The 144,179-nt window shown below is 39.1% G+C and overlaps 1 protein-coding gene across 2 annotated transcripts; it reads left to right on the top strand.

Annotated features, from left to right (window-relative positions):
* Positions 1-65,835: 65,835 nt before the first annotated feature.
* Kcnj16 (potassium inwardly rectifying channel subfamily J member 16) lies at positions 65,836-123,177 on the top strand. Of its 2 annotated transcripts, none has more exons than XM_037200680.1 (2): positions 65,836-65,887; positions 119,768-123,177. In XM_037200680.1, exon 2 carries the CDS (start codon positions 119,893-119,895, stop codon positions 121,150-121,152), a length of 1,260 nt encoding a protein of 419 aa, XP_037056575.1. In that variant the 5' UTR covers positions 65,836-65,887; positions 119,768-119,892; the 3' UTR covers positions 121,153-123,177. The 2 variants fall into 2 exon arrangements, with proteins under 2 accessions (XP_037056575.1, XP_028721113.1); XM_028865280.2 differs by lacking the exon at positions 65,836-65,887 and adding an exon at positions 94,348-94,662.
* The last annotated feature ends 21,002 nt before the right edge of the window (positions 123,178-144,179 follow it).

Raw genomic sequence — 144,179 nt, 5'->3', positions numbered from 1 at the left:
AAGTACACAATTCACTTGAAATAAGTTGAAAATGGAATCTGGTTTTCAAATACAAACCTTAGAACTTACGTTTAAGGCCTATCATATTGCATTATAAGAAACACAGTAATAGGATAGAGCCAGTGAGGTGAACTTGCTGATACAGTAGATTTCTCCCAAGCAGGATGACCTGAGTTCAGTCCTTGGAACCACATAGTATAAGGCAAGAACTGGCTACATGAAGTTGTCCTCTCTCCTCTGACATGTGTCATGGCATATACATCCCCTACACAAAATCCCCTACAAAATAAATAGTAAAATTAAGAAGATGAATATAATAAATCCGCTATTTAGTATTTTCTCTGTGCTACTCTGTTGCCCAACAGTTTCTCATAGGTCTAAAAATGTTATTAGCTGCTTACTATTATCCCATTTAGAATGACAGTAAGCTGTAAATTTCATATTTATGGCATTTTTCTATTTAATTGTTTGAAAAGGGGCCTTATGTAGCTCAGGTTGACCTAAACTTTTCAACTTCCTGTCTCCATTTGCTAAGTGCTAGGCTAAAGGTCTGCATGACCATACCCAGTTGAGGTGGTGCAGGGGACTAAGCTCTGGATTTCACATGCACTAGACATCCACTATATCAACTAACTAAACACCCTGCTCTTCCATTTAATATTTTTGAACAGTGATTGACCAGACTACTTGAAACTGTAGGAAATGAAACTTCAGATGGTGGTGGGATGCTACTTTATATATATTGATATTTCAAAATATTACCTAACGTCAGCACTATTGGAATGTTCAGAAAACTTTCAGTTAAAATTACTCTGTTAATGTAACCATGAAGGTAGACAAGAGTATGTCACCTCAGAGTCATTCCTCCGGTTATGTCTGTTAATATATAGTTCCCATATAAAAGCAAATTAAGTATCATATGAAAACATCTAGAGAGCAAAACACGTACCTCTCAAAATAGTTTGATGCCTTTAGTATCGGCCAGGGCACACTTGGCTGAAGAACTTCTTGTGACATTCTTACTGGTGGTTCTCAGCTTTTTTCCAATCAAGTTCTGACTCAGGGCATTGAGACCTACTACAAAAAATTTCAAAGTAAAGTCTCATCTTCAGGAGGAAAAAGGAGCCTCTTCAAAAACATCTTGTCACGACAAACCTTTTTAAAATGTGTTTTCAAATCCAAATAGACCTAGTTAGGTCCAGACAATATAATCACAGAACGTGAATGAAACTGGTAGGTACATCAGGATGTCTATGCCCAGATGGCTCTGGGTTCTAGTAAGAATTCAGGGACTTTTGTTGTTGTTGTTGTTGTTGTTGTTAGAAGCAGTTTCCTTTCACTGACTATGCCTCTGGGCATCCATGAGTATCCTTCCATGCAATGGCGACTAGGCTTAATTGTGCACAAGGGTAAGGCAGCCTTTGATAAATATAAAACCCTGTCATTATCTCATTTTGGTATATTCTGAGATTTTCCTAAACAGATGTCATGGAAAATTCATTGAGAAAGAACATAACTTATTATAAAAGTAACCCACAGACTTTATCTTTCTTTCTTTGCCTAAAAAGTTCAAAGCTGGGGGAAAACAGCTTAATTGAGATAAGCCTTATAAGAAAAAGAACTGAAGGGTAATTTATGTGGTAGTGACTGGGTAGCATCAAGTGAATTGTGTTGGATAGGATTGAAATGCCCTCTGTGCTCTGTGCTCATATTTGGTATTTCAAAATTTCCCCTTCTATGAAATCTTAACATTCCCGTTTTGAATGCCGCTTCTCTTCATATATCAAGAAGTATCCCTGATGATTAGAAAGGAAACATTTGAGTTTAATTTTTCCAAATAACGGATTGAATTTTCTCATGAACCACTGACAGACAGCTGCCCCAGATACCCAAAAGGAACTGAGTTTAGAGCTTTGCCAAAGAGTAAGGAGAGGGTGCTGTAACACTGAGGAAGGAGATTCTTGACTCTGGTCTCCAGTTAAGGGCTATTTGAACTTGCCACTTAAATTTTTAAAAGTGCTTTCAATGGTCCACATCAGAGAAAACAGTTAAGGGCAAGGCTATAACCATTATTATAAAGCAGAACCTAGTTATTGGAGTCTTGTTTATGAAATGGGATTTCTCTTGGAATCTGAGGCTTGGGTGACCCTACAAGGCAATTGAGATAATTTATTTGGACAGTTCCTAAAAAAAAAACCACCATAAGCAACTTATTAGAACAAATGATGCAAAAGAGATGATAAACTCCAATAATACTAGTAGGTGGTGAGGAAAGCATGACATAGAATTATCAGATAATGCTCATAAACTGGGAAGGCAGTCATTTTGGGAAATAAACTTTGGTATTTTTTTAGCCCGGGCCACCATACATTTGCTGTATGAACCAATAGTTTTACTCACTGGGCTTCGCTCAAGGTTGTGTGTCACACACACACACACACACACACACACACACACACACACACACACACACCGAGGCTACAAATATATACCCATAAAAATTAAAATAAATCTTAGGAAACAATGTTGGAGATAAATTATTTAACATAGTGCCTTCTATATAGAAAGTTAAAGAAAGGTAGGTTCACATTAAAAACCTATACATGATTGCTTCTACCTACTTTGTTCACATTTGACCAAATCTGAGACTTGAGTGTAGGGTTTTTCTTTTTTTCCTTTTTTTTTTTTTTTTGGTTTTTCGAGACAGGGTTTCTCTGTGTAGCTTTGCGCCTTTCCTGGGACTCACTTGGTAGTCCAGGCTGGCCTCGAACTCACAGAGATCCACCTGGCTCTGCCTCCCAAGTGCTGGGATTAAAGGCGTGTGCCACCACCGCCCGGCCGGGTTTTTCTTATAGAGGTGTTAGTTGGTCATGTGTACCCCACAGTCAGTTGTTCTACATAGGTTGACCAGTTGTGGATTTCTGTGACGCTCTCTGTCTTCTAAAAGAAGAGGCTTTTTTGGTGAGGGGTGAGAGCTACATTTGCTGTGGGCACAAGGATAAGCATTTAGACAGCAGTTCGGAAGTACACTGGTTTAGAAACAAGGTAGTAGTAGGTTCTTGTCTAGGGTACATGCCCCCACTAACCACAGGTAGTTGGCTAGGATCACAGTAGCAGGCATGAGTTATCCTCCATTGGTGGACCTCAAATCCAATTATGTAGCTGTTGGTTAATGCTGACATTTAAGTACCACCATTGCACCTCTGGGGATTTCTTGCTGTACAGGTCATTGTTGTGGTTTCCAGGCCTTAGAGCTGTGTAGGGTTTTTAATTTCTTTTCTCCCTTGGCAGCTTGCATGGCAACTTTGGATGCTATGGAAGCTTATCCTGAGGGAAAAGGCTTCCAGTTCATTTATAGCTTAATTTTCCCAAGTCCTCTGTCTAAAATGTGTGACTTTTTTTTTCAATGGGGTCTTACCTTCAAATCTGGGTAGGCAACCAAGGACCATGGCAATGACCTATACCATTCTGTAAGTCTCTTGGTCTCCCCTACCTAAGAACCCCAAAGGATATTTCCCATGCTTAGAATTCAGATTTTTGTTAGATTGTCTATGGCTTTTGGGGAGAGCATCATCACCCCAGGTGGTATAACTGTAACTTCAATTAAATCACACACACACACACACACACACACACACACACACACACACACACACTATTGCCACTTCCTAGAAGAGATGATTTGGCAGAGATGTGCATTCTCATTGAAATATTCACAGGCTATGCAATGGGGTTATCCAGCCCACATTTTGGTCAAAGCTAAGCATAAACCATTCCAATAGATAGGTATTACTTTTAACATTCTGTTGCTGGCTCTTTCTGAGCTCTCCTGTCCTTGTCTATGAATTAAGACTGCAGCTTCTAGTGGTCATGAAGTCTACAATATTCATTTCAAAGCTAGTCTTTTGGGCTTGAGATTCACTTTCATGGGTGCCCTGTCATATACAGAAGACATTATCTAGCAGCAGACATCTTGGAGTTCTGGCTCTTACAATTTTTCCATAATGTTATTCAGAAGGGAGAATGAGGAAGAAGGAAATGTGTGAAATATTGTGGTTGCTATTTGCCTAACACAATGCAGATGAATGAATGGGTCCTGTTTGACCATCCTTCTTTCTTGCTCTGTTCTTTTTTTTATTTTACAATACTATTCAGTTCTACATAATAGCCCCAGATTCCCTTGTTCTCTCCCTTCCTGCCCCCTCCCGTTCCCCCCAGTCTTGCTCTGTTCTTAAAGTAACTGTCTAGTAGTGTAATTGTAACTATTTGGCTACAAGGCAGATCCAGAAGAAATTGGAAAGGATTGCTCACTGGCCTTGGACAAACATTATAGTCAATGTTACTATTTTTATTATTATTTAAAATGTAAAAATGGGTGTGTTAAGATGGCTCATTGGTTAAAGTATTTGCTGCTCAAGGAGGAAGACCAGAGTTTGGACCACCAGAACCCAAGTAAATACTGAATGGTTCTGGCAGTCTGCTTTAATTCCAACTTCAGAAGGCTGATTCAAGGGATTCCCAGAGGAAGCTGACTGCCTAGACTAGCCTGTCAGTGAGCTCTGAGTTTGACTGAGAGATCTTGTCTCAAAGGATAAAGTGGAAGAGTGATAGGGGAAAATTCCCAACATCAATCTTGGTCAACCACATGCATGAGCATACACATTGACATACACGTGCTTGTGAATATGAACACATCAATACACATGAAAAGAAGAAAAAGGAAAATACATAAAAATGTAAAATTCTATTTAACAATTTCTCTATTATATTCTACATTCCATTAATCTTTTATTAAACAAGTACTTGCTGATCACTAGATATTGGGAAGGCAATTAGGAGCAGGAAAATGGGATCTTTGTTTCCAGTGAACATAGAGTATGACACAGACACTCAATGAGTAAGAAAACAATTTATGCAAGATCTGTGAATGAAATAATGAAAATAGAGTGCTAGCTCCTATTGGTAGACTTGTTCCAGACAGAGTAGCCATCCCTAGAAGATAATACATAGAAGTATTTGAAGGGCAAAGGAGAGACTTTGTTGAAGACTGAGAAGCAGCATTAATAAGTCTTATTTGTAAGTACATAATATAAGATTCTCTCCTAATGTGTCTGAGTTCCAGGATCACAGTACCGTAACAACCCCCATGTAGATACTTACAAGTTATAAATCAAGCCAACATAGAGTTACTACAGTAGTTTCTAGCCATCCACCTCAACAAATAAACCGTTATAGCAGCCTGGAAGGCTTATCTTGAATTTGGAATTCATAGAATTCTTAAAATTGTTTGTGACACAAAGAGGCATGGGGAGACACATGGTCTGGTCCCACTGCACTTGTCTTCCCATTCCTGCATCCATCCATCCTGCAGTGTGGCTAGTCCCTAGAGCTCATGCTTGTGTGGACCCCAACCCATGGTTCTTTTGCTCAATTATAGACATGATGGAAAGACAAGAAATTCTAAGTAAGGCTTTACTGGGGGGTGATGTTTGAGCATAGGGCAGATTGCCCACCGGAAAGTGCTCTCAGACTAGATCTGAGGAAGTGGTGGGCACAATCTTTGAAGTCTTCCTGCTATTCCTGCACCAGCGTTTTGATATGCACACACCAGACTTTCTGCACACATCGAATCAGTTTTCTACTCCTTGACCCAAAGTCTACTGTTTGCATTTGGCGTTCAAAAGATGGTGGAAGTACCGACTAGCACTCCAGGAAGGTTGCATAGGAGTCACATCCAGTCATTCTGGTGGGAAGCTCCCTGGCAAATGTTTGCAAAGGTCAGAAGCTCCTGTGTGGTCACCCATAGAAAGATCTTTGGAAAGCAGTTTGTGCCATAGAATTTGGGTGGCAAACAAAGAGAGCTTCCGGTTCTATCTCAAGTCCATGCATCTAAGCACTGTCCACATCCAACTCTGAGGCACACTCTGGCCACCTGTTGGAGCTAGAGACGCATCGCTAATGGTACACACTCTCATCAGACGAAGAATAGAATTGAAGAAGAGGCCTGTACAGACTGAAACTGAAGGAATGGCAGAGAGGCTTTCTACAAAGCTATGGGTGGGGATGAGTTCCTGTTCCCTAGAACTAAGGTAATAATAAGGCAGGCTAATGAGTCTCTTAGGGGATGGAGGTGGGGAATAAGTGTTGTGTCTAACTTGTCTGGGCATGATCACATGAAAGGAGTATCAGATCAAACGCCATGTCATTATTTCCAAGCAGTGTAATCTTCTTGCATGCTGTCTTCTCTCTTCCTTTTAAGGGAATCACACAGCATCTCAGAACATAAAGTTATTGTAATTGAGGTTGAAATAGTTAAGATAATATTCCCTAAGGCAGTCCACCTGAATGGAGTGGAGGAGGACAATACTGGTTGGAGAAAGGATTGAGTGAGGAACAGAGACAGAAACACATAGGGACTTTACATCTTTGGGGGTGTTAAGTTTTCCAACATTAATAGAAGCTGCTGTTTTGAGCACCATCTTCTATCCTGTATATATGTGTTATAGTGGCAGTTTCAGGTGTGAAAAATAACATTTAATGGTTCAAGTCTGGCTTGTGAATTCTAAATGATAGTTCCAAGTGAAGGGTTTGATGTTCATTCTCTGCTCTATATATTCCATTAAAGAAATACTACTAGGCTGGGGAGATGGTTAAGTGGTTAAGAGCACACTTGCTGTTCTTGCAAAGGATCCATAACATTGAGTGGCTTACATGTGCCTGTAACTGCAGCTCCAAGGGATCTGACACACTCTTTTAGCCTCTGTGTCACCAGCACCCACATATTAAGCATATGGGCAAGTAAGTATATAAATGTAAACATAAATTTAAAAAATAATTAAAAGAAATACTCCTGTGATCTCCTCTTTGAGAGAACATTTGCCTTAGTCAGTGTTCTATTGCTGTGAAGTGTAGCATGAATCTTAAAATGTCTTATTAATAAAAACAAACCCAGGCCAGATATTGGGGTGAATGCTGGAAGATCAGAGAAGCAGAACAAGCTACAGCTTCCTCACCTTGCCAGTTCCTCAGCTGATCCTGTTTCCTCAGACTGGAAGCCTCTCAGTTTTCACCCAGAATGAATCTCAGCTGAACTATGCTGCTCAAAAGCCTAAAAACTTAACCGGCCAAATGCTTTTAGGTTTGGTCTTCACGCCTTATATATCTTTTTGCTTTCTGTCATCACTTCCTGGGATTAAAGGCTCACTTCTTGGGATTAAAAGCATGTGTCACCATGCCTGACTGTTTCCAATGTGGCCTTGAACTCACAGAGATCCAGAGGGATTTCTGCCTCTAGAATGCTAGGATTAAAGGTGTGAGTGCCACCATTTTCTAGCCTCTGTATCTAGCGTCTGTTCCGTTCTTTGACCCCAGAGGAGTTTATTAGGGTGCACAGTATTTTGGGGAACACAATACCACTACAGTGAAGAGACACTTTGACCATAGCAACAAAGCATTTAATTGGGCTTGCTTACAGTTTCAGAGGTTTAGTCCATTATTATCATGGCAGGGAGCATGGTAGCATGCAGGTAGACATGATCACTGGCTCTTCTCTATCGAGATCTGAAGGCAGCTGGAAAAGAGAGACATTGGGCCTAACTTGAGCTTTTGAAGCCCACCTCCAGTGACAAATTTCCTCCAATAATGCCACACCTACTCTAACAAGGCCATACCTTCTAATTCCTCTCAAGTAGTACCACTCCCTATTGACCAGTCATTCAGATATATGATCCTATGGGGGCCATTCCTATTCAAAACAGCCATAGCATTTATTATTATTATTATTATTATCATTATTATCATTATCATTTATTAGGAGTATGTAAATTGGAGTGTGGGGTACAGAGAGCCTGGTCTGGATATAGAATGCAAAGAGTTGGGGCAGTGGAGACTTCTGATATGGGTCCTCTGTATCCTCCATGTTGACCAAGCCACTATGGATACATCAACATTTCTACTCTTAGTTAACAATTCATCAGGTAAATGGTAGAGTAGTAGTGTTGCCTATATAGGGGTGCTGAGGCATGCTAAGTGAGTTAATGCATAGTGCATTAGAGAGATTGATTGGCACATACTACTAGGTCAATGGACACCTGAATTTTTACTAGTATCTCTACTAATGCTGCTATGAATTTCACAGGGTATGCTTCATTAAGCAGTAGAGAAACTTAGACTTTCACTTTCCGATTCATAAGCTGGTGCTCTGGCCGCCCAAGCCAGCCCTGTGATTATGTGAAAACAAACGAAAACAAAAATCAAACAGCACCGTTAATTATATGCCACTATATCATATGAAAGGAGGCAATGCCATGGCTGTAACATCTCATGGTGTTTTTCAAAGAAGCATTTGAGTGTCCACACAAACAAAGAGTAAGAATTCCGAAAATATAGAGCAATAAGCTAACATGTCATTAAAATTTAGGATTTAGCTTTGTGGGTGTACACAGTTTTCTCTTAGATCCACTTTCATGCCCCATATAATTACAGACAATCCACTTGTGATTAATAGTTTTATGTGGGTTCTTGGGGTTGAATTTTAAGCAGCCTTAAGACTTAGCTAAAGATGCATCTTCTACAGCTGTTTTTTTTCTAACATAGGTTAATAAGAACAAACAATGAGTGGACATTATTTAATAAGACTGAAGGCAATAAAAATTACTCATAATTACAAGATCGTTGGTTTCTCTTAGAACGTGGAAGCACACATCATTTACCCCCTTGTCTACAAATGATGTTCAGCTTAGACAGGCTATTGTTTGATCCAGGATGGACTCTTCATCTGGATTGTGAGTTGATGTGTCCATCTCAGAATGGTGAATACAGTGTCTATCTGTTCTCTATTAGATGCCAGAAACAATTTTTCATTTCTTCTTACTACCTAAATTGTGACAAGCAAAAAACATCTCCAGGCATTGCAAACACCCCCAGGGTATGAACAATTAATTGCCCCAACTTAAGAAGCATGATTTAATAATGTTGCCCCTCAACTCTCAGCTACTGACCTAAGCTGTTACAATGACCCCATGGACATAAGTAGCTCCTGTGTGCTATCTCCCTCCTAGGCACCTGCATTAACCAACATCAATTTCTATAGCTCTGTTTAGTAGAAGAGCTATTAAAAGCAACTTGAGAGGGCCAATGCAACTGGTGGTAATTAAGAGTAGTTAAAAAAAAGAGAGAATCTGCTGAATAAAACTATAAAGACAGTGCTCAAAGAGTTGTCTACAGTGAGGTATGCTTAAAAATATTTTATGCCCCTTTTGGAATACACACAGAGCAGGAGTGGTGAGAGGGGTAGCTTTATGGGGAGGTGGGGGGGAGAATGGGAGGAGAGGAAGGAGGGGAAACTGTGGTCAGTATTAAAATAAATGAAAAAAGTTTATTTAAATAAAATAAAATTTTAAAAATAGTTTATGTGTTTTTCTTCATATTAAAACACCCCTTCTTTAAAATGGAACTGTTTAAAGAATATGCCAGGATATTTCCTTTACTAAGTATATATAGCAGGCCAGCAAATTAACAAAAGTAATTTTTTTCCGTTTCATATGTTGTATCTTTAAATACCTAGAATGTATTAATTGAGAATAGTTCCAGATTTACAGGAGGATTGTAGTTTAGAGTTTCAATATACCTTGAATTCAGTCATCTTATTCTTAACATCTTTTATTAATATGTTACATTATCTATAATGAATGATCCAGTTTAGATGGTTTATATTAATGTCTGTATTTTGCTCAGGTGTCCTTGGTTTCACCCCTATGCCCTCCTTTTCTGTCAGGAGTCCACATTACATTAAGTTGCCATGTTTACTGAAAGTAATTCTTTTTTAAGATGTTTTTATTTTTGTGGATGTGTGAGTACCTACATATATGTATGTATACAACATGCATGCCTGGTACCCACAGAGTCCAGAAGAGTGTGTCACATTTCTTGGAGGTGGAGTTACAAGGAGCTGTAAGCTACCCTATATAGGCTTTTTGGAACTGAACCTGCTCTTCCTGTAAGAACAGTAAATGCTCCTAACTACATTGTTATCTCTTTAGGCATTTTTGGCTGATTTTAGCATCTCTTTTGTCTTTTGCAGTACTGGAGCACAGACTTGGTCTTCCCACAGTCCAGGAAAGCACTCTATCATTGATCTACATCCCTAGCCTTGTATCATCCTTTATGATGCTGGCATCATAACTCAGTGAGCATTGGGTAAAAACCCTAAGATGTCTCAGATTAGAGCCCTAATGGATATAGATGAGAAAGAAAGGGTCAAGTTGTCACTATCTTAGTTTATATGATGGGGGTGTTACATAATTGACATGTGACTAGATATCTCTAATGTTAAAACAATTATATATATATATATAATTATATATATACACACATACATATACATACACACACATATACACACATACATATACATACATATACATACACACATGCATATACATATATATGTATATCAGTTTTGAAGACTGAACCCAGAGCTTTCATGCATTCAGGAAAGCACTCTATCACAAATCTACACGTGGGAGGATCTTACATATACAAAACACTCTACAGTTGTAGATTCTAGCTCAGCCTTTCTTTTCAGCTCCATTACTTTCTGTTCTTCTTTTCATGTCTAGAGACCCAGAAATCCTGACTAGTCTTGACTCAGTGCTGGATGTGTGATGCTGATTCTGTTCTGGATATCTTCCTTATCTCTACTGATGCCTTAGGCATCTTTCAAGGTCACCTCCTCTTCCTAACCCTCCCCCATGGTCTCTGAACTCCCAGAAGGACTCTGTTCTATAATCTCAGCCCGTTGATTTTGTATTCTAAATTGATGCAAATAATTCTCATAACCATCATTCACTGCATGTTTATCAGGTGCTTGCACAAATATTCTTCATTTAACATTCAGGTTCATCCTACTGAGTAGGTGCTGTTCAGCCCACATTATAGAAGACAGCTGACTTTGAAGCATGGCACATTTAAGTATGCTATCTGTCAGATTCTTTACAAGGTCTCATGACCCTGCTTTCTCTTTCTGGCTTCCCACGTGCCTTTTGGTGTCTTTTGTATCTTGATACCCATCAGGCTTTGTGCTACACTAGCCTGCAAGGTACTTAGAGATTCCATTTTATCCATACCTATCTCCTCAAAGCACAGAAAGGAATGCTGTATGCATCAAAGGCATTCTCTAAAGGATTATCAAAATGACTTTCTTAAGATATAACAAAGTACTCAAAAGTTATTCTGGCCTTAAGCTTGAGCCTGGCAGTGCTGAGAGTAAGCTGAAAGAATGTTCATGGGGCAAGAAGAGCTAAAAATACCTTCTCATTAAAGTAATAGTCAGAAATGCCAGTGAACTTTGGGAAGCAAAATTCTTCAGGTTCTCCAGCTCCATAGGGCTCCAGGGCTGAGAGGTAATTGTAGGAAACAGAGTTCTGTCCAGGGCACTCCCCTTGCCCACATCGGAAAATGACAAGGTGTGTTGGAATGTACTCTGCTTTGGGTTCAGTGATTGGGCTTTTGGCTTGCCAGGCACTCTAACTCCATGACCCCAGGAGCCTTCCTTGCTCTAGGGAGCCTGCAGCCACCTCACCTGTGAAATTCTGGTGAAGGCTCTGTGACAGGCTAGAGATTCCTTCTACTCTACCACTCTATGATTTTTTAAATGCAATTATGATTCCTGGAAGCAATGCTGTTCCACTCAGCCTTTGTGAAAAGGAAAAAAAGGGGAAAGGAAAAGAAAAACACTTCCATAAAAGTATTTATAGTACAGCCAGGGACTATGAATCACAGCATAATTAATTCTCTTTTATAAAGCTGCCTGGTCCCTTACTTGATGCAGTAGTAACTTCCTAGCCAGGCCCGGCAGTGGCTCCATTGACAGATGGGACCTTTTCCTTGCCTCTGAATACTGAATGAGTTCTGAACATTTTGCCTAATCTCTGAGTCTCTACCAGCTCTAAATTCTGGATCCATGTGATTCTAATCCCCTGTGACTGACTGACAGACATGGTTGCCGAGGGACATAAGATGTGCATGATCCATCTCGACTGTAGCCACGTTTTGGATTACTTTCCCCTCATCAATTTTACCCATCAAGTTTTAAAATTAAATGCTTAACAATTTAATTATGATTTGAGTAGAAAGTATTGCCTTGGGCTGATTGAAATCACTGCGTGCTGACCCTGCAGTTATGGAAGATAGCAGTCATCCCCCTTTGAACATGAATTTGAATCTCCATTACTGAAATTTGATGATTCCTAGCTCAGCTTTTTGAAAACTTGTCATCCTAAAAACAAATCCCAGAAGAATAATTTTCTATAAAATACTTTTCTCTCATCTCAGATTCTTTCTGGGACTCTTCAAAGAGCATTTAAATGTCCTCACTACTGCGAAGATTCATGATGAGCTCTTATTTTGTACCCTTTGTTCTAATTACTTCATAACTGCTTCCAAAGCTGAGTCAAGCAACTTTGTGCTTGAGGGGTCTTCTGCATGCTGAAGGCAAGTGAGGAAATAAGTGGGAAGCTCATAGCAGTTGATTTTATTCTGGGAATGTGAACAGAACAACCAGCGTGAGGAAAGGGGCATGTCTGTGCAACCTCAGTTTGTGACTTTCCGGGTTGTTCCTGTCTCACACCACACTTGAATCTTGATAGGAGCTATGGAGGTGAATGTAATGTGATAGCAGTCTGAACTGGCTTTTTTATTTTGGTCCAAGTGGTTGAGTCACCTCACATTAGGAAAGGACTCATGCTCAGATGGACTGAAGAAAAGTTTGTGGGATGAGCAAAGAATGAGAAAGGAATATTCAATATTCAAACAACTCCACTGTTTTCTGCGTCTGTACAAGCTTCCAGTATGCTCTGTAGTGCTGGGTGAAGGCATGGGCCTTGCCGTGCTCAGCATGATCCAAGCTGCTGTATTTTCTGAAATAAGTGTCTGTGTTTTCCCAGACTGCTGACTATCAGTGTACAGCAAGCCATTTCTCCAAATGCAATTTGCCTCTTAAAGTTCTGTTAGCCTAGTTAGATAGGAGCTCTCTCAGGATGGAGTTACATGTTAAACATAGCAGCATTTGATTTAGATTCACTTCAAAAAAATGAGCCCCAAATAGAACTTGTTTCACAGTAAGACAAGCATCCACTTCAAGTTGGGTCTGACTGGTGTGTTGATGGATTGCGTTTTTTTTTTCATCTTGCATTGTTCTCTGTAGCATCCACAGAAGATGCAAACATCTTTTATCTACGGCATGGTATTGATTTCAATTGTCTTTTCTATAATATATTATTTGTTTGCTGTAGCTGGAAAGAATAATAAGGGGATGGAGAGGATAAATCAAGTTATATTTCTTATGTCAGAGCAAAACAAAACAATAAAACAAAACCTCTACTACTCAGAATTAAACAAACCATCCAAAACAAACTTTCACTTTCAGGTAGACAAGCATAAAGGGAAGGAGAATGGGAATTGTTCTCATTGTGGGTTGCTACTCTTTCTGCCCCCAAAATCGTTTGCTTCATTTATACCCTGCCATTCTTAGACATAATTTTTTTTCAACACAGTTTCTCTGTGTAGCCCTGGCTGTCCTGGAACTATCTCTGTAGACCAGGCTGGCCTCGAACTCACAGAGATTCAACTACCTCTGCCTCCAGAGTGCTAGTATTAAAGGTATGTGCCCCCACCACCTGGTCTTAAAGAAATCTGTAACTAGTTGTGATCAATCAGTTGTAAACACCACCACTCTTGGGCCATCCAGAAGTAAAAGTTTTATATCCATAGGTCTGTTGGCCTTTCATAGTCAGTAATCCTCTTCATTTGAATAATAAATACCTGGTAGAAAGGGAATGACCAAGTTTATTTGATCTAGCTTCTCATTGTGAGGGATATACATACATAAGTATTTGAACTCTCCTAAATACATCAAGACCTTCCATGTTTGAAATATTCTAATGAATGAGAACATGGTGACCTGTTTTCTTGAGTCTAAAAAGTGTAGTCTTTGATTATTAGTATGCTTATTAGAATTCTACCTTTGCCACCTGTAGGTGATATACTCAGGATATTAGATGTCTTTTTAAGAAGCTAATGTAGCTGTCTTGCTGATCCCATCCAAAACTTCTCCCAAATAGTGATAATTACAATATTTTCTGTAGTGAATCTGTGTGAATATGGCTGCATGTTTTGGGTGCACAGCTGAATTTCCAAACTTGTTCTCCAGCTTTGTGTCTAGTACTGAGGTTGTTTGTTTGTTTGTTTCCATTCATATTCCTACCATGATGTCATCCATCATTAAGCCTCACAAGAGGCCAAACAGATGTTGGACTTTTGCCTCCTAAAACTGTGAGCCCACTAAGTCTCTTTTCTTGATAAAATAAGCTTGCCTCAGAAGTTGTGTTGCAATCACACAAAACAGACAAATAAAATGTTTTATATTATCCGATGAGGTTGTATGTATACTATCTGAGTAGTTATACAACTTCTTAAAGTGAGTAGTTTATGCACTTATTGCCGTTCTATCAGGCATTCTATAAACATAAGTATGAGATGCTATGTTATGTCTTGAGTGTATACTAGTGAGAAAGTCCTATTGTCTGCCTTTGGGGAAATGATAGGCCTATGGGGGATAAATATCAGCAAACTGAGAAACTGCATTTTAGGAAAATACCTGATCCAGCCGGGTTTCAGAGCAATGTATATGAAAGAGGACTAGTCATATTATGGAGTTCTAGTGTTAGTGCATCATGGCCTGCCATCCAGCTGCTGTCATACACATCTCCTTACCTGATGGGGATTTTATTTCCCTGGTCACTCAGGCTCTTCATCTCTCAAGCAATGAGAGACACTGTGCACACCCTAACCCAGCTTCATGACCAAACAGATAACACAGGCTGCTTATTCTTCATACCATCTCTACCTTCCCAGCCTAATAAACCTGTAGCTATCCTGTTGCAATGGTCATTATAACACTATCCTACTTCTTTTTTCCCTTCTCACTTTGGTTTTTCTTGTGGTTCCTGGTATTACATTCCAGCTAAACTACTTTTAATCACATTGTTTCTACGTCAGTGGCTAGAGAAACCCACATGTGACAGAATTACTGAAAATGAATCTTTAACGATAAAGAAAGGCATATATGCCATACAATAGAAGTTTCACATATGCACCTTGCTTCAGTCCTTGTTCCATCCGAGGGAACAAGTTGGAGTGCCCTCTGTAATCCAGTTGGACATTAATGAGTCTGGGATGAGAATTCTTATTCCTGGAGGTCATAGCCAGTGGCCATAGACAAAGACAATAATCGTATGTGAATCATTTGCTATTTACATAAGAACACACAAGGGAGCAGGCCATCAGGATTCACACTGAAACAAAAGAACTTCACTTCACCAACGTGAATGCTGAGGATAAGAAGAAACAGCAGACTTCACAGGTTTCTATTTTAGTCTCTAGTCCTCTACCCACTGTGCCATATGCCCTGTTTTTATGGTTATTGTTGATGGGTTTTGTGCGTATATGTTTAAGGGTCTCACTCCATAGCCAGGTTGACCTAGAACTTATTGTATATCCTAGGTTTGTCTTGACTTCATAATGATCCTCCTGCCTCAGCCGCCCAAGAGCTTAGAAGCTAGACAGCAGGCATCATTCTTAGACACCACAATAGCCTCTGACTCATTGGAAAGATTGAAAACAGGTCAAGATACTTAAATTTCTTCACTACTAACCATGTTCCGGAAGTGTATATTGTGAGGTAGTGATTATCAAGTTCTCATTTCAAATAGAGTTTAATTTAACTAGGCTTAACATCTGGGAGGGAATCATTCTTTCTACCTCTTAACCCACTCTCATGGGCTAGTCACTTTTAACATCAGTCTCTTAAAAGAAAATGCCTATTTATGTAACTTCAACAGATTGGGAAGGAACAAGTGGTACCAAACGGTCATCACATCCTACTTTCCCACCCTTAGTGCCAAGGCAACATTGTCTTATAGTTCAGCCCCACCCTGTCCCCCTAAACGCTGGACATGATACATAATGGAAAGAATTCCAGTCACTAACCTTGGATCATGGGTTGGCAGCTGCTGCATCCCTCATCCTTAGCAGGCAGTCAGAGGCTGAGCTGAATCTCAAGTTGTTATTTGAATAAGCAGGATGTATCTTAAATTGGTTCAAGGCCAAGTATGGAGCTCTGTAACATTCTTGCTTTTCACTTAAAAATAAAAGGAGACTGAGTGTAAGGTGATGGTTGTTAAAAATATTTGTCTTATAAGCTTGAGAATCTTACTTCATACCTGGAATCCATGTTCTTATCTGGGCCTAAGGACTTTGTTGGTAATGACAGTACCATCGAGGCAGAGACAGGCAGATCCATGGGCCTGGCTGGTTAGTCAGTACTCTATCTGTGAACTCCAGGCCAGTGAAAGACTGTGGCTCAAAAGAAAAATAAAGGTGGATAATGCCTGAGGAATGACACCTGAGATTGTCTTCTGGCTGCAACACTCATGTGCATACACTTGAACTCTCTCCCCCCCCCCCTCTCTCTCTCTCTCACACACACACACACACACTTTGTTTGAATCTATGATGGTCTTTTAATAAAAAACCCAGAGCCAGATGCCAGATGTTGGAGTGAAAGCTGAAAGATCAAAGAGGCAGAGCAAGCCACAGCCAGTCTCACCTCTCCAACTCCTCAGTTGATCCTGTTTCCTCAGACTGAAAGCCTCATCCAAAAGGATGTCAGCTGAACTGCTTTAGTTTCTGTTTCCTCACACCTTATATATCTTTCTCTGCCCAGCCATGTCACTTCCTGGGATTAAAGGCACGAGTGCTTCCCAGTAGTGTGATTAAAGTTGTGTGCTACCACTGCCTGACTCTGTTTCCAGTGTGTCCTTGAACTTACAGAGATCCAGGTGGACTTCTGCCTCCCAAGTGATAGGCCTAAGGGTGTGTGCCACAGCTGTCTGGCCTCTATGTCTAATCTAGTGTCTGGCTCTGTTCTCTGGTCCCCAGGCAAATTTATTAGGGTATACAATATGTTACTACACACATGTACACAAAAAAAGTAAAAAGCAACATATATTGTTTCCTCATGTCTTTTGCTGGTCGTTACCAATAATTAGTTGTCTCTTAAACAAGATTTATAGATGTAAGTTCTAATTCTTATTAGTGCAACTGAGCTATTATGGCAATTGACTTATGTTAGAAGACTGTATCTCTTGCTTTGTGGTTATAACACCTGCATTCCATCGTTAGGGGCCATGTGCTTTCCTCTCACACTCTCCTAAATTAGAAAAGTTTAATGAGTGCTTTGTACAACTTCATCTAACAAATATTTACCATGCTTGGCTTTCTAGCATCCTTTACATTTCTCTCCTTCTCTAAGGCCTAAAGCAATTAGGAAATCCATTAACTGTAATTACAAAGCTCCACCGCAAGTTAATATATGCAGCAATTAATATTCACCATCTGCAACCTTCCAAATGAATATTTGTTTATTTCAATACTTCAGCTGCTACATCTAAATAATTTGACAAGAGTTTCAAAAGCAATGAATATTTTTCTCTCAAGTGAGCAGTGTGTGAATTCTCAAAATATCTGAGTCTCTTTATAGAATGCATATGAATGCTTTTATTGGTGTGTGTGTGTGTGTGTGTGTGAGAGAGAGAGAGAGAGAGAGAGAGAGAGAGAGAGAGAGAGAGAGAGAGAGAGAGAGAGGTTGGAAAAAGAATTAGCATTATTAAATTAAATAAAATCCTGTCTACTTTTAGAAAAGTCATGACATCATTTTTACAATAATGCTTTTACTTCATCAGTGAAATCCCAGTTGGTAAGAAGGGCATTTAAGCTGAAATGATTAAGAAAAAGTCATTGTCCCCATCATTAATTAAGGAATTTAACATTGAACTTAGTTCTGGTTAGTAGCTTGTAGCCAAAGCTACTAGCAAACTGACTGAAGTAAAGTGTGAGTTTGGAAGTCTATACTGGCTCTCAGCTCTAAACTGGAGAACAAGCTAATGGTGTAAGAAAAGACAGAGCTGTTGTGTCTCTCATGTACTTGAGGTTATAAATGTTCACAAGTAGATCTTTATGACTGCTAGCTTTAGTGTCTTCCTCCCCGCATAGTAGCTGCTTTCTGACAGGTTCAACAGTCTCTGAACATTTCCTGTTATGGCACCAGAATCCCCATATTACAGTGAGAAATTGCTGACTCCGTATCTATGCTTCATTCTTTTTCCCCCTCATGGTTAAACTTGGACATCTGATTAAAAGAGCCAGGTAATATGTCTGGAGTCTAGCTTCTAAAGGGGATAGGCAGGACACAGCTGAAATTTCCTTTAGCTCTCTAGGAGAAAGTAGTGTTGCACCTCTACCCATCATGTTCCCGAGTAAGCCCTGGTTTGCTAGCATAGCCAGGCCTTAACACTGATGCTCATATGTATTAACTGACAGTACTCCCATTGTTCTACAGTCTATTGAGGCTTGAGTAAGAAGTGACGTCTACCCTGAATCTTATAGGATTTTTTCCTCTCACTTGAAGGACATTTGATGATAGGAAATAACATTTTATATTCTTGGTCTCTTATTAATATACAAAGTACATTCTCTACCATTTTCCTACAAAATAAGGGTAGAAACATGCTTTTGTAATGACTATCTCTTGAAGTTACTTTGAACTTTATCCATTTGAGCCAAGCAAAGGTCACTGTTAATAAGCCCAAAGATCAACTCCCTTCACAGACCAGTGAAGTATCCCATTTACAGACACTTTATTGATGGGCCACAAAGGATGAAAACAACTAAATCCTCCCATACCAAACCTTATAAAATAAATGCACTACACATGTGTCTACTGTTAATTAGCACCATTCATATGCCCAAAGCAACATGTACTAAAATCAAGATACTCTGTAGAGAGTAGCTAGAGGGGTCTGTGGCTTATGCCACTGTGATATTAGGGGTCAAAGGGTCAAAGGAACTTTTCCCCTCCACCCACAGTTGAGATAGTGACTGAGATAAGTTAGCCACAGAAGCCTCTTCTCCCTACTTTTGCACTCCATGCTGTCCAGGTCACTCACTGAATTTTAACCTCCACCATATTTATCCTTTCTCTCTATCTAAATTATATACTTTCATGACCTCAACTTATTGTGTTGGGTCCCCTTTGAAGTAGAAAACTCTGACAGTCCAGTCAGACCTGAAAGAGTGATTTGTGTCCACAGGTTCTCAAAAACGCATGACATTGTGATTAAAGTTTAAGAGCACACAAAGCCATACACAGAACAAAAACCCAAACTACATTGGATGATGACTGGGAAAAAATCTGTATACAAAGAGACATTTTAACCTTACATAAATGCATGATAATACTGGAAATAGATTACTCAGATTACTATAATTTCACAAAGAAATAGAGTAAGTTCCTCAGGAGTTCTATTTATGTGGTCTGCTCTCAATAACACACAATGAACAGTGGATACAGAAGGGTCTTCACAAAGGAACTTAATGGACCCTGGAGGTTGCTGCTCAGCGTTTGTTTTAATGGCATTGTACCTTATGCATCCTGATTGGTGAGGACAGAAGCGGGTGGTTGTGACTACTTAGGGTATTTTAGTTCCATGACTTTGTTCCTCATCACAAAGAAGTAACAAACTACAAATAGATGCCTCGAGATCATAATGGGTGACACATCGAAAGGGGAAGCTGGTTTTGCTTGGAGAAATGTTCTCACCATTTTACTTTAAAAAAGATTATTTCACACCTTATTTCAGAGAGGGAAGGAGACTTGTTCTTTAATTACTGTAATCAAGTGTGCAGCCCATAGGAAGTGACTCAAAGGAAAAAGGTGTCGACTTCTATGATCTGATAACATAGAAGGCAGTGACCACACAGGAAAGCCTTCAACACAGAGACACAATGTTAGTTTTATGCCAGGGCTCTAAGGCCAATGCTAAATTATCACACTCCCTTCTATTTACCTACCTGCAAGAAACTGCTTTCAAGGAAGGCTTGCACCGCACATTGCATGTATGGGATGGATTTATGTTCTTTAGAGCATGTGGCTTAATGATATTGAGATGAACACAATTTTTTAACTTTGAGCCTGAAATAATTTGATGGGTAATTATTCATTCACTTAACAACTTTTTACACTGTCTACTATGTGGAAGGCCTTGATCTACAGGAAAAGATATGAACATATAATGTTTTTTTTTTATGCTGTGGGCTATTAAGGGGATGAATATGGATAACTATAAGCAAATCAAAAAGTAAGCATCTAAATAACACAAATATGTAAATCAGATTATTATAAATCAATTAGAAAACATTAATCAAGAGGCACAAGGGACTGACAATGATGGTGAGAACTTTTATTTTATTTTGCTTAATTTTTTATTATTCTATTATTTTGTGTGTTTAGGTGTTTTGTCTTCATGGATGTCTATGTGCCATATGCGTGCACTGTCTGTGGAGACCAGAAGAAGGCATCAGATCACCTGGAGCTGGAGTTACAGACAGTTGTGAGCTGCCATGTGGGTTCTGGGTATCAAACCCAAGTTCTCTGCCAGAGCAGGCAGTGCTCCTAACCACTGAGCCATTGCTCCAGTGTAGCTGGAGGGCTTCTCTCCAGGTTCCCCAAGCCCCGAAGTCCCACAATCCATGTATAAAATAATCACTTAGACGCTTATATCACTTATAAACTGTATGGCCGTGGCAGGCTTCTTGCTAACTGTTTTTATATCTTAAATTAACCCATTTTTATAAATCTATACCTTGCCACGTGGCTGGTGGCTTACCAGAGTCTTTACATGCTGCTTGTCCTGGCGGTGGCTGCAGTGTCTCCCTCCTCAGCCTTCTGCTTCCCAGAATTCTCCTCTCTCCTTGTCCCACCTACTTCCTGCCTGGCAACCTACTTTCTGCCTGGTCACTGGCCATCAGTGTTTTATTTATATAGAGCAATATCCACAGCACTCCAGCCCTTGATCTTTAATATATTTTCTTTTTCAGTCCAATCTCAGTAGGTAATAAGGGTCAGCTGCCATAACCTCTTGAACACTGGGATTACAGTCATGAGTCATCACTTAGGAATTCTCTCTCTCTCTCTCTCTCTCTCTCTCTCTCTCTCTCTCTCTCTCTCTCTCTGTGTGTGTGTGTGTGATGTGATGCATGTGACATGCATGTGAAATGTGAAATCCAGAGGGCAGCCTCAAGTATTGCTCCTCAGAAGCCACAGACCTTGATTTTTTTTTTTTTTTTTTAGATTAGGACTCTGACTGACCTGGACCTTGACAAGTAGTCTAGGTTGGACAGCCTCAGGGATCCTCCTGTCTATGCCTCCTTAGTACTAAAATTACAAGTACCTGCCACCACACCCAACTTTTTTTTATATATATAGAAGTCCTGGAAACTGAAATCAGGTCCTCATGCTTATGTGGCAAGCACTTTCTCAACAACTACTTCCCAGACTGCAATTTTATTTTAAATTAATATTCAGAGACATTGTTCTAAGGATGAGTAAATAAGAGTCAACTTTTCTAGATAGAGGCTTCCATCCTAACAATATCTTCTTTCTGGCTGGAGACATTACTCACAAGTTGAAAGCATATACTGCTCTTGAAGAGGAGACTAGAGTTTGGTTCTCAACCAAAAAAAAAAAAAGAGTTTAGTTCTCAGCACCCATTCTGAGTGTTCAAAACTGCCTGTAAACTCCTGCTCCAGGAGATCCAACATCTTCCTCTGTTCTCTAATGGGATCTTCCTTAATGTGCACATGCTACAGACATACAGAATAAAAAAAAATGAAAAGCAAACATCCCACACTTTTAAAGCAGATCATCTTTCAATGGAAGGCCAGTTGTTCAGATGCAGAGAGGGAATGGTAGATGAAGGAAAGACACCATGAGAGACCAGGTCATGTGTTTTAGCTGACCTTGATGAGACTTCTGTATTTCATTCCAAAGGTTTATAGTCAGTGTCATGTGCGTGTCTTAACTACAAGATGTGCTGCTTCTTCTTCTCCTTTGCCACATTGCCATTTGTATGGCCCAAGGTTCAGATGGAGTGTCCACTTCATCATTGTACCTGGAAATTGGGTAGGAAGACTTTTTCTTATATCCGAAGCTACAGGCTGGGTTCAGTCTCTTGTTATATACTAGTCTGACCAAGTTCAAGTTGTTTCCAGCCTTTGTTGTGGGATTCTTGCTTTCTTTGTTGACAGCAGCAGAACAATACCTTAAGTAATTAGAACAAGTCCTGAAATATAGAAAGACAACATCTGTTCAAGAAATCCAACTCATTCTGAGTTTCTTGATTCATGTGGTCCAAACTCAGGGGTGAAAGTGGTATAGTCAAGGGTAGAACTGAGGAGTCTTTCACCCATAGAAGTAAGGCCAACTGGGACTCCAAGGTCTTTGATTCCATATCTGAAGGTGCACCTAGTCATGCTGGTTTTCTGAGTACTTGCTTGTCAATTTTTGTTAATGTATTTCTGGAGGGAAATACTATTCTGATATAAATAGGGAAACTAGAGAAAGGCATGTTGGCCTTAGGACACAGCAATATCAAGTCTCACTCTCTGTTTTTAAATCTAATTTTTATTTATTCTTTTCTCTTACATTTCTGCTGCAGTTTCCCCACTACCTCTCTTCTCCCCCAGATCCACTCCTCCTCTGTTTCCCTTAAAAAAGATCAGGCTTCCCAGGGTTATCAGCCAAGCATGGCATAACAAATTACCATAGAGTAGGCACAAACCCTCATATCAAGGCTGGATAAAAGAACCCAGTAGGAGGAAAGAGTCACTCTTTTTTAGATCTATAGTTTCACATTTTTCCTGTTAAGAATGAGGGGAATTATAATGAAGGCGCCATAAGACCCATTTCCCCATTTTTATTCCTTGAGAGTAGTATTATTTTTGTAAACACAAGTTGTATAATGGGTAGTTAATGATTATTTTGTTTGTTTGTTAAGACAAGGTCTCTCTACATTGCCCTCCATCTCACAATTTAGTCCTGTCTGTCCCCATATTTGCAATGTTCTTTCTGCCCAAGGTTTCTGAGTGCCAGGATTACAGCTGTGCACCCCCACACCAGGCTTTATAATGATTGATTAATTCTAGAGACATTTAGCAGTTCTGGTGAATGAAAACTAAAAGATACATCTCAAAAGTATCTAGCATTTAGAATCTGATCAAAGTTTAAATCTCAGCTTTCCACATGTGATTCTTCAACTAATTAAGTTCAGCGAGTCTCAATTTTCTAATCTGTAAATGGGTATAATAACTTCCACCATTATATTGAAAGGTATATATTATTATGTCAAGTAACGTTCTTAGAGTATTATACATAGGAAAGACTGCAGAAGTATAACCATTATGGTGATATTTTATTTGTGCTGAAATGTGATTTTATTTGTATGTTAATAAATAAAGTTGCCTGGGGGGGTCAGAGCTAATAGCAAGCCATTTAGCAGAAGTCTGGCAGTGGTAGCACATGCCCTTAATCCCGATTACATGACAGGCAGAATCTCTGTGTATTCAAGGACACAGCAAGCATGGAGACACACACCTTTAATCTTAATGCCAACCATAGAGACTTGGAGGTCTGTATAGACAGGAAGTGATGAGAAAGTCATGTGGTTGGGTTTAGAACCAATGAGAAGGCAGAACAGAAAGTCAATAAAAAATACAGACACACAGGAAGTAGGTCTCTTTTCTCAGGGGAAGGATGGCAGCAGCTGGTAAGCTAAGGACTATTCGCTAGTGCTCTGACCTCTTGGGCTTTTAACTCTTCATTTGGCCCTGTGTTACTTATTTAATAAGACCATTCAGAATTACATCTACAAACCATCATATATGCCATTGACACATGTCGTGTATGTATAGTGACTCCTTGCAGTCTGTCATTGTCCAAGTTGGTAATTAAAAAAACAAGAAAGTTTTGATCAGTCTATCATATTTTTTTCTCTTTTTCTTTCTGACATCAATTATGGACTCCTTAACATTAGCCTAATTATATAATTAGAAATCAATTCCAGGCTTAAAAGAAGATATTGAATTAAATTAAATACCAAATTAACCTTAAAATGTATTTGCTTTAAGAGTTAGTCACCACGTCTTCTACAGTCAATGTAACTAAATTCTGAATTATATAAATGGATATTAGATTAATATTAATGACTGGTTCAATAATTTGAGCTTCTAGAAATTAAGTTCAATAGAGTTCTGAGAAATAATTGTGTATGTGTGTGTGTGTGTATCTGCATATTTGAAAGAGAAGCATATGTCAATAATTACTAACTACCATTTGACAATGAAAAGAATAATCTATACATTTTTTACAACTATCTATTAATATATATAGTGATAAGTGATACAGGCAGGGGTAGATATGTGGAGACAGGGTATGGTTCTTGGAACACACAGCCAAAATGCAAACTGTTGCTTGCTGTTTTGTTCCAAGTATGTGATGTACAGCAAGTGACATGAATCACTGCTGCTTTCCACTGGGTAAAAATGAGGTTGAGGACAGGAAAAAGAGAGGTAAAGATTTCTGTCTAATGAGGAATTGTCCCATAATGTGGAGGACCTTGAATGACATCAGGAAAGGACTCAATTTAGTAGATTTTCTGTGAAATACACTGGTTTTCTTTCTGTAATTCTTCCTATTGGTTTATTTTTGAAGATATTGGTATACTGGGAAAACATACAATTTTTTAAAAATTTCCAAACTAACTTATTTTTATTGAACAAACAAAATTTCTATAGCTTAGTCAACAAATATGCTCACCTGAGTACAGCTGAGAGATGGGTTGGCTATTAGAGTGATAATCATACACAAACTTAACATCTGTGGGTTCCTCTTTCCTTTTTAAGTTGTAATAACTGAAAGTAATTAAGGACATTAAAGTTAACTTAAAATTAATTGTGTGTAGTCACTTTGAGATTCTACACAAACCAAAAATTTTAGATTATTATTTTTTATTTTTAGAGATGGCTCAGAGGTTAAGAGCACTGGCTATTCTTCTCTCATAAAATACATCTTAACCACAGCTTCCCCTCCCTCCACTCCTTCCAGTCCCTCCTCCGCTACTACCCCTCTCCTCAGATCTACTGCTCCTCCATTTCCCTTAGGAAAGAGCAGGCCTCCCAAGGATATCAATAGAATATAAATAACATAAAGATGCTGTAAGACTAGGCACAAACCCTCCTATCAAGGCTGGACAAGGCAACCCAGTGGGAGGAAAAGGGTCCCAAGAGCAGGCAAGAGATTCAGAGATACCCCCCACTCTCACTGTTAGGAGCTTTTTTTTTTTTTTTTAAATGATTCATTTCTTCTAGCAGAAAGAACTGATGGTTCACCCACTAGTCAAGGAAGAAGAATTAAGTTGAGTCAGTTCTACATATTTATTTAAAAAACAGAGTTAAGTTAGAAAATCTAGTAAGAAATTCAAACAACATCCACATTAATAATAACAGTAAAATGAAATGGGGAATTTTCTGCATGATTCATAGAAATAATTTATGTTGTAGATAATGTGATTATCCATGCAGACTCTTCTTATAAATAAAGGGAACAGAGAAGGAATAGAAGGCTTCCTCTTAATGGTGACTATACACAAAAATAGAGACAGAGAGAATAATTACCTCCTTGTTTACTGATGAAAATGGTTATTTTTAATAATTGTTAAGAGAAAACAACACAGGAAGCATCCCTTTATAAAATCCCCGATTGTTAATAAATTAACTGTATAATCATATGTACTCTGTTACTAGTTGTGAATGTTATGCTTTTTACCCTCAGGAATTTGGTATGGTTGTATTACCAAAGTAAATAAAAACAAGGTTGGCTTACATGCTCATTTTGTTAGCCATGCTCTAATGAAGTACCCCCACCCCGAAAAAAACCAAGAGTATCTGTCACACTTTCTATTTTTAATTTGTACCTAGTACTTCATCTCACTCATCACCATTCATGACAGCCCTGTTTACTCATCTTACCTCAGACAAGTCTGTTTGCTTTTCTCATTTGTGGAAACCTTTCCCACCTGTTCTCAACACTATAATAGCCTTCCATGGTGTTCAGAAGTACTAGGGTAGGGTAAGTGTGGGGATGATGGCTTAGCAAAAACTTTAAAAAATGACAAAGTTAACTATGCAAATTGAAATTCAAGTTAATTAAGGGAAAATCTTCATGTTAGTAAAAGCATTTATACATACTCTATAAAATGCAACATAAATTACCTAAAATTTATTTGCTGTTATACTCACAATGGACATATTAAGTCCCTTTCTATTTGTAGAGTTGATTTGTAACTTTTCAATTGGCTGTCTAATGTACAAATGAGATCAGTTTGGAGAAAGAACCACTATGATCATTTTACATAAAAAAGAAGCAAACTAAATTGAAACATCTCATCAAAGAGGTTCTATAAGTAGCCATCAAAGACCAGGGGTATCATTACTCATTAGGGAATGGAAGTTTAAGCTATCTCACCAGGAAAGTGACAAAGCCAAAGCAGAATATCATGGCAGAGGGTAGAGAAATGAGAGCTCCATTACTTTGCTGGTGAGAATGTCACATGGTAAAGCCATGGTAGGAAATGATTGGTAGGTAAAGGTGGGTGTAGCATAGGACTTAGAATTCTCAATTATAGTCTTTCATCCAAGATAAATAAAACAGGTGCCTGCACAAAAGCTTTAATAAGTGTGTTCATAGCTGCATCTCTTATAAAAGCCAAAGAGTGAAAAACCTCATCAAGTAAATAATAAACAAAGCATTATGCTTCCATGAAATCTAGTTAAACAGTAATAACATAAAACACTATGCAGTTAGTTGCATCCATTGTAACTTAAATGCTCTGCTATATTAATAAGCCACTTGCCAAAGATTGTGTATAGCATGATCTGGTTTCTGTGTAATACCCCAAACATGCAAAACTCTGGAGAGAGAAAACAGCCAAAGACTGTGAGAGGTCTTATTACCATTATCAAAATTCTATAGCTGTGTAATTATGGCAGACATACAGATGTACATTAAAAAGTCACTGAATTACATACAAAGTTCATTTGAATACTGCAGAGGGTACTGCATGCAGATTCTCTGGTAGGGTTTCATCATGGAACTCCTTTGTCTAGGAAAGACCCTTGGAAAGTGCTCATTGGTTCTGGGTCTATTTGGATGCCAGCTGCTCTCACTATGAAAGATTAATTACCAATAAAGCCAGGAAATATGCTGTTCCTGAAGTGTGGGTTTTGTTTTCTTTTCTTTCCCAAAGGACAACAAAAAATTCATGTTAACCTTGTGTTTTACACATATCAGGTGTTCAAAACAGGGTGCAGAATGATGAAGGGAACTTGAAAAGATTTGACTTCAGATTTCTGTAATCAGGTGTGGGCAGAGGGAAACAGGACCCCAGGGAATAAACAATACCAAGGCCAGATGAGCAAAGCTGCCCTGTGTAGTGGGGTGCATTTTTAATTCCAGCACTAGGGAGACAGAGATAAGAACTGGTCTCTAGAACTCACTGGGGAGTCAGTCTAGTCACTCAATGAGCTCAAGGCCAGTGAGAAATCCTGTCTCCCAAAATAAGCTGGATAATAATAATAATAATAATAATAATAATAATAATAATAAAGATCCCTGATATGCTTTGAACCCCACATTCCCCCCTCACCTACACACACACACACACACACACACACACACACACGCAAGCACACATAAAAATGTACATACAACACTCACACAGACACATATACACACAGACACACACATATATACATGTATACACACACACACACACACACACACACACACACACACATATATATATATATATGGAGAGAGAGAGCACATGATATCAGACAGTAGAATGGTTATTTCATAAATGTATATAGATATATAGAGTTATTGTGGTGGACCAGTTATATCAAAATTGTTCCTAAAAATAAATGACAATACAGCTTCCCAATTGAACTACTCCAGTTCTGCTTAGTGCAATGCTGGACTTTGTTAGAAGCTTAGGACCACCTGATCTATTCCAGATAATCTGAAGCAGAATCTGAATATTTAGTATTTTTTTCTGTGTAACTCAAATGCACATCAAAGTTGAGTCTCTGTAGAATTGGATGCCTCAGGTGGGATGTTCTACAGAGATACATTTTTCCTTAGTGGGTTGGTTAATAGCTCTTGGCATTTTGTTTCTTTTTTTTTTACTCATTTATTTTAACTGACAGATAAAATTTCATATACTTATTGTGTATGTTATTTTGAAAATGCAAAATTGAGCTTATTAACGTATGTATGACCTGGTATTGGAGAGTTGTCTCTTTGTGGTTCAGAGCAATGGCTGCTATTGCAGAGGATCCAAATTTGATTCCCAATACCCACATCCCTCTGTTACTCTAGTTCCAAGGCATCTAAGACATTTCTTCTTCTTTTTTGTTTTTAGAAAGTATATATAATTTTATTTTTTATTAAGATTTTTTTGGTTCATTTTACATACTAACCACAGACTCCCCTCTCATCCCTTCTTCCAGCCTCCCCCCCCACCATCCCCTCCTCCGAAAAGGTAAGGCCTCCCATGGGGAGTCAGCAAAGCCCGGTACAGGTACATTCAGTTGAGGCAGGTCCAAGCCTCTCCCCCTGTTCAAGGTGTCCCATTATAAGACATTCTTCTTAACTTTGCTAATACCAGAGACATATATGGGACCATCAGCCAAAATAAAACACCCAGATACACAAAATTTAAAAATTAAGAAAAAATGTTTTCATGATCTCATATACTTGTCATTTTAGAGGGTAAGAACATTTAATGTCCTCTTTTAACAGTATTGAAGAAAGTAGTGTCTTAACTATAGTTACTGAGAAATTTTGTGTCCTTGCGAAAGGTCCTCTCAATTTCTGTTTCCCCAGACTCTTTTCAACAGGGTATAGTTTCAACAGAGCTCTAGAGAATTCTGAGATCAAACTGTTCATAGAAAGGACTTGTGAGATGGCTCAGTATCTAAAGCACTTGCCACACAAGCATGAGGACCAGAGTTCAGACCCTCAGAACCCACATGAACTCTGGGGGTTCAAGGTGCCGTCTCTATAATACAAGCATCTACAGGCAGAGACTGGAGCATACTGGATAGTGAGTAGCACCACATCAGCAAGCTCTGGGTTTGATTGGGAAACCCTGCCTCAAAGAATAAGGCAGAAGAGCTATCACACATGATTCTTGATGTCTAATTCAGGCCTCTACATAGATGCAAACATGCATATACATGCATTCACGTACATGTCACACACAAAAGTAAATGGAAAAAATAAAGAAAAGAATTGTCTAGAGAAAGCAGTGATCATAGGAAACAGGCAAGCAGTGGGCTTGTGTTGGGACTGAAGAGTAGATGGAGGAAAGTTGCTCAGAGAAGCCCTGTATAAGCAAACACTCACAGGTGCTGCATTCTCTGCCATTTATGAGGAGCAACAAATGCAGCTGATCCTCCGGCACTCAGGGCTTGCCAGACAGCAGCAGTGTTTATACAGACTGGACACATCCTCTGTGATAGAATTGTCATATATCTTTGTGCAGATCATGGAGTTTGATTGACAGTGCTTTCCAATAGAAAAGTCATTGACTGCAAGAAGAACAGTCCATGTCATGAGTGATATAAAATGCCATAGACTGTTTCAGAAGCAGTGTCTCAAAGGGCCTGGAATGGGTAAGACAAAGTAAAGGCAATTGCCTGTGAATCTGAGTCTGCCTCATCCACTTCCATCTATAAAGCCTTCTGTGTCAAGACCTCAATACACGTTGAAGGCACTATGCCATCTGCCTGCCACTGCTTTTCCCTAGTAATGATGCAAGATGTTGGATGTAAATATTCCTCTTGACAAGAACTGTTTTTCAAATGGACCCAAGATTTAAGATAAGAGAAGTGGAAAAAATAAAGAATTAGGCAGCTCCTAGATTTCATTGTGCTATCTACAAAGAATTAAGTGGAATCCCCATCAGAAAAGCAGGATCTCTGGGGGATAATGATGGGGTACAGGTTATAACAACAGGCTACAGGAAGGCATGGGGGAAGCCTCCAGAGCATCCCCTGCAGAGGAAGGCATTGCTCATTGTGATTAGGAAGGTCAGACCCAGACTTGAAGGATTTCCTCTGCTGCTGAGGAAAAGAATACTGTGAACAATGGGAAGCCGAAGCACTGTAATAATGATTTTATAGACCCCTCCAAGGTCTGAAATTCCTAGAAAGGATGGCTGTTTTCTTTGAATAGCATATGTTGTCCAGAGAAAATCGTGTACAAGAAGGGCCTAGTTATTTATGGGTCACTTTGGTGAGTCTAGAGAGAGGTGACCTCAGTGATTGAAAAGTGAGCCACAAATGCTTTTCATTTCTTGTGTCTCCTGGCACTTCTCAATACGCTATTTAGCAGTTAAGCAAGTCAATAAGGTACGGCGGTAAATGCAATGCTTTTGTTCTCATCTTATTTATTTATTTATTATTTATTTATTTATTTATTCATTCATTCATTTATTTATGTATCTATCTATTTATTTATGTGTGTATGTATGTATGTATGTATTACCTATTTGGACCCTGAAAATTTGCAGTTTGAATTTGTCTCTGCCCTTCTTCCCAGATTGCTGTGCACAGCCAAAGAAGACTGCCTTGGGAAGGCACGCTGCCCACCACAGTGCTATAGCAGCACTTCTGCTGTTTCCTGTAGCATCTCTAATGTTGCAGCAGCTACGGTGGTCCCTCTGTCTCAAGTCATCTGCAGAGACTAGTCTCTGTATCCAGGAGGATGCATGTTCACATAGCTTTCCCATCCTTTTCAAGGCTTTGTTTCAACTCTTCTGTAAATACTTGCACCTCCCATACATCTTTCTCCCCAAAGAAAGATGTGTCTTTTGAAGACCATGACAATATTGTTTCTAGATCTTACCTCTTAAAGACCTTGCCTAACCTTTGCCTCCTTCTTACCATGACTTCAGGCACTCATTCTTTACCAGTTCTGTCCTTTTCCTTATGAATGTGAAGGCATTTCTATCATTACAAACTAATCCTTCTATCTCCTTGAGCCTCCTAAATATGGACTATTACATTCCAACTCTCCATAGCCATGAAAAGTACCAAGGGTATTCTTATCAAAAATGATACATATTCTCGTTGTATATGAAAAATAAACACAGAGTAGTCATGGAAGAGAGATGAAGGTATATAGTATGGGAAAGAAAAGGAAGAATCATGAATTCAACAACTGGAGTTAACCACTGTTAATAAATTTTGTATGGTTATAGCATATAGACATATACTTTAGAAGTATGAGAACCAATTTCTGTTCATGTTATTGTACATTGTGTACTTCATGCTTTCAATATCATAGGTCTTAAAGAGTATTCAATTTCACTGAATTTAAATTACAATGCCATCTTTGGTGCTTGCTCTATAGATGGATAATTCACTGTGCTGTTAAATAGTGTGTTTTTCCTCTGCACACTCATCTTGATGCTATCTGATACCCTTGTAGTTGCATTCATAGCCTTCTTCTCTCTTCCGGAAGGATTCTATCGATCCCAAGCTTAGTATTCTTAACATAGATTTCTTGCCATGGAAGTGAGGACACTTCCGAACCCAAGAAATCGGCACTGGAGAGTACAGGAGGGAACTTCTGAGTTCATGACTTTCAAAGATCTGCATTTGAATGTTTTATGCCATGACTGTAGGCATGTCAATGACCACTGTATCTAGGATTCCTATGGACCCAAGGAATGAAAGTTGAAAACGATCAAGCTTGTTGTGTTTTGAAGTAAACTTAGGAATTGAAGAGTTAGAAAACCCCTAAATGAGTTGCCATGAGAACAGCAAGAAACTGGCTTCTGCACCCACTTAATTCCCACTGCTAGTATGATCAGTAAGAAGTCAATGAAAACAAAAGTGAACCAGGAGTGTGGTGTGTCCAGACAAACCTCCCATGGTCCCACTGGCCTATGGGAAGGATTGACCTTAGCTGTGCCCTTATAAATGGTGTGGGTTCTGAAAGTGCAAGCAAGTGTTGGCTAAATTGAATGGAACTTGAGCCAAGAGAATGCTACTTGAGGATTCTCCATAAGGCACTCTAGCCAGGACAAGATAGGTATGTAGGAACTTCAATAGATACCGGATAAAGGGGCAGACATCAGAGAGTAAGGCCAGATAATGTGTAGGTTACAGTATCCACATGACTTAGCTCCTGGAAGTTACCCTACATGTTTGCTACAATGATGGGAAGATGACAAACACACCTCTCATGTATTTGATTTTTTTTTCTCTATTTCTCTCTGACTACCTAGCCTGAGACTCCTCTGAATTATCATTCATATTAATTTTCTTTTCTTCTGAGTATCCTGTTTTCTACATGTGTTCTCAATCAGTATCACATCTTTATCACCATGGTTATACTTAAACTTTTATTTCCTGTCTAAATTTTTTATTTAATTGTTTCATTATGCATTGCTACAAGTATCCATCCATCCATCTACTTATCTACTTACCCATCCACACATCTACCTATTCATGTACCCTGTCACCCATCTATCCATTCACTTACCCACCCATCTATCTACACATTCCTCCACTTACTGATCTAACCATCTATCTATTCATCCATCCATCTATCCATCTGCTTATCTCCCTATGCATTCATAAATCATCCACCCACACACCCATATACCCACCTACTCATCCATCCATCTAATCACTTATTCATTTAGCGTTTTTGAGTATGCTCCATACATGTTAGCTATTGCTCTTTTATTACTTATCCAAATGACTTCTGTGTTTTGCACTTCTATTTTATAAGTCTTCACACTGGAAGACATTAATATATATGATAGTTGAGCACTAAAAATATGGCTAGTCAAAATGCAGATGTGTGGGAATTTTAATAAACACAGGCTTATCAAAAATATAGCAATTCTAATCATCTTTAATCAATTTCATATTGAAATATTTTTATATATTAGGCTAAACAAATTTTACTTTTAAAGTAAAATTTACATGTTTCATGTTACTTTTGAAGGCTAACAGCTAGGGGACTCAGAATTACCTATGTGAATCTGATTATAGTTCCTTTTTAAAACATTTTTTTTCCCCTGGGGATGATCATGGAAAGCAGGGCAATATGTGTGCCATGCAAACACTCTACCCCTGAGCTGTATATCCAGCCTGAGTTTGATCATTAATTTTATTGGATAGTGATTCTAAACATGCCTCTTATTTCTTTTATGCTCAAATATTGCCATTTCTCTTTTTCTGTTGTTGCCATGGTATCCTATTGACCTCTGTCCTTCATTCCCCTCTGAAGTTTCAATCTCCTCTTGCCTGGTCACTTCTAAAATTTTAGGGAAAGCTTTTAATTAGCTCTCTACTACCCTCAGGATAAATCCTGTCTCCTCTCTGCACTTAGAGCTCTTTGCGATCAGAAGTTCATGGGGCTCAAAGCTATCTTTGTACTTTCTGTTTCATCCCTAATAGGGTTTGGCTGCTCAAAGCCACTTTACGCTTCTAAGCTCCAGGGCATGGATTTCCTCTACCTAAACTGACCTCTTATCCTGTCTATCCCAAGCATTCCTCTTTTATTCCCAACATCCTCTTTAGGTTGCCTGATCTCATTGTGCCTCCCTATCACTTGTATTTTCTCTCTCTGAGCTTTGGATTTTTCAGAAATTGGGATCATCATTTGTTACTGTCTATATTCATCATATGTATTCACAACATATTTGTGGCACATTAAAAGTGTCATTTAAAGGAGGGTTAGATTGTAATTTTTTAAACACATACAAGTGAAACAAACACACAATGTAAAGTAAATATTTATTTTGCCTGCATTGTCTTTTAAAAAACATACTGAGACACACTAATCACCTAAACAAATATATGTACTATGTTTCCAAATATGATCACTTCATACTATATAAGAAATAGAATTTGAATTTCTACTGAATTTTGAAATTTATGTTTTTAAGTCAATTAATAGAACCAGCTGTAAATTATATAAACACTTTTTTTATATTGGCTTATTTATTTTTTCAGATGGAATTTCCCTATGTAGCCCAGCTGGTCTCAAACTCATGATCCCCCTATCTCAGCTTCTCTAGTGTAGAAATGAAAGTAGGTACCCCCTTTCCTCTATTGTTACCATATAACAATAAAGGTCTGCTTATAAGTGCTTGTTAAAGCTGATGTTTGCTTGATGAGAACTGTCGAATTTAAATCATCAAATTATTTTAAAGAAGTATTCATTTGGAAAAGTCTGTTTCTTATAATTTCCATGACGAAGTCTATATTGGCAATTCTATGTCTTAAGGCTCTGGGCTACTCTCTGATACTTTGCAAGCCTCTGAGGTTCAGTCAAGCATGATTGTTCCCCTATCTCACTGAAACCTGGCTTGGGAACTACCCTTCCCATTGGGTGAGCATTGAAATCACTATCAGGTGTTAATGATTTCTGAAGCAGCAAAACAACAGAGAGAAGACAGTATGGGGGTTCAGGGTTTGGGGCTATCAGCTCCTTCCTGGTGGATTGGGAGAAGCTGCTTGTTTTCAAAGCTGGCAGGACTGGAGTGATCTCTACCCATCTCTGTGATTTCTTCAAACCCCAAACACAGACATAGTAGTACAGTGACCTAATTTTCCAGGCACCAGTTACCCAATAGGTCAGACAGCCAATTTCAGACCGTGATACACTGTGAAAAGTATGGCCATTGGCTCAGAAAGTCAGCAAGGGAGGGGGTGGAAGTGCCCTTTAAGGTTAAGATGGATGACATCATCACTCACAGTGGCCTCTGGGATGTTTGGAGACTCTTGCTTCACAAATTATCACAGATGAATGTTTGTGCAGAACTGTTTGTATAAAGGCAAAAAGATATGATGCACATTGCAGGAATTACTAGTGCTAGGAAAGAATTTAGTAGAAAAAAAAGATAGTTTGTTTTAAATGAGTACAAAATAATAATGTAGAATCACTCCATTTTTAAACTTAATTATTATGAAATAATGTCACCATTTTTTTTCAGTATTGTTATTGTAAGTACCATTATTAGTAAGTAAATGTTCCAGTAGACTAGATCTGAGTAAGTATCTACTCTTCCTTCATTTAAGACTCCAAATTTCACACTAACCTTGCTATTCAGCATTCATTATGAAGACATTTTGATTGACAGGTGGCAGTAGGACCCAACAAACTTTGCCTATACTGTGTCAATTAATAAATACTTGAGATTTTAGTTCACACAATGCCTGCAACAGCTCCTTTGCTTTGCCTTTGCATCGTGAAAATCACCAGGAATATGTGTAAATAAGAGAACAGAGCTGAATTCTGTAAGCCTCTATTCACTGAGGGCAGAAAAATTAAAAGCATGTAGAATGTTGATCTTTTGTCTACAATCCAGTGTACAGACCTGGGGGCTACAGCACCATGTGAATTTCCTTAACTAATCCCTTTTCTTATTGATGGGCTATCCAATCACTCAAGTAATTTTTCTATTCTAATGCGACATTATAAAAAATACTTATCTGATTGAGATTTTACACTTCCAAGTTGCCCTTGTTCCTAGAAACAGAATTTCTTAGTCAAAAAGCTATAAATATTTTAAAGGACTCTTTGACACAAGAGTAAAGGTAAACTGTATTATTCTAGAAAGCAGTTTGATCATATATATAAGATCATTTTTCAAGATCTAACTGGTTCCAAATTTGGTCATTTAGAAAGGAAAAAAAAACTAAACAGACAAACAATATGTGTTAAAGTATCCCAAAGCATGCGTATGTATAGTGTGTGTATGTGTGTGTGTGTGTGTACATGTGCACTTGTCCATCATCTATTTTCAAACTTTTGATTTTATCTTTGCCCATTTGTCATTTTTTAACCCTTTTTCTTTCCTTTCTCCAATTGTATTTAAATACACATTTAATAAAGCATGCAATGTTAAACTGTAAAAGTTGAAGAGCACAGGTTTTTAGCGACAGACTGGCTAGGTTCATATTCTGATAAGATTCATAGCACTCCTGGTTTTGTGATCTTTGGCAAGCTACTGAAACTACTGAACTAGTCCTTCTCTGTTACTATGATAACGTAACTGAAACACACTACACTTCAAAGAAAGGAGGCTCATTTTTGTGTTCAGACTTTTGGAGACGAGAGAGTTTAAATAGCATAGTGCAGGTTTTGGCAAGCATTCACTGCATCCCTTTCAGTATGGTTGCTCTGTCATGGTGGGCCAGTCATAACTGGAAGACCCCAATAACTTAATGCAATATATCTAATCTATGAATTGAGAATGTCTTAGGGTTGTATTGCTGTGAAGAGACACCATGACTGCAGCAACTCTTATAAAGAAAAACATTTAACTGGGGTGGCTGACAGTTCAGAGGTTCAGTCCATTATCATCAGAGTAGGACATGGTGGCATGCAGGCAGACACGGTGCTAGAGAAGTAGGTGAGAGTCCCACATCTTGCAGGCAACAAGTAGTCTGCAACACTGGGTGTTATCTTGAACAATATAAAATACCTCAAAGTCCACTTCCACAGTGAAATATTTCCTCCAACAAGACCACACCCAATCCAACAAGGTCACACCTCCTAATAGTGCCACTCCCTTTGGGGGTCATTTGTAAGATGAATTACTAAAAAGTCTTATTACTATATCACCAGGGTCATTTTCTTTCAAACCATCACAAAGGCCTTGCATCTAAATACCATAGTAGCATGAATTAGCTACTTTCTCATTGCCACTACCAGAGATTTTGTGTTAAACTTTCCAAACACAAGTTTATGGGAGACAATTCATAACAACTCTGTTTTACTTTTATTTCTGTTGTTGTGATAAAACAGCTTTGCACAAACAACTTTCTGAAGAAAGAGTTTATGTGACTTAAAGTCTACATTATAGTCCGTAACTGTGGGGAGGTCAAGGCAGCAGGAAGGTGAAGCAGCTAGTTATGTCACACCATAGTCAAGAGCACAGGGCATTGAAGGCGTTCCTGCTCATTTGTCTTCAGCACCTTCTCTACACTTACACAGTCTAGGAACCTCTGCCACAGAAATAATGCTGCCCAGACTGAGCAGTTCTTTCTGTATCAATTAGTGTAATGAAGACAGTCTCCTACTGATATGCCTACAGGTTACCCCTGCGTAGACCATCATTTATTGGAACTCTTCCCAGGTGACTTGAGGTTGCAGCAAACTGACAATTAAAGCTAACCACCACTGGGTAGCTCTGCATGCTACAAATTATTCATTTGCAAAAGGGGATCAGTAAAACTCTCCATGTCTTATTTGTGCTTCCAAAGTGGAAGGCAGGTTAAGTATTCTACACACAAATTCCTAGTTCAATAAGTACTACCCATGAGAATGCTGGTGAAAAGAGTCATTGCTTAAATAGCTGTTGTCTTTCTTGTGATCAAATGTGTTTTTTTCTGTTTATTTTTAACTTTATTGGAATTTAATTAAAAAAACATCTCTGGGTATTATTTTTGGTATGTGGCATGATGATGTCTCTAAATTGAGTTATTTTCTGAGCAAACTAGGTGAATAGTGCATATTCATGGTTCAGTCTTATCAACTAATTTACTTCTTTGCTTATTAAGATGTGTGTGTGTTGGAACCCTGGGGTCTTAAATGTACCTGTTGCTGAATTCCGGCTTTTTCATTATTGGCTGAATTATTTTGACTTTGTGATATGTTAATAACAATATTGCTCACCTGCATTGCTCTAATTTATGTGAGATTGCTCCCTGTCTAGGTTTTCTATCACTGTGATATGTCACGATGCCCCAAAGCAACTTAGGAAAGAAAGTGTTTATTTTATCTTTTATCTTGTAAACCACCATCCAGGGATGTCAGGGTAGGGACTCATGATGGAACCTGGAAGCAGGAACTGATATAGAGGCTATGCAGGAATGAAGCTTTCTGGTTGGCTCTCATGGCTTGCTCAGCTTAACTTCTTACAGCACTCAGGACCACCAGTTGAGGAGTAGCACCACCACATGACCAGGAATGACCTGGGCATTCCCTTGCCAATCATTTATCAAGAAAATGCACCACAGGCTTGCCCCTCACAGGCCGATCTGGTGGGGCATTTTCTCAGTTGAGAGTCTTTCTTCTGAGGTGAGTCTGGGTGTGTCAAGATGACATAAACCAGGCAGTACACTGTCGATGACATATGGGCCAGAGAAGTGGTCCTTGACACTGGCTTCATTGCTTCTGCTGTCTCATTTATCTTGTTTTTTTTCTGTTAGTGCTCACAACTGTTAGATCTCCAGAGCCTTCCTTCCCCTCCAAACTGGCCAATTCCTTCCTGCTTCTTTTTCTTTTATCACTTTCCACTTCACTCTATTTTTCTTATTATGCTTATTTCTATCCAAAAAGGACACTATAACTGCTAAAAAACAAGTCATGCTGTCTACTTTTGCATGTCTTTGAGGTCTATAAAGCTGTAAGACATGTAGCAAATGCTTCAGAGATGTGTTGACTGGTTAGCTGAGAGTGAAGGACAAATGATCTCTAAAGACTTTGGACCTCTTCTAATCAACACTTAGATGTGTTCAATAATTCCAAGTGCAGCAGCTCGTGTCTATATTCTCAGCACCAAGCAGGCTGAGGCAGGAGGATCACTCCATGTTCAAGTACAACTTTCTGTCATAGTGAGTTCCAGGTTATCCACTGATCCTGAGAGAGACCCTGTTTCTAAACACACACACACACACACACACACACACACACACACACACACACACACACACACACACACTGCTTAATCTGGACCACCTATGTGCTAACAACTTATTTAGGTTCTCTAAGGGATGTAGAGAAAGGCTAATACATGGGCCTTATCATAGACTTTCTTCTGGTCTATAGGAGAGCCAAACCTTGAAAATTGAGTAATTACATTACAGTATATCAGATCTTAAATACAAGTACCAGTGGTTTGCATATTATTGGCAGGTATGATATCATGCTAAACCTTCCAAAAGAGGCTCATACAAAGATGAATAAGAGTTTTCTAGGACTATGAAATGATATAAATATTACAAGAAGTGAGGTACGAAAAGTAAAGTCTATGAACTGAACACCAGGAAGTTCACATGTGTCGACTTCTAAGCCAGTGGATGGCTCATAGTGAGGTGGTCATTAGTGACTTGGAGGCTCTTTACACATTTCTCAAGTGTCCATAGGCTGTGCTATCCAGGTAGGTATTATTTTCTAGGTTAAGCCACCAAGAAAGACCCAGGATTCACTAAGCTTTTCTTTAAATGCTTCTATCTTACATAATTTTTCTTCACAACTCTCTGGTGACCACATGGTTTGATAAGAGGAAAAGGCATGTCTTGAAAAGTGTGTCATTATCATATTGATTTCTGAGATTGACAGCATCCTAACAGTCCCCATAAGTGGAACATCAGGCTGACATTCTGATCAAAGGAGATAAAGAAGATAATCCAGGGTAAGAACAATTTGATCAACCTCATGACAAGGAAATGCAGGAGAGGAGTTCAAGTAAGAAGATGCAAACTTGTCAATAAGTGAAAACTCTAGAAACAAGTTGTGGTCAAATTAAAGGAGACTTCTTTCTGTAGCCATTGTATTAAATTAGTGGTATATGTAACTGGTCTTTCTTTGCATCACCAGCTCCTGAAAAATGACACAGAGCCTTTTTCTTAGTTATTAAAGGTTGGCCTTAGCTTAGGCTTGTTCCCAACTAGCTCTTAAAACTCAAATTGACCCATTTATACTCATATACATTCTTTCATGTGACTCATTACCTCATCTCATACTGTATGTCCTACTTCCTCCTTATCTCACTGATGAATCTCCTGCCTCTCAGTTCCTCTCTCCCCCCAGAAACCCCACCTAGCTATTGGCCATTTAGCTCTTTATTAAACCAATCAGAAGGTGCCTTAGGCAGATGAGATAAAACAGAGACACATCTTCATAGTGTACAAAAACATTATCCCCGCAAAGGCATAAACTTTAATCTAGCAATTCCTGTTGGAATTATACTATCTGTAATAGTATCTTTTTTTTTTTTTTTTTTTGGTTTTTTTTTTTTTTTTTGAGACAGTGTTTCTCTGTGTAGTTTTTGGTGCCTGTCTTGGATCTCGCTCTGTACACTAGGCTGGTCTCAAACTCACGGAGATCTGCCTGACTCTGCCTCCTGAGTGCTGGGATTAAAGGTGTGCACCACCACTGCCCAGCTAATAGTATCTTAAATGACTATAAATTAGGATTGTTTCTGGTCATTAGATTTATATAATAACTTATTTAAAGCTGAGGCAGATGTTTCTAAAGAGGATTTGGGATCTTAGTTCTTCTGTACATGAGCACATGGAGAATTGGAACAGTGAATGATTTGTTTGAGTAGCACAAAGAATTTTGAGTGGTTTGAGATGAATATAAACCACAGTTCAATGCCTCTCTTCACTCATTCCTTTGAACACCTTTGAATTGGGAATGAGGTTCAAAGTTTAATTTTTTTCCCAGGGAAAATAATATGCTCTGTCTCTGTCTCTGTGTCTCTGTCTCTTTCTCTCTCTCTCACTCTCCCTCCCTTCATGAATATTTTTGTGCCTATGTGTGTGCATGTAGAGTCCAGAGCAGGATGCTGGGCATCACCCTGTATCCCACACCACTTTATTGCTTTGAGACAGTCTCTCACTGAACCTGAAGCTCCCATTTCAACTAGGTTAGCTGGCCAACTAACCCCTGGGATCTGTCTCTGTACCCCCACCATGAATGCTGCTGTTATAGGCATGCGAAGACAGCTTGGCTTTTGACATGGGTGCTAAGGATTCGAGCTCAGGTTCTTATGCTTGTGGAGTAAGCACTGCTACTCCCTGAGGTATCTCTCTTGCCTGGAATATTGGTTTTCACATTCAATACATAGAAGTTGGTGAGGTGAGGTTAGCTGTGGCCTGTTCTGTCTCTTTGATCTTTCAGAGTTCCCCACAATACCTGGCTCTAGGTTTGTTTTTATTAATAAGACCTTTGAAGATCTGTGCTACAACACATGGAGTCTTCTTTTAAGATGACCACATCTGTGAATTAGTGGCTGGTGTTAATTTGTGGAGAATTCTGTCTTCATTGTTTCAAATGTTTTCTGTGCTCATTTCTTTTTACACCCCCTACCTCCTATTCCCATCTAGCATATGTTATAATTTTTGTAGTTGTTATATGGTGTTTGGCTGCCCCCCCCACCCCACATTTCTATTTTTATTTTCAGTTTTGGAATTTCTAGTGATATATCACCAACTTCAGAGATTATTCCCTCGGCCATGTTGAATTCACCAGTTAGTCTATCAAAGGCGTTCTTTATCTCCATTAAACTGGCTTTGATCTGCAGAATGTATTTTTAGTCCTTTCCTAGAATTTCCATCTCTGAACAAATTGCAATCTGTTCTTACATGCTGTTCATTTTATCCTTTGGAGCCTATACCATATGAAACGTGGCTGTTTTAAATTTGAGATCTGATAATCTCCAACCTCCCTGCAACATGGAAGCATTGAAGTCAGGTTCTGATGCCTGCTTTTTTTTTCCTTCAATGTGTTTGAATTTACATGTATTCTGTAGCCTTGGCTTGCTATCTGGGAATCATAAAGGGAATGTTTCAAATTAGTCTTTAGAAATATGATAGTCAGGTGCTGGGGTAACTGAAGCATTCTGTAATGGTAAGATTTCAATATTTCAGTATACTTTTGCTTTCGGCCTATAATTCACATGCTCTCCCCAGTCTCTCCTTCCCTTAGGTGTAACAGGATGGCTAGTGGGGGCTGGAATCTAGTGTTGCCCATTCTCCATGTTTGTTAGGCTATGATGAAAGTGTGGCAGGGTAGGGTGGACGGCTTAAGTGCACTAAATGCACTTTTAACTTAATGACATTGTCAACTTAGAATGGGTTGGCCAGGATGTTACCCTCTATCATTTCTAGTTTCCCCACAAGGCAAACACAGTTAAGAAAAGAGTTCTCTATTTTACATTAGTTTTCAATTTATATTGGAGCTATACACTTACAAACACATCAGAAGTTGAAATTTTCATTGAAGTAAAGTGCATGGAATGCACCTAAGCCTTCTATCTTAGATATGATCAGAACCTGTATGTTATTAGCTTATCACTGGGAAAATGATTTAGCATAAAGACTGTTTTTGATAATTAATGGTTATCTCGTATAGTTTATGGACTAATATATGTAAATAAAAGGCAGAATAAATAGAAATGTATGTATTTGAATCATCATGATGTTGGAAATTTGAAGTAGAGTCATCATAAGTCAGTGCTCAAGTAACTCTCCCCAGAAACATCATTTTTGTTTGTTTGTTTTGTTTTTTTCATTAGTCACAATGGAGCCAGGAGCATCCTAGAGACCAAGCTCACCCCATGCCCTACCTACCACATGGATTTACTTGAAAGTTTTCACATTCAGTCTCCATCAAGTCATTAGCCATAGTTCATATTTTCCTCCTTAGAGCTGCATCCTTCTAAGATTCCTGCCCTAGTGGACTTTGGTTCTCTGTCTTTACCAGTAGGTCTTTCCAAGTGTTGGTAGGGGACAGTGGTTTCTCCCTGACCTTACTTCTCTGACGGACTGAAGTGTCCCTAATTTCTTTTTCTCTTTGCTCATCTTTGGTCATGACTTCTTACATGCTCAAACTAACCTGAGCTTTCTATAGTAAGTTTTTCTTTGTCTTCTAAAATCAGAAAGATAAAATCATATCTTTCTAGAATTATCAGGTTATTATTTATATGTCAGATTATTCTAACATCCCTAGACTTTGGATCTTAGTCCTTGATTCTAAAATTTTTAAGTACTGTTCAATACATAAGTTAATACTGTTTTACAAGGGATCCAAGTCTCTTTACACAGCTATGAAAAACAGATCATTTAAAATTCCTAAAGGGACAATGAAAGTCATCAGAGTTTAAAAGAAAAAGGAAATAGTCAAGCATCCTTCCATGGGGGGGGGGGAGGCGGTTCACTTGTCTTTACTTATATGCCCTCCTCCCTTTTGTACTGGTATTTTGTCTGGCTTGAGGTTGAACAACTGTTGTGCATGCTTTCTCACAACTTTTCTGAGTTCATTTGTGCGATAATGTTGCATCTAGAATATATTGGGTTTTTTTGTTGTTGATGCTGTTGTTGTTTTTAAATCATCCAGTACCTCTGGCTCTTAGACTCTTTCTGACCTTCATCTACAATGATTCCTGGACCTTGGGATCAGGGAGTGTACTCTACATTCCCCATCTAGGCCCATGTTGTCTCTTCAGTCTCTTATTCCCTGCACCTTGATCAATTGTGGGTCTCTATGTAAATCTTAATCTACTGTGAAAAGACAAGATATTTCTCTGGTGAAGTTTGAAGATGTACCGGTCTTTGGGTAAAATAAGAAGCCACTAGGGGCTGGTTTAATACCGTAACCCTTTAGCTGTCAGGAGAGGGTGAGTTAGCTTTTCTTTAAGAGTATGACCCCTGGCACTCATGTAAAAATGAAGGAGAGAATAGACTCCCACAAGTTGTCTTCTGATCTCCAAATGGTATGGCACCTGAGTGAATACACATACAAGTTATAATAAAAATAAAGGGAATTAAATTTATAAATCAGAGCAGAATTGTTTAAAATCACTAAAAGCTTTCTATACTTTAAAAAAGGATTTTGGAGTTTTAAGTATTAAGATACATGATTCATTGTTTCTTTGTGTCTACCGGCCTTGTATGTGTGTGAATCTTTTTTTTTATTATTTTTATTTTTTAACTAAGTACATCATTAGGTAGCTCCCATACTAGCTGGTTGCCTGCACTCTGGCAGAGATTTCTTCCATTATTAGGATACGTACTGATGTGCGCCACATTTTCAGTCTGTGGCTTTGTGGTGATGTGCAAAGGCTGAACTCCTTTTTTATTTTATTTTTTTTGGTTTTTCGAGACAGGGTTTCTCTGTGTAGCTTTGTGCCTTTCCTGGGACTCACTTGGTAGCCCAGACTGGCCTCGAACTCACAGAGATCTGCCTGCCTCTGCCTCCCGAGTGCTGAGATTAAAGGCGTGCGCCACCACCACCCGGCTGGCTGAACTCCTTTTATACAACCTCCATAGCCTTTTGGCAGGACTGTAGCTCTTACTTAAAATCCATGCATTATTTTTTTCTGTTGCAATCTTAAAACATTAAAAATTCAGCTTCACAGTGTCCCTCCATCTACTGTTGTTAAAGACACTTGAAAAGGCCCAGTTATTACTTCCACCTAAGCAATATAAAGATCAATTTCCTTCTGAACTCATTTTCGTTTTCAACTGACTCTCATCTCAGGAAGTCAGCTCCTTCCCCAGGAGCAGGTCTTTTGTCCATGGGAATTGCATTTATGGACTTACCAGAAGGCCTCTCAACTCTGCAGTACCTTTTTACACTCCAACAAAAGCAGGACAGAGGGTTTGGGAATTCAGACTATGTAATTTAATTTTGAAAATCCTCATACAAATTATAGCTGCTGGGGGGGGGATCCACTTGAATTGTACCTGCCTGGATTCTAAAGAAAATTTAGTTTTAGGTGATGACGATAATAAAAGAAAGAATATAGTTACCAAATAAATATTGTTCTACATTCCATTCTGCTGTCTCCTGGGTCTCAGGACATGGCTTCAGAACATACTGACTGATTCTGGATAGGACCAAGTTGCACCAACAATGAAAGTCATCATAATTTAAAAGAAAAACAAAACAGTCAAGCATCTTTTCATATAGGAAAAAAAAGGTTCATTTGTTTTTACTTATTGTATTGTGCTTATTAACTTTGCAGTGTTAGGGATCAAATACATGCCTGTAGATGTCCTATCACTGAGCTATTCCTGAGAAGGTCACCTATAACAAATGAAAAAAATGAGATTGCTTATTTAAGTGTAAACAGGACAAAGTATACAAGGAATGTTCAAACAAGGTCATTGAGGAAGGAAGAGCAGGCTCCAAAATGTAGTTAAAGGCAAACATGTTTTCCTTTAGCAAATGGGAGGCCTGCAGCTTTGTTTCACAGTCGTGGATAATTATTCTCTGATGAAGGACAGCTATAAAATAATAAGTACCATGTCTCTTGTTATGACATGACATTAAATCCTATGAAGGGTGACTAAGAGTCATATATTAATTCTCTTTCATTTTATTTTAAGAATCCTTAGTGAATGTCTCCCTCATTTCTGTTTCCTTATGAAGAGAGAAGTGCGGTGAGAAGGTAGAAGAGACCAAGGGGATGGATTGGAGAGAGACTTGAGAAATTCACCCTACTATGGAGTAAGCAAAACATACATATGAGTACTCAGGTTTTGTAATTATAAATGACTTAAGAGGGCCTTGAAATACTTTTTATTGAAATCATTAGTTGGCCTAGAATGAGGATCTTACTGAAGCTGTATGGGCTTCTAGTGAGTTACCTGGGGTGGGTTTCTAGTGAGTTACCTGAAATATCTAGTTGTTGTAGGCTTTATAGTCTCATAGTAAGTCAATACTGATGAGTCCACATGTAAGAGCCATATAATAACCTCGTTTTATGTGAATATTTTCATAGCACAAATATGTTTTACCTTCTACCTCTTTATGAGTGATGTTTTAATATAGTTAGGAGCAACCAAACCTCGGCAATGCCAAACCACATAAGAGGAGGAGAAGCTCAACACCCTTTGACATTCAGCAGCCTCATTAAGTTCTGCACTCTGGCAGTATAGATCCATACGGTGCTGTAGGGCTGCAACAGAAAGGCCCCATTTCCTCTGGAAATGACTCAAATCACAGTTTTTCAGAGGAACTGTCCTTTGCAGTTCTAAGTTCCTATAGCTGCATTTGTTCCTGTGAGGCTGGAGCTGTGGGCATTTCCACCTCACTGGTCCCCTCAGGATCTTTCTTCCCCTTGAGATTTTTTTTTTTTTTTTTTTTTTTTTTTTTTTTTTTTTTTTTTTTTTTTTTTTTTTTGCTTCTAAGGTTGTGTGGAAACCATCTTCCCGGGGACATCATTTGCCAAAGTCCTACAAGGAAGTAGAGGAGAAAATTGAAAAGCATTTGGTGTGAAACCAGATTACACCTACTTAATAGTAGCTAGGACAAATTCTACTCTGGCTTCTTGACCTTCCATGCTGATAATACTGAGCGATAGATTACAGAGGCAGAATTCATAAGCAGTTTAAAACTTGCTTTTATATGTGTTAAGGGACTGACATTTCGTGAGAATCATCTGTAGTTTTAAAACAAACTTGAGATATGGATTTCAAAATCCTGTAATAATGATGATTAAAATAATATCACATTTTAGTAAAATCAGTTAATTACTTTGGCTTGTACTGCAATTGCAATTGTGAAATGTAAAGTGTACCTTACATTTAATGTGACGCTGTTTGTTCCTGCTTGTCTGTCCCCTTCTCTCCTCTTCCTCCCCTCATTTCTCATACCTTCTCCCACCCTTCTTCCCGTCCTTCCTTCCTTTCTGTTAGAATGTAGAAGTTTCACAGACTTTAAGGTTTATCAGAAAAGAGTGCTATTTTTATTCCATACTTAGAAAAGTCTCCCCATGACTATGAATTCCTATGGTACCTTGGCTACATGCCCTCACACATTTTTTAGTAATGTCAATTCATTAAAAGAATAATTAAATTTAGTTTACTTGTACGTAGTCACATAAATCTGAAAATTCATATATATATACGTATATATATATCCTAATCCAATCACACAAAATGTCTTACCCATTAACATAGTAGCATAAAGTAGCATGTCTTAGAACCTTACACACTAAGCATTCCGATGATTTCTAGCATCCACAGTAGCTATGGTCTGAATGAAAGCAAAACTTTGGAGGAGTCACTCTGAAGGGATGCTAAACATTACACTGTAGCTAAGAGGCTGGAGCATCTGCTGGACGGGTTTGGACTGAGGGCGGTCGTCCTCTCCCTAGCCTTGGAATTCTTCCTCTTTCCTGAGATCTTCTTGGATTTCCATTTGATCATTAGACTGCCAACAAAAATCCTATTAGGATAATCCAGTAGAACCACTTGGTAACTTTCACTTTCCACAATTGGACTGTGGTTGGGCTTTTAGAGCATCCAGGAACTTGCAGATGAATATCTGTTTGGAGTGCTCAGTGCAACTTCAGGAAATGTATGTAGTGCCCTCCAGACTTCCAGTCAGCCTGTCTGGCCCGAAAAGCTTGGCATTTTCTCAAATGACTTTGCAAATAACTTGCACAGCAGCCCCAGCCATATTTCAACACCTAGGTGGAAGGAAAAGTTCTTGACTGAACGTAAGAACTCAAGGAAGAAAGTGACTGATTGGGACATAGGTTGGTTCACCTTTAGGGAAGAGGACACCTAAGAGGAAACATAAAGCATGCTGGTTCTCATTTGCTTTCAAGGTAATTGTAGTATTTGAGATGATACCATTTACTCAATAGAGGGACTCAAATGCAGTTTTCTCTTCCATAGAACTGAAGAATTATCAATTTAAATTCAGGAAGAAATTTCTCCTCAGATAATTCAGTCCCAAGCATGTAGTAATATTTTTAATGTGCTGAAATGTGATTTTATTTGTATGTTAATAAATAAAGCTTGCCTGGAGATCAGAGGTCACATAGCGAGGTCACATAGTCATAAGGAGAAGTCCGGCGGTGGTAGCACACACTCTTAATCCGATCACATGGCAGACAGAGTTTCTGTGTGGTCAAGGACACAGCCAAGTGTGGTGACATGAGCCTTTAATCACAGTACTAACCATAGAGACATGGAGGTCTGTATAGACAGGCAGTAATGAGGAAGTAGCATGGGTGGGCTTAGAGCTAATGAGAGAGCAGAACAGAAAGGCACCAGAAACACAGGTTACACAGGAAGAAGCTCTCTCTGGGGAAGCAATGGCGGTGAGGTGGTAAGATAAGGTAGTCATGGCTCTTCACTAGTTGTCTGATCTCTTTGGCTATTACCTCTGTATTTGGCTCTATGTTTTTTATTTAATAAGACTGTTTAGAAATTCAACTACACAAGCATCATATGCAGAAGACGGTGGGTAATTGGGAGGGAAGCCAGTGATGGAGAGACCATGGACTCCTACTCGCTCCACAACCTTTAGGTCAACCCCAGTCTCCTGTTTTTATTTGTAATATGGGAGTGATAACTTTGTGTTGACTCATTAGGTATAAGGATTAAATATGGTAAGACATTGAAAGCACATAGCATTCTGCCCAGCCCTTAGCAAATGCTACCTAGAATATAGCAGGAATTAATACTTCGAGATGGTTATTTCCTTGTGGGGTTTCTTCCTAACCTGGTTTTCTTTTACCTTAATGGTTGTAATATTTTATGTCTATTAGGAAAAAATGAAGAACACAGAGTGTAAACCTAGTTTTTATTCTCATCATGAAATAAATTTGTCATTAAAAAATTCTCATGACAAAGAAAATGTAAATTCATCATAGGAAGGTTTATTATGAATGGTCATCTAAAGATAAAGACCAAAGGATCCATAATAAGATATGTTACTGTCTTCCATGATTTAGTAGGTTGAATGCAGGAATACTCGCTCTTAGAGGCAGCATAATTATTATGATCATCACTATAGAATATTCTGTTCCCTAAAGGGTAGTAGCAACCAGGACATATAGCTCTACAGTTTATAGCTGTATCTTATTTAGGTTGAGACCCATGTATTAGTTTCATTTCTTGTTGCTGTGTTAAGAAACTTAAGGGAGGAAGCACTTACTCTGGCCTACAGTTCCAGAGGGCATGCAGCCCATAATTGCTGGGAAGGCATAGCAACAGAAGCACTAGACAGGCTGTCGTATTTCATGGGCATTCTGAGTACAGAGGGAATGAACAGGAAGTGATGCCAGGCTTAAATACTCCAAAGCCCTCCCTCCCCGCAGTGACCTACTTCCTCCAGCCAGGCTCCATCTCCTAAAGGTTCCACAATCTTCCTAAAGGGCACTACCAGATGAGAACCAAGTGTCTGAACACATAAGCCTATAGGGGGCATTCTTCACTTAAACTGCACACCCCCACCTCCCTGCGCCTTACTTCAGGGATGCACATCACCTACCAACCTCAGAATGAGAAGATGGGAGTAGTGTCAACTAATTGCACCGTTCCCTGCTCGTCTCCAGTTTCTGATATCTGAGCCGAGTCAAGCCAGCACATTACAGACCGACTGTACTGCCAAATGAAATATACCCCTGCATCAAAGTCCTTGCCTCTGGAATCCCAATGGCATTTTTATCTGTAGCTCTTCTTTTAACATATTCTTACCTTAGAAAGTATCATGGGCTACCCATTGTGCCATACAAAATAACTTGGTTATTTTGTGGATTAGAGTCCAAGTGGGGGGGGGGAGGGAATCTTTCAAATAGCATTTGATTACAATGACATAATAAGATCAGGGCATTGGTAATTTGAGTTCACACTGTAAAAAATATGTTGTATTTTAAAAAAAGCTTATTTTCTTTCTCTTCTTAAGACATCAGAAGGGAGAATTTGTTGTTGATGATGCTGTTCTTTTGTTTCTGGAGTTAGGATAGTTATATAAAAATTAAGCTTTAAGCTTTGATGATCTCTGGTTTCCAAGAAACACAAATTGAGACTAATGATTCCTTGTAATTTTTGGGTTAGAAAGCTGTAACATGTTATCACAAGAAACCCAAATACAAATGATCTCTGACAAGTCTTAATTTGACTTATGCTATTTGACTTTAAAATAATATAGATTCAATAGAAAACATAATTTCAGCTTTGGGGACATATTGCCCCATGATACTGGTTAAGTGGCAGCAACTTGTGGTCATACAGGCAATCATAAAATCAAAGGATGCTCAGATGCTCGGGGTACCCTGTTCAATAAACCATATGAGCTACTTAACACTACTTTACAAAATGATCTTTGTGTTAGGTAGCAATGAGCATCTGTAAGCTAGTGAAGGTTCCAAACACACCTTAGGAAGGCCAGTCTATACTATGAGGTTTTATAGTTTAGGTGTATTTATGTTATATGACTAGTTTAGGAATTCTTGCTTATGTTATTTTCAACTTATGACAGATTGGTCAAGATATAACTACTTCCAAAGTTGAGGAGTGTCTGCACATTATTTTTTAAAGGAATGGAAATGTGCCATTAGTAAAGTTTAGAAAATAGAGCTTAACACCTTCAAGAAAATCATGCCTCTGTGTATGAAACATATACCATTTCTTCTTCCTTCCTTCCTTCCTTCCTTCCTTCCTTCCTTCCTTCCTTCCTTCCTTCCTTCCTTCCTTCCTTTTTCCCTCCTTCCCTCCCTCCCTCTCTCTCTCCCTGTCTTTCTCTTTCTCTCTCCCTTCCTTCCTTCTTTCTTTCTTTCCTTTTTAAAGATTTTGTTTATTTTTTATTTTATGTGTATTTTTATTTATGTTTTGCTTGCATAAATATCTGTACACTGAGTGCACGCCCGATGTCTGCAGAGGCCAGATGAGGGCGTCAGAAACCCTGCAAATGGAGTTACAGACAGGTTTAAGCCACTGTATAGATGCTGGGTATTGAACCCAGGTCCACTGAGTCATCTTTCCATCTCCTGCATATGTAGCTTTTTGTTTTTGTTCCTTTTTATGGTATTATTTTACTTTAAATTTAATTTTTGTTCTTTACACACATGGCATCCTGACCACAGTTTACTCTACCTCCTCTTTTCTCATCCCCCCTGCCACATCTCTCCTCTTCCCTAGATCCACTCCTCCTCCATTTTGTTTAAAAAAATAGCAGGCCTCCAAGGGATATTAAATGAACATGGCATCACAAATTACAATAAGACTAGGCACAAACCCTCATACAAGGCTGGATGAAGCAACCCGTTAGGAGGAAAGAGGTCCCAAGCATAAGCAAAGGATTCAGAAGTACTGCCCACTCCCACTGTTAACAGTCCCACAAGAACATCAAGCTCAATCATAAGGTATACGCAGAGGCTCTAGCTCAGGCCCATACTGGCTCTGTAATTGTTGCTCCAGTCTCTGTGAGCCCCTGTGAGTCCTGCTTGGTTGATTGTGTGGGCTGTGTTCTCATGGTGTCCTCAACCCCTCTGGCTCCTACAATCCTTCCTTCCTCTCTCCTGTGGGGTTCTCATGATTTCATCTAGTGTTTGGCTGTATGTCTCTGCATCTGTTCCTATCACCTGCTGTTTTGGTCGATGCCTTCCTGATGACAATTGGGTGAGGAGCCAATGTATGAGTATAATAGAGTATCATTAGGAGGCATTCCATTGGCTTTTTTCCTCAGTCATATTTGGTTCTATCCTGGGTGTCTGGGCTGACCAGCCTCTAACTGGATGTCAGAATGTAGAAGAATGTAAATAGATTCATATCTATCACCCTACACAAAATTCAAGTCCAAGTGAATAAAAGGCCTCAACATAAAACCTGATACCCTGAACCCAGCAGAAGAGAAAGTGAAGAGAACACATTGGCACAGGAGATGACTTCGTAAACAGAACACCTATAGTGCAGGCACTAAGAACAATGATCAATAAATGGGATCTCATGAAACTGAAAAGCTTCTATAAGGCAAAGGACAGCATCATTTTAATTCTAGAACATTAACCTTATTCTTATCCTGAATCCCCATGTGTTGGTACAAAGTTCTTCATCAAGCATCTAAACTTGAGCCAGGCGGTGGTGGCGCATGCCTTTAATCCCAGCACTCGGGAGGCAGAGGCAGGCGGATCTCTGTGAGTTCGAGGCCAGCCTGGGCTACCAAGTGAGTCCCAGGAAAGGTGCAAAGCTACACAGAGAAACCCTGTCTCAAAAAATTAAAAAAAAAAAAGAAAAAGAAAGAATCTAAACTTGGTTGATTGGTAGTTACTTACCTGTATCTAAAAAAAATAAGCAAACATATTTTCTTAAATTATGTAAGAAGTTTATAAAAAATCTTTAAATTTTTATACTATTTTTCATGGTAAATCAATACTGTTTGGTAAGTTTATGAACATTGAACACCTCTGTCCTTTGATTTTTTTAATTTAGTTTAATTTAATTTATTGTTGCCCTGGCTACTTCTCTTGTTCCTCATCTATCATCTTGTCTGGATCAATCCATAGCCTCTGTTGTGGGTGCAACAGCTTCCTGGTGCTTTATGCTCGCAGGCTTTGGGACAGAATATAATATCAAGGCATTGAGCCTTTTCATACAAACTTCACTTTCTCTTACTTCATTTGATTCTATAAAAATGGTGGGATCAACCCTTTTGTTTCAACTTAGTTCTGTTTCTAATTTGACATGAAAGATTTCTTAAGTAGCTATACAACCAAGGCATATTATCAACACAAAACCTCTTTAGGGGCACAGGAAGTTTTGAAAATGACCTTTGGTCCTGGTTGCCACCGCCAATTCTTCAGGAATCAATTTAATCTCAGAAGGGATGTTTACAAGATGTTCTGCAGTGTCCATGGCTGTGTGCATGCCATGTAGGTTGTTTTTCTGGGTTATAGCTGAAAGATAGGTCAAGCATGGTGTGGGTGTTCCTGTTGTTTTTCATGTACTCTGGATCCTTGCACAATCTTTTCCAAAGGATCAGCAAGATTCCTAGACGGAGAAGATTCTGAGTCTGTATGTTTTTTTTTTTTTTTAAATGAGAATATTGAAATATTTTACTTGAAGAATTTTGTATGCATGATCTAAATCAAGCCCCAAATAGCAGCCTACTACAACTTTAATTGAAGAAGGAGAGACATTTCAAGGGTAGAGAGTTGCTTGGGTAAATTATAATCTGATATGCTATAGAATATTGTAATTGATATCTGAAGCAAATAGGATAATTAAAATCCTGTGTAGACAACGTTGATGAATTGGGAAGATCACAGAGTCAATAAAGCACTCCATCAGATGAGAAGAAATGTTGTTCTTAGGCAACTTTGACTAACGAATATACAGTTCTGTGCTCAGAGGAGATGTATTATTGAGGATGGGTGAAAAATATCACAATAAAATTACTTAGGTTAGCCGGGTGGTGGTGGCGCACGCCTTTAATCCCAGCACTCGGGAGGCAGAGCCAGGCGGATCTCTGTGAGTTCGAGGCCAGCCTGGGCTACCAAGTGAGTTCCAGGAAAGGTGCAAAGCTACGCAGAGAAACCCTGTCTCGAAAAACCAAAAAAAAAAAAAAATTACTTAGGTCCACACAGCAACTGAAGAACTATCTGAAACCTTCTATCAAACTTGGAGAAAACTTTGATTTTCCAATATTAAGGTCATCTGGTACATGCAGCTGTTGCTAGAGTTTTCCGCCTTGCCCACAGTCAGGACAAATCTTTGTCACCCGCCAGTCCCACAGCCGCTCAGACCCAACCAAGTAAACACAGAGACTTATATTGCTTACAAACTGTATGGCCGTGGCAGGCTTCTTGCTAACTGTGCTTATAGCTTAAATTAGTCCATTTCCATAAATCTATACCTTGCCACGTGGCTGGTGGCTTACCGGCATCTTCACATGCTGCTGGTCATGGCGGCGGCTGCAGTGTCTCTTGCCTTCCTGTTCTTTTATATCTCCTCTCTGTTAGTCCCGCCTATACATCCTGCCTAGCCACGACCAATCAGGTTTTATTTATTGACCAATCAGAGCAACTTGACATACAGACCATCCCCCAGCACAGCCAAGTGCAGACCATGTCAGACACCTGCACTCAGGCCCATGGTCCTAATCATCCTCTATGCGGACCTGCTGGGTAACGCCACAAAGAACCCAAGAAGGGCTCGTACAGGACATACAGAACATCCCACAGCACTTCCCCTTTTCTTTTTTAAAAAGGAAGGTTTTAACTTTTACACATCTTTAAAGCCAGCTTGGTATATTTGGGAATTTGGGCGTAGCTTCTCTTACTACTTCCTGCTGAGGGGGGCACAGTATCTTATAGGGACACAAAGAAAATTTTAGGTTCATGGAGTAGTCCGTGAGACTGTATCGTCTGAGCCAGTTGCCTTGAAATGATTCTGGATGTTGGATCATCTGGGCCATGGTGTCATCGGAGACCTTTCAGGGGGTCTTGGCTGGTCAAACCTGATGTATCTTAATCTGGAACAAATCCATAGCCTCTGGCTTTCTGTAGAGACAAAAACAGAGCCTCTTTTCCAAAGCAACATATCCTTACATCTAAATTTTGAAGTCAAGGTACCTTTAAAATATACATTTTGGCATAACTCAACAGCTTTTGCAATCAAATGTTTTTCTTCAGCTACAAATATCAAAGAGAACATAATCCAGATTCTCTGTGTGATAGCCATCTTTATGTGGCTTATTTTTTTATATTACTTTTACTTTCTCTTTAAAGACTTTATTTTTTTTAAACTTTCTATTTCTTTATATAACTGTCTATCAAGCGGTTTTTAATGGATTCTTGTCACGTTGGGCGCCAGATATTGATGTATCCAACTCTTATTAAATAAGAAACACAGAAACAATGCAAAAGAGAAAGCTGAGAGGTCAGAGCTCAGAGCCAAAATCTCACCCTTCCGCCTGCGGTGTCCCAGCCTCTCAAATCAGAGCCCTATTTCCTGTCTGTTCGTCTATTTAAAGAGACAGAACAAGCCACAGCTATCTCACCTCACCAGTTCCTCAGCTGGTCCTGTTTCCTCAGACTGGAAGCTTCTGTGTCCTCATCCCAATAGCTCTCAGCTGAACTGTGTTGCTCCAAAGCCTGAAAGCTTAACCAGCCAAATGCTTCTAGTTTCTGGTCCTCACGCCTTATATATCTTTTTGCTTTCTATCACCACTCCCTGGGATTAAAGGCTGGTTTTCTGGGATTAAAGGAGTGTGTCACCACCATGCTTGGCTATTTCCAATGTGGCCTTGAACTCACAGAGATCCAGGGGGATTTCTATCTCTGGAATGCTAGGATTAAAGGCGTGTGCCACCACCGCCACACTCTTGCTAAGGCTCTAATAGCTCTGACCCCCGGGCAACTTTATTTATTAACATACAATCAAAATCACATTTCAGTATAATTAGATTACCACCACATGCAGCCATTTATTTCATAGCACACATTTAACACTGGAAATCACTTCCAGTGCATGGAAAATACATGTGAGCATCACTTATACCTACATGAACTTGCAAAGGAGTTTGAGTAAATTGGTAGATGCTTTGTGCAATTCTATATGTTAGAAACACCGGGAAAATGAAAAAAGGCACCAATGAGCCGTATGTTTATACAGAAAACACACGTGGGGAGACATTAACTGTCTACATGTATCCTACTTCATTATGTGTGCCAAGAACTTTCCCACACCTGCTGTAGCAATGCTTAATTGGATTGCAAGTGCTCTTCCTTCTACTGGTTCCAATCATTTACAAGCTGCAAAGGTTTCTTCCAGTGCCCATTTCTGCTAGTTGTCCCCAGTTCACCTTGTATTTATTCACTCATTAACACTGGACGTGTGTAAAAATGTTGCCCTTTCTGTTTGGTGCCATTTTTAATGTCATTAATATTGATAATGAATACTGATGATACTTTTCAGTGCTCTGATCTTAGCTGTGTATTTTTAATCTCTCTGTCTCTCTGTCTCTGTCTCTGTGGTGTGTGTGTGTGTGTGTGTGTGCGCGTGCGCACATATGTGTGTCTAAGTGAGTGCATCCGTATGTGTTCATGGACACTGGAAAGCCCACCCAGTGCCCACCTTTATTGCTTTCTGCCTTAGTTCCATTACTCGGATTCTCTCACTTGAACCTAGTGTTTGCCTTTTGGCTAACGAGCTTGCCAGCCAGGGCCAGGACCTGCCTGTCTCTGCCCTTTCAGTAGTGGGATTACAACTGTGGTTTTGCCTACTCGGGTCCTGGGGGTTCTGGGGATTCAAACTTGTGTCTTCATGTCAGCTCAGCAAGCACTCTCATCCCCTGAGACATCTTTCCAATCTCTGGACTTTTTGTTGTGAACCATGAGTAATCTGGTGACTACTTCATTCTAAGAGCACAAATGACATGTTTACAGCAGAGCTAGTGGGGGGCATTCACTGTGCCCCGAGTACTGAGTGCTCATGTCTATTGTGTATGCATGGCACTAAATTTTAACCTGCAAAGGCGCTGAGCCCTGGAGATGCTGTCTCCAGTATACTAGGATGTCTTTATTACCTCCACTTGGTAACAAGAGAATCTACTTGTGTTACCTTGTCTCCTTTCATGAATTGTCCTCTGATTGCTTCCTTCCTAATCCCCATAGCTTCTTTTACCTAGTATGAACTTAACTAGTTGGCAGTGTCTCATACTCTGTGATGGGTTTTCCAAAGACCAAAATGTACCATTTTTTTTTCTTGCCTTTTCAAAGAGAGCCACACAGGAAGGAAAACAAGAAATTCAACTTTTAAGCTCGGCTATTCATGGCCTTTGCTAAGTTCTGGCAGAATTTCACGGTTTTTCATTACGATTCATCTCACTGATTTCCTGACGGAATGAACTGGCCTTTTCAATGAGGCCATAGGGAAGTGAAGTTGGGTCACTTGAGTCATTGAGTTTTGCTATCTGATGAGTGAAAAATGGAGTACCTTTCAGTATGTGTTTGGGAACCCCTGTGTACTCTTTCATTAAATTCCATTTTGTGAAATTTGAATCAAGGGGAAAAAGAAGGTTGTTAGAACAATGTATGTCTTTTTGTTCTGGTGCCTGAAAAGAAAAATGGATTGCCTCAAGAATTAGAATTGCAGGGCTTACGGCTCTATTTTTCACTTCCCACAAGACCCAGTCTCTTCACCTGCTCAAGCAATGCTGCACTTAGCTTTGCAGTTAGAGTGCATACATGCTCGAATTCACTAACAAACACACTTTCCCAACCCCCACTCCATGGAGAGGACAATTTAAATAAAAGAAGCATGAAGTTGTTTAAATCTATTCCAAAATTATCTGCTACAGTGAAATTATGTCCATATCTGACTCCTAAAATTACTTGATGGATAAACAATATAATTACCCCTTTGTTTATAATTTATTTTAAATTTACTGTTAAAAGAATCTGTGTTCTATAGTTATTAAAAATCTGTAATTTTTTTGTTTAGAATTAAGCCAAACAATCTTTGAAGATAATAATTAAAATCTATACCATAGATTGAACTTTTGGAATGTCTTATTTTTTTTTTAATTTTAAAGAAAAAGAAAAAATGATAGTGGGTTGGAACTGGTATGGAGTAACACATAGCACATTTGACATGATGCCCAAACTTTGTTAACAGAAATAAATAACCCATAAATTTGGCATTTTGTTTAGAATCCCACATATTTGGATATTGGCGTACATGTATATGATACAAAATAATGAAATGAACTTGTTACGTGGTGTCTTAGCACTTTGAGAATACAATTTTTGCACACATTTCAATATTTTAATGTGCCTTAAAACTATATACATCATATCTCATTGTTTCATCATACTACAATTTGTGCAATGCAAATACTCTTGTGTATATGTTTGTGAAAGAGATGGAGGGAGGGAAGGAAGGAGGGAGGGAGAGAGAATGAGAGAGAGAGGAGAGAGAGAGAGAGAGAGAGAGAGAGAGAGAGAGAGAGAACATGAAAATGTATTACCTTTAGAAATGCTTATTTCCCGATTTAGCAATCTGGTTTTGAAACACACACCTAGAGTCCTGGAAATCATGAATACAAAATAAACTTCTAGAATGGTTGTGTGCAATACTTTAAATTTTGGCTCATTGCTTTGTGCTTTGTGTAAATCAAAGCACACGACTCAAGTCCACAGTACGTTGCTTCCTAAACTTGACGGTTATATAAGAGAGTGAAACAACTGGCCATTATAAATAGAGAAAAAAAAATGCATCAGTTTGTTGGGGGCAATATAAGGAGGAAATAAGGAGACTATCTTAAAATTGCTCTAAGCAAATCTACAAACATATGTAATAATTTTGAGTTTGTGAAATTTCAGAGGAAATCCCTTAACTTGAGCCTGGCTGGAGATATATGGTTTTTATGGTGAGATGTTGATGACCTACAGAGGTGGAAATGAGAAAACAGACATCTGACACTATATATATATATATATATATATATATATATATATATATATATATATATGTGTGTGTGTGTGTGTGTGTGTGTGTGTATTGTATATATATGGATGTATCCATTCTGAAGACAGAACATCTGATAACATTCATATGTGAACAATTGCAAATGCCTTTTAAGATTTCAGGTCTCTGGCTGAGGTGGTGGCTCTGTTGGTAAAGTATTCACTGTGCAAACATGAAGACCTGAGTGTGGTTCTCCTGCATTTGTATGAAACATCCTAGCATGGTCATATACAATTGTGACTCTAACACTGTTTTTTTGTTGTTGTTGTTGTTGTTGTTGCAGGCATGGGGGGCGGGCAAAGACATGGTAATCCCTGGTGTTTCCTGGATCCAAAAAGGTAAGCTCTAGGTTCAGTGGGACCCTTGTCTTAAAAAAATAAGATGGAGAATGATTGAAAAAGACACACAGAGTCAATCTTTGGCTTCCACATGTATATGGCCCCTGCATATACATAAGCATGGAACACCCCCCCCCCCACACACACACAGAGCTGTACACACATACACACAAACACTTCACATGCACATCAAAATATAGTTCACACATGCACCAAATATATTATAGGACTGCATTGGTGAGTCTACAAAAAAACTGGTGTTATATTGTCTATAATAATCAAGCCCGGGCGGTGGTGGCGAACGCCTTTAATCCCAGCACTCGTGAGGCAGAGGCAGGCAGATCTCTGTGAGTTCGAGGCCAGCCTAGTCTCCAAAGCAAGTTCCAGGAAAGGCGCAAAGCTACACAGAGAAACCCTGTCTCGAAAAAACCAAAAAAAAAAAAAAAAAAAAAATCAAGCCCTGTGACCTACACTAAGTATTATACTGAAGGGTCTAAGTTTACTCAGAATTCTTAGTTCCTTTACAATCTATCTATCTATCTGTCTGTCTATCTATCTATCTATCTATCTGTCTGTCTGTCTGTCTGTCTGTCTGTCTATCTATCTACCTACCTACCTATTGATCTCTAGCTCTCTCTCTCTCTCTCTCTCTCTCTCTCTCTCTCTCTCTCTCCATCTCTATATATCTCTATATCTACTTCTGTAGTAACTTGCATCTCATGAACATACATTTACTGAGCATTCCAACTTAGGTACTATCCTAACTGTTGTGTGTGGGAGGGCACAATTCTTCTTCTAATCCATGTAGCTCTATTTCCTTATAATGTGCACAAAGGAAATAATAAATTATTTATAATGATCATTGAGATTGTCCAAGTCTTATACTTTATGTTTTGGAAAATTCAAATCTACAGACAGAAAATGTCTTGCCAGGGACCACCCCTCTACTTACTCATCTGCCCTGAAGTCAACTCTACTTTCTAATGCTTTCTCTGACTATGCTGTCCCTAGATTTGATTGTTTCTACTGAGTGGAATACTTTTATTGAGGTATTTCATTTCTTCAGGAAGAAATGAAAGATCTTTAGAAAAATTCTTCACACATGTTCAGATAATAAAAACCCATAATTATTTTTAACTCCTTATTCCTTTCCTATAGCTTGGTTTTATCAGCTGCTAAATAACATATGAAATTTTTATTTTATTTGCTTCTGCTTACTTCTCTTTTTTTTAACCATCTAACTTGAGCACTCCCACTAATTTGTTCCTTCTAACTCCCTGTCAACTTAATCTGATTCCCATTTCAGAAAAAGTTTACTTTGGTTTTAGAGTGATGCTACATCCCTTCGTCCCCTGTGTAGAATACAACATGCTGCCGGAAAACTCATCTTCGATAAATCACTATGCTCAAAATGATATCTTTTTTTATGAAACCTTTCATTCACAAAGGTACAAAACATCATCTCAATAAGAACAGTAATTGCATGATTTTACAAATAGTATTTGTTGAAATATTTTACCTTGTCTTGCAAAAGCCAATAGGACTAATCCTTGAACCAGCAGGTTTAAGTTGATTCTTTTTTTTTGTTTGTTTGTTTGGTTTTGTTTTTGTTTTTGTTTTTTGAGACAAGGTTTCTCTGTGTAGTTTTGTGCCTTTCCTGGAACTCACTTTGTAGACCAGACTGGCCTCGAACTCACAGAGATTCGCCTGCCTCTGTCTCCCGAGTGCTGGGATTAAAGGCGTATGCCACCACCGCCCAGCCCAGTTGATTCTTTTCCTTTTCCTTCTGCATCTTATCATTAGAGTCTTGGAGGGCCAGACACAAAGTGAAGTACCCAGAGCTGTTTGGTAATGAAATGCAAAAGTAAGGATGGAATAAAGAAAGGGTGGGGGAAGGGCTGAAGGGAAACAGAGTAAGGCAGTCAAGCCGGGGAAAGTGATGCCTGAGCAGTGACTTGTAGGAGTCAGGTTGTGGTTCTTGTTACCATTGGGGACATTTTGATCTGTGATCCGATGGACTAGCTGTGTGAACTTTGTCTTTACAAGGAAAAAAACAATCCATTTGCATAAGCCCAGGCATCTCTTTGCAGCTGCACTCCCCTTGGAGATTCAGAAGTTCTCATGTTCTCCCTCCTCCAAAGGCAAACAGAGGCTCAGTCAGGTTCTCATCAGTGCAGGAGAAGTTAAAGGACACGTGACTCTGCTAGACAAAACAAGAAGACTTACAGACTCACTGGAAACGTCTAGGTTTTGAAAAGTACCTGATGTGGAAAAAAATTGAAAGAGACAGGAATGGAAAATTCCTTTGCTGGCTTCCTGCTCTCCTTCCTGCTAAAGCAGGATTAGTTACCAGCTGTCAAAAGAAATATCATTTTTGATTCTTATTTTGGGGAAAGGAAAGCATTAGAAAAAAATTTCTTGGAAGGGAGCAAGGCAACAAGGTCTTGCCTTTTTACAGTTCATTCCCAAAGTTTGAAACAGCAGCAGAAGGTTCTAAATTGGGAAGCAAAGCATTGTACCTCTGTATGAAAAAGGGAGAGAAATAGAGGAAGTGATGCAGGTAATTTTCTTTCCATCAAAGGTTACCTAATGAAAAGAGCAATGTGGCAATGGAGTCAGGGACCCATGACTTGAAATACTGAAGTAGTGATCTGAAGTCATCTCTCACAGAGATGAAGACAGGGCAAACACACACTAAACAGTCCTTAAAATAAGGCATGTATCAAGAATGAGACCACTGAATGCTCAGGCCTAAATAAGGCATCTACATCACTCCTTTCATGGCCCAGCAAATATTGCAGAAGAGGACTCAGAAATATTAAAAGAGACAGAGATGGAAAGGGACAGAGGAATGCTGGGAAACTTTCTTCTGGATGTGGCATGGCTGCTGCAGTCACAAACAGCAGACGTAGCTACCTGCAAAAGATACGCACTCACACACATGTGAAGAATGGAGTGAACAGAATTGGGAGAGGGATAAAAAGAGTGATGTGGGTGACTATGATCATACTACATTATATACATAAAAATCAAAAATAAAAATTTGAGAGCAGTAGTGTTGCAGAAATGGCTTCATGATTAAAAGTGAGTACTGATGATGTAGAGGACCTGGAGCTTGCTTCCCATTATCCAAGTCAGATAGCTCATAAGCATCTCTAAATACAGCTCCAGCAATCTGATATCCTCTTCTGGCCCCCACTGGAAGGAAGATGCACTTCCTCATCTGTATATATCCCCACACAGATATAGACATAATTAAAAATTGTAAAAGTAAACTCTTAGAAACCTGAGGTTATCTTAGTCATATTATTCATAATAAATACATGAAATTTAAACATTCAGGAGAGATTTTTCAATGCTATTATTTTCATTTTGACCCCCCCAAAAAGGTAACATTGTGTTAATTATGGTTTAGGTGTAAGATGCTCCCAAAATCTTGAGTATTTGATCTCTCTCTGATGGTACTTTCTGGAGGAGGCTGTGGAACCTTGAAGAGTTAGGACCTCTTTGAAGGAAATAGGCCACAGGTGAGGGGATTGGAGGATCACAGCTCAGCACTGATTCCTGTCTTGTCTTTGTGATGTCAGTATCTTCATAGTTTAGGAGCTGTGAAGAGGAATACAGCATAATGGGGAGTCTGGGTGGAGCAAAGCTGCTCACCTTCTGATGGTCAAGAAGCAAAAAGAAAGGGAGATGCCAGTGTCCCAGCATTTGCTTCATGGGCATGATCCCAGTGACCTAACCCAACTTGCTTCCAAAGAAGCCCTGTATTCCACTATGGCTAACACCACAGTGGGAACATGTGACCTTTGACAGACATTTAAAATCTCACCCATAACCGTAGGACCTTGTGATATAGAAATGCAATGCCTGTGCATTCAATCACACGAGGAGATTAACTTATCAGAGAAGTGTAGCTTTGCCTTTAGTGACCAGTGAATCAAGTGGTGTAGCTACAATGAAATTTGGTAAACATTTTCTTTTGTAAAGGATAAATGTTAAGTATTTTAGGCTTTGAAATCCATAGTCTCTATGAATCCTTGCAAGTCCCCGAGTCTTGCCACTATAGTATAAGCATTATTGATCCAGTGAAATTGAATGAGCCTGGTTGTCTGGTTGTGTTCCAATAAGCTTTATTTATGGACACTGAGATTGGATTTTGTTTTTGTTTTTGTTTTTTTTTTTTTTTTTGTTTTTCGAGACAGGGTTTCTCTGTGTAGCTTTGCGCCTTTCCTGGAACTCACTCGGTAGCTCAGGCTGGCCTCGAACTCACAGAGATTCGCCTGGCTCTGCCTCCCGAGTGCTGGGATTAAAGGCATGTGCCACTACCGCCCATCTCAAGATTGGAATTTTATATCATTTCCACACACCACACAATGTTAAACTTTCTTTTATCTTTATGGCCATTTAAAAATGTAAGAACTGTTCTGAGCTCACAGTTACTAGCAACATTGGTGCAGGTCATTGCTACAAACATTAGGGCTGGAGGAAAAATACTAGAGTTCTATAGTGGAAGAAGTCTCTCTGTCTCTGTCTCTCTGTCTCTGTCTCTCTGTCTCTGTCTCTCTCTCTGTCTCTCTCTCTGTGTGTGTGTGTGTGTGTGTGTGTGTGTGTGTTTATATGGGTGTACACATGAGTGTGGAAGCCAGAGCCCAACATTGATGTCTTCTTAGATTTCTATTATTTTGAGCTAGGATCTCTTTCTGAACCTGGCGCTCATCAGTTAGGCTAGGCTACTTGGCCAATGAACTCCACAATCTGCCTGTCCCCATTCCTACACCTGGAGTTACAGAGGATCACCCCCATGTCTGGCTTTTACCTGAGTGCTGGAGATCTGAATTCAGGTCCCCATACCTGCCTGGCAAGCGTTTTACTCACTGAGCTATCCCCATAGCCTGTAAATTCCCTTTGAAGGGCTCAACCTCTCCTATGATACCATGAAAGCTCCACCAGGAGTTTTATTCAGCTATGAAGAAGAATGAAATTGTATTTTTCCTGGAAATTATTTCAACTTGAGTTCATTGTGTGAAACAAAATAAAGGAATCCTAGAAAGAAAAAAAAAAAAAAAGCTCCGCAAAGAAGAGATGACTAAAAAAGAAAATTATTCTCAATGACAGTATGTACATTAAAGTGGCAAGTATTTTTATCACCCTGTAATATAACAAATCTTAAAGAAAACCTGTTGCTATCATTAACCTGTTTCTCTTTCTGCTTCTGGGAGAATTGTAGATTACAGAGCTGAAATTCAGTTAAACTCATGTTCAGTGCCTGTGGATGGAAGGGGCAGAGTACAGTAACAACACAAAAACCATTTAAATACCATTTGGCTTTATAATATGCTTTTCTACTTCCTGGTCAGCCTGGGCATGTCTGGTGTTCCCAGAACCTACTTCAAATGAAGCAATGAAGTTACACGCCCCTGGTTTGACTCCTGGAGTCAAGAAGCTATCTGATTTCATCTTATCTTCTGTCCTGCTTTTCTCTATGCTGTGACACCATATCCTTCATCCTCGTGGTCCAATCTGAGCACTCACATGAAGTCTCCTTCCCTGAAATTATCAACCCAGAACCAAATGAGTCACTGTATCTTTATACTCACATAAAAGTCCTCTGAGGGTTGCAGGGATGATGCAGTCACCATAGAAGCATGAGGACCTGAGCTTGAATTCCTGGACCCTCTGAGAAGCAAAAACAACAAAGTGGTGTGATAATTCCATCACTATAGAGGTGGGGAGAGGTGGCTTGCCGGAGGTGAGTTCTAGGTCAGTGAGGGAAACTTGCTCCAAGTTGAAAATAAGATAAAAGGTGCACTCTATTCGGGGAGGAGCATCCAAGGCTGCTCTCTGACATTCACATGCATGTGCACACACATGAGTTTATGCCACAAGAACATGCATATATGCAGGTGTACATATGCACACAAACTCAAAGTCTGAGGCAGACCATAAAGGAAAGTCAGCTTTTAGCCACTGTAAATGACAATGCACACTAGACACTGAAGCCAGACTGATTTCATCCACCTCACAGTGAAAGTTGTTGCATCAGTTATTACAGAAATGAAGGTACACGGGCACTTAATCTAGCTTTGAAATTTCTTCACAGAGAAGGTAAGCTTTGGGCCCACTGTTTGCCTGACATTGATGGGTGACTGAGAAGTTAGGCCTCCCAGAAGATTCAGATTTTTCTGCAGGTATTGTATTACAGTTTGCCAAGCACGTGTTTACATTAGAATGTCAAGATCTCAAGTCTGCTAGCAGTCTGGCACAATGTTTGTCTACCAGAGGGAGGTGTTGCTGCAGCTCTTGCTCATGGCCACCATCTCTCCCCTTTTACAAATGAGGAAACGGAGATACAAAAAGAAGTGAAGCACCAGAAATCTCTCACAACTGCTGACAACAGCCACATTCAAGCACAATCTTATTTCTCCAAGCTTTGAACCCTTTGAAAATAGAATTCAAAACCAAACAGGCTGCAAACAGTAACCAGAACCTAGAAAAAGCCTCTCAAATTTGGAGTGTGAACCAAGCTATAGGGGTCTTTTTCTCCCTCTGCCTCTTCTTGCTCTTTGGAGTAAAATAAAACAAATTTCTAGTTAGAAAAATACCCCATTGAGTTTTCCTGAAAACAGCTCTCCTGGGGGTGGAGAGAGCGTCAAGAACTTGAGAGTGATTTCTTTAGTTCCTCATGGCTGCCTTTAACATTCCTCTAGCATTTTAACTCAGCTGTTCCCTTTTCAGGCTGTGTTCTGTCTTTGGGGAGCCACACTGACTACATGAGGACTTGAACATTTTACTTACCCTCTAGGATAACGGACTATCAGGACCTGGACTATAACCTGAGCTTTATTTATTTACCTCACTGTTAAGGCATGACTCCTGGGCTTGTGCGAAAAAGTAGTTTCCAGACCCATCTTCCACCTTATCAGGGCTAATATAGTGTGCTGCCCACAATGAATTATCTTTAATTGCATTTTGCGTAGAGGAATGAATGCTTGGGTATCTCCAGTTGTCTTTCCTTACTGCTCGTTGGAGTGAAGTCCCAGCCTTCACTTGCTAGGATAGAGACAGACAGTTCTGCTGAAAAGAGTTTCATTGCAAGGCACTGTTCAAAGTCTTAGACAGACAGGAGCAGTCCTGTTGGTAAACATCAGAGTCATTTACTGCCATAATTGAGTTTTTTCTGGTGTGGGAGCTCTTCTTCCTTCTCTGTATCCCCGTCTAAAGGAAAACCTGTCAGGGTATACTTGAGTGACCTTCAGAGGAACAGGACCAGTGAAGTCATTGCTGTCTCAGCTGACCGGTTATCGCCTGCTTTATTAAGATGCCAGGGGCTGCTGATGTAGATTCCAGGGTGGAACCAGAGGAGCAAACTAGTGTCAATGGTTAACCTGGGTTCTTGATATCCGAGGTTTTTCTTTCCTTTATTATTAACTAAAGAACATTCTTAACCATTGCAAGCTGAAAGCAACCAGCTCATACCTCTCTATGGAAGTGTGTGAATGAAGGTAAGCATTACTTCATACTTTGTTATTACATACTCTTTTGCTATGCTGAAAGTTTATACTTGCTGGTCCTTTTGTGTGGAGATTGTCAAGGTTCCATGGCCATCATTGCAAATGTCCGTGTTGAATGAAATGCAATTAAAATGATTTAGTAATAGTGTGTCATATTCCTGAATTTCTTTTGAGGTTTTGGGTAAAAGCAGGCTCACATAGGTGTTTGTAGAGTCTGTGAAACAGATGTCATCTATCATTATACAGGTTAGATATCTTAAAGTCAGTATATCACATTCATCCCATCTGGTGAATTCTCAGATTTCTTTCAAATATCAGATTATTGGAACCCAGATGTATATATGAGGATTTATCAGCATGTATGCATAAAAACTGTGTATTTTATATCCCCTCAAAGCTTCAAGAAACTTACTTTTTCTTTTAAGTATATATAAAGATACAAGAGGAAATAAAACATCAATTTCTCTAGACTTGTTTTAACATGAATTCGATACCAGGAACTTTCTTCTTTATTCCGCTAAAGCAGCAGTTCTCAACCTGTGGGTCGTGATCTCTTTGGGGTCAGATATCCTGCATATCAGATATTTATATTACTTCTCATAACAGTAGCAAAATTATAGTTATGAAGTAGCAATGAAATAATTTTATGATTGGGGTCAACACAACATGAGGAACTGTATTAAAGGGTTGCAGCTTTAGGAAGTTTGAGAACCATTACTTAAAGCTTTTTTTTTTTTTTAAACCTAGTCAGACTTTTATTTTTAGAGATAAGAAGCCAAAGGTTTCTGCTCTTCAGTATTTCCAGTAGCAGTGCACACCATACCACACCCTAGTCTAAAAGGAAAAAGCAAAACAAAACAAAAACAAAAACTCATTTTCGGATCATGCAAAGCTCTTGGGCCAAATGTGTAAAAGCCTTGTGGGATGGGGCCAGTAGGAGACAGTGCTGATCTGTAAGGTCTGTGTTCAGAGAAGTGCCTGTTTCAGGACACTGAAATCAAGGAAGACCAGACACACTGGCATCCGTGGCTCCCTCACGCCTGTACAAAGTAAACAGACTAAACCATTATCATAAACTAAACAAACCAAGGCCAAAACAAGGAATTATTCCTGGGGCCAATTTTTTGTCTATGAAAATCTTAAAAAAAATTTGTTTTTCAAAATTTATTCAGAAAATTGTGGACTTAATATCTATTCTCTGGCTTCTAGGAGTTCAGACTTATAAAACTGAATTGCTGTTGGCAGGCTTATGTGGTCATCAAAAACTTTTCTCTAAAGTAGATGACATTTGTTGATGGATTCTATCCCTGTGGAGTTGAATGTCTAGGAGAGTGGGTTTAGAAGAGAGGGCTGTAGTATGACTTTTTAATATTACCCTTCACCACTCAGTGAAAGCCAGGGCCTTAAAAATAAAAGAATAAATCTATGTGCTCTTACTGGCTACTATGGGAAATGTAAACCAAGCACTCTCTGTGTATAGTTTTAACCAGAAATAAATAAATAAATAAATAAATAAATAAATAAATAAATAAGAAAAATATAGCTTGAGGTATTCGAATCACAGCTGATTTTAGAACACATGTAATGATGTTCTGAAATTAAGCCAAAAATGAAGGCTAAAAATTAACAAAGCTTAATGTTCAATTCAAATTCGGAGAGAATAGTTGGGGAGTTGGGAGGCTAGAGAGAATCTGGAGAAAGAAAGAGAAGAGGAGAGGGAGAGAGGGAATGAAGGAGGGAGGAAGGGAGGGAAAGACAGGGAGAAAGAGAGAGAGAAAGACAGACAGACAGACAGACACACACACACACACACACACACAGAGAGAGAGAGAGAGAGAGAGAGAGAGAGAGAGAGAGAGAGAGAGAGAGAGAGACTTGAGAAGGTTCTGATGGATATCACCTTACATAAATTTAATTTTAGAACAGGGGAATTGTTATAAATCCCAAACTCCCGTCTCATACAAAATGCTGGGGGTGGTGTGCAAGCCTTAATCTCAACAGTCAGAGCTCTGTGAGTTCAAAGCCAGCCTGGTCTATAAACCCAGTTTCAGGCAAACCAGGACTATATAGAGAAACCCTGTTTCAAAAAGCAAGCAAATAAACAAGCAAACAAAAACAAACCAGAACAAAATTTGACGTTTGAAACCATAAAATCAGAATGAAAGGAACACTCAATGTGCTATTTGATGCATTATTTTTAATTAATTAATTTTATTTTATAAGTATGGGTGCTTTGCTTCAATTAAAATACATAAATATTTAAAATAAATAAATAAAATATATATCTCTGCATACTTGATGAGTTCAGAAGATGTTAGATCCCTGGCATTGAAGATAATGGTATTTGCTAGCCACCTTTGCTATGAAATAATCCTTTTGCCTGCGAAGATTTGTCACTTGTATTGGTTTAATAAAGGACTAAATGTCCAATAACTAGGCAGGTGGAAGTTAGGCGGGACTTGTGGACAAAGAGAGAGCACAGGGAAGGAGAGCAGAGTTGCCAGGGAGATGCAGAGGAAGCAGGAGATGAACATGCCATGCTGAAAAAAGGTACTGGCACACAGCAGAGCATAAATAAGAAAAATGGGTTAATCAAGTTGTAAAAGCTAGTTAGTAACACACCTAACCTATCAGCCAAGCATTTATAATTAATAATAAGTCCCTGTGTGGTTATTTTGGGAGTGGGCTGACAGTACAGAAACCCCACCCACACACCTTGAGGGTGCTAGGAACCAAACCTGGTCCTCTTCAAGAGCAACAAATACTCTTCATTGATGAGCTGCCTCTCTAGCACCATGGATGTAGTCTTTTAGTTAGTACATTGACTCAGGAGAGTTTTCAAGGACACTGAGACAAAATGTTTCTTGCAAATATGTATATGTGTTAATGGTGAGGACTTCAATATAAATTAAGATAAAATTAGGAATTGGCAAAATGTTAGCTTCGGAATAAGTGATAGGTGCATAAAGGTCATCTAAAGTAAATATTTGATAGTCAAATAATCTGTTTAATTTCTTGATTCAGTTTGTAAAACTTGCCACTTAAACATTGTTGATATTTTCTCAAACATGAAGTTTACATTTGAGTATCCCATATTGATTCCTAGTGTTAGGAAAGGTGGCCACAAACCTAATTTTAAAAATTTGGTGGACCGTTTGGTTATTTCATGCACCATATGGATCATAAATATGTCCAGGGAAAGGTGAGGAAGCTCTTGGGATGATTACTGTGTTCTGGATGTTGAAGGCCTCTATTCATAGACTTCTTGGAAAGGACTTGCTCTGTTATAATTGTCCTATGCATGAAGCTTGCGTTTTTTACACTCAGGATGTATAGTCTTGGAAGAGTTGCACAGCCTGTCTGGGTCTAAGACGCAAACTCAGTCTTGACTGAATTTTAATGTGCATGTGCTCCCTGACCCCTTCCAATACCTCCCTTTTCTGATTCACTCGCCCCAAGAGGAACTGTGTTCACTAAAGAGAACAAGGAAGGTTTCTACCAAGATCTCTGACATTGGTTTCTGTATTCTCTAATGCGGCTGGGAATTCAAGTGGACTGCCAATATCACATCTTTCTCCTTTTCTCTGAACTTATCAGTGACTTTCCTTCCATGGGTATGTGATTCAACCAATTGATCAAGTGTCTACCATTTAATAAGCTTTATCAATGCACATGCCTAAGGCCTTAGCTTTCAAGACTTCTCCCTAATTCTTTCATTATGTTGTTATCACACATTCATTTTTAACTCCTAAATTGATTCTCTAATAATAAAACATTATATATTTCCTCACTAGTATTATGTTGTAAGTGAAAAAGGGGATTATTTTTACTTATTCTTTGAGAATTTCATACATAGATGGGATATAATTTGAGCTTATCTGATCCTGCTACCCCATCCTATAAGGAAAGTAATATCTACATTATGCTTGTGAAGAAAGAAACTGTCAAATTCTAGGATTTTTCAAAATCTACCATACTCTCAAGTTCTTGTCCCATATCAACTTTAAAATTGACACAATGGGTTAAATATGTAATCATTTCCCTGATTTGGTTGGTACAGTACTTAACAGTACATTTTTTTCCATCAATTAATTTGCATGTTGATCTTCTGAGCAGACTCAACAGTCTCAAAATCTGAGTATTGAGTAGGACACTGTCTAATAAAATGAAGCCATTGGCTTAAGAAATGTAAAGGATAAGTATGTGTGATATAATAATAATTCCATATATTCAACAAATATTTGTTATGTACCTACTCTGTGATAGATGTTGACCAAATATAACAATATATTAGCAAATAGAGACAGAAGATCCTCAACTTGCTGAATCTCAGATTTTAGTATAACTTGTGAGAGTCTATCTGTGAGTAAAATATGTAGGTTAAATCAATAGCACATTGAATGGTGATAAGTAGTATGAAAGAAAATAGAATATGAGATGGGATCATATGGAAAGGACAGAGAAGTGAGGATAATATATTCATCCTCTACTGATATATAACAGATGATTTTGAAACTTCGTGGTTAAGAGGAGCAAACATTTTCCATCTCACACTATTTGTGAGTCAGGAGATTAGCTTCTGCAGATCTTCTGGGTTGTGCTTAATGTCTCTTACATATTGTAGTCAGTTGTTTACAGGAGCATTATTTATTTCTATTCTCACTAGAGATGATCTTTCTTTCAAGATTAATAATCATCTGGAATTTAACAGGCTTCTTCATGGGCAAGTGGATGGGTAGACTACCTCTGTTATCTTTTTGGCTAGAGCATCCCTTCAGTTTCTGACAAAATGGGCTTCCCTGCAAGGTGGCTCACAATACAGCAATGGGTTTCAATTTTGACAAGCAAGCAAAAAGTTACAATAGGAACTGGAGTTCCTTTTCCATGTCATCATGAAAGTGACAACCCCTAATTTTGACCATGTTCTATAAATTAAAATGAGTCATAGGGGACTCAAGAGATGTATCAATAGTTAATTGCATTTATTGCTTGAGCAGAAGACCTGGGTGCAATTCTCAGCACCCATATGGTTGCTCACAACCATTTGTAACTGTACTAGGGTGGATCTGTCATTCTCTTCTGATCTGTGAATAGGAACCAGGCATATACATGTGGTATGCATACAAATATGCTGGTGAACATTCAGACTCATAAAATAAATAAATAGAAAACATTAACATAAATCACTTAATCCAGGTCACACTGAAGGGCAAGTTATTAAATAGGAGCTTGAATGTTAGGAAGTAGGACCCATCTTTAAAGCTTCATACTTCAGGTTGGAATTTGTATATAGGCTTGCCAAGAAAGGCCTCAGTGAAAGGTGATATCTGAGAGAAGACCTGGAGGTGGCAAGAAGTCATCAATATCAGTTCTGGTTCATGGAAAATCCCTGAGACAAAGGATCAATATCATGCTCAAGAAACAGGAAGGAGGTGGACAGAGCAAAAGCAAAGTTGGAGAAGTGCAAATGTAGTGTGTAGATTCTGTAAGCCAGATGTGTCAGAGCAAGCTTTTGAGATGGTAGGGAAAAAATAACAAAGTGTCTTTAAGTAGGTAAAAGGATAATGAGAGGCTCATGGATGATAGGCAAATAATGTGGATGAGCAAAATGCAAAAACAAGAACAGGCAGAATTAGTATAATCATTACAAGAGCTGAAGACATAACTCTTCTAGCTTGCCCAGTGCAATAAGCCAATGGCATCATAGCACCAAGACTGAAGTTAAGGGTGCAGTTACCACAAAGACACAAGAACAAAAACACATCTAATCAGCACAGAAGCCATGCTTTCTCTGGATAGTCTCAGATGTTGGTAACACAAGATACTGCCAAGTGAGCATAGGTTTAAGGGCCACTAGGCAGAATTAGAAGATATTCTTCCATTACCCTCCTGCTGGAGACATGTCGTGTTCTCATGGGGGTGATTCAAGACCAGTCAGCACATCTGTTAGCTTCAGTACCTCCAAATTGTCTCTGTTGGAAACCATGATAATGATTTTTTTAAAGAAGTCCTTTTGGGATTTCTATCAAAGTTAAAATAAACTGGTAGGTGGTTTGGACTAAAGTTCTTAAAACCAACAGTCCAGCTTTGTGGGAAAGATGGTTTTACTCTTTGAAATGCATTTCATGGAATCTCCCCCATCAAGGAGAGTCCCATCTTGCCTTCAGAGCTGGCCATTCTCTGCAGATTCCTTTTATCATCACCCTTCAGATCCATTTAACAACACCCAACAAATGGGAAGATGGCAGCATTCCATGCAACTGCTTTCAAGTGAAAGGAAAAGGTGAAATCAATTTTTCCTCTACTTGTTCCAGGGTTTCACTATTCCAAAATCAAGGATCTATACAAAATATACATAACACTCAGTAGAAGTATTCATTAGTAAATACAACTTCTCCAAGTACCTTTGTTCCATATAAGGTGTCCTAACAATAAACCTGAAACTGTCTGTAGGTACAGAGGGATAGTGGGGAAGAAACAATATCTATGAAATACCCTCAAATTAGATTTCCCAGAAGTCCTCACCAAGATAACTTTAACTTTAACATGTTGCAGAAATATGATCTTAATTCCAAATTTTAAACTCTCCTTAAGTCCCATTTCAAATTAGAACCATGTTCCCATGACATCAATTCTCAATGAGTCCCATTTTTCTAATATATGATACTAAGAATAATTAAGATCTAGTTTCTGCCCTGAACGGAGCAGGGGAAGGTTAATTTTTCAGTAGTTAAGGGGAAGACAATGTTCAAGCACTGTGGTGATATATCAACCTACTACACTTTCTACAGGAAAGAAGGGTGAGCATCTCAGTTTGTGTCTTGCTGTGCTGTCCGCAGTGTGTTCTTGGAACTCTAAACACTTTGAAATACCAACAGGTTCTTCTCTGAACTCCAAGATTCTCCACCATCAGGAGATCACTCTGATAATTCCTTTACCATTACTGCCCCTCTCCTCTCAGTCATAGCTTACTGAATGGGGTTCCCTAGCAAACGAAAGCAATAGGGGTATAGAAAGATGATAAGCAGGAGGAGGAGAATGAGAGGAAAAAGAAGAAGAGGGGGAAGGAGAAGAGAAAGAAGAGTAGGAGAGTGGTAGTGGAGGTAAGATTTTAAGGAATTAGTTCACAGACTTACAGGGAATGGCAATCCTGAAATCTGCTGAGCAGACTGGGAGTTCTAATAAGTGTTGATTAATATAATCAGACAGGAAACTTATAAAGTTTCCTCAGGCAGGCTGTCTCCCCCATTCTTGGAGTCTTCAAGTAATCTGATGATCTCATATTTTGGAGGGTAGTATGATCACTCAAAGTCCACTAATTAGAAATATTCAAAACACAATTTAACTTACAGCTTCATAGTAATATCTAGATTGTTCTTTAATCAAATTGGGCACCATTGCCTGGATGAGTTGACACATGGATTAGCCATGATGGTAACTTGGGCATTTTCTTCTTAAGACATTTTGCAATCTGGTTAGGAAATATAATGCATTTTTAAGCTTCAGATTCTGTTAAGGAAATTGAAATCCATAGTCTATTAACTGCATACATTTGAAATTGCATGCCATGAATGTGCCTGTAAATAATATTAGCATGTAGACTTGTTCATAACTCATTTAAAACACCATTTCCGGTACTATAGCTTTTAATGATGTAACTTAATCATGAGAAAGTGGTTTCTCTTCCATGAGATGAAGGACAAGTTAATGTAAAAGGCACTCATGGTCCTGCCCTAACTGCAGTTACTCTTTTTCTGCACCTTCATGTAGTGTATTATTCATGCATGAGTTCTGACTCTGAATAGTTGCCCTCACAATGGTAGGAGACTATAAAGGGCTATGAGCATCGTAGGGTACAGACGATATGCTGTTCATTTATTACAACATTTGGATTTGAAGTAAGGAAAATAGCTAAGGTAAGTGATAATCCATTGAAACAATTAGTTTGGAGAAACATATATATATATATATATATATATATATATATAATTTCAACACTGTCATGCACTGAAAAAATTCTAAGACTGGAATATTTTGAGTCTTCCATGTTATATTCTGATAATCTCTAGAATTTGGAGTTTAATAAGACTAATTTATTCAGTTTGCTTCCTCCATATGAAGTCATGTTTCTTTAATGGAAAAGTTTGAGAAGCATCGATAGAAAGTATAGTGTATGTGTGTGTGTGTGTGTGTGTGTGTGTGTGTGTGTGTGTGTGTGTATGTGTGTGTGTTGTTTGTGTGAGGAGGATATTGGATGTCTTGCATTATCAACTCCTTATCTTATTCCCTTGAGACAGTGTCTCACTGAATCTGGATATAAGCTGGCAGCCAGCAAGCCTCAGGGATCCTCCTGTTTCTGCCCCTACCCCTCAGTGCTAGGATTTAAGACCTTTGAGCAGTCATGCTAAGCTTTTCAAATGGCTACTATTAGTCCAAACTCAGGTCCTTGTGTTATGTACCCATCTTTCAAATGTAGGATGGATTTTATGGGGGCAATGTTCTTAAGCTCTATTAGTAATTAACTAACCGGCTCCGCCCATGAAAAATATCCATTCATCCGAGAGTTTGGCCAGTCTTTTTACAAGTGTATTTGATCTCATCTATAATGAGACTGGCCCAAGAAATGAGCACTTTAGGATATTTTGTCTCTACTTTGGGAAAATAATCCAAAATAACTTTATAAAATAAGGTCTGTGATTCAGGGCTCCTATCAATGGGGACGGGACAGTGAGTTTGCTGTAGAAGAACATAGTAGTTCTCGCTGACCAACACTGAAAAGACACAGTCAGCCATTTCTGGGAAGCTAATTAGGTAGGGAGTTTAACTTTCACCTCTCTTGCATTGTACTTTGAATTATGTTTACAGGTGACCCCCTGAAATCATTCCTGAATTTGTAACTGGAATTTGAGAAAGTGCCAGAAAATTACAGGTTATTCATGATGTACCAGGATTATCTCATCAGAAGATCTACTTTGAATGTTTAGCCCAACATTTGTTTGGTTCAGAATTGAGTCAACTTGTGGGTGGGTGCAAGGAGAAAATGGTGGCTAATTGGCACAAATGATCTAAGATTTATAAGTTACTCATTTTCAAATTTAGGCTTTCTGGAAATAGAAGATTGTTTCATTTCCTCATGACTGAAATTTTATTAATAATGATATTGAGATGGAGATAAGATTGCATAGTTTGTACTAAGGTTTTACCCGATAAAGAAGTAATCAGAGCAACAAATGAGAATGTAGGAAATGTGGACAGGACACACAGACCCAACAAAAACCAGACAGAATCAAAATGCAGTGTGCCTTACACTTATGAACAGCGCTGGGCCTTGGGACACTGTTTCTATATTTTGAGTTGCTGTAGCAGAGTGTGTTTAAAGCTTCTCCTGTACAGATGTGTCAACTCATGCTTGTTCTTTGCAAATGTAAATAGTGGGTACTGCTTCTTGAATTGTGCATAGAATTTGGCTGTCATCCACTGGGTCAGCTTGGAAAACAGAAACAGGAACACAGAATGAACAGAGCTAGAAGGCTAGGAGTAACATAACATTGTGTCCCAGGGATAGTGTTGTTCAATTGCAAGGCCTTGAATGTGTGAGTCTATATAAAATAATGTCTATTTAATGTATGAAGTACTGCCATGATAATTTCTATATAGTGAGTGCAATTTTGTGGACTTGGCTGTTTATACATCAAAATAACTGTTCAGTAAGTATTTTGCTTCTCCATAGGCAAAATGCTATCTTTTGCATGTTGTTTTCCTCAGTTGAACAAATATCACTTTCTTTCCTTCTAAGCGGGTGTACAATGACTCATGCTGTTGGATACTGGAGGGATAAAGATTATACTTTCAGTTCCTAGCCTTTGGTAAAGCCAAAAATTGGTAAATGAAGACACTTTCAGAAATAATAACACAGTGCCTGGGAAGTTAGGATTCCTTGTAGGTGTAAATTTTGTGTTACAACTTGGGAAAAGGGTTATCTGGCTGATTTTGAAGAGCCTATCATGTTTGGGAAATGTGAGGCATTCAGCATGGTTGAGTGTTGGTGCTTTGTGTGAGGTCAGAAGCAGGGTTTGTGATATACACATAGTTATGCAATTATGTTGGCTTTTAAATGTGGACACACAGCCTAGGTGAAGCTGTTGCTTCTCTCTTGACACTAAAACCTGATGCTATAGGGTAAGCAGTTGGAAGGACCAGTGGATTTAAGGGGAAGAAGGCAGTGGATAAAGGTCAATGATGGCTGCTGATGTCATTGAGGCATCATTAAGTCTACATTGTTCTCTCATGGCGTTGAAGACTCCAACTTGATGAAGACGTTCATCAGGAGGAGCTGGAGTCACAGCGGTTGGGGGCAAATCGCAGGATATATTGACAGCCAGCCAGAGTATACTTCAGTAAAGCAGTTATAACCTGCATAACTGTCACAGTATCATATCCTATGGTGACCTTTGGATGCCAGAAGAATGCAGCTATTGGTTCTCTTCTACATTACATATGAGATGTGGTATATTTCCTATAGCCTGAGCTAACTGGGAACCTAACTGTGACGTGTGCAGGAAAAAGGAATTCTAAACTTCTAGCACCAAACTTTGCACATACCCAAATTCAGAACAAAAAATCAAATGCACCAAATAGTTGACTGAATGGTAGCAGTGTCACCCTGCTTTTGACTACAAGCGAGATTAATGCAAACTAACAAGATTTGAAGCTATTGCATTTCTAATGAGTTTTCAGAGAGGCATCTTGGCTGTCTGCTTTTGAATTATTTCCACTTTAAAAGATGAAATACCAGGGAATGGCTCTATCCTAGATAATTTAATGAGCTTGGGTTCTGTAAGATTGCCTCATCTCTTGTCAAGTCAGTTGGTGGAGTCATGGTACTGAATGGATAACAACTGAGCAGCTCCATTGACCACAACACTTTGCTTTATGCAAGTATGCCCACTTTTTAAAGCCACCATATACTTTGCCACCATGTTTATAAACTTTATATTTATTCTAAGCAATGAAAGCAACAAAGAATGCTGAAAACATTATCAGAAATCCTTAACCATTAATAATTGAAACAAAAAGACAGGGGATAGGAAATGCGTTCTCAAAATATGATGTCAAATCCACATAATGCAAAAGAGTTGCTAGTATGCCATCTACAGATTGTCTTTCCTATTTCTGTCTCATTTTATTCACTTGAGTCTGGTTAACCTTTTTATTTAACCTTTATCCCAATTTCTTTCATGCCAGTGCTATCTAGTTGGGAAGATTTTGTGTATTTCAAGATTTCATATTTCCTGAATTTATAAAGATAGTGTCCAACTAAATGAAGTAATTTACTTGAGTATTTTATTTCTGTATCCCAAGTGTTCTGTTGCTTACTCATGAAAAGGCTATATTTCTGAAGCTTGCATTAACAATAATAGACTTTGTGGAGATGGTATGAAACCATCACCTACAAACAACCAAGGAACACCTATCAATTCACAACAGAAGTTATATCTTGAAATTAGTATTTATTATATTATTAAATTCACAAATTCTGTGAGCTCTTATAAGTGCTTTGAAGTATTAATTCTTTAATCATAAAGACAGAGTTTATTATATATGAGGAATGGGATCGGGAGGACAGGGAGTAGTCTGAATATCACACATGTATTACACTAAATGATATAGCTGAGTGTGAACTAGACGCTATTTCTCCAGAGTGTGCATTTTAGTCACTAAGCTATATGCTCCCCAGAAACTCAGTGTCCATGAATTGATATCTGTGTAATTTGTTGGGGATGTTAAAAGTATTTGTGTTTAACTTTGAAGTTCTATCTTGAGAGATACTTGGGCACTGGGTTGATGAAAGAGAGTGAGGTTCTCTACTTCATTCTTGCCCTAGTCATTCAAGTATTCATTGTATTGAATTGCTCTGTTTTTCACCCACCTTACTTTGCTGACCCTGTGACAGAATTCATTCCAGAACAACAACAGCAACAAAAAGAAATTTTTAGTTTGACCCGTGATTTCAGAGAGTGCCAATAAAATCACGGGAGAGCAGTTTATCTTGTGGCAGTAGGATCATGGCATGAAGGCTATTCCCATCATAGTGACAGAAACTGGAACCAGACCAGGCTATATCATCTTCAAAGACCCACACCTACTGACCTACTTCTACCAGCAGGGGCTCATCTAGGTTTCACAACCTCCCAAAATAGTTCCTCCAGCTGGGAAACAATTGGTCAAAAAGTTAACAGGTAAAGGATGTTTCATTTTCAAACCATAGCTCACACCAAACACTAAACAGCTCATACACTTCCAAGGCATTAGAACAAACAAACAAACACAACAACAGCAACAAAACCCCAAGCAGATTGAAAATAGAGCAGGCTAAATCTGTCTTTTGTTGAACAGGTACAATCTCTGATGCAGGGCTTGTCATTTACATCAAAAGTTAATAACCTCAAATAAAACTTCAATAACACAAATCGATGAGAATTTTGACTCACTGAGCAAATACAATATCAATTCAAAAGGAAGCAATATTTCATTGATGTGGAAAGATCCACTTGTCTCTTGTGTTCTTACTGATGTTTGTATTCAATCTAATGGACTGAATTTCAAATATTGTACTGTGACACCATTTGGGGATGAAGAAATGAGCACAAAAGTAAAATACAGAAGTGTTTGGTAGGTTGCTTAGTTTAGGATGAAAAGTTTCTTCCTAGTCCAATACAACATTAATAGCATATGAATATTACTTTAAAGTTGCTGCTTCTGGGTCTTCGCCATATGATATTCATGAGAAAGTAAAGGCAAACATTACTTTTTATCTTGACATGATGATTAGTTAATGAAGAATAATAATGGTATGCAGTCACTTGCTAAAATTTTGTATGCAGTGGAGTGCATGATTTTTTTTTGTCCCAAAGCATAGTCATATTATAAATGAATTTACTTATGTCCCATAATATATTATCCTTGAAGTCATATTAATATTTTCTCAACAGACTTCAGACAAAAGCCAACAGCCTGCAAAAAACACAGCTTTAGCAGTGAAATATTGTCAGACTGGCAGAAAACTATAGCACCCAAGAGAGCAAGTGGTACAAAATCATGACCATTGCTAAAGCAGTTACACTTGCATGATCACATCAGGGGGAGAACAAGGATGTTTATATTTTTAACTGGATACAAGTATTACTGGAAGAGGGCACTATGTTGTCCTGCCCTGCAAACCATTAGTTCAGTCATTTTAAAGATGACACAACCTCTTAGGTTCTAATAAACTCCTTTGTGATTTCCTTTTACGTCATCTCAGCTTTTAAACTAAATATCAGTTCCTTTACTGGCATAGTTTCTATTCTTTTTTGTTCCATCTTCAGTCCTTGGTTGTTTTGATTTCTACTGAAAATAACAGACAGCATTTGCGGTGGCATGTTGGAGCTTAGAAAATTCTTTTACACTGGTTGGCATCTTTGGGGGACTTTTAAAAGTAGCCCAATGACATTTTCATGCATGTATATAATTTATCTTTATCATAGTCACTCCCTTTAGCTCTCTCCTGTCCCCTCTCACTCCTTCTGAGCCTCTACTAGTCCCCTTCCTAGTTTCATGTCTCTTCGTGTGTATAATCCAATTAAGTGAATTAATTTAATTAGGGCTGCATACAGGAATATGGCTGAGGGGTTGTTTATAGGAGCAAACAACTTCACAGTAGCTACACTACTGAAGAAAATGTCTCTCGTGTCCCAAAACCATTATCTGTCTCTAGATCCTTAGGGAAGGTTGTGGTCTAGTAAGCTCTGTCTCCACTAGCAACTTGACATATGACATAATCAAAACCATTCTTAGTGTTAGAATTCTTACTGTAGTGGTGGAAACACTAATAGGTTAATTAAGTGATGTGATAATGTGTCACAGACTCAGGAGCCTGAATTGCAGTATCCACTACCTTCTTTTACCATATTAATGCAACAGTACATTCCCCCCCCCCACGACCTGTTAACTTCTTCACTGAAGAACTCTTACAGGCAAACAAGTGCCTTCTTAGTATAGTCTCAGGGTGCTTGCTGTTTAGAACCAGACTGGAGTTTAATGTATACTCCTTGCTTATGAGCTACATGATCTAGTTTAGCAGTCCTCAGTGTGAAGCAGTATCAGCCTCCTTTGGGAACTTGTAAGAAATGCACATTCCTAGACTCTGACCTGGTCATCTACAACTCTGGGGACAGAGGTCAGCCCATCTGTGTAACAAACCCCAATAAGACTGTGGCACACACCGAAGTTTGGAAATCAGGTGTAGGACAAAGTACTTCTACAGAGCCTGTGCTGTTTTTGGAAATTGGGTCCCTGACAACCATGCCTCGGCGCTCGCAGGATGGGGATGTGGTTAGAAAGAGAAATACAGCCAGCATGTTAGAAATGAAAACATCCCCAGGGCATTCAAGTTCATTGCAAGGATTAATTCTAAATAATTCTTTAAAATTGATTCATTGTGGGGGAGAAAAGCTACTGTATCCTTTTTTGGATACAGTAGTATTTCTTAACTTGGAACTGATTGTTAATTCTAACATATATCTGGGTTAGCTACGGGCACACTGGCTGTATTCAAAGTGGTTAGTGTTTGCCGTTGAAAAGGAGTCAAATGAAGTTTGTGCCTGGACTTTTGCCTTCGTGCTTTTCTTTTTCCACATGGGCACTTTGGGTAGGTGGATGGGGAAGCATGAGCAAGGTGTGACCCCTCCCTTTATCACCTTTAGCTCATGTGCTGTCCATATGACTCTAGATTTTGTATTCTAATACTTTTGTCCCATAGGCTGATTTTAGTCCCATGGTTTGAATTACCTGCAATTTATCAACCAAAACATGACTTCATAAGTCAAAAGCCCCAATTCTATAAAAAACAAAACAAAACAAAAAACTACAAATTTAATTCAAAACCTCTTGTCAAAGAAGGTGTTTAGCTTTGTTTTATCTTCTTGCATTCTACAAAGAGCTACTTCACTTATCTACAACTTTCCCAAGCCAAGTAGCAGTAGTATTCATTTTATTGGCAATTTTAGGGGGTATAATACAACAATTCAGTAAAATCAGTAATGTTGCTAGATGGAATCCAGAAGCAGAGAGAGAGAGAGAGAGAGAGAGAGAGAGAGAGAGAGAGAGAGAAGAAGAAGAAGAAGGAGGAGGAGGAGGAGGAGGAGGAGGAGGGAGAGAGAGAGAGAGAGAGAGAGAGAGAGAGAGAGAGAGAGAGAGAGAGAGCCAATTCATACTTCTAATTCTTGTCTTTTTCTTTTGACACATCTTTCTGGATCTACAAAGGCACATAGCAGTTGTTAAATGCCCACCAAGCATCAGGTTTTGTGCTGTTGATATAGGACCATGCTGTGTCATTTCTGTGCCCCTTTCAGTGGGAAGTATTCTATAATGTGATCTGGGGGTAGTAAGCTGTATCAGCTGGCTGCCTACGTCTTGTTTTGGAATTGAGTTGTGTATAATTTAGGTAGTAGTTTCTGATGACTGGAAATAAGAGCAGCTGTTTTTATGTTCTGGCTCCTCATGTTGTCCCTCCTGCCACAACATTTTGTTATTTGTTTCAGTAGTACTCCAGAGTGATATTTTTGACTTGGGGAAGACAGTGTCCAAATTGCTGAAGCATAAAACTACAGGGTGTTCATGACTTTGGTAGCTTACAACCTGAGGGCATACTATTAAATAAGTTTAACTTGTTTTGAATGAGGGAAAATATTTAGCTATAAACTAGACTCTAACTGCATGTAACAACTCTTTTAAATCTCTGTTTATCAAATCAATGTGTAGATAAAGAGAGGAAAGTTATTACTCCAATATTTATATAGAACACACAGCTCTGGATGTTTTGAAATCTCCACTTACTTATACTCAAGACAAAGGCAGAATATGATCCACCGACATGTTAACCCTAGAAATACCTGTTCCTCTCTCTCTTGGTCTGGCATTAAATTCTGCCAGTCAATGTGCTTTAATGGAAGAGACTTTGAAAGGGAAACTGGCAGAATCCACTTCTGCCTGGCCTCGTCTGGCTGGTTCACTGCACCGAAGGAATGCTGTGCTATCCTTTGGAGCCTTTAGTCTTTAGACTCCACTCAGGACTTAATCATTTACTTATCTTTCTGTCAAAGTATCTGTGTTGCTGGAACCGGGCAGGCAATCTGGGAAGAACCTGTTTTGGTTTTTTTTTTTTTTTTTTTTTTGGCTGCTTCCGTCCAAAGGGTACTTGGAGAAAGGCTGATGGTAGTGATTTCATGACTGAATGGGGAAATTGTTCTGAGTTTTTGTTTTTCCCTTTAAAGCGACTTCTACAGGCCTGAGAGCTCTAAGATAAGGAGAAAGTCCACCGTTTTTTAATTCTCTCAAAGGCCTTCAGTAACTAGGAAAATAGATCGTCCTTATTTGGCTGATAATATCGTACACAAATACTTGAGAAATTGAGGTCACTGAAGTGAATAGACTTTGTTTTCCCAGGTACTTCTTTTTGCTTGCCTGAGTTCTGCCTTGTAGCCCAATGCACCAACCATACAGGGGACTTGGTAAGTTCAGCTAACAACTTTTTTAAATCATTTGTCCTTATTCTTGAGATTTCATACAGACGTGCAAAGAGATCTTATAGAAACCCTTATTTTGCCCCTCTTCAGCTTCCCTCCTAAGTCTTTTTTGTTTTAGACAGGGCCTCACTACATAGCTCCAGCTGGTCTGGAATATGCTTTGGTTACCATGCTAACCTAACAGAGATTCACATGCCTCTGCCTACTAGTACTGGGATTAAAAGCTTGCCCCACCCCTGGGCTCACATTTTTTTTTTTTTTTTTTTTTTTTTTATAATCCACCAAGTCCAATTATTTCTACCCAGTGTGTGTGGATGTGGAATAACGTACTGGAGCATGTGGCACTGTAAACCAAATAAAGCCTTCCTTCCCTGTGTTTGATGTTCAGCCAAGGGATTTTATGATAGCAACAGTTCTGAAACTAGAACAGGCCTCTATCCCTGAATCAATGAGAAGATGACTACCTTCTTGTCATAGTGGACTAAATCCCAGCCTTAACCCGAGACCCAAGAACATGTTCAGACTCTCCTGCTAGATGAGATCATATTGAGTTCAGGTAAGAGCACTTGCAACTCTCCCAAAGGGCCCAGGCTCAGCTCCCAGCACCCACATCTTGATTTATAACAGTCTGTAACTCCAGTTCCTGCGGCTCCTACCACTTCTTTTAGCCTCCGAACACACTGCATGAATGTGGTGCAAATATATACATGTGGGCAAAACTCCCACAAGGACAAAGTAAAAGAAGGACAACAAATCACAAATAAACTCATAATCACAGAAGTAAGGCCTATTGTGTGGAGGGTAATGAGGTGAAAGCACTGCACTTCTCTTCCTACCTCTGGCTTGATTTGTTCTTTTAATTTTAGAAGAATGGTAGTTATTTAGTAGTTCTTATAACTACCTGAATCTGATTTGCTGTCAATAAGCTGTCTTCATCATGGTGATAAACAAAATGGAAGGACATGTTCCACAGAGGAAAAGGCCAATAAAAATAGAAAAAAAAAAACAAAACAAAACAATTGACCATGCATATGGGGGACATGGAGCTTTCTCGTAAATAGTTATCCTATTAACAGGGAGAAAATTGTGATTTGGGTGTTGATGCAAGAACCTGTAACTCAGATTTTCTTCCATAACTTTCCATGGGCCCACACAACCAGCATTATGAAGCTTTTCCAATATTTTCCATCTGTAGCTTAAAGAGAAAGCTTCCAGGAGTACTGCATGGGATAACTGACTCAAGCAAGTCTTCTGGACAAGGCTGAATTTCACAGGAGCAAAAGTAGATGATAAGGGAGCTAGCAGAGATGAGGATATCAAAAGTACTTCTGTGAGAGATAACATTCACACAAATTTAGTCTGTAAATCAGAAGAAATGACAGAAGCTGAGAGAACTTCAACTTACACCCAGTAGAAGTATTGATGGTTTATGGTGAAACCACTTCGATGGGAAAAAAAAAAATGCACTGCAAAGGATCAAAACAATCACTTCCATCCATTGTACAGATTTAGTTGAGAAAAAGATGAGCTGGACCAACAGCCATCACAAAGTCGTAAGTGGTAAAATAGATTTTCCTGACTTTAGTTGTTAAAATTCTTCAGCTGATAGATTTGGTGAGGCCCAAGTTTGTTGTGACACAATCATCCGCAGGTTTAAACAATTGGGGGCTGTTATAGAGCATTACCCTTGAAAGGAACTGAAAACTAGGCAAATTCTGTTTCCAGTAACATGGCATGTTGACATAGGAGAGTTTTAGAGTCCTGAAAAATGGCAGGAGTTACTACTTTTCAAAGTTAGCGTGGAGGAGCTACAGAATTTGTTCTCAGAATACCAGAGCCATTGAGCATTATTATAATATAATATTAAAAGATTCCTTAAGATCAGAAAATTGGACTGGAAAGGTAGTTCAGAGAATAATGTGCTTGCTGTGCAAGAACCGAGACCCTCAGGTGTCAGATCCCTAGCGCCCATGTAAAAAACCGAGTCTGTCAGCATGTATCTGTAACCCCTGAACTGAATGGGCATGGATAGGTGTACAGCAGAGGGAGTTCCTCACTAGGCATTCTATCCAAAAGGCAATCTCAGGGTTCGGTGAGAGACCCTCACTCAAGGAAAAAACTGGAAAACAATAGAGAAAAACATATTTGATAACCTAACCTCTGACATACCACACCCACACCCATTGCTCTCCCCCCACAGTGCGGTGAGGGGATCCAAAAGATGTAATTACAATTAAATCCATCAAGCTTTAGTATGTTGGCTAATAGATAATTATATTTCTAAGGAAAAGTTACCTTGAAAACAAACGAGGGGCTAAATGTATTTTTTACTCTATTTATATGGAAGTTTCTGAATAATTATTTCTCTGGTGTTACTTGAGTAATATGTAAGTGCTGGTATGGAGAGCACCATTTTGATGAGAGTATTTTTACATAATTAGCGCCCCATTCATTTCATACTGTATTGTGCCGTTACCTTGAAAGGCTGAGTGTAAAAATGAATAATGGCCAGGCCATGCGTGGCAATGCAGCTCTGACCCACCCATAACAACCTGAGAAGTCCAGTGCAGCCTTTGTAGCAACTATCTCCAAATGGTGAGAAGTAGAAAAAAGACTCTGAGATTCCCGGATGCTTTCCCCACGTTCTTCACCCAGAACACACCAAAGACAGGGATGATGATGGTCCTAAAGCAAGATCATAGCTGTCTCCTCTGCTTCTGCTTAGCCCAGATCCAACTTCCACGGTCAACAACCATTGCTCAGAGCATACCTGAAGAATTTTCTTTCCCCCTACTATAAAGCTTCCCCACAGCTCTGTATGCCTTTGCATCTTTGCCAAATAAAGGTGATACTTGATTCAGGTCAGCAAGCTGTGAACAAATAATTCTTGCTTGTGATTTGCATGATCTTTGTCTATTTTCACAGTCTATCATGGTTCCTGCACAGAAATATCTAAATGGAAGATTAACTCTGGCTAATTAAGAAAATCATTTAGGGTCAATTGAACATCAAATGTGGCATCAATAATTTTGAAAGGCAGATACATGATTGGAGCTGGTTGACCTTTGGAACAAGAGTCAATTGAACTGAGCTGAGATCTGTGATTATTTTGGTCTTTATGGACTCAGTTGATTTACTAGATATCTCAGCAAAAACTACACTTGAGTTCCTGCATATAACATTCTTTGAGAGGCTATTCATTTGTGGAACTACTTAGAAATAATATAGTCACCTGCAAATAATGTAACCTGGCTCTATTTTTATTTTTAATAATATTATATTTCTACTCTTTGAGAACTTCATACAATCTATCTTGACCATATTTACCCTCTACTACTACCTCCATCTCCTCTCAGCTCCACCCTTTCCTTCCTAATGCCCACCCTCTGCTTCATGTCTTTTACTTTTGTCTTTAAATAGAAGACTGTCTTGAAGCAGATGCCCTGGTACTCTGGCTCTTGCAATCATTGGGCCTTCTATCTTCCATGTTCCTCAAGTTTTTGGTATAGGGTTTGTGTTGTAAATGTATTGATAAAGGGACAGCACCTTATTGTCAGTTCATCTCTGCGTTTTGTGGTTTTCTGTAATGATCTGTATCTTCTGAAAGAGAAGCTCATCTGGTGGGGGGCCAAGTGAGGGCTACGGATCTGTGGACACAGGAATAAATAGTTAGCAAGCAATTAAAGATTGTACTGGTTTGGGAACATGGCAGTATTATCTAGGTTTCATGGCCTTCATGAAGTTTACAGTGCCAGGCATGAGTCCAATTAGATGGCATTTGGTTTCCTCCAGGATATAAGTGCCAGTGTCGCACTTTTTAGAATCTTACTGTGTTGGTCATTGTTGTGGATCATAAGTGGTACATTTAGGTAGTACTATTGATTTATTTTTCTCCCTTGACACTTTGCATATAACTCCTTGCAACACTGTGAACTCTAGATCTCAGGGAAAAAGAGACCTCAGATCTAGAACAGTCCCTCTAAGTCCTGTGTTAGAAGCGCATAGTCTCTTTAGCAGTAGGGCTTGGCTTCTTTTACTGGAAGATACAAGGGCAACACCAATGGTCTATATGGCTTTGGGGTTCTCTTCAGTACCCCTTACCAAAACCCTAAGGGAGATCAGTTCTATTTCCTTAAGAAGGTCTGTTTTTTTCTTTATTAACTGATAATTGTGTGTGTGGCATCTATTGGATGATTTCAATTCAGTTTCAATCAAGAATTTCTGTTCATTTTGTGGCATTAAAATGTGTATTAACAGCCGGGTGGTGGTGGCACACGCCTTTAATCCCAGCACTCCGGGGAGGCAGAGGCAGGCGGATCTCTGTGAGTTCGAGGCCAGCCTGGGCTACCAAGTGAGTTCCAGGAAAGGCGCAAAGCTACACAGAGAAATCCTGTCTCGAAAAACCAAAAAAAAAAAAAAATGTGTATTAACACATTGAAGCAGCATGTTGTTAATGTAAAAATTGCTATAGTGACCTTGGGACTTAGGGTATGAGGTTTATTAAGATTTAAAAATATATTTTCTGTAAATTGGTGACCAAACTTCTAGTATGCAGCACTTACTCAAATAAATAATAGCTGTTCCTATTCCTATTATTGTCATTACTTCAGAATCCATGCTTGCATTTCCAAATGACATCTTTTTGAAGTGACTCATTCAGTATTCTGTGGTAAGTCTTGCTAAGACCTGAAAATTTCCATCAACTGGATAATGTGTCAGATTTTATAAGGTAACAGACAAGTGCTGGTACAAGAAACTCTAAGTATTAAATGATATGTAGAATAAATATGCTGTGCTCACAATTCAGGCAAGGGAGACCCTCAACTACACTGTGCATAAAGTGTTGGAACCAGCACGGTCTAATATTATGCAATTGGGGGTTTGTTTGATTTGTACGTTCTCTGTGGCTTCTATTGTTTGAGCAGATTACAAGTAATATCTTGGTCAAGATATTTAGATATTAGCTTTACTTTTTGGAATGGAGGCAAACCTGGTTTTGAAATACACTGTTTCAGAAGAATAGACAAACACAGTGAACCAGAATCAAGCATGACCTGATGTACAAAAGTGTTACCTATTATCTTTTGAACCTTATGGTAATTTAATACATCATTATAACACCATGAAATACCCATTTTAGAGACATGATGCTTGCACATTTAAATTGTGAGTCAAACAAAGGAAGCATTTCTGAGCATTTTATGTGCATTTTCTGCAACTGTGATCCCAGATATAATTAGCTATTCAATCTCAAAAGAGACATGACTTCACCTGGGTGGAGTTGGGGGAAGGTTGCTGTTGTTTTACTCAATTACATTTTCCCCACAAAGAACAGCATCGGTCACAGTGCCTTTGAGCTCACACCTCTTCCCTGGTAAAAGAGGCTTGTGTCTAGGGGTCTCTAGCAAACATTTTTGGAACAGATACTTTGTGGTAACTTCATTGTTCTTGTCACAAAGGCTATTTTGTGGTCAAGTTGGGAACTGAAAATGGAGTGAGTGACTTATTAAAATTCTCAAATCTAAAATTGTTTATTTAGTCAGGTGGGTTTCCGTAGAAGTGGAAGGAGCAATGATGATGGAGAAGGGAGCACCTGGAATAGTTTTCCCAGACTCTTGTATTCTCCCAGATTCTAAGAAATCTGACTAAATACAGACCACCAAAGGAGAATCATGGAACAAACTTACAACTTTACAACCTTGTCTTCTTCAAATACTTTGCATTCTCTTTAAACCTATTCTCTTCTAGCTTCTACTCAACACCCTTCCTACAAGAAAATAATATCATGTATGTACGTCATGCCACTCAGCCTGTGGCATTCTCTTCCTTTTGGACCACAGACAAAACTACATTTGAAATACGATATTTCAGAAGTACAGCCAAATGAAGACACAGCAAGTCCTGATTTATTAAATGTTTTCTTTTCCCTTTTGAACCTCACTGCATCTCAAGACACTGACTAATGCCTTGAAACACTGCTGTTGTAGATGTGACACTTGCATGATTAAGAGGTTGTAGATGTGACACATGCATCAACCAAGGTCGTTGGAATCATCTGGATTCTCATCACACTCTCTACTGTCTCTGCTTTTCCACTGCCTTTCCCTTCTGCCTCCTTTCCCTGTGGATTTCTTATTGCTGTGGATTCCATCGCTGACTCCTAAGCACCCCTGGAATTCATCCCCATTTCTTCGTTCTCTGGCATTATGTAGTATTCTCTTTACTCATGTCTCCATCTCTTGTGTAATCAGCTTGATCACACCCCTAGGTCCACAGTCTTCAATGTAACTTCAATACTTTACTTTTGGGGCTGGAGACATGGCAAACCAATAAGTTGCCTGGTGTGAAAGCATGAAGACCTGAATAGGGATCCCTAGCATAAAAGGCTAAGCGATGGGGTCTGTAAAATACTAAATGAGGGAAATGGAGGTGAATCCCTGAAGCTCATTGGACAACCAGTGAGGCTGACTGTTTCAGAAAAGAAGGTAGAAAGCAGTTGAAGAAGACACTTGATGTTGACCTCTGACCTCCATATACAAGTGCACACAACCACATGAATGTGTACATACATCATACACACCACACCCTAACCCCCCAGCACATGTGTATGTGTTCGTGCATGCATATAAACGTTCATGCACACACACACACACACACACACACACACACACACACACACACACACATTTTGCTAATGTGCTCCTCACACTGTCCTAGTCTTCTGATTAAAGCCTTTTCGTTCTCTGTGAGAGCAATCCCAGAGGTTTAGGATGATTTACCAGTGTCTACTCACCACCTCAGCTCTCTATAATATTTCTCCCATTTACTGATCTAGAGATGAAAACAAATCAGCATGTTTTTTCCTTCTGGTTCCTATTTAGGGCTCACACCGTTTGTCTCCATCAGTCTCATTCAGTATGAATAGAGGAAGGGTGTGAATTGCACCCTTGGGAAAGTGTGACTCAACAAGTAGCTACTGGAGAGTAGATACACTCGAAACCAAAAACAAACATATCCACAGCTTTTCATAACAGGAGCCTATTCCAGAGTGGAAAAGACGGGACATAAAAATAAGCTTAGTCATAAGGACACATTTAAGTTCAATGTATTTGGATTTTCCTTAACTCATGATAAGGGCTTGAGCACTAACTGAATTTCATGGAAACATTTTAAGATGTGACAATCAATCATGAATATTTTTTGGTGTGGTATCACTTTTTACAAGTCAAGCTTCTTGTAAGTACATCCAGTTCTTGTTAAATGTCATTTTTTCTTTTCCCTTAAAACAATAACAACAACAACAACAACAACAAACAAACAAACAAATCTTTAGTTACAGCTTAGTGCCACATGGCATTCTGTAGCCCTGTAACTGGTCTTGGTACATATCCCTCTTATATGTGCCTTAGCTGGGATAGCTTACATCACACTTTAAGAGGCACCCTCAAGAACCCATCATGACAAACTCATGGTAAACACTCAGCTCACAAAACCCAATTTTTCAGATCTCTTACCAGCTCTTGCCCTGAGATCTTACATTTTCCTTGAAATCAGCCATGATTGAAATAATATACAACACAGAAATTAAAAAATGATATGTGACTAACCAGGCATGGAATACTTACACCTCAGGAACAGGAAACCTTACAAATCAATCCTTTTTGTTTTCCGTAAGAGAGTCTGTTGTTAAAATAAACCAGAACAAGGCTGGAGTTGTAGCTCAGTGGTAGAACTTGTTTGGCATGACCAAGATCTTGAGCTCTATTGTTGGTACTACATGGTCCCAACCACATCTTGTGAATGAATTGACCATGTGACCAGCAGTTCTGGTTGGTATATATTTCTTCAGTGACTTGGAACTATAACACTTACCCCATAGAATCAAATAACAAGTTAAATGATGACTATGGATACTGGAAAGAATGAAAGACTTGGGGATTTTCTTTTCCCCTGGAAGAATTGAAGTCTGTGTTAGAAGATAAGATGTGACTACAAGATTCTCATCTTTATTCAGATGAAGAACTGAGAATTAGAAGTACTGCAAGGCTTGTTTTGCAGAAGTTTGGGGACAGTGTGGATGCAGGAAAGTTTTTGATGGCTACAAGAAGGCACATTTTTATCTGAGTCTGAGGAAGGACTTCCTCTTTAATTGTGTTGAGTCACTGTAAAGCAAGAATAGAACACGTGGGCACTACTGCAGTCCTAAGATCAATGTGTTTCATTTGCATAACGTTAATTATACCTGATGCTTGTCTGTCCATTCCTTCTGCTGTGTAAGTTTTTTAGTCCTGCCCCTCCCCCTCCATTTTCTGTCAATCCTTACACTACAGAAAATCAGACACTGAAAGCTGTTTGGGAGGGACATTATAGAGGGGGCTCAGATGATTCACTCTTGTACTAATATTCCCATGATCCATATGAATATGTTGAATAATCTCAGGTCATCCCCTGATCAATCATTTTGTCAGTTCTCAGAAGGTCTTTGCCTGATACTGTGTGCATTTGGCAGTGAGGAGTACTAACCAACGGTTTAAAAAAATTATGCAAATTCTTAAATAAAAACTCCAACCAGAAATGCATGGGGCACTTCAGTGTTCCTTTCTAAAATTAAACGTTGTCACTCATCTGAGAGGAAGTAAACATTTCACCGGTGTCTTATGCATGATTTCTGAGGCTAAAATCTATCAGGATAACGTACTTCACTTCAGCATTGCCTGGCCAACGGAAGTGAAGTGTATCAGGAAAAGCACAACAGGCTTGAGGATCCTAAGTAGTGGGAAAGACATTCAGGAGGGACACCCTGTTTACTGATGAGAACTTGAAATACTTCCTCCACATCCTAGCATAGCCCTTCAGATAGAATAACAGGAAGTTCTCAGGCCAGCAAAACATGGCACAATTTGTTTCAGTCAGAAGGGGCTGTTTCAGCAGAGGCTGAGACTGATACAATAACTTCAGCATTTTCACTGAGTATTGAAAATCAGGCTAAAGTTAACATTTTTGTCCATTATTCATATGTACATGGTGCTGGGTAAAAGTAAACAGGGTTTTTTTTTTTTTTTTTTTTTTTTTTTTTTTTTTTTTTTTTTGTCTTACGTTAAATTACCAGAACAGAGGGCTGGGGGGTATAGGTCAATTGGTAGAATTCATGCTGACTTGCTGCGAAGGAAGCCCTGTGTTCCGTCTTCAGGACTGCATAAATTCACAGTGGTGATGGTGGTGGTGCCATGCTCCTGCCATCCCTGCACTAGGAAGGTGGAGGCAGCAGGATCAGAAGTTCAAGGTCGTCTAAGGCACCATAGCAAGTTTGAGCCCAGGCTACTATTCATGAGACTCTATCTCAAAGGAAACAAACATTTCTCTAAAAATAGAATTACTATGTACAAATTATGTAGTTGTCATAGCCTTTCCAGAGTATAATTGGCATTTTTTCCTAAGATCAATGTGTTTCATTTGCATAACGTTAATTATACCTGATGCTTGTCTGTCCATTCCTTCTGCTGTGTAAGTTTTTTAGCCCTGCCCCTCCCCCACCATTTTCTGTCAATCCTTACACTACAGAAAACAGTTTATTCTTAACCACTTACCCACACTCTTGTAGGTATTCTTCTCCCTAGTCCTCCAATTAGAATAATTTCACAATGATTCTGACAACATTTACTTTGTCTGCTACTGTCTTAACTATTTTGAAAATATTAATTTATTTACTTCTACTAAGAGCTATATGAAATAGGTGTATACATACAGAGACTGCAAATGTGTGCATCTCCCTATCTCTCTCTCTCTCCATATATATATAGGTTTAACATGGTAAACAAAATAAATGTGTGTATTTTAAGCTCTTTTAATTTTTTTCAATTACAAAGTGACTAGACCAATTTCACAGTAAACAATTGAAATTGTAGCTCTTTTTAATGCTTTATTTATTTGTATAGTTATTCTGACCTTTGAGAAATAGGCATTAAGCACTGACTCTATGCTAATCGATGTTTTAAACGAGCATATGGTTTTATGAAAGGTAATGATTAATTTGTACACCAATAACATAATTATCTTAATGATTATGACAAATTATGAGATTTATATTTTATGGTTTATATTATTTTTACATGTATAAAAATAATCATTACTTAAGAAATAAAAATAGTATTTTCTATGAGATAGAACATTAAGATAAAATAATAGAGGGGATTATTTGCTTATTGCACAATCATTTAAACAAGTAACATCAGATTTATGAGGAGAATCCAGTGGTGGTTCTAATATTAGCATTGCCCTCACTCCCTATGATTTTGAAAATAATGACACCTTCTTTGTATTTTCCAAAAGAACTTGGTTTTAAAACAAATGATACACAAGAGTCAGGACATCAACTTAATTAGGAAAATTAATCAATTGAAAACACTTTCAGTGACAAATTAGCACCTCTGTATAGCCTGAGAAGTCCACCCATCCCTAAGCAGCCATTGGCAGCACGTGTCTAACTGGAACAAGGAGGCGTTACCACTTGCTGCTTACCCACACCGTGTTCATGCCAACAGTCCCAAATCAAACTCAGTGGGTCACAAAAAACCAAACAAATATGAAAGAAGGAGGGGAAATGTTGGGAGAAGAAGGGGTTTAACAAGTGTGAGAGTGTAATAGAGATGTATATGTTCAAACAAACTGATAGACATGCATGACATTACCAAAGGATTTATGAAAGGCAAACCAACAGACAAACAAGGCCCTGTTCTTTCCCATGTGGCTTTCCATCCACCCCAGTGTTTACTCCACTCGTGCACAGAGCCCTATGAAAGCTTGGTGCCCCCTCTCTCTAAGACCTCCCATACTACATGCTTGTCATCTAATCAGGACTCTGTCTCCAAAATTGTTATGTTTTTTTCACCAGGTCACCAGTGGCATCTCACTGTCAAATGCCAGTGCTCCATACCAAGGTGTTATCTTTAAATACCTTTCATACCAAACAGGGATGGCATTCCCTAGCCCTGCCAAACTTTCATGGTGTACTATAGCTTACATTTTTGTTCTACGTAAAGCAATTCTCTCAGTCTCCTTTTGTGGATCCTCTTCAAATTGGTTTTCACCTCAAGCCTTAGTCATGGAATCCTTCTTTCTTCTAACTAGTCTGAATTCTTGTGTGGTCTCTTCCATTTCCTGTGACTGCAATTGCCAAATATATAGCAATAACTTCTGGTTTTAAGTTCTAGTCTGAACTTCTGTACTATTATCTCCTGGCATATCTATTTGATTAAAGAGTGTATTCAATTTACCCCAGCCAAAAATCCACTACTAAATCAAGCCTCTCATATCAAAATTCCTCTTCTCAGTTCTCAGTAAACTCACTAGCAGTCACTTGTTTCTTTGAAAAATGAACATATTCGTGACTAATTATTCAAAATGATAAGCCTTCATAATGAATGAAAGCTGGACAATGAGTAAGTGACTCATTTTTTCTCTTATCCCCAAAGTAAAGAAAACAACTACCAATGAAAGCAGCTTCTCAAAGAACATGTAATGTCCTTGAAATTAATACCAAGGTTGGTGATAATTTTTCTAGGGTCACCTACTACCTTGGAGCCCATTTGAAATGATGTTGGGCAAGAGACTGTTTGCCTTTGGTATAGGGTTACATTGTCAGACAGGGTGTGGGTTTTCCCAGAAAACTCTACTGTGACAGTAATAGAGAGCTCACACATAAGATCAGACTTGGATGAAGTTGTACCAGCCCTGGGATGTCAGCATGAGAGGATTCAGCCTTCTTGGTCAATGTGATGTTTAGGGGGCAGCATGTGGCCACTTGGTAATTTGAGAGATTCTTGTGATTTAACAGGCTCCTAGAGCTGCAATCAAAAGACTGAGTTGTAAATGAGTATAGAGAAAGGATATTTCTCCTGGCTTCTTGTTTTCTGTCAGCCCCCTTTGGCAAGCATCTCTACCATGAGTAGGCATGGGAACCAGTTAAAGAAAGTGTCGATTCACTCGAGTAAATGCTGAGAACTCTGGCTTTTGTCTGTGCTGAATGCGTCCGGAAAGGCAAAAAAGAGCGAGATTCTGCTGTGGGGTTTCTCATCTCCATGGTGGTAGGTGCTGACAGCCTCAGAGAGTGAACTAGAAGGGCACAGAGAAAAGAGAATGAGATGTGTTCGCTACGGTCCTATTGAAGATAAAAAGGTCACAGGGTTTGGATCTATAACTGAGGTAAGATCTTGCTGTCGTATACAAAGTGGTCCAAGCCTGGGCTATTTTCTTGTTCATCTATTCCCTTAAGCTCATTCTTTCTGTGTCGAGGCTTTTGATGGGTACCTGCATCTTCTGGTCTATGTAGTCATGCTTTATTACGACAAGGCCGATGACTGGGAATTCTTTTTTCCTTTCGTGTCATCTCGAGGGAGTGTTGAACCAAACAGACTAAGAATGTAAGTGCCATTTATAGATTTCTTAGGGGAAGCAACATTCAGACAAAGAGACTAAAAGGGGAGCGGCTTTACCAGTGGAACATCATGTTTGCTTCTCGATGTGGCTGGTGTGGAAGAAGTGAGTCTTTAATTTCCTGTGCAAACAGGCATTCATAAAACAAAGGTATGTTGTATATGCCTTTGTCACCTTCTACTGCCTCCGAGTGACAATAAAAGAATATGAAGGATTTGAAACTGTGAGACAAGTCATGCTTCTGCAGTGATTTTGTCATAATTACTTCTTCCCAACTAAAAATATGGGGACAGATTATTATTAGAATGTATGTAGAAAGTATCTACTGAAAGGTCTTTAGTGAAGAGTAACACCCTACCCCATAAACATGAGAATCTGAAAGGGATAAAAAAAAATCACCAGGCTTTCTAAAATTTAATGTTTTTCTTCCATTAATTACTTCCATTCCTTATTTTATTTCAACTGATGCTACAGAGTAAATAACACTCAGGCAATCCCATGTTTGCAAGTTTTCATTTCACTAGCAGAAAAGACACAATTAGAAAAAGTACAGTTTGACTGTGTGGTGATTCCAAGATTATATAGGTGTGGGATCATAGATTTGGCCATAAGTATCTTATTTATAAAGAACATGAATCTCTGCCTTCCCAAAGCTCTCTTTGACTCCTGTGAGTCTTTGAACCATCCTGAGAACTCAGAGGAGGGTGATATAGTGTCTGCAGAGCTTCTAAGAGCTTAACATCCAGTCAGAATTGGCTACTCAAGGAGAGTGACCTTTCCTAGTTTTTCAGCTTCTCCCCACTTCCTTCAGAAAAGCCTTTAACAGTATCGGTCCCAAGATAGTATACAATCTCTGATGATATGGTACCTAGCACATAGGGACTACAAATACACAGAGATAATTGTTATTAGCTCCAATTTCAAGAAGAAGGAAATTCTGGTGTAAAGAGTGACTTGATTTAATAGCTGAACTCAGAGTGATATTGTAACAAATGGCTCAGATCCAAGAACACCCACTTTGTTCTCAGATTTGAGAAAAATTCCAGCCAATTGTAAGTTTGTAGTGGGGAAGGTAGAATAAAAAAGGTAGTTCTAGAAAAATTATCAACTTTGATATGTTGCTGCCATGGATTTTGCTCTTTGATAACTGTGTTCCACCCCTGGGCCTCACTCTGTCGATGAGCCCAGTCTCCAGCTAGTGATGCAGCTGAGGTCAGAGATGGTATGTTAGAATGGGCTGGCATGAGGAAGAAGCAGGGTCAAGATGATTTAGGGCCAGGCCTATTCTCTTCGGTGTGATGGTGTAATAAAGATTAACGATTTTACATGTTGATCTTTTAAAGTTGACCCATATCAAAGCATCCACTATTGAGTGAATCTGCCCAGTGGCTTCATCTCTCATTGTCATGCGGCTGTTTCAGATCAGCCCTTGTTTGACTCAAGTACTTAAGCTTAATGAACAATTTCTAAACATTGACAGGACCTCTGTTATTCCACAGTGCTGTCAAATTTAATTTTTGGAATTAACTATTTTTAAAGGTGTAAAATAGCTAGTCTGGGTGACATGAGTCTCTTTATGCACCTACATCTGAACTAGAACCCAAAATGTAGACCATATTGACCTTGAACTGTTAGTCATTCTCCTGTTCTGTTTCTCTAGTACTGTGGTAGCATATACTAATATTATCACAGTACTTGGGAACTAACAGTTTAAGGTCAATGTGGTCTACATTATGGGTTTGAGTTCAGATGTGGGTGCATAAAGAGACACTGTCTTAAATATGATACCATGTATGGCTTCCTGAGTTTTCCCTAATGGTGGCTCAGAAAATCCCTAATCACATGTGAAATCCTTCTCATCCCATATGTTGATATGTTTTTAAGCTTTGAGCTACAGGCAGATTGCAAAATAAAAACGAAAACAAGTCAACTAAACCAGAAAAGTCAACACTGATCAAGAGCAAAGATAGTAACCAGACATGAAAGGGAATGACATTTCCTGTTGATGTGACAGCAAAGCTCGTAATTCTCCTTTTAAATCAGAAGATTCAAGTGCTTGGATCTTAATAAGATGTTGAAGTTTGTGTGACAGTTTTATTTTTAATCCTCTTGGGCAGCTATTCTCCATTGTTCATCTCCTAATACTGGAGTAAATACTGTGTGTTTGTTGATGAAAACATTGTAACATGAAGCCTTTTAGCATCTTACTGCTAAAAGAACTTCAGAGTTATCTAGCCCAACTCCTTAACAAATGCAGGAAATTCCTCCACAAACCCTTTGATTACACAAATTTCAAACAAATAATCCCAGGATGGTGTCTATTGTTAAAAATATTAGTGGCAAAACATTCTTGTTGATAAGCGTATTAAATCTGTACCCTTATAAATTTAGTAAGCAGTTCTTAGTCAGACAAGCATCACAAAACAGTAACTGTCTCTGTTGCATATATATATATGCATACATATATATATGTATGTATATACATACATATATGTGCATATATGTATACATGTATGTATGAGTGTATGATTTTCCCATTTCTGGGAAAAATTTCTGCATGCAAGGGTGTCAGCTACTTGGAGCTGCTTTAATTATCTGGGAAAATCTAGATCACCAAATAGAGAGCATAGTTGTTGTAGGTTGGGTGATTTTTTTTTCCCTGAGAAAACATAAGGAATGGATTAATACCCCTAGTTAGATCATCCACAAACCAAAGAAAGAATTCCATTCAAGTCCAGAAAAGTGAACCTGTGAGTTTTCAGTGGTTGCTTAGAGGGACAGGGTTGACTCAGAGGGCAGCTATACTGCTGGGAGATAGCTTGAGCGACTTGATGGACAGCTACCCCACCAAGAAATCCCACCCCAAACAACTGCTTACACTATCTACAGTGATCATTGGAATCTGAAGAAGAAGGCCAGATGAAGATCTCATGAGCCATGACTTTCTTCTGTAGGGAATGTTAAGAACTGTGGTCTTATGAGGTTCTTTTATGGATGGTTACAGCCTCTCAGCTCCAAGACAGCAATAGGCATGTCCAACCTAGAAAAGGCTGTTTTACTGTGATGCTTGATAAAGATTTTGAATACAAGTACAAGAGTGTGTATCTTTAATAGTTTTTCCTTCACTTATTCTTGTATTATTTCCTATATCTCATTTTTACCATTACAGAGTCTGTTTAAAAAAATGCTTTCAATGGACCTTCAGATCTAAGATATCTCCACTTAAACAGCTTTTCATTACTTTCACTGGAAATTCTTTGTGGATCAAAATCTATTTTTTTTAATAGTTGCTTTGAATTTTCTGGGAAATATGGTTGTTTTCCACTGTATTGGCCTTTGTTTCTTGTCTCACAGTTCGTTTGCTCCATGTCTGGGCTAAACTCAATGAGCTTTTAGGGACCAGCTTCTCTAATTTCCCTGCCTGCGACCTCCTCAAATCCCTATAGCCGAGGTCATTTGATGTCACGGGTAGTGCTCTCAGCTCCAGGTTCTGAGCTGAACGTTTCCGAGGATTCTTATCAACATGGCTCTGTAGCACATTTCTGGGGACACAATCAACATTCCTTGAAGCTAATTCTGTCCTGAACCTATGCCTAAATGATAAGAAATAAGTGTCTCAAGACATATTAATAATGATTCTGCATCCAACATGTAACATGAATTCCATGTTAATGGCCTTAATAAAAAAAAAAAACCCACAGGTGTCAGATATTAGGATGAATGCTGAAATATCCGAGAGAAAAAGGAACAAGCCACGTCTTACCTCTAGGACTTTTCAGCCTGAAAGGGTTTCCGCTGAAAGAGCTTCCTCAGCTGAAAAGACTTAGCTGAAAAGGCCTCTAACTAAAAGGGACACTTCTGCCAGAAAGCCTTTAGTTCCTGTCTCCTCATACCTTATCTACCTTTCTCGGCCCGGCCATCATTTCCTGGGATTAAAGGCATGTGTGCTTTCCAGTACTGGGATTAAAGATGTGTGCCACCACTGCCTGGCTATGTTTTCTCTCCTAGACTGAGTCAATCTCATGTAGTTCAGAGTGGCTTTGAACTCACAGAGATCCAGATGAATCTCTGTCTCCTGAGTGCTAAGATTAAAGGTGTGTGCCACCACTGCCTGGCCTCTATGTTTAATCTAGTGACTTGTTCTGTCCTCTGATCTTCAGGTTAATTTTTGTTAAGGTACACATTATATCACCACACCAGCCATTTCTCATTTTGTTCATAACAGCTTCAAGCTGTAGTAGCATCAGAGAAGCATGTCTTTGTGGTAAAGTACTTCCTAACACAAAACTTTAGCAATGGAATGAGAGGAGTTCTTCATACTCCTTTTCTTCAAATAGTTCCTGTTCATCCTGAAAAGCCTACCAAGCTAGTTAAATGACATTTCTGTATCCAAGGGAGAGGATGGTATTGATGCCTGGTTTCCAGGGTCCCAGGGAGAAGTATTAAGCATGTTCCTGGACATGAAGTGCCAGACACTTAAGAAGCTCTTCTTTTCTGGTTGAGGATTGTGTCATATTCTTATACCATCTGTATGTGGAGGTCCCTAGACTCAACTTCATATCTGGGGCCTTCATATTGGGTAAGGCTTGGTAGCCTGAATCTGCTACACACTATGCATGGTCACTTCTTTAAATTCCTGAACTCTATATTCTCCTTTTCTTGTCTTTCCTCTTTTCTTATCAACTAAGCTAATTAAAGACCTGACTTTCTTTGCTCTACACATTTTCCCAAGAAAGTGAATGAAACTTCTGTCCTTTTCCACTCATAGCTAAATTTTCTATATGCCCAGTGAATATCCTTCAGTATATAATCTCAAATTCTACCCCAACTCCCAGTATGCTTGCTGTTATATTATCTACAAACACAAATGCTTCAAATTTGTAGCTAAGGGAAGAATTACTCTTTTTTCCTAATGAAAGTACTCCCTTCCCACCCAGTGTGCTCAGCTCTCCAAGCCCACATGCAAGATGCTATGAAAACTTCGTTCACAACCAGTGGTTCATCAGTGTCAGCAGTGAATTCAACAGACTCAGAGAGCTGGCTGCTTTCTCTCTGTAGTCTTTAGAGATATTAAGTGTCTTTGGAGATGATGTAAATGTCCCTCTTCAGGTTATAACCAAACTTCAGGCTTTATTTGTTTGTTTTTAGTTGACAAATAACAATTATAAACACACACACACACACACACACACATATTGTGGAATGACAAAATTTCCCATAAATTTTGTGATAAGACCATTTAAAATCTATTGCTTGGCAAATTTCAAAAGCTGAAACATATCACTTACCATAGTCAACATGTTGTATAGTAAATTCATAGAATGTTTCCCTTTTATTTAACTAAACTTTTGCATGTGTGTTGTGTGTGCAATTTGGTGCATATGTTTCTGTTAGTGTTGCATGTGTATATGGAGGTCAGCATTTGGTGTCTTCCTTTACTGCTCTCTACCTTTTTTTCTGAGACAACTTTTGTCTCACTGAAGCCAGAGCTCATTTAAAGCTAACCTGTCAGCTGCAAACATCTGCCTGTCTCTGACTCCCAAGGGCTAGGATTATTGGCATGTGCTGCTACTCCTGACTCTTTCTGTGGGTACTAGGTATCTGAGCTCAAATCCTTACGTGTGCACAGCAAGGGTTTACTAATTGACTCATCTAGCCAACCCCACTAACTAATCTTTCATATCCATTGACCTACCTTGTCTCGGGTGTGCTTCCATCTCTAATTTTGCCTGGCAGTGCCTCCTCAGTTATCTGTCATGGTGTAAATTACTTTTCATTTCATTGATGCTGGGCTGATACTGACAAAGACAGCCCTTTGATTTGAGGCCAGGCTTCTGTAACCTCCTCCTTCATATATCTAATAATCTCAGTGCAATATTATTAACATAACTAGAAGACATCATCTAATCACAGTTTAAGAATGTCCTTGGAAGAGAAAGCAAACAGATGATCATCTTAGTTTATTGAAAATGGCCTTCGGCTATTCACAGAAAATCTAGAGAATATGTGGGGCAGGATTGGGTTGTTGACTAATGTTCAGACTCACAACTCATGAACCAGCCTTGCATACCTACCTACACACACACACACACACACACACACACACACACACACACACACACACACACGGATGCACCCTCCTTCTCCTTTAAAGCATTGACTATTGTTAATCAATTTTAATGTTTCTTTGAATACTTTTTTTTTATTTTTAAGAATGTTATTTTACCTTCATATATGTATGTGTACTGCATGCCTGCCTGATGTCCATGGAAGTCAGAAGGAACATCAGATTCCCCGAAACTAGAGTTAGAGATGGTTGTGAGCCAAAGTGTGGGTACTGGGACACAAACCCCGATCCTCTGGAAAAGCAAGTGCTCTTAACTGCTGAGACATCTCTTCAGACACAAAAAGTTATTTGTTTTTATTTTATGTGTATGAGTGGTTTTTTTTTTTGCAGGTGTGTATGTGCATCAGGTATGTGCCTGATGACCAAGGAGGTAGGAAGAGAGCATCAGTTCTCCTCGAACTAAAGTTACAGATGCTTGTGAGCTGCCATGGTTTCTGGACACCAAGAATGAGGCTCTGAAAAAAGCATCTCTCCAGACTTTCATTAATTTGCTTTTCAAGCAAGGTCTCACTACATAGCTCAGGCTGGCATCAGACTCACAATTCTCCTTTTGCCTCCCACACTGGATTACAGGAGTGTATTACCACACCCAGCCCAGTCTTGAGTTTTTGGGACTAGGACTAGTTCACCCACAAGTGCCAAGCATCTGCTTGCAGAAGGAATGAATGCAGAGATAAAGTTGTGTACTTTGGAAGTGTGCAAATGAAGCTTTGTCCTTGCCACCCTCCTCAGGATTCTCTATGACATAATCCACACTGAATTGTATTTCCCATTGTTATGTTCAAACATTTTGGTTTAATTCCAAAGGGTTTCCAATTGTCTCTTATCCAATCACTGGATGATAATCTCTTGTGTGAAAACACTGAACACTGTCCGTGCAAAAGTATCACTGGATGACCTCTCAGGACTCCCCTGGCCTCTTGCCATGAGAGACTTTAGATTGGCCTTTCTTTCTTTCTTTCTTTCTTTCTTTCTTTCTTTCTTTCTTTCTTTCTTTCTTTCTTCTCTCTCTCTCTCTCTCTCTCTCTCTCTCTCTCTCTCTCTCTCTCTCTCTCCCTTCCTTCCTTCCTTTCTTTAAAAAACAAAACAAACAAACAAACAAACAAAAAAAAAAACCAGGATCTGTCTTTGTAGTCCTGTCTGTCCTGACACTCCCTCTGTAGACCAGGCTGGCCTCATAGTCACAGAGATCCTCTTGCCTCTACCTCCCAAGTGAAGAGGCTTCAGATTCTTAATGATTTAGTCCAGTCAGGGTTAATAGGCTGATAGTTACTCAATGTATTGGTGTACCCTGATGTAATAGATGTACCTCAGGTAAGCTGAGCTTATCTTGCAGCAACCTGGTACAGAGAGATAGAAGAACAGAATAGAATGTGTTTAAGTCCACAAACCAGGATCAAACTTACACCCAAAAGACTGGCAATTGTCTACTTATAGAGGACTGGATTGAAATCCTAGTGGGTTTTTTCACACTCCTTAGTAAACTACTTCAGTTTTTCTTGTAGCTAGGTAATTGACAAAATAAAAAAAAAACATATCAATACAATGTAAATTATACTTAGTAAAGTCTGGTAGCACACACCTTTAATCCCAGCACTTGAGGAGCAGAGGCAGGTAGATATTTATGGGTTCCAGGGCAGCCAGGGCTACATGAGGTCTCAAAACAAAACAAAAATAAGAAGAATAACAATAACAATAAAATAAATAATTAACAGGTGATAATATCATAAGTGAGCCCCACTTAGTGCTAGTCAGATCTCTGGGTAGAACCACAAAGATGGAATTATAAATTCTGTGCTCACTTCTGGGGAGTCCTTTTTAAAGTTGGTCCACAGGTGCTGGTACTGGCTTCACTGGTTGAGTTCTGTCCAATAACAGAGGAAACAACAGAGGGAAGGATGCGTGTGTACACTGTGGAATTTCTGTGGCCACAAAGAAGAGTAGAGTTATGTCTTCTTGTAGGAAAAATGGGTACAACTAGAGATAATCATATTAAGCAAATTAAGCTAGTTTCAGACTAATAGAATGTTTTTATATATGGTTTCTAGACTTTATACAGATACATAAAATCATATGAATATATATTTATTTATAATTTTATATATTTATATATATATATTTCCAATAAAACTGTCTAGGGGAACAAAAGAGAGCTAATGAGAAAGAGAAGTGGAGAGAAAAGGGATGATGGGATGAGATGTCAGGGGATGCTATGGTATGCTATAAATGTGTATGAAATTCTCCCTGTGAAACACAGTCCATGTACAACAAATATATACAATGAAAAATTTAAGTTATAACTTCAAAAAAGACTTATTGAAACCTATATTGGATGATTATCATTAGGAAGCAGGCATAAGTGGCCAGGCACTTGTAACCTTGAGAGAAGACATGAAGCAGTATGAGGGTGGTGTCCCTAAAAGCAGAAACAGGGAACCCATAGATGAATCTTGGTTGGCATCACCAATGACCTTCAGGGTTGTGCCACTGATACCTTGTACTTTTTTGACATCTTGTCCATCATTGCTTCTATAATTGCTGTTTGATTAGTGCCATTATACGGAACTGAGAGCAAAATCTCTTCAGGGAAAGAAGTGCAGCATGTCCACACATAGGCAAGACCAACTGTTCCGGTGTGTTGTCTCTGTACAAGGTACTCTTTGCTTCAAAACAGAAGCAGGCCTTCTTGGGAGAGGAGGTGGAGACCTGCTTTGCTTGCTGCAATAGGCAGATGCAAGCTGTTGCCATGTTTTTGCAGCTCTGGGAGAGAGCTGTGATCCAAGTGGAAATCCCAGAGGGTCAAAGAGTCAGCCTTATAATTCTTGGCTTTCAAAAGATTCTAGTGCCATTTAGCCAAATGTGAATGAATAAAAGCACAAATATTTTCTTAGCTTGATATGTGTCCTTTATAAAAAATATTTGTGGATATGGGAGCTGGCATAGGACACTGGCTGGAAATCTGCCTTGGAGGGCTGGTTTCTAATTGTGTGTTTATATGGCCTCACACATGCTAGGCAAGTACCCTAACCTTGAGCTTAGCCTCAATCCTTCCATTTTTCCTTTTTGCAATTAAGGTCCCCTGTTTGCCCTTACAGGAAAGTGACAAGAGACTCGGACTCAGCGAAGTTTTATATCTTAGAAATAGTGCCAATATGGCATTTCTTCCTCTGTTCCTAAATTCTATGAATGAAAGTAACCAGCATTGTTAGCATAGCCTTCACTTGTATTTTAAACCTCAAAAGAATTCCCAGACCTATCGGTGGATGAATTTCTTGCAAATGACATTTATTATATGTGGATGTAAAATGGCATTTTGCTTAAGTGATAACAAAATCAAATTTTATTTCCAAAGAAAGCCATTGGCTCATCTCTGTGTTCTTCTCCAGGCAACCACAAACCAAAGGGGTAAGGGGTAGCAACATATAGACTATAGTTGAAATTGTTGTAACTAATCTTTATTTTTCCCCAACATAATATTTTTATTAATTACTTGGGAATTTAATACAAGGCACCATGATCACACTCATTTGTAGTTTCAAAATAGATTAAAATTTGTTTGCTGTATTTCTATGTTGTGTAAATTCTTGGTGAATAAAAAGTTTTGATTGGCATGTTGGAAATGCATTTGTTTGAGCCAAGCATCACTCAAATTTTCATAAACACACTGCTTGCTGAATGAAATCGCTTTGGGAATTAACACTTGAATTCCTAAACTGCTCTTTGCCCAGGAATCTATCTACACCCATTGTCTATATCTGCTCACTGATTTCAGGGAACACAAAACCAGTGTGAACAGCACACTCAGGTACATGAATGAGTGTTCTTTACAAAGCACCAGCTTACTCCGAGTTGAACACAGTTCAATTTCTCATTATTTTCCTTTTAAAGTTTATTTGTGTATGACCTTAACTTTCTTCATTATCCGAGGGAGCACAGTTAACCACAGAAGCTTATCATTAGGTTGCAGGTTAGAGTCTTAGATGCTGGGAAGGTCTCAAACAAAAACAACTTTCTCTTGCATGGAGCCCTAGCCTCAGTCACTCTGATACTTTTCTCTCACAGAGGTCTGAGATGGCTCTTTGAGAGGACATCTCAGGCAGACCAAGGTTGAGTTTCTTTAAAGGCAATAAGAATCATCCCAATCCTTAGTCCAAGTCATCAAAGATACAGATGAATCCTGATTAAGTCAAATACATGAAACCATTTCCTGGTTTTTAGCACCATTGTAGGCATTAGTACATTTGGCTGTGAAACAGAGACACTTAAGAAAAAGTTTCACCCTTTTACAAGGAGATATAACTCGAAAGTGCCTCTGTATACTCTTAACCTGACTCTCTAGGTCCCACCAAAATGAATATTCTAACCTGAGAAACAATGGAGTTGAGCCGTATCTTACTTGCCTTTCTAAGGAAAATGTTACTGATTTGGGTTGTCACTTTGTGCAGACATTCATGAATAATGAAATTCAAACCTTCCAAATCAGGTCAGGCTGGGTTAATCTACAGCACCATCAAGGGAGCAAAAGTATGATGAGAAGAGAAAGCACAGAAAATCAGATTCATGGAAATTCAAGGGCCTATCAAACACACTTTAGTCTTGCCATCTACCTAAATCATCTGTAAACTATTCAGTGGTTGTGCTTCCCACCTAAGGAGCCTTGAGAATGCACACACTAACCCCACTTTCTAGCAGCATGCAGAGCGCAGAATCCTTAAGAGGCTATGTATTTGGATCTTCACTGGAGGGTATCTTGTCTTGTATTTTAAGGCCTCCTCAATTTTCTGTATCCACCGGGGAAATGGGAATTGAGCCAACAAACGTAAACAGTTGCTTCATTTTCCTCCCCAATAAAGATGCCGTGAGTTTTCATTTTGACAACTTAAAACAGAAACTGAATCATTTAAAGGTCAGAGAAGTTGTAGACACTATCCAGGGAGTTCCTAGTCTACAAGCATAACACATCTGTGAGTTCACTGATTCCCAGCAGATGCAATAGACTAATAAATAGCCTTTGTGTTGCCAGAGAGGACAGTTCGCAGGCCCTCATCACAAATGGGAAAATAGTAACAGAGACACCAGAGTTGGGTTTCTGTTGGAATACCATTAATGCCGAACCGAGAAGGTCAAAAGTCGTGGCACATATGCTTTCCATAAGTTACGTTTGTTTGGGAATGCACAGTTAGGTCTAATCAAAGCAGCTTTCAAATAAAGCTGTCTGGAATCTATTATAGGTCAGTCATAGGGAACCTGGCATGGGAACTATAATGAAGACTGTTTTGTTACCCTTGGGATGGTGGGGGGATGTGAGTGCTGGGTATCACATGATTTATATTCTTAGTGATGCTAGGAGTTCTGGGCAGTTCTGTCCCATCTTCCTGAAGTAACCCAAAGGTCAAGACAATTAGAAGTGAAAGTGAACTTTAAAACAAGTCTTGGAAGTTGCACAACTTACCATTCACAGGAGGTATACTCCCAGGAATGCCGCTTAATGCTCTTGTTGTAAAAACCTGTACTTGAAGATGGTGATGCTCTGCAAAAGATGACCCTGATTCATGCTAGTTGACTCATTTGAAGTAATTGTAACTATAAGCCCTATTGTTAAACCTTCACTAAATTTTATGTCTTTTGAGAGTAAGTTCCAGAGCATAGCCTCATTTCATGCCCAGAACAACACTTTTCCCAAAGATGCAGATGAGCAGGTACAAAATCCAAACAAACAAACAAACAAACAAACAAGCAAACAAACAAACTCACTGAATTCTGGACATCCTAACCTATTCTAAAAATGCCAACTCTTCCTTGAGAGCCATCAAACATTTGAACTCAAATTCTTGCCTTTCCATAGCTAGTCTCAATAAGATTTTAAAGAAGTGGATTCCAGCCTTGAGGATGTATAAGAATCACATGGTACTGTCATAGTATAATGACAGAGCTAAAAAATTCCCAGAATCTGCAAGTGTCATTTACTTCTCTGGGATGTTAAAAGCAAGCTGTTAGAGGACTGCACATTCAAACACACCGAGTGCTGTCCTGAGTATGGGTGTGTATGTGAGTATATTGCATTGAGATATATTCATTAAGAAGCAGCTAGTTTAGGCTATTTATGCAAATGTGCATCCTAATAACTGTGTATATTCATCCACTTTCTATTTCTTTGGGTTTTCAAAGTCTGTTCTTATAGACCACAATCCTGTACACAACAGCACAACTTTTAATGTTTTCTTTCCAAAGATAAAAGAAAGATTCTGAAAAAATACTTGGCTCTATTGAGCCAAGAAATTGAGGTAATAGTCCTTTAATATGGCCTGGAATGGGGAAGCCAGAACAGGCGGTTCTAAAAGGGACATGTGCTCTTCTGTGCCTCCTGAACCAATGTTGCTTTATGTAGCCCTGATAGATTACCGGCAGCTTTCATGGTTTCCCAATTGTTCTCAGTGTCCAGACCTGATCAACTCCCTCTTCCCCCAGCCTCCGTGTTTCAAAGGAGATCTGGTTTTACTTAGAGGAATTAAATGTCACTATATTTGTTTCTGTGAATTGTTCCAGCAAAAATTACCGCATCAATGTCTGACTTTAGATGTCTGTAAGACTGTCTGCTTCTCTGAGCTATTTATAGCTGCCTTTTAAAAGGTCTAATAAATGCCTGTAGATTGCTATTGGTTTGTTTTCTCTTTAGAGGGCCTCAGAATTGGCAGTTTTCAAATTTTGAACTGAAAATACCTGGATTTCTTTTTGCAAAAGATGTGTTTACTGTAAAAATTCTCTCTCTGTCTCTGTCTCTCTCTCTCTGTCTCTCTCCTCTCTCTGTCTGTCTCTGTCTCTCTGTCTCTGTCTCTGTCTCTGTCTCTGTCTCTGTCTCTCTCTCTCTCTCTCTCTCTCTCTCTCTCGTGTGTGTGTGTGTGTGTGTGTGTGTGTGTGTGTGTGTGTGTGTGTGTAGCGTGTGGTATATGCACATGTGTGATAGAGTAGGGCAATTTGTGTCTTGATGTCTTACTCTGTGCCTTATACCATTGAGACAGGGTCTCTCACTTAATCTAAATCTAGGCTGGTGGTCAGCAAGTTCCAGCCATCCTCCAGTCTCCGCTCCCCAACAACTCTGCTGGTTTCAAAAGTGTACTGGAATGTGCCAGGCTGTTTTCATGGGTTCTGGGATCTGACCTCGGGTCCTCAGGCTTGCACTGAAAATACCCTTACCCACTCAGGCACTTCTGAAGCTTCCTATTGTAAAATTCAAGATATATAAACATACAAACAACAAATACAAGAAAAAGGAGAATAAATAATCACACTAAACTGATAGAGTTGCAATTCATATTTTGCTGTATATCATACCTCCCTGTGTTTAAATATATTTAAGCTTTAAAATCATATTGTTAAAACTGTTAAATAATTATGTTTCTATTTGCACCAAATCATGTTACATGTTTTTCCTGTATCACTTTTAATATTTACAGAGTAAATCTGATTATTCAAATTACCTGTACAAACCCATGCTTATTAGATGGTCTGAGAAAAGTAAAAAATCATCACAAACAGCTTTCTTTTCTCTTTTGGTGGGTTTTGGTGGCCATTCATGATGAAGTTCTAGAATGAAGTTTCTAGTTAAAGTTCTAGACTAGTCCAAATTTCTGTAATTTAGATTTGTACTGATTTTAATTTAGTATTTTAAGATGAAAATATAATTATATCATTTTCTTCTTTCCCTTTACTCCCTCCAGTCCTCTCATGTGCTGCTCTTCTGCTCCCTCTTGAAATCATGGCTTGTGTTTGTTTAACTATTTTATATATTAGGATATATAACTTTATATATATATTTATATACATATTTATATATAAAATTAGTACACATTATATATAACTATTACATATATGTATGTATATGTATGTAATTATATACAAGAATATATGTGTATGCATATACACACATATAAATGCCTAAATATGTACATATAATCTGCTGAGCCCATTTGATGTTGCTTGTGTATATGTTTTAAAGTCTGAACTCTTAATACTAAATAGCCAATTAGGCAGCTTATCCCTAAGGAAGACTATTTCTCCTACTCCAGTTGTGCAATGTATTTTCACATATACTAGCTAACCTTTAGAAATAGCTAAAATTAATACACATGCACACGTATGAATTTATACATTTGGATATACCTCTAAAATGGACATTAAATAATTTGCACTGGTACTTGGAGTGCCCCATTTATACAATTTCAGTTATAGATCAATTTAAACACCTTTTATTTTTTCAATTTTATTTATTTAATTATTTAGAGACAGACTAACTAAGTCCCAGGCTGTCTTCAAACTTCTTATGCAGCCATGTATGACCTTGAACTTCTGATTCTCTTGCTGGCCTTTCTCTAGGACTAAGAAGATAGTAAGAGTGTAGGTCTATACCACTACACCCTCTGTGATGCTGAGGTTGAACCCAGGGCCTCTTGCATGCTGGACAAGTGTTCTACCAACTGAACTACACCCCTAGTTCTAGGAAAACACTTTTCAGTACCAAGTACATTTTTAAAAAATACCATATTTCTAGAGAATTCTGTAACACACTTGCACTCAACTATTATGCTAAAGCCTATAGTTGTTGCAAAGAAACTTGCAAACAGGATTTTTTTTTTTTAAATTTTGGATTGGAAGTTAAAGAGAGAAGCAGGATAATTGGGATCTGGAATTTGGAAGAGTGTCAGTATTGATAGGGTGTTGATGACCTTAGGACTATAGGTTCTTTGATAAGAAATATTGTCTTTCCAATGTTTGCTCATCTATTCCATCAGGTTACAATTAGTGAATGTCTGCATGCCACATATTGTATTAGCTACAAGGGATACAGAAGTGAAAAGATTAATGTGGTCCTTTCCTCGTGTAGCTTATGATCTTTTCCATGATGCAATACAGTCAATAATTCAATCATATATTAGAGCAGGTTTAGGGACACTTCTATAAAGAGCCAAAAATTAGAGATTGTGGGCTTTGCAGATCTCATGTCCCTAGTTACAACTGCCCAACATTGCATGATGTTGATGCAGGGAAATTTTCCTTCTCCGAGTGAAATAAAGGAGTCTATGAAATGTAACAGACAAAAAACACAAGAAAAAAAGCACACCCCTGTATTATGTGTACCGGTCGTAGTGTTTGCTTCAAAAGCATGAAGAACTGAGCTCAGATCCTTGGCACTCAGAAAAGCAAAGAGTACCTCGAACTCCAGCACTGGGGAGGGTTATGCAGAGATACAGAGACAGTTTTCCCAGAGAAGCTCTCTAGCCAGTGTAGCTTTAAGTCCTCAAATCTATGACAGAACTTCTCTTAAAACTTAAGTGGAGAAATGGTTAGGAAGATGTCCCATTGTCAACATTTGGCCTCTACCACCTCCACCTGAACAGTGGAGCGCGCGCGCATGCGCGCACACACACACACACACACACACACACACACACACACACACACACACAATGCCACACATGACACTACACACACATCACACACATATAAAAATTAGAAAAGGCTAAAGATGTAATGAAGGACTCTTTCTATTGTGGAATAATGAGAAATGAGTAGGCCAGATACTACTACTCTGTGTATAGGAGGGATTATGCAAAATACTCCATTGTCGATGGGAAGACTGTTTCTTAAGTCAACACTGACAGGTTTTGATTTCACTTTCTACAAAAGAATAAAGTGGAGAAAAGACAAAACACGGAGACCCCTTGAGACACTTTCACTATGGTCCTCTGAAAACATGGTCCTTTGAAGATAGGATGGTTTTGACAAGAGGAGAAAACAATGAGGAAACTAATTCTAATAACTAGGACCTGCTGATAGTTTAAATGTAGTTAAGAAAACTGATGGGACTACATTCTTGCACATAGATGATATTTTCTGTTGGCATCAAGTTGATTTTTCAATGCTTTGTTGGTCAAGCAATGAAAACTGTCACTGGTTGATGGAAAGATGAAAAATAATGAAAAAATTTCGGTTCAGAGAATCAAAGAATTTTTTACAGTATGAAGGAACTCTGGGCAAGGGCAAGAGACAAGGCAAGAAGGAATGTCTGAGACTGTCTCCTAAGAAGTAACACCTATGTCCTCTTGAACACTTCAGTACACAGTGTCTTACCACTGGCCTCCCAACTTCCTGGAGTGGCCTTAGATAACAGCACTAAAAAACCTTTATGTAATTTCTTCAATCTTGACTGTGGAATTCTGATTGGTCACCCCTGTATCATCAGATGGCCCTCTTCTAGAAACATAGTGAGGGGAGGTTTCAGCTACATCTCCTGATTCTTCCCTTCGAAATCCCCCAAACACACACACACACACACACACACACACACACACACACACACACACACACACACACACGAGAGAGAGAGAGAGAGAGAGAGAGAGAGAGAGAGAGAGAGAGAGAGAGAGAGAGAGAAGTTGTTTCTTACAGCATTGGGTTTTCCTCTTCCTGAGAAGCAATTATTCTTTTCTCTTAGTTAACTCCAATTCATCTTTCACATGATAGCCTGGACATCCATCTCTATCAGACTAAATAAATACTCAGTATGATGAGCTATTGAAGGATAGATATTTATTTAGGTTAAGGAAGCACAATAAAACTAGAGAATATCCATGGCACTAGTGTGTTTTCCATTTGTTGCTCATGAGAACACTTTGTGATATATCAAGTGCTACTCTCAAACTTCATATAAATAGAATCAGCTTAAAAACATTTGTAAGGTGCTGATATCATTTTGCTAACAGGTGGTAGAAACACAGATAGATACAAATCTTTGATTTTCATCTTCCTGTCCATTACACACTCTGGTTTTTTTGGGGGGCGGGGGTTCGAGACAGGGTTTCTCTGTGTAGCTTTGGAGCCTTTCCTGGAACTCACTCTGTAGCCCAGGCTGGCCTTGAACTCACAGAGATCTGCCTGCCTCTGCTTCCCGAGTGCTGGGATTAAAGGCGTGCGCCACCACCGCCAGCTCCCTTTGCACACTCTTATGCTGGCTCAGGTTGCTGTTTTGAACAGTACCCACAGCAGCAGGATGTTATACTTCAGCTTTAAAATGGTCCCTGGAAGAAAGAGGCAAGTGACATGTTAGAAGGCAGGTGTTACACAAGCTGGGTGAAATCAGGTGAAACAGCAAAAGCCCGAGTTCAGAGGTAAAATGCAGATGAATTCCTGTAATGTTAGGTTCCTGTGAGAACCGGCTCTTAGAATTAGTGTAGACCAGTCAGCCAAATCACCCCTATAAATAATGAGAGCCTTAACAACCAGATAGTGACTAGGTCTTAGAAAAACAAAATAGAATGGAGAGCCAGGTCGGCTTGGAAGCATTTTACCTGGGGCAAGAATTGAAATGCACTGAACCTGAATGGCAGGTTCTGAGTCAAACCTTTCTGGTGGCCTCTGTCACATAGTACCTTCCCTCTTTGCTCCTGTTCCTTATGCACTCATTGATATTATGTATATATTGTTCCTTTTCCCTAGAAGCTATTAGTCATGTTGATCATCTCCCTTGTTGCTTTCATAGTTTTTTTGAAGTGAAATTCACAAATGTAAACTCCACATAAAGAGGAGGCTGCCCTCAAATGTTCAGAAGGGACTGGACCTCGTGTATAGCAGAAGTCACTTGAACAAATTCTCAATATAAATCTAGGTGCCATTGGAGAAGTGTTTTTATTACACAACGAAGATTGAAATGTATCTTTTAAAGGGACATTTGATCTTATCCCAACTGGCTTCTGCACCAACCTCAATCCAGCTCAAACTGAGGTATGAGCAACCCAGGCTAGCATCCAACCAAGGCAGAGGTGGGCTAGCATCCAACAAAAGCAGAGGTGGGCTAGCATCCAACCAAGACAGGGATGGGCAGGCTGGTTATCAAGATAAAAACAAGAGAAATCATCAAAACTTGTTTTACCCAAACAGGTACACCTACTCTAGACAACAAATGAGTATAGGACTGCCTTGTAAATTTCTTTAGGCTGTTGAATTTGTTAAGCTTGGGAGTTCTTGCTGAGTTGGATGAGCATGTCTACGTGCACGTATACACATATATGTGTATGCATGTATGTAAAAAAAAATGGGAAACCACCCGTATGAGATAGTTGTTATAAAACAAAAAGTCATTTGCTTTCTGGGATTTGAGGAGCTAGTAGGACGGAGAAACAGCTCTGGTGGCTTAGTGGCAAGAACAGTGGTGCTTCCTCTGAATTTACTTAAAATTACTGAGAACCACACACAATTTGCTACTGTCATGCCAGTTGGGGGATTATTTTCTGAGAGAGTGAAAACAAATGTTCTGACATCTTATGGTAAGAAAAGAGCCCTTATACAATTCAGGTTCAGGCAATGGTTATTGACAGTTACTCTGTCCTTATAATAGATGTTGGCTTGGCACCCATTATTTCATTCAGACTTGGTGACACAGGATGTATTCTCTCAGGTCATAAACAAGCACATTAGATTTCAGAAGAGTAGCTTATACCAAGAGGCTCTTGGAGTTGAGGATAGACCTTGAACTGAAGTCTGTCTCAGAACTTAGGGTTTCTCTGTGATAACCCACTACTCACAAAACCCATGTTTGCATATGCATGTAGAAGCCATGCAAAGATATTACAGATGTAAGGTATCCTGCTCTATCATTCATTCTCTACTTGAAATAGAATCTCTTGGACAACCTGTAGGCTCTGTGATCTTCCCATCTCTGTCCCATACAGTGATGTGGTTATAGACATTCACATGGACATGCCCATCTGTTTATGTGAGGCCTGGCTCCCGAATTCAGGTCTTCATGCTTGCATAGTCATAACTCACACTCAGCTATCTCTTCAGCTTCAAAAATACCTTCTAGACATTTCTTATTAACATAGTTGTTTTTTTATATTAGATTATTTATGATTATGAATCATTTGACTTTAATTTTTATTTTAAATGCATATTCTCATTATACATGACAAACTGATGTTTTAACACATGTATGGGATCTGTAAAAATCAAATTGCTTTTGATATAATGTTGACATCAAGAAAACTGGGAAATATATCTTAGAGTCTCAAACTTTCTACTTGGTTATAAAGCAGCAAGGCAGCTCTATGAGTAAGTTTACTCACTGTACAAGCCTGACAACCTGAGTTCCACCTATATAACCCATGTCAAAAGCCAGGTGTGGGCGGGGCAGTGGTGGCGCACGCCTTTAGTCCCAGCACTCTGGAGGCAGAGGCAGGTGGATCTCTGTGAGTTCGAGGTCAGCCGGGCTACAGAGTGAGTTCCAGGACAGGCTCCAAAGCTACACAGAGAAACCCTGTCTCGAAAAACAAAAACAAAAACAAAAACAAAAAAAAAAACAAAAAACAAAAAACAAAAAACAAAACAAAACAAAACAAAAAAGCCAGGTGTGGAAGCAGCAGCTGCAGTCCCAACACTAGTATAGTAAAATGAGAAGTGGAGACAAAAGAATCATGTGAAATTCACATATCATCTAGCCAGGAATCAGAAGCAAAGCCAAAAAAATCCAAGAGAGACCCTGCTTCAAAAAAGGTGGGTAGAGAGAACAATGCCTGAAAGTTGTCCTCCACACACCATGGCATGTGTGTGCACTTACACTCAGCACACATATATACAGAATAAGTAAAGAAATGCATTAAAAAAAAGCTTAAAAACACACAGCAGTACTAGGGATGAGGAAGGATTTAAACTGGGCTGTGGATATCACTAAGGGACAAACTGGGATAAAGAAAGATCTCAAGTGAATGTCCCCACTGATCCTGTAATGTTGAGTTCTCCCCTGCCCCAAGTTCCAGGCTGCTTGTTTGTTCTTAACACATTCGAGCCCATTTCTTGTTCTCTTTTTTTATTGTACGTGATACTAGGTAACTTAAGGACATTTTTACTAAAAGGAAAGCTGCAGGGATACTTGCCCCAAACTTCCACCCTCCCAGCTTCCCAGTCCCCCAAACCCCAACTCCCTCTTCCACCAACTCCAGACCCTATAGCCACTCTGAGCCTGAGATGAACATTTCAGATGGGAGCCTGCTGAGAAGGAAACAGAAGAACTAAGCAGATGCATCCTCAAAGAGAAGCCATTTGAGCCTGGAGTAGAGGGGCACCTGGGGAGGTAGGGAGAGTGTCTACTAGGTTCTAGGTGAAGCACACATTCCATTGCTGAATGAGGAGCTCTGTGGGCCTGCATGCCTTATAAGAATTTCAAGAAAGATAACTTTGAGGCACCATTCCAAGGCAAAGAGTGGAGGAACAGGTTTTGAAGAAAATAGCAAAAGACCTCATTTATTTTGGGGTCTAAATCAACACCCCTCTCTCTTCTTCCTCCAACCAGAGCTCACCCTTACCCTCACTATAGCCTCTCCCATTGAGTCTATTATTCACTACCCTGCCTTCCTCTCTTTCCTCCACAAAGGAGGCTATTTTCAAAACAATGACTTCCGAGAGGAATGAAGCCATCCTTTCTCCTCTTTGTCCTACCAAGTCTCACATTTCCATCAAAACTTATCTCATTTAGTAGTTGCCAGGACAGTAATTTGATTACTGGTAACTTGAGTGTCAACTGCCTCAGATCCTTTATGTGGGAAAGAAAGCACTTGTTAACCTCAAAAGCCACTGGCTTCAATAATTGGATTTCAGCAAAAATATTTTAGCTCATTTTTGTGGTGCATACTGAATTACGCAAGACTGATAATGAATGTTCTTATGCTAAGTAGGTGGTAGAGGCAAGACTGCGTTTTAGCGTTGATGTGATATGAGGATGCAAAGTCTTGGTCATGTGCTGTACACTCAGCTTGCTGGGGTAAAGCTTATTTTTGAAGACTGAAATGAAATGCAAGAGTGGTTCACCCAGTAAACAGTTAAATATGGGAGGATGTGGCTGAATGGAAGAGACAATGTTTCAATTTTATGCACGAAGAAACAAGAACAAGTATTGGGTGTGGGGTTCATGTGCTTTTTGTAATGCCCCCTGCTGTGTCAATGGCCCATTCAAAATGCACTGAATTAGTAAAAGGTGCCTCTAAAGTTGAATCCATGCAGAAAAATTATTAAAACGGAAGTCTGAAAGCAGAGACCTGTAGTCAAATTGAGTTAAAAATATTTTTCAGTGTTTATTCTTAATATAATTAGCAAGTTATTAAGAAAAGTGACTATTGGGGAAAGACATGCTTTCCCCAATTCTGTCTTCTTCCCATCCATCCATCCATCCATCCATCCATCCATCCATCCATCCATCCATCCCCAGATACTTCCACAGAATGAAATAAAATGGAATACCTCTTAGGAGCTTTCTAAATATCTTTAGATGGATTTATTTTATTTCATGTGTATGAATATATTTCCTGCATATGTGCCTGTGCGCCATATGCCTAGCTGGTCCCCAAGGAAGCCAGAAGAGAGCAGAATCCTCTGGATTGTAGTTTCAGAGGTTGAGAGGTGCCATGCAGTGCTGGGAATTGAATTAGGCTCCTTTGTAAGAGCAAACAGTGCTCGTAGCCTCTGATCCATTGCTCCAGCCACAATCTTTGGATGTTTTAATAAATTCTGATAATATTTTATGGATTCATCACCCTGATTGTGCATGGTCCCTTTTGTTTTAACCCCATCTATAGAAAGCACTACCCCACAGCAGAACTCAGCTGCAGTATGGACGCAGAGTGCATCTGTTGCCTTTGTTAATTATCATCCAGCAAAATGGGCTTCTCTTGACTCAACATCTGCCTTTGACTTTTATATTCCATAATTTTATAATTATACTTGATTTAGTTTTCTTTCTAGATTTGAAGTGCAAGATAAATCTTGAAGTTGAGAGTTTGCAAATGCTTTCTTTTGATGGAATTTGTGGTGGCAAGATGATTATGAGAACATTCAAGCACTTCAAAATTATTTACTACATTTATTTGTGTGTTTGTGTGAGTGATGTGGTGTGTGGAGGTTAGATGACGGCTTGCAGAAGTCATTTCTCTCCTTCCAGTGTGTGTATCCCAGGGATCTTATGAAGTAGTCAATCTTGGTGGCAAGCAAGTTTATCCCTGAGCCATCCTCACTGACCAACATTACGGCAATTTTAAAGGCTAGATTTTCATCATAAGAAATAGGTATGAAATACAGAACTCCCATGAATCCAAAAGCACATTCCTCTGATGGTTAATAGCAAGTAGTTGCAAAAGTTCTCAAGTTAACACACAAAAGACCAGATGAATACGTGTTTATTTTGTTTAACCGTTTTGCAAATAGGTCTCCATCAAACCATTCATTGATCATGTAGGCTGAAGTGGGAGTTGCACAAGGCTGAAAGGGATTGGTCTGTCTTGGCTATAGTTTATCACTTAGGTTGCAGATACTTGTTTCAAAGCATGTCTCACTACCATAGTTGAAGAGTCAAAGAGTCTATAAAGAAAGCGTGGGAACCTACCCAGACTCTAAATGCTTATCTGGGTAAGTTGAACTGCATGGTTGCAATGATCAACCCTATCAGAGACCCGGGGAATTTGAGTCATAATTCTCAGTCATAACTTGAAAACCCTGAAATTATTAAGAGTACTCAACAACAAATTTTCCACAGACCCGAATTTGCTAGCTTACAACTTGTATTAATTGCAAATTAATCCGCCGATTATCCTGTTTTGGAAGGTGTTTTAAAAGTGGCTTGTTTATAATAGTTCCTAGCACCCCTGGAATCCAAATTGGATGCCAACTGAATGCCATTTCAAATGAAACCCTTTTTTCCCCTTTTGGCAGCTGAACAGAACAGAGACACACAGTAGCTTTGGATCTGTGAACTGTGTTTGGTTTTTTATTTTTTTTAACTCTCAGCCTCCCCTATTTTTGGGTTCCTTAAGGAACTTTCTTGGTTGGAAGCATTTAGCAAGAAAACAATTCTACCTCTATATCTGCTCTTCAGTTTGAAATTATCTGTTTGTTTGTTTGTTTGTTTTTAAAATTTATCCTAGACTCCTGCCTTCTGTGGTCAGTATAGAGTAAAGAATGAGCAACACTATAGAGGTTTCTGTCTCATAGTCATTTACATTTAATTAGACAGGTTCCTCTGATAACAAATGAACAGATATCACAGATAATGTTTGCATTGTAAAACAAAAGATATTTATATTTTAGGCTCTGCATTCCTAGGAGCATTTTGATAGATCTAGGCCATTATCTTGCAATTATTCAAATATCTTTCCTTAAACAAAGCCAAGGATTACCCATAGAGAGGATAAAACCACTAAAAACAGACCTGAAGAATGGGCTGGCACACATACACACACACACACACACACACAGAGAGAGAGAGAGAGAGAGAGAGAGAGAGAGAGAGAGAGAGAGAGAGAGAGAGAGAGAGAGAAAGCCATAATGCTTTACAGGGTTTTTGGCCATAAGCACAGTCCATCCTTGTGAGTGGTCCCCTAAACAAAGAGTTCTTTGTAAAGTGGGCCTGATCCCTGGAGAGAGAGAAAATGATTCTTTCTGTCTGGCTAGAGAGACATTAACTCTTTCTTCTCTTCTGCAGTAGGAAAGGAGGTAGCTCTCTAGTGATTAATTCACACATGAGTTTTAAGGAGTAGTATTTAGTCATATTGAGTTTACCTGTGACTGAATGGATGGTGGGATCTTCCTGCCTGTGTCTTTCTAGACTCCATTTCTTCTATCTGTCTATCACAGGTGAATCATAACAAAGACATATTCCAATAACTCTTGGACCATTAAGTGTGCTGATGTTATTACACAGAAATAGCTGGACTATTTGGATAATCACCCTTTTAAAGTTTAATTTCAGACTTGGGTGTTTTTAGACACGGATGCCACAAAATGAGAACTGTATGTTCTCCTTGGCAATCAGTTTTGCCCATCGAAAGCAGCACATGCATCAGAGAAAACACCCAAGAACTAAGAGAGGGGGTGTCTATTGAATGGTGGTATGCTCCCTTTAAGAGTGAAACAAGCTTTGCAACTTTGGCAAAATTTTTGTTACTTTTCAGAGAAAAAGAGAAGAGCTGTTGGTGTCAAAAACCAAAGAGCTGTAAGCATGGATAAAGGCTGTGAGACAAGAGCAGAGGCAACTTTATACCTCACCAGCAGCTTGTCTGGGAGTGGTTTGAACTCCTCTGGGGTTAAGAAAGCTTTCTTTTCCAATCAAGGGAAGGGTGGAGCTAGGAGCAAAGGAGTTTAATCAGAAGTAGATGTCACTATTCATCCTGCTCTGTTTGGAGAAGTAGACAAGAAGAAAAACCCAAGTGGGACAGAAAAGAAGCCACGGTGCGGGGCTGCCTATGCCAGACACGGGGGCGGCCGTCCCATTACCAACCAAAGGTAGAAACTCTTTATTGCTCTGGCATTAGTAGCTGGAAATCTTGTAAGTGAATCTTACTTCATTTCTGTATATTATAGATTGCTTTGTTTTCTCATGCAAGAAAATGTGTTAGTATAAAACCAGTTCTATCAGGTGAGAAAGGGTTGTGAGGTACCATTTGGGGTAATCATAGTCTTTACTCAAACACTATGTATACATAAAAACCTTATTTTCTCTAATTGCATATTTTGTTCCTGTAATAACTGAGCTGTTTTCTATATCAAATTGTTGAATCAATACCGAATGTCTCCATGGGTCAAATGAAGTATTTAGTACTTTAGATAGAACAAAATTGCTCCCAATTTGTCAAACTACCGTCAAGATGGAAATTGGAATTTACAGCTAAAATGTTGTTGTTTAATTTTCTTTTGTTCTGTATTTTATTTTAGGATTTAACTGAAAACTAAAAAGAAAAGAAAGAAAGCAAAGCAAAGAACCTCACAATTTAACAATACACCTGGATCTTTTAACTGATATAAAACACCCCTGGATGCCCTAAAGGACTTAAGAAAGAATGAGCTATTACGGAAGTAGCTACCGGATTGTCAATGTGGACTCCAAATATCCAGGCTATCCACCAGAGCATGCCATAGCTGAGAAGAGAAGAGCAAGAAGGCGCCTACTCCACAAAGATGGCAGCTGCAACGTGTACTTCAAACACATTTTTGGAGAATGGGGGAGCTACATGGTTGACATTTTCACCACTCTTGTGGATACCAAGTGGCGCCATATGTTTGTGATATTTTCTCTGTCTTACATTCTCTCCTGGTTAATATTTGGCTCCATATTTTGGCTCATAGCCTTTCATCATGGAGATCTATTAAATGATCCAGGCATCACACCTTGTGTTGACAATGTGCATTCATTTACGGCAGCATTTTTATTCTCCCTTGAGACCCAAACCACCATAGGGTACGGTTACCGGTGTGTCACAGAAGAATGCTCTGTGGCCGTGCTGACAGTGATCCTTCAGTCCATCTTAAGTTGCATCATAAACACCTTCATTATTGGAGCAGCCTTGGCAAAGATGGCAACTGCCCGGAAGAGAGCCCAGACTATCCGCTTCAGCTATTTTGCCCTCATAGGTATGAGAGACGGGAAGCTTTGCCTCATGTGGCGCATAGGTGATTTCCGACCAAACCATGTGGTAGAGGGAACAGTGAGAGCCCAACTTCTACGTTACTCAGAAGACAGCGAAGGGCGGATGACCATGACTTTTAAAGATCTCAAACTTGTCAATGACCAGATCATCCTGGTAACCCCGGTTACTATTGTCCATGAGATTGACCACGAGAGTCCTCTGTATGCCCTTGACCGCAAGGCAGTGGCCAAAGATAATTTCGAGATTTTAGTGACATTTATCTACACTGGAGATTCTACCGGGACATCCCACCAGTCTAGAAGTTCCTATGTCCCCAGGGAAATTCTCTGGGGCCATCGGTTTAATGACGTATTGGAAGTGAAGAGAAAGTACTATAAAGTGAACTGCTTGCAGTTTGAAGGAAGCGTGGAAGTCTATGCCCCCTTTTGCAGTGCCAAACAGTTGGACTGGAAAGACCAACAGCTCACCAACTCGGAGAAAACATCCCCTGCCCGAGGGTCATGCACCTCAGACACCAATGTCAGGAGGCGGTCTTTCAGCGCGGTTGCCATTGTGAGCAGCTGTGAGAACCCAGAGGAGACCACCGCTTCCCCACCCGATGAGTGCAAGGAAGTCCCCTATCAGAAGGCTCTCCTGACTTTAAATAGAATCTCCATGGAATCCCAGATGTAGCCCTCCTCTTCAGCCCCTTACCCGAAGGCACAAAGTTGTAAGCATGATTTTTAAACAAAATGTTAGATCTGCTCTTTGCAGCAAGAGTAGACAGTAGAGCAGGTTAAAATTGGTAAGTGATCATCTAAAAATTCCATAGCTTTCCAATATTAAAATTTGGCATTGGTAGCAAACTTTGTATTGGGGAAGCTATAAGGAACTTAACTGATTACAATTAATCTCATTATTGCATACACTTGTGTCTTCTCTTGAAAGTGGGATATTTAGGAGTGGGAGAAAAGAGAGGCTGCTAGAATAGATTAAAAAATAGAGAGGTAAATATTTGCATTTATAAATTAATTATGCAATGAGAGCTTATAATAATATATCATAACCTAAGTGCAACAAATAAGACATGTCTCAGTAAAAACAAACAAAAAAAATTAAATGTAAGTAAAATGAAGTGTGGTTTGAGGTACCATATTTGCCTTTCATTGGTATCAGAAGACAGAGTCGTGGCTTTAAGAAATGGATAGTGCCACCAAGTCAAAGATTTCTTTCAGTGAGACTTGCCTAAAATGTTATTGGTAGGTGCTAGAACCTAACCATGTGACAGAAGAAATGGGGACATCATTATTTAGAGAAGTATTTTTCTCTTAAATACCTTGGTTCAACCAAGCAAATAGGGACCAGAAGTGAGGCAGTGGCCTTTCCCTCTGCTCCTTGGAGAAGTCTGTGCTCATATCCCCTGCTGCTCTCAAGCTTTTGTGAAGAGGCGCATCACAGAGTTGGCTGCAGCAGTGAGAGGCAGTTTTATGTATCCTCAGACCTGAGAGAATAAATGTTGTTGGCTCCTGGTCCTGAGAGGCTACATGTAGGCGGAGAGGAGCTAAAAGAGCCAGAACTTTTCCTAAAGACAGCGAGGCAGTGTATGTGGCGACTTGAGTTGTAGGCATGAACAGTTTTGTGAAACAATGCAATGAAGTTGATTTGATTGTGTATTAGAGGGATAAACCAAATATTATAGAAATGCTTACATTTTAGGTCAAAAGATAAATGTGTATTCTGTTATCATGTTAAGGGATTAAGTTAATTCCTGATTCCTTTCAGCATGAACCCAGTCTCAGACACTGTAAGCTTTATAAACTGAAGAATTATTAGCTATGGCTTGGCATGATTTGTGAATTTTTTCCACTGTTTCTGAGCTAGGAATGAGTATATGATGTAGCTGCTGTTTAATTTAAACACACACACACACACACACACACACACACACACACACACACACCACTTGCTTAAACTTAATTTCAAAAGTAGACTGAACTGAATCATGCAGTCGAAGATTACCAAGCTAAGTAAAGCAAACAGGTATCAAAGGGCTTCCTTTCTTCTGTAATTTTCTTTTTTTCTCCCTCTCCCATTCTTTCTTTGTTTCTTCCCGTTATCCAGGATCAATGCAGAATACTGTGTACCTTTGCAAATACACATGTGTAAATAAATCTTTCATCCCTAATATCTTATAAATAAGATAATTTGTTCAAGGGGCAAGTTAAAAACTCTCCTGAAACTGAATATCTGGGACGAAAGTCATGTTTAACCTATACTCCTTTACGAATGGAGAATCCATTAGTTAAACCATGCAATATACCCATGTGTTTACAAATACACACACTCTCACACACACACAATTTGATTTGTTAATAGCAATTACTTGTATAAATTAGAATATTTCCATTTCCAAGCCTAAAAATCATCACCACCGTAACAGTGCTTTCCCCACCGATTTGAATTTGTTTCTCTGGAAGGCAGGTGCATTTCACTGCACTGTGTTTCCTTTGTGCTGTCCTCCCATGATGCCTGCCATTGAAACAGGGGATCATTGATGTCTGATTAAATACAATCTATCACACTACATGTTCACACAGAGTGGAATATATGGTCAGCATTCCTGTGTCCCACGCATCTCTGATCAATATGCAGATTTATAGCATGCTTTGAAACCTCCAATGACTTCCTTAACAATAAAGATCATAGAGTAATGCAAAACTCTGTGTTTATTCCTCTGTTCCCTGTAGTGTCGACTCTACTGCTTGAAAATGAGAATGTTGCTTCACATAATGGGTTTTTAACAGCATGTGGAGCAGCTACATGTGAAGTGACAGTTGCTTTTATACACAGCACAGATCGGCTCTGTTCAAAATGTATTTCCGGTTTTAAATGCACTGTCGTTGATGATAAATGAGGCGAATTGAATATTTTTATGCTATCTCTCTCTCTCTCTCTAAACATGAAATTGTTCATCAGAGTTAATTAGATAGAAAACAAATTGTGGCATCAAGTCTCTGCCCATTGGGTACTGTGGTCTGTGTGTAAGAGGAGCAAATGAAGAAAGAGAAAAAGAGAGTTGGGGGCAGAGGGAGAGGGAGCAGAAGAGGCAGAAGAGAATGTGCCCTTATTTCACAGCTTCATCAAGCTCTGTCAAAAGTGGTCCACAGATGTGCTTAGTCTCCAAGACAAAGTGGTGAGGTGGGTATTTAACACATGCTCAGTTCTCTGTTTCTTCCTCACCAATAAATTTCTAATCAGGACAGCAGTGTGCTCAGGTGAAAACATGCAACAATGTTCCCCAGTTTCTTTCATCTGGGGGTGGAGTATGGGGTGGGGGTATTAAATATCACCATTCTGGGTCATGCGTTATCAGTGCAGGTCTCTTGGTGTGATTTTTACAAAAGTGCTTTTATAGAGGTGGACTTAGCAGGCATATATCCTTTCACTCTCCCTTGTGACTCTTTTTCTCACATGGACTTCAGGGTCGATAGCTGTTGGCTTTGCAGTCATGTTGTACAAAGACAAATGAAGCACATCTCCCTCAAGACATAATGATAGGACAGGAGGTATTGTACCCTCCAAATGCATCTCTCTCTCTCTCTCTCTCCACACACACACACACACACACACACACACACACACACACACACACACACGTCATTTTACTCCGCATTTCTTTCTCTCTTTTCAGATCCCTCCAACATATCCCTGCAAAGTTTATTTCCTCTTGTTTTTAGCCATTGAGTCCAGTGACTGCTGCCTATATATGATTGTGTGTGTGGGCATCCACTGGAGAATGGGCACCCACCAGAGGCTACATTCCTAAAGAAAATGGACTCTCCCTGTAGCTATCAACTATCAGTAGTAGCTCCTCAGCTCGATCTAGCTTTCTCTTTGTAAGAGTAAAAATAAACAGTCTCTAACCATTACAGGGAGCACCATGCCTCGAAGGAATTACTTTGAAAACAAGTCTAGGAAGGAAAAAAAAAGAAGCACAGTTTAAGTCCAGTTTGTACTTGTACCTGACATTTCATGGAGCTGGTCACTGTGGAAATTACATATTTTCTCGGGAGCTGAGGAAATGCCATTATTATTGTAAAACAAACATAAAAAATTGCTTCTGACCTAGAAATCCCTTTGAGACACAGGTGGCTGAGTGATCTTGATAACAGGATTGACCAGAACTCCTATGGGACTGCCTTGATGTTCTCCCTGCCCCACAACCCAATTACATTATTTCTGTGCCTTTGTGGGACTTTTGATGGTGATAATGGCGGAAAATAAATACAAGCTTGGCAAGCCCTGTAGTGACTACAGGAAAACAAGACAAAATAATGCTCCCCCAACCCTGCTTAAATTCTCAGAAGACCTTGGCAAGACCAAATGTTTAAGTTTAGAACATTCAAAGATATTTTAAAGGTACTCCAAGGCATCTGAGCTCTAAGCATTTCTACTTTGTGGGTTGAGTATGTAGTGCTTGCTTGCCTAGCATGCATGAAAACCTCTCTCCTATCTCCAACAAACAAACAAAACAAAACATGGTGGCGTATTATATATACACATATGTGTGTGGCCCCAGCATTTGAGAAATAGAGGCATGAGGATCAGAAATTTAACTTCATACTCAGCTATATATAGCCTGTCTCATGCCAGTTTCAGTTATATGAAAGCCTTTCTTAGAGGGGAAAAATAGGGGTTGAGGAGATGGCTCAGAGATTTAGAGCATTGGTTGCTCTTCCAGAGGACCTGAGTTCAAGTCTATGCACCAACACAGCAGCTTATACCTGTCTATAATTCAGTTCTAGGGGATTTAATGCCCTCTTCTGACATGCACAGATATCAGGTAAGCACATAGCACACAGAAAGACTTGCAGGCAAAACACCCATACATATATGCTTAATGTACTATAAAAATTAATTTCTTATGATCTGAGTTGACCACAGAATACAGCAGGTTCTAAAGTCTACCTCTAAATCACTGGGTAGCAAATTCTACTCAGTTGGAGATGTTCTTTGCCTTCTCTCTGACAGGCTGGCCTGCTTGCAGCTGCTCCAAAGGCCTTGTAAGGCCATCACATTGGTCTGTGACTTTTAAGGTCAGTTTAGCCTGAAGACTTCTAGAAGCCATTTCTACACACCCCGAGTCACTCCTCAGCCCTGCCTCTATTCTAAAGCTAACACAACTTCCTTCCGTCTCACTTTTGCTTTCAAGGAGCTACATAACCCATGTTCGTGCAGGAAACCATCTAGATGCACAAAATACTAGTGAGCACAGTTCACACAGAGCACATGGATAGAGAGCAACCAGCAGTGAAGAACTTTAGCACATCCTCTGCTAAGATTCTCTTGGATACCAGGAAGTAGAAACTAGTACTTGAGATTTGGTTTGAGTAAATCTGTGGGCAGAGAGAAAGCAGGGTCCCTGGCAGGGCCTTTTTCCTAAAAAGACACAATCCTTGTGTTAATAATTTGTCTGCATTTCCATGGGATTTTGTTCCAAATGCTTAATTCACTGTGTTATTGTATCACTAAAATACTTTAATGAGGTTCTTTTTAGACTATTTTTTGGTCCTGAGGTTTCACTGGGGTTGAACTGCTTCTTGATCTGTCATATCGTTGTGTATGTACACCCTTCCTTGGGAAGGTTCAGGACTGTGGTTTGGGGTCCTTCATGCAGCGTCTAGCGATTGAATGCAAAACTTGTAAATTTAGTTAGCTTTGAATTTGAATATACCCTTTATGGTTCAGCAGGCCTTCTGGTGGAAGAGTACCTAACATGGAAAACAAAGAAGATAATATAAAAATAAAAAATATAAACAGAACAGCCCTTGGCTTTTTGATTTTCAGTCTTACTGTTTTCTTTTTTTATATAAATACTGTAAAGTTAGGGCTGGAGAGATAGCTCAGCAGTTTAAGAGCAATTGGCTGCTCTTGAGGAAGACCTCAGCTCAAGTCCTAGAAGCTACATGATGACACACAGCCGTCTGTAATTTTAGTTCCATGGGTATCAAACACTCTTTTCTGCCCTTCACATTGATACTAGGCATGCAGGTGGTGCATATACATACAGGCAAAACATTCCCATATATAAAATTAGAAATAAGTACATCTTGAAAATGATACTGTGAAGAAGTGTCACACCTGGAGTCTGCCTGTTTTCTCAAGAAGAAGCAGGTGGCTGCTGGGGAGATTGCACAGTTGGTGAGATGTTTGCCTTGCAAGCACAAGGACCCAAGTTAGACCCTCTGAACTGAATTACAAAATTGTGGGCATGAAAAGGGGGCATCTGTAATTCCAGTACTCAGCATGCCGAGATAGGCTGGTCTCTGGGACTAACGGGCCACAAGCTTTAAGAGAATGAGAGATCCTGTCTCCAGAAACAAAATGGACAACACCCAGTGAACATTTAGAACTCTAAGTAGTTTCTCTGGCCTCCATGTGTATCTATACACATGTGCATGCACAACTATAGGCATATGCCTACACACCCACGCCAAAGGGTGTGTGTGAAAATAAGGTAGTCAGCCTTTTTAATAAGTCAGTGAGATTTATCACTCCTCTTGCCTGGGCTCATATGAAGACTTAGAAAACTCCCCAGGTTACAGAGAAAATGGTTATTTTGAGCTTTTCAGTAATCCCAATGGGTGAAAACCCAAACAGATTCTCTTAGTAAATTACATAATCACAGAATGCTTTTGTTTCTACTGCTATGTTGACTCTATGGGCCTAGGAAACATCTTTAAACACTACCTAAGCAACTGGAACTTGATACAGAAAGAGCCCCAACTAAAGGCAGGTCCCTGAGAAGTCGTCTTTAGGAAAAAAAATCAGAAGTCTCCCCATTTCCACATGACTTCATCACAGATAATTCTCACTGTGACTAAACATGCTTCATTTTAATTAGAAGCACATGTTGGACAGCAATTATTTATTATACTTCTGGTTGAATCTTCTGATATTAATTTGCCTGGAGAAGGGAAGCCTGCCCTCAGGCTGAGTTTACAGCAGAGCTCACCCATGTCAGTTGCTAATTCACAGCTAAAGATGCTTATGATGGTGGCTCCTTTTATCAGATGCCTCTTGTGTTACAGAGAAGGAACTCTTCTCTGCAGAGACAGACAAAGAAGAGCAGAAGAGTAAGGATACCCAATTACCTGAGATGAGTTACCCCAGGTGACAAGTGGTCCTGATGTGGATTAAGGCTTAAATATTAACACCTTTAGAGGATAATTACTAAATGAAAGACACAGTCATGTCCACATCCCTTGTAAATCTGAGGACATTATTTTCTTTTTTCTACTTTATTTTATTTTATTGAGAATTTCCTACACAAGCATGATATTTACATCATGTATAATGGGTTGCAGGGTTTTGTTTGTTTGTTTGGGTTGTATTTGCTTGTTTTCAGTGCTAAATTCTGAACCCAGGGCTTTGAGCATGAAGGTAACAAAAGATTGTTTGAATTGTTGACTGAAGCATTTGTCAAAAGATGACCTGCTGAAAAGGAATTGGAGATGTCTAATATCCCTTGGCTTAGTGTCGATGAAGGGATTTTAAGACTCAGGGAAATTGCAATGCTAGAGTGGGTGTGCTGTATAAAACCTAATCCTCCATAATGAGAAATCCCAGAAGACAGGCCCCTCACTAATCCTATAAGACAAGACACAAAATGGTAAGAACAGCACCAGCATACATGAAGAGCTTTCCTGTTGCCATTTTCCTATTGCCAGACCCTAAGGTGGAAGATCCTGCTGCTCAGTTGGATGGATTAAGTGCAATGGGTTTAGTTGGGACCTGAAGTGGCAGGGGCCTAGTGGCAGCACTGAATCTCCAAAGATAAGGTGATCATAGTTATTGTGATGGACAGCACAGGCAAAGATATATATATCTCAATACTGATATATACATAGTGATAAGAACACCTGAGTCATATAGACCAGGGTAAGCCAAAATTTCATATCTTGTTAATGGTGCAACCTGGAACAATATAGCTGATGTTGCTGATTTTTCTTCTTTATTTGTAGCTACTGCTGCTGTATGAAGCTAAAACTGAGAGTATGGAATTAAGTAGCAATTGTCCGAAGTCTGAATGCTATTATTTCTATTTTCTTACTGAATAGCTTTGGGAAATTTATTTAACCTGTCTGCACACAAGTTTCCTCAACTGTGAAATAAGAAAACTAATCTCATCCACTTCATAACTGTTGTGAGACTAACTGAGAAAATATTTCTAAGGGGTTAAAACAGTGCTTTACTACATAAGGGTGTTCATAAAATGCAAACTACTGATGGTATTGCCGCTAGAAAACTCTTCACATTTTTTAGTGTTTCAATAACTTATACTCATCAGATTTTAACAATGACCAGAGCAAAAACAAAACAATACTAAGTTAAACAACTTTAACTGACATGCAACCATTTGTAGAAAATCCAGTAGTTGATGCAGTTCACAGGTAAGTGATTTATGAACAATGTTACCAAAATCACCTTGGGCTTTCTCTATATCTTGTGTCATGCTCCCTCTCAGCATCAGTGTGCTGTAAAAATGGTGCTTTGAGAGGGAAAATTCTGCTCTACCCAGATGCCTAAGTGTGGAGAACAGTGTCAAACCAAGGAAGCGCTGAGCTTCATCTCATGCAGGACAGCATTCCTGCTTGAAATACCAAATGAACATTAGACTAGAGCCATTACCAGTTCAACTATTTTACATTTTATGTGAGTTACTTTCAAACTGTCCAACATTTTCCAGTACATTGGAAAGGTCCTGTGAAAAGCAAGGTTTTGATTTCAAACTGCATATCACAACCCCAATACAGTGTTACTCAATGAATCAGGAACTGCTCAGTGCCTGCCCTGTCCTGGTAATCGCCAAAGATCTGCAACTCACCTGGGAGGCTTCCAGTCACACCCACTGCACTGGATGAGAATAGAAGTGTGGAATTCACAACAGAGAAGAACAATTCCATTCACATTGTAGCCAACATCATGTGTGTCCCCAAGGTGCCACCCATCTTGTTTTTGGACATAGTCTCTTATTGTCCTGGTGCTCTCCAAGTATGGTAAGCTGACTGGCCAGTGAAGCCCAAGGATCTACCTGTTTTCACCTTCATAGCATTGGGGTCATAAGTACAGTCCTATTTCCTGTATTGGTTCTGAAAATCCAAGTCAATTCTCCGGCTTGTGTGGCAAGCACTTCACGGACTGAGCCACTGTCTTAAGGTTTTTATTGCTGTGAAGAGACACTGTGACTATGGCAACTCTTATACAGTAAAACATTTAATTGAAGGAGCTCACTTACAGTTTCAGAGGTTCAGTCCATTATCATCATGGCTTGGAGCATGGTGGCATGCAGACAAATATAGTGCTGGAGGAATAGCTGAGCGTCTACATCTTGCAGACAACAGGAAATTGACCAAAAGTCACACCAAGGGAAGCTTGAACAAAAGAGACCTCAAAACCCACCCCCACAGTGACATACATACTTCCTCCACCAAGGCCATGCCTCCTAATAGCGCCACTCTCTTTGGGGGCCATTTTCTTTCAAACCACCACAGCTGCTGTTCCCAGCTTGTGACTGGCAAATTTATAATGAATGCTTTGAAACTAGGAAGTCAAACTAAAGGGGCTGACAACTGGCAAAAGTCTCCTTTATTGTACCTCCCCGTAGCAGAATAGTGAGAAAAGTGGAGACAGAAAAGTGGGCCAAAGTTTCCCTTTGTAATTAACCACTTCTGCAATAACAGTATGAATGCATTCACAAAGAGCAAACTCCTGTGGTACAATTTTGTGAGAAGTATATTGAAATATCTTCACACACACACACACACACACACACACACACACACACACACACGCACACACGTGTGTGTGTACGTGTGTGTGTGTGTGTGTGTGTGTGTGTGCTCAATAAATTAACTTTTCCTGTTACTCAAAAGTATGCCAAAATAGTACTGTACTTCACACACATTTGAAAGCAAAAGCTATTAGCTACTGAACAGTAATGCATTGGGTGGAGAAAGGGTTCACAAAATCCCACCCCTAGTAGAGACTATTTGCAATTGATTGTTGTTAGCAAAGGAAGAGTCAATTTTCTTCAAGGATTCAGCTTCTGAGAGGGTATCCATGCTCTAATAGATGGCCCTATGTCTATGTACATACTGGCAGCACTAAATGGACTCAGTGGGTTTAAAAAATAAATGAGCACATGAAGTTGGGAGGGAAAAGCAGTCTGAGGGCATATGGGATGAACAAAAGGGCCAATGTGATTAAAGCACATGACATATGTATATGAAATACTCAAAAGATAAAAAGTTAAATTAAAATTTAAAAATAGTAATATTTATCACAAATTGTTAAACGTTCATGGGTTTCCCCTTGATCCAGTGGTGGATATCTGAGGCCACTCTTTTAAATGGATTTTGATGGCTCTGCTTCCAATATAAAGAAATTCACATCTCAGTGCTACCAATGATAAATTATGAATCTGAGGGAAGCAGCTTAATTTCCCTGCTGCGCTATTTTGGAATATTTATAATACAGATATTCTTTAAAATATTTCTGTGTTCCTTATAGCCATCAGTTGTCATGGTTCTTCCTCATTCTACTTCTAATCTTGACCCCTTGATTTATTGGACTTCCTTCTTGACTTTTTGTACTTGTTGTTACTAGCATATCACTGCGGATTAACATATCTATGTGCCCCTGAAAGTCATATGTTGAGATCTCAATGCCCAAGTTAATAACAGTGATGAGAGGTGGCTCCTAGGATCAAAGTCAAGAGACTTCACAAGATCTGTTAGTATCCTTGTAGAAGAGACCTGAGACTCCTCACCATTCCCACTAGAGGGGTTCAAAGAAAGGATTTTTCCCATGGACCAGACTCACTCTGGCTTAATCTTGGACTTCTGTACCTCTAGAAATAAATTCCTACTTTTGATTAGTCAACTGCTTTATAGAACATTGTTAGAACAGCTCCCGAACAGAGAGTATGTAGCTCTTGCTTTCTTTTCTCAGGATTCTGGTACAATGTGAATTTACTTGGAGATTTCCACTGTCCAGTTCCTCTCTATACCTTTGGGAATCTTTTTTAATGAGTAACTAATCAGGATGTACTCTGTAATTTATACATTAAGAACTTGACAATTCAGTTAATGTAATAATCGTTGACCTTGTTTTTTCAAACTTGCTTCTATTGTTCTTTTCTATGAATGTACCTATTTTTTTTTAACAACAGAATAAGAAGTATATAAGTAACACAAAGTCTGATGGTGGAAAAATGGCAATATTGCTTTTCCACTGTAAAGGTAGGGAATTGGTGCGGTGATAACATGTAACTAAGACACAATATTAAAGATGTGATGAGGACAACTTACATGCATGACATAAATCAAAAGAAGCCATCATTCAGGCTACTGTTTATGATGTTACCAATTTTTATTTTTATTGTTTGAGAATTTCATTCATGCATGTAAGCTGCTTTGATCAAACCCATCCTCACCCCATCTCCTGCTCTCTAATTTCTCCTCCAACACTCCTTATTTTTCCCGGTCAACTTCATGTGCTATTTTTAAAAACCCACTAAGTCCACTTAGTATTGCCTGCATGTACATGGATGTAGAACCATCTACTGGAGCATGGGTAGTCTCCCAGGGGCCTCATCTCTGAAGAAAACTGATTTTTCCTCTTCTAGTAGCCATCACTTGCCAGTAGCTCCCCACCTAGGGGTGGGACTTCATCAGCTGTTCCCCCATCCATGGTGGGATAATAACAGTATTAATAATTATTATGGAACTATCTCTAGTAATTGTTTTTCTATTAGAGGTTGAACATTCTTGGTCCCTATTGTGCCACCTTGTGGTCACAAGACAACACAAGTTTTCCCATGAAGTAAATCTAGGATGTTTTTTGTTTCCCTCCACTTCTATGGGATATGTGGATTATATGTTACCAATAGTAACCATAATCAAAATGTAATCATCAACTAAGAAAGTAGTATGCACTGAAGGCAAGAAAGTAGTATGCACTGAAGGCAAGTGGCACTCATCTAAGTGTGAACTGGATGCACTTTATTTTTTGCTCTGCTACCTCAATCTAGACTACGTATTTATTAGAAGAAGAAATTGGAATTCATACAGGCTATTGTTCTGGATCTACAAATACAGTCGTGGAAGTCTGGATAGTGTCCATTGAGAATTTAGTGAATGATTCATAAATCTATTTATTACATGAAAAGTAGTCAGAATTTATGTATTAATCACCAACAGATTATAGAATGATCATGCAAATACACAGAGGGGGAAATAGCTTACAAAACACAATTTTCATAACTGAGTGGATTTGCTTTGTAGGTGTGCATGGAAATTACACTCTAGTAAATTATATGGACCTCCAAGATCTGTGATATTTGTGCACAAGATATTTTTGTTTGGTTTTATCTTCTAAATCCCCAATTTGTCATTATATGGATATGAAGAATAAAGAAAGATAGTCCTTTCCATCCTCCTACAGAGTGCTGCTTGCTAAGAACTAAATATTATACTTTAAAATCCATAAATAAAATAGTTATGGTCTTATATCATCAAAGCCAGTTTGCCTTGGCAAACACAGTCAAGGATCAAAGTATTAGACAATAATGAAGTTCAGCTTTCTTGCTTTATTGAGGAGAGAGGGGGATATCCCAGATGTATTGCCCTGTTAATATTGGCTTTAAGTCTCCATCAATCGATTGATCTATCCATCCATGCATGCAACCATGCATGCATCAATGCATGCATCCATCCATCCATCTAGTCTCTGCTCTCTACCTGTTTCTTTGACATTATATTCATCACATTCATTCTCTACTGATTTGGTGAGTATTAACTATCAATTTGATAGACTCTGAAATCACCTTGGAGACAGATCTCTGAGCATGCCAGGGGGAAATTATCTTTATTGTGTTAAATGAGATGGAGAAAATCTATCCATGCAGGGTGGTGACCACTCCTTGACTAGAATCCTGGAGTCTGCCAATGGAGAAAGGGCATTGAGCATCAGGATACATCCCTCTCTCTCTGTTTCCTGACTATGAATGCCATGTGACAAGCTACCCAACAACTTCACCCCCTTACTACAGTGGACTGTATCTTTAAATGGGAGCTGGAATAATCCCTTCCTCCCTTAAGTTGTATTTGTTAAAGCTTTTTTATATAAAAATCAGAACTATAAATACAAGAAACTAAGCTATGTATCTTCTTTAGTTCCTATATGCCCTAGTCTCCCTGCATATTTTCATTTCTCTCTCTTTCTCTCTTGTTCTTACCATCTAGTTTACACTAAAATCTATGATAATCAGTGATCTTGATGTGAATCCATACTCTTTGGATTCCTCCATGTGGCTTTAGGAAGATAAACATAAACATTTAAGCCCTTTCCTTACCATTAAAGTGCTTCCCATGAAAAATATGACAATTAAAATGATGCATCTTATGAAAATGTATTTTACTTAAAATGTAAAATAAAATAATTAAAAAATAAAAACAGAACAAAAAAGTAAAAGTGAAATAAAAATAAAAATTTAAATATGAAAAAACAAACCTCTAAAAAGCAGGGAAATTGACTAATACATTGTACCTACTTTTATTTTTGCTGTATGAAAAAAAGTGAGGAGTTTTTAATATCCCAACCATGATCTTAAGAGGTGTTAACAGCCTTGTTTATAGGTCTAATGTATCCTATAAACGAGAGCTGTTTCCAAATAGTTTAAAAATAGAGTCTTGCACGTACCTCTTTGAAGCAGCTGCCTTATCAACACAGCACACAGAAGAAGGGTGTCCTGCCTACAGTCCCAGGGTGTTAAGGGGCAAAACTAATTAAAGAATTAGTGCTTTCTATTTCTATATTCTTATCCAGAGTTTGTGGCAATGAATACAAACTGTAATTCTGAACCAAATTTATTTCTCCTCTTCCTCTCTTCCTCTACCTGCCTCCCCTCCCTCCCTTCTTTTTTTCCTTCATTCCTTTGTTCCTTTGTTGCTTCCTTTAATTCTCCTCATTGGCACCCTCTCTTTTTTTTTAATCTTTGTGGTCCGAGCTAGACTTAACATATCTGATAGGAGAAATGAACTGTCATTAGCCAGTACCTGAATTTTTAAAACAATGAAAATGTCATCTTTTCCTATATTAAGAGACTACAATATGCTGAGTCATTCACAGACAATACAACTCAATAATAAACTAATAGAAACAAATCTTGTCATTATGCAACCTAAAATAAGAAAAACATAAAGCGAAGAAACAATATACATATTTATTTCTGAGTTATTTGCTTAAAGGAATTTACTCACTTGCTACAATGGGCTCAGCCACCCAGGCAAGAGACAGTTAAGCATGCAGAGACCTGGAGGAACAGTTCCAAACAACTATCAGTGCCTGAAGCAGAATCTGAGAATCTGGAACAGAAGCAAAAGCTGTTTTGACTGGGATGTGTTTCAATATCTAGTTGATACCAAATGGGAGCTAAAAGTAGAAAGAGTATGTGTGAACTTGAAATTGTGGGAGATGGTCAGACCTGAAGTTATAAATTTAAAAGCTATTTACATACGAACTTGTTTGACAATACAAGTCAAGTTTGGGTCTCCTAAGGATCAAATAGCAAAAGAGAATCATGGAACTCTAAAGAGCCAGTGCCCATCAACACTGTGTGGTTCAGACAGAAAATAATGTATTAAAAAACAACAAAAAGGAGGCATAAGAAAAGAAGAGTTGCTTAAAATCCAGATGAAGAATACAGTCCAAAACAGAGAGTAATGGGTCACTGTGATACAACTACAATGTTTTTGAAATAAAATATCAGAGGTAAGTGTCTGACTGAAGGGCTCTACTTGCAGAGTGGTGAGAATGTAGAGATAAGTTTTGGAAAGTACAAATATCAAAACAGTAGCTACACAGAGTAACTATGAATGAGAGCTAGAAGGTCAAGGGAAGCTTACATTTGCAAGTTCCTTTCTTTTGTTAGTTGGAGGTAGTTTATTATACTGATGAGCAAATGGGAATGATGGCTTGCTAAGGAAAAATAGACAATGGGAGAAAGCCAAAAAGGAATGAAATGCTTTCAGCATAGGAGAAAGATCACTACGTAGTCTATAAGTAGCAGATGGTAGCATGTCACCTCAGCTGCAGATACCACTGGGGAAAAGCACCAGCAGGTGGATACTTCCATTATTTTTTTGAAATTCAATGAGAGGTAAGATAATCATAGGAAAATGAAAAGTATTGTCAGAAATTTGAGGAGGAGGGAAGATTTGCATACTCATTACTTATCCTAGAGATCAGGTGATGGAGTGGACTGGGGATAAACAGGACTGTCCTGGAGTGAAAAGTGACACCTAGAATCCCAGCATTCCAAGTCTGAGATAGGATGATTGGCCACTAAAGGACTACTGGTGGGATGAAGGGAAGAGCTGATGAAGATGAGTCCTACATAAACCCCAAATGTTGACTGCCCAGCACGTGGTGCAGAAGTACAGAGTTCCAGGCATGACTTCCCTGAACATCAAACTCTAGTACAAAAGAGGAAAAAGGATCAAGAGTCCTGAGTCTGGTCCCAGTCAGCCCTCAACATGTTTTGCTCACTCCGGGATGAAGAGAGGGTAACTGAGAGTATTACCTGTATCCCTTTAACAGCAGGAAGGAGGTTGCTCTGGTCATTGTCATGAACACCCTTCTCATTTTTTTTTTGGTTAATAAATTATATGCATGTAAGATTATATAAAAATAATAAGCAAGACTTAATTTCTTGGCATTGTAGATAATCTCAGTTCCTTGGGTGGTCTGAGTACATTCCCCTCCTCTCTATGTTTTGTGTTGCTGATGATTGACTAGGGCTTCAAACACAATAGACAAATGTTCTACTACTGAGGTACAGCCCCGGCTTTGGGGATCAGTATTTATTTTCTTCACGTTTGTTTGCTTTGAAGTTTAGTTCCTAAAAGCTTATCATTTGAAACATGAACTTCACTTTCTCTATGCTTTTGTTTCACTTTTATACAAGGCAGATGTGTTAAGACTTCAGTGGTTGAGACTGATATTATCTGCTATCAAAATATTAATTGCAAGGATCTAGAAATAAATGGCTAGACTACTGCGTGGCTAAAGACCGCCATTCCATGACTTCAGTAGCCAAGTGAGCAAGAATGTCTAACCCCACCACAGATTCTAGCTCTTCCTTTATTGGGTCAGCTTTTACAACCAACTGTTGAAGGGAAATTTGCAAACTGTGTTAGGATTTTCTCAGAGATACTTATCCTGGCCCACAACTCTGTATACTATTTCATAAACTTTCATATATCATTTTAAAACATGATAAAAGGAGTCTCAGCTGTGAATACATAAAAATGAATCTGTTTAAATCAAACTGCCATGAGTGGTAGGCAGTGGATAACATGGATTGGTACTAGAGAGAAACAGCAGTCAACTGATAAAGGAAATATCAACCATATATTTGCTTTTCTTCTTGATGATTAACATTTTTTCCATCTACAGATGTGAATTTTTTTCTTACACATCGCTGTGTAAATTCAAGTTGATCCTTCAGTTAAAACCCCATTCCAATTGTAAATCCTATTAATGATTACTTTTTGATCAATTGGTCCTTTCCCCTACTGACTTTTGGAAGGCTAGGGAGGGGTTACTGGAGCAGATTTTAACTGATTTAGTGCAATTGCCTTGGTTTGTTGTATACTCTTTCATATCCCTTTAGTGCAAAGCTCTTTTAAATTGGGCTTTTAAATATATTTTTCATAATTTCAAAATTCACTCTTACAGAGCACATAGCAATGTTAAAATCGTCCTCAGTGCATCTACCAGAATATGAGACAAAAGAGGCTCCCCTTTGATTGACAAAGCCATAAAAAGGTATAGTGGTGGGTTTCAGTCCTGTGGCAGCTTTTTCATGACACAGAATGTGCTTGAGTACATATTAGGGTATGCATCACAGCTATTGTGGTGACAGATGAATAATGTTCCATGTGTGACTTAAACTAGTTATGATGTAAACAAAAACGAGTGCATTTATTGTTCTTGCCACAATACAATTCAACATTTGGTTTATAGTAAACTTGTTATGAGGTAGCTAAGGCATATCATTGATTTTTGTTAAATCTGTGATGGATAATCTTGATTGTTTTCATAATTTTAGTAAACTGGACACAAACCTAGATGTATTTGGGAAGAGGGAATCCTAATTGAGGAATTGCTTCTATCAGAATGACCCGCTGGCATGTCTGTGAGGGCATTTTGGGGACTGATGATTGATGTGGGTGGCACTGGCCGTAGGCAGGTAATACAGGGCTTGAATAAGAAAAGTAGCTCAGCAACCCAGAGAAAGTATGACAATAAGCAGCATTCCTCTGTGGAATCTGCTTCAGTTCCTGCTTTGAATTCCATCCACAAAGGACTGAAACCTGGAAGCCAAATAAACCCTTTGCTATCCAGATTGGTTGTGGTCAGTGTTTATCACAGGTATGGAAAAAAAGTAGGACATTAGTCAACTTGATTATATCTGGGGTCAAGGAAAAGACATACCTCTTGGAGGGGCTGTAGGGCATGTTGGACAGCATTAACTGAAGGGGGAAGACCCTCCCTCAGAATAGTAGACCATTTTGGCCACAGTCTAGACATAAAAAGGTTACAGGGAAAAGCAGTGTTGCTTTTGAGTGTGACCACTGTTGGGCTGCTACTGATGCTGCCCTCTTACAGTGATAACACAACCCACCTTCTTGGGCTTTCCAATGTGGACCGAAGACCAGCAGCTCTCCAGCAACCCTGCAAGCCTTCATCAGCAGATTGGGATGTCTGAGGCATCCAGCCTCATGGACTGAGCAGCTGCTGATTTTTCAGCCCTTCCAGTATGCAGACATCCTTGGCTGGACTATGAAACCTGTTATCAGATATACTAATCTAATAAACCTTGATGTACTATATTCATTCTACTTGTTCCATTCATCTAGAACATCTTAAGTTGTTACATGTAAATGATAGAGCCTTACAGACAATTGTTCATACGCTTATTGATTAAAGTTCACAGTGGATCATTCTCAAAATTGTCAAACTCTTTGTATCATTAGTTATTAATTACTATCAGTCAAATCCAATAGTCGTTTTTTCACAGTTGTCTACATGTGTACTGAAAAGGCAGAACACAAGTGCTTTTAAATTCATGCATAATTTGGAGTCCTGAAAAAATAGCAAGTAGTGGTCTTTAGTACAGCATAATTTGTTCTGAATATTATAGTGTTAATGATGTTGATAACAGTAGCTATGATGGAGATATCTTTGGATCCAAGAGAAGAAAAAACAGTGTGGAATATCCCATCGATGAAACCTCCAGATCATATAGAACTAAGAGAATGACAGTTAACTGGCTTCATACAATCATTGCTTAAAGGATATGATTCTCAAAAACCTTACATTCAGTTAGAACTTTTTTGAACTGAGCCTAGCACTTTCATTTCTAGCAGATGAAATTCTTCAGAGGATTAGATCACATCTGGGAAAATTTCTGAACTTTGGTTGTCCAAAAAAGATCATAGGACTAATTATTCTCTATGTGAGCAGACTAATCAGACTATGTAATTGTTCTTGAAAACCTTTTGTTAAAAGATCAGTTTGGGTAAGATATGATATGACCAAAATAAACATTTTTATGAAGATCTTTCATGTATACTAGTATCCATCTGTGATAGGCAAACCCACTGCACTAGAGTTAATAACAGGATGCAACCTCAGTGCTCTCACTTTTTAAGAAAAATATTCTAATGAGAATTTAAAATACCCTATGCATTTAATACTGGTGTGTGTAGCAGGAATCTTAAGAGTTCTTATTAATAAAATCAAACCTGAACCAGGTATTTGGGTGAATGCTAGTAGATCCGATCCAGAACAAGCCACAGCTATCTCACCTTGCCAATTCCTCAGCTGGTCCTGTTTCCTCAGACTGGAAGCCTCTGAGTCCTCATCCAGAATGAATGTCAGCTGAACTGTGCTGCTCCAAAGCCTGAAAGCTTAACCAGCTAAAGGCTTCTAGTTTCTGGTCCTCATGCCTTATATACCTTTCTGTTTTCTACCACCACTCCCTGGGATTAAAGGCTCGCTTTCCTGGATTAAAGGCATGTGTCACCATGCCTGGCTGTTTCCAATGTGGTCTTGAACTCACAGAGATCCAGAGGGATTTCTACCTCTGGAGTGCTAGGATTAAAGGTGTGAGTGCCACCATTTTCTAGCCTTTGTATCTAGTGGCTGTTATGTCTCTGACCCCAGATAAGTTTATTAGGGTGTACAATATTTTGGGGAGTGCAATACCACCAGGTGTGTGCTCATTATTTATAATATTAGCTTTCATAAGGAGAGTTTAATACAGCTTTGTAATATCCTTTGCCCATGTTCTCCCCCATACCACTTGTATTAGTTATTTCTTGTTCTGGCGAAATAACATGACCAAAAGCAGCTCACAGGAGAGAGAGAGTCTATTTTATCTTACAGTTCCAGAGGTAGAGTTCATAATGGCTGGGGAACCGTGGCAGAAGGCAGCTGCACACAGGAATTAGAGAGAAAGGGATGGAGGGAGAGAGAGAGAGACAGACAGACAGACAGAGAGACAGAGAGAGAAACTGGTTGTGGAGTGAGATTGTAAATCCTCAAAGTCCACCCCTAGTAATATACTTCTTACAGCAAAATTGAACCTCCTAAAGGTTCTATAACTCACTCTAAACAATGCCAACCAATTGGGGACAAAGTATTTCAACACATGAGCTTATGTGGGACATTTCTCTTCCAAACTACAATATACTTTACTCTCCTCTCTACCCACTTCTTGGTGGTTCTCTTTATTCCCCTTCTACTTTCACAACATATACATACATGATTTTATATATCTATAAATAAGAGAAATGTGATATTTGTCTTTCTGAGTCTGCCCTTATTTGCTTAGTATTATAATCTCCAGTTACAGCCATTTTCTTCAAATGGCATCCTTGCATTCTGTTTGTTTGCTTGTTTAATAATTCTGTTTCTTTGAGAACTTCTCATCTGAGCCTTGAATCTACAGCTCTCCCACCACTCCTCTCCCTCCCTGACTCCTATCATCCTCACAGCTCTCAAAATCATACTTTGTATTTCATTATTATTGCTATGTGTATGTACGTATGTATTAAGCTTTGCTTGTATGTACACAAGTGAAGACAAGTATTATAACCTACTGAGTTATACCCTGGATATAAAAACTTCCCTGCAAGGCCAGGGATTTCACTTGCTATGAGTGCAGTCATGTAACCGTATTCTTTATTTTTTTTTTTTTGTAAGTCACACATCTCTGCTTTGGTCCATCTTCTTGACAAAGATACACTTGGCCCATTCTTAATGCTCCCTCTTGTATTGCTTGTCATGAACAAAAAGCAATGAACATGTTAGTGGACTTTAAAGAGTCTCCCAGTGATCCTCTTGCTGAAGCTTGCATTATACTTTTCTGTCTTGGCCACTACTTCCATTTTAATTCCCTTCTTCATTCATATGTCTAACAGAATTAACAATCCTCAAACATTCAAAAGCACAGCTTTCTCTAAATAGCTTCTGTTCTAGACATTTGAATCCTGGAAGTCCTCTTGGGAGAGTTTGCATGTAGATGAAAGAGGGAAGAGGGTAGAGGACCACCACCCGGCAGACACTGGTAGGATATTGCTGCAGCACACCTATGACACACTGACATCTGTGGGCTCCACACTCAAAGTCTTTGCTACTCAGATGCATCCAAGACCAAAGGCAAGGGTGGAGTTCCCCCTGCTGTGACAATGGATGAAAACATACTAGAGAAGAAGAGGAGATGAAAAACATAAAAAACAGTATTGCTATGTGATGATGGGATCTAAGGTGTAGGAAGAGAAAAGCTGCAGCCTGTCCCTGCCCACACTCCTGGCAACCTCCGAATAAGAGCTCATTTGCAGCCAGCTTCATCATCTGGGGAATCTTCTCCCGCATGGCTAGGGTAGGAGACTAAGGTATTGGCTTTGCTTAGAGTTTCTCTATTTGCCCCCAACTACTTCTCACTTGCCTAGGCAATACTCATCCTGTATTTTGTAGAAAACATACCAGAGCATTTGGTTTGATGAAAGACTGTAGCATCAGGGTCATTGACCTGGTTAGTTTTGTGTCAACCTGACACAAGCTAGAGTCATTTGGGAAGAGAGTCTTTCAACTGAGAAAGAAAATGCCTTCTTAAGATTGTCCTTGATGGGCGGTGGTGGTGGCGGCGGCGGCGGCGGCGCATGCCTTTAATCCCAGCACTCAGGAGGCAAAGCCAGGCAGATCTCTGTGACTTCGAGGCCAGCCTGGTCTACAAAGCTAGATCCAAGGCAGGCACCAAAACACCACAGAGAAACCCTGCCTTAAAGAAAAAAAAAAAAAAAAAAAGATTGGCCTGTAGGCAAGTTTGTAGTAAATTTTCCTAATCAGCGATCCAGGGTGGAGGCCCAACCCATTATGGGTGGTGCTACCCCTGAGTAGTCCTGGATGTACAAGAAAGTAGGCTGAGTAACCCAGGAGGAGCACTCCTCTATGAATTGTGCTTCAGTTTCTTCCTGTTTGAGTTCGTGCTCTGATTTCCCTGGAAGATGTACTGCAAAGTAAAAGATTAAATAAACACTTTCCTCCCAAAGTTGAATTTGATCCTGGTGGTTTTCGCAGCAATAGAAAAGTGGCTAAGACAGTCAGGTTTTCCTTTTGTTTTAACAAAGAAAGGGCAGTAGCTTTTGTGTACGACTCATAATCCAAGCAATCAAGTTGAGATTGAGACAAAATACCTATAATGTCACGACTTGTCAGCCAGATTCAAACCACAGAATGCTGCTCCTTGCAATGCAACCCTTGAAGTTATTTTTCCATGATGTAATAGACCTTTCAGATTCCTTTGAAAGAAAACTCACCAGCAGATCTGTCCTAACTGGAGTGTTATTGACATTATCTGCACAGGGTGAAAACGTGTCTTGCAGGGACAAGGTTTTTGATACCAGAGGCATTAGTTACAGGGGCTGTCATTGTTGTTGTTCCTTGCAAGGAAGAGAATTAAAGTGTATTCACACTAGGTCATGTGTAAATTTATGCTGTTTTTACTGGCTCTTAACCCTTTTCCTTCCAGGAATTGTTAAGTTCCTCTGCAGTCATATATCAGCCCTTGGGTATGTTCTCACCAAGGGTGACTGTTTGACGGTAAGGCCTCTCAGTAGCCCAACAGAATAGAAGCCAGGTCATGCAACTGGTTCCCTGGAAATTACGTAAGAGAAATAAATACCCTGGTATTTCAGAAAGGAAATTATGAAACTCTCATCAAACATGGATTCATAGACTCTCTTAAATTCTCTTGTGAGAAAAAAAGGTTCATGAGGGGGTCCTCAATAGAGTCATAGATAAATGGTTGTGCCTGTGAGAACTCCGGTTCTTAACTACTGGAAATAGGTTATAGGTCAAATTGCCTTCTGAAGGAGACCTGGAAGGGGGTCCAGGTGAAAGAGAAAGTAGGGGCATTTGTCCATTCCTACAGGTCTTCATTCTATCCTGTTCCTCTTCATCCCTTTCTTCCTCCTTGTTTTCTTATTCTCTTCTCCCTTTTTCTCTTCTACTCATCCTCATCTTCCTCCTCCCCTTCTTCCTCCTCCTTCCCCCCTCCTCTTTCCTCCTTTTCCCCCTTCTTACCTACAAGTCAACTCATCAAGAATTGCTTTCCATTATGATGAAATATTCCTAAACTGATCTATTTTCCTCCCAGACTGAATTGTTTCATCCTGTGAGTCTGGCTGGGCTTATTTTGTCAGAAGTGCCTAGTGCTTTTCTGGCATGTTCCTTTGACATGTGATGTTTTTTGGATGAAGCTAGAATCATGCAAATCTTGAGCTTCATTTACAGAGATGAACCAAATGCAAAAATACAGTAACAGTCATACATAGGGAGCCTACCTGGATCACCACTACATTTGAGTTTTAATTTTCGTGGGGTGGATCTTGCAATGATGTAGGGGCTATGGAGAGGAAAAATAAATGAGGTGGAGCAATGAACCTACAAGGAAAGGAGTTAGAACATTTCAAGTGGTGAGCTAAGTTCTGTGTGTACATCACTTAGGGAGGAACAGTGATTCATTCTGAGCCCAGGATTAAGGAGACTTTTATAAATCTCTGTCATGTTGCCTGGATTTTGCGACTATGGGTACATCATTGGTGACTAACCTCAAACCCACTGTGCTAACTGACATTGTGTCCAGGCAAATGTTCTGGTTGCTCCTGGAAAGAAATGCAAAGAATATTGTAATTCTGTTCTTCTCTATGGGTGCTACTGAAGTTATGTGTCCTTAGCTTGTATGTTACTGGAAGGTTGAAACCACTTAGCCTCAGATTTTTGTAGGTGGTTCAGCCTTCCAAAAATTTCCGAGGGAGGTGTCAGTATCTATTTAGGATTTTTCACACTTCCAATGTAGAAGAAATGTATGTGCAGTGGGGGCAGTGGGTTAGTAGGCGACTTTTAAAGATACATATTGTGAAATGTAACTGAGCTTAAAGCATCAAGAAATCAGATTGAGGGAAGGATGTTTCTCAAATAGAGAATCTTTGAGATGACCACTGCTTTTTCTGTCACAACATATTGCAAATCAAAGCTTGGCCCTCTCCTTTCCTTCATGAGGTTTGCATATGTTATTATTGGAC

This window comes from Peromyscus leucopus, chromosome 8b, assembly GCF_004664715.2.
Source record: "Peromyscus leucopus breed LL Stock chromosome 8b, UCI_PerLeu_2.1, whole genome shotgun sequence".
Lineage (NCBI taxonomy): Eukaryota > Metazoa > Chordata > Mammalia > Rodentia > Cricetidae > Peromyscus > Peromyscus leucopus.
The sequence above is the reverse complement of the archived record's forward strand: the minus strand, read 5'-3'. Positions and strand labels throughout refer to the sequence as shown.

Coding starts and splice junctions, on each gene's coding strand:
- Kcnj16 (XM_037200680.1), top strand. CDS start 119,893: ATGAGCTATTACGGAAGTAGCTACCGGATTGTCAATGTGGACTCCAAA.